This window comes from Carettochelys insculpta, chromosome 9 (assembly GCF_033958435.1).
Source record: "Carettochelys insculpta isolate YL-2023 chromosome 9, ASM3395843v1, whole genome shotgun sequence".
Taxonomy (NCBI): Eukaryota; Metazoa; Chordata; order Testudines; family Carettochelyidae; genus Carettochelys; species Carettochelys insculpta.
The window spans coordinates 37,507,555-37,651,733 of record NC_134145.1 but is presented as its reverse complement, the minus strand read 5'-3'; the positions used below and the strand labels follow the sequence as shown (position 1 = coordinate 37,651,733).

The window sequence follows — 144,179 nt, the reverse complement described above, 5'->3', positions numbered from 1 at the left end:
TATGGAAATTTAGATAATATTAAAAACACCTTAACTTTCTAGACCTTTGCTATTTCTGTTGAACAGCAAAATCCATACAGGTATCTCCTTTGTTTTCTTTCAAGTTCATCCAAGACACTGGTAAATAACAGCCTGCTGATCACACCTAGGCAGGTGACAAGATGTGACATTCTTTCTTCCCGTTTTCCTTTTGCTATCCCTCTACTTATCCCTTGTTCTTACTAATTCCCTCAATCCTTCTATGCCATTTCCTCACCCTCCTTCTATCCTAATGAGCCAATGGCCGTGTCTACACTAGCCCCAAACTTCGAAATGGCCACGCAAATGGCCATTTCGACGTTTACTAATGAAGCACTGAAATGCATATTCAGCGCTTCATTAGCATGCGGGCGGCCACAGCACTTCGAAATTGACGTGCCTTGCCGCCGCGCGGCTCGTCCCAATAGGGCTCCTTTTCGAAAGGACCCCGCCTACTTCTCAGTCCCCTTATTCCCATCAGCTCATGGGAATAAGGGGACTTCGAAGTAGGCAGGGTCCTTTCAAAAATGAGCCCCATTGGGACGAGCCGCGTGGCGGCGAGGCGCGTCAATTTCGAAGTGCCGCGGCCGCCCGCATGCTAATGAAGCGCTGAATATGCATTTTAGCGCTTCATTAATAAACTTCGAAATGGCCATTTGCGTAGCCATTTCGAAGTTTGGGGCTAGTGTAGACGTAGCCAATAAGTAACAAAACTGTGCCAATTCCTAGCCATATTTGCTTGTATGTCACATCCCTGGCTGCAAATCTTCTTTTTGTATCTTTTGAATTATAATCTGTGCCAGGCAGGGACTACCCATATCTGTTTGTGTGATGTCTAGCTCAGACGAGCTCTCAGACTACTTGAGGCCATTGGACAAAATAATTATAATAATACCTTTTTCTGGCTAAGCCAAAGTTGGTATCCTGCCCCAATGCAATATATTTGGCTGTAATTCAGGAGCTGACATTAGCATTCTTTAAGATGCAGCACACAGCCTATAAATATAATAGCAATAAGCATCTTTTAAAAGCTAATCAACAATATTGTTTATGGCTCTGAAGGGAATTTAATCTAGGAACAGTGAAACAAGAAAAGTTAGGGAAACACTAAACCACAGATATTAATTTCTTTTAAGAAGAGATGCTCATTAAAGCTATTAAACATAAATGCCATCCATGAAGAACAGCACAAATTCATCTTTATTCCAACCAAATTCAAATGCTTTCTTGTAACATTTTGACTCTTTAATAAAAAGACACCATGTCAGTTTCAAGATAGGCAAATAGATTTCCGTCATTTTTCTGTCTCAGCTTTTCATGACACTTTATTGAGAAACTTCCAATATATGTAAATTGAACAAAAGAATAGATTGAAAAAGTTATTCGACTGGATATTTCAAAGAAAGTTATGGAATGTACAAATTAAAAAAAAAAGGCATAGTGAAGCCAGGGATCAAGTTTGGGTTAAAGAGAAGCAAGGAAGCATAGCACATTAAAAGTAATAGGCATAACCTACCTTGTCCCTGATTAAGGTGGGCGGGTTTCCAAAACTCAGTATATAAATGCCCTCAGGGGTGTTGTCCATAAACTGAACAGAGACTTAGTCTCTGATAAAGTACGTAGCCTCAGGGGTGGAGCACATCCTGTCTTTGTTTGGTGGTCCTCTTGTGAAAAGAAGCAGAGTCCATCAGGAAAGGAAGCAGGTGATTTCCCTGACCTTGTCCCTCATCAGCAGTCTCAGTCACTTCCATTGTCCCTCATGCCATGGAGGTCGAACTCGTTTGGACCAAAGGAGATGGCACATAGAAGCAGGTCCATGGCCAGGTTGAAAACAATGGAACTGGGGCCGGGGGGGACAGCCCTGCTTCAAATGGGGATAACGACCGTCTTTCTCACTGTGGAGTGATTGGTAGTCGTGCTGTCACTGTAGAGGTCCCAAAGCATCTGGAGGAAGATCATAGTGGAGTAGGTCAGAGTCACATCAAGGATCTCCTTCATGGCTTTGGGATTGGTCAATCTGTACAGCCTCTGTAACTCAGTCTCAGCAGCTGGACTATCATGACATCCAGTATCCCGTCTCCCGTCTTCTTGGGTATCATTGGTCTATCTTGCTTCTGGAGGCCTGCAAGAAGGCTATGCGTCCTCCTGCAGAACACTTCTTCAGGATATGGCTTCTGCAGTCAGATCTGTGACCACTCAGTTCCATTCACTAAGTCTGCAAAGGTGTCTGCTTTGGCCAGCTCCTCTGTTCAGAGGAGTTGCCATGGTGTGGTAGTCCACTCAAAATCACCTCCCCTATGCTGCCAGGTCTTCTCGGGCATGGGCTGGGAAAGGGCCATGGGGACAACTTGCTGACTGCCTGGGAATGGAGTTGAGGATATTTGTATGGCAAGAGGAACCTCACTCAGTGTCTCTGGAGCAGCCCTGGCTTGTGTCAAATGGATGGAGTCCTAGGAGGTCCAGTGCTGGATCTTATTGGGCTGCAGTTGTGCCTAGAAGTGCTGACACCTGCACTGGTCCTCCTGTAGCATCTGGCTGGGGGATCCTCAGTGGGATGGGGGAGTTGCTGCAGTGGGAGTTTTGTTGGGGGACTCTGGAAGAAGTTCTGGACAGCTTCAGGGCAGGGGGCACTGTGGGAGCAGTGGGCTGAAGAAGGGTCCTCCAGTTTGAACCTGCTAGGCAGCCAAGGAAGTGGGGTTGGCTACTCCAATGGAAGACCAGTATGAGGTTATCTTCACAACACTGCTGATCTGCCTATTCTCCATGCCTTGTATAACATTCTTCATGTATTTGATGAGATGCCTGAAAAGCTTGTTGACCTGAGATGAAGTGATAATCCTTTTATCTGTTAAGTCCAGAATGGGGATGATTGAAACTGTGCTGGTCCTTTTGGTGATGGTGGCTAGTCTGTCAAATCGTGGGAGGGGAATCACTCCTTCCTTGGCTAGCAGTTGGGTCCCCTGGTCATTTCATGGTTCTGAGGATGAGGATGAAGGCATTGAGGCTGGAGTGTCATTACTGGGTATGGGGGGGGGGTACTCTCTGGAATTGGGTAGGTGGAGTTGCTGTATTTGCATTTCTCCTGAGTCTTGCAGAGCTGACTGCAGTGTATGCAGCAGAAGGCAACACATTTGTTGTGGGCCTTCTGGGTGTATTGCTTAGGGCCTCAAAGGTCCAGACTCATGGAAAGGGGAAGCAATTGGGGCAGAGGAGAGCGCTGTGAAGAAGGTCCTATGTGGTTTCACTCCAGGGCCTGGCAGTGCTGACACAACCCTACCCAGGACTGGCGCATCAAATCCTTCCCACTGACCCTAACCCTATACTTGATCTTAGCCATAAGGCTGAGACGCAAATAAATTGTCAGCACAGATCTGCATAAGATGGATTTATTTTCACAATGTCTCTTTCCTGGACTGAACTCTCAATGCCTGCAATGCACTGCACAATGGCATTTTCATTAGAAACAGCCCAAGATCAGGAAGCCCTGATTTTATTTAAAAGAAACAATTTGTGGGGGGAGCTGTGCAAGGAGAAGAAAAACTAATGAAGGAAACCCATAGAGAACAAACATGAAAGTAGATATGGATCACAACCAGGCAGCTTGATTTACTACCTTGTCAATAGCAAAACATTGCTCAACTCTAATTTTTGTTCTTTAAAGGAATTTAGGTTTTCTAATTATAGTAATTGAAGATCTTCTGGATAAAACAAACGGGATAATTAGACCCAGGTTTATTGACAGTTTTTAGAGCTCACACTCTAATTGTCAAGTTACTTTTAGGAACACATGGTCTGTGGAAGTTACTAAAGAAAGTAGGGATTAGGAAGGAGGAAGAGATTGTATGAAGGCATGAGAGGTTGTCAGTCTATTTTTTGTTTTATCCCCCTGCCCTAACAAAACACAGTAACGGTAGTGGTGGTTCTTTCTTTGGGAGCATCCTGCATACCATGGTGGGCGCTCTGAAGTGTGTCAGCCCCACAATAAGGAAAGGGCTAAAAGAAAATGAAATCTGGGCCAAAGAAGCATTTTCCACTTCTGCTCTTGCTCACAGGCCAGAGAAACAGGCAGAGTGTATGCCTCCAAAATAGTCTGGCTAGAACTGGGTGAAGGCCAGCCTCCCAAAACTGTAAGATGGAAACCAATGTCCAACTGCCTACTGCCTGAAGACACAGATGAGCAGAACAGATCTATTCACTGAGTGCCAACAGATCTATAATGTACGCCCCCAGCCTCAATATCTTACATCTTTTAGTTCAGTCACACAACTAAAATGGCTCTAGAGAAAGTATGCAGCAGCTGAATTTTCACTGTGTTAAAATAATATAATGTCAGCAGATTAGCGCTCCCCCTTGACTACCATTGTAGCTCCCATCCTTTCTATGCCAGCTGGCCTGCCACTCTTTTCCTATGCAAAATGTTGCTCAGGTACAAGATCTTCCATAGGCTGATCATTGCATTTGCAATTGCTAAACATTTACCAGCTGACTATCTGCTTGCCCATTTGATTCCTCTCACTGCTACGCTTCCAGTATCATGAATTCCTAACATCCTCTCCTTGAATAATGGTTCCTCTAATCAATACACTCTGCACCCAAGTCTAACAAAATGATTGTTTAATATAAATGTAGCTTGAAAGCCATTGGATCTATCCAATCAAACAACCTAGTAAGGAAAACCCCGAAGGGAACATGTTGAACTGTGAGAAGCTAAACAAATGTTCATCTCTAAAACAAAAAGATCCTTTCAACTAGTCGTTCTTAGCAAAGCCCAAGAAACATATTCACAATTCTGCCGGAAAAAAAAATCAAATGTAATCCCCTTTGTCTCTAAAATGCATAAGAGCATTCTATTGTTCTTCTTCATGGTCCTGCTGACCCATAATACTGCTGTATGTCATAAATCAACCAACCAGTTCTGCCTCAGAGGTAGCTATTTGTGAGTGGAGATACCTATAGCTGCATCTACACGTGCACGCTACTTCGAAGTAGCGGCACCAACTTCGACGTTAGGCGGCGAGACATCGAAGTCGCTAACCTCATGAGGAGATAGGAATAGCGCCCTACTTCGACGTTCAACGTCGAAGTAGGGTCCGTGTAGACGATCCGCGTCCCGCAACGTCGAAATTGCTGGGTCCTCCATGGCGGCCATCAGCTGGGGGGTTGAGAGATGCTCTCTCTCCAGCCCCTGCGGGGCTCTATGGTCACCATGGGCAGCAGCCCTTAGCCCAGGGCTTCTGGCTGCTTCTGCGGCAGCTGGGGATCTATGCTGCAGGCACAGGGTCTGCAACCAGTTGTCAGCTCTGTGTATCTTGTGTTGTTTAGTGCAACTGTGTCTGGGAGGGGCCCTTTAAGGGAGCGGCTGGCTGTTGAGTCCGCCCTGTGACCTTGTCTGCAGCTGTGCCTGGCATCCCTATTTCGATGTGTGCTACTTTGACGTGTAGACGTTCCCTTGCTGCGCCTATTTCGATGTTGGGCTGAGCAACGTCGAAGTTGAACATCGACGTTGCCGGCCCTGGAGGACGTGTAGACGTTATTCATCGAAATAGACTATTTTGATGTCGCAACATCGAAATAAGCTATTTCGATGTTGGCTGCACGTGTAGACGTAGCCTATATGTGGTAAATTAGCACCCTATCTTTTCATATGCCAGTTCCACATAATGCAGCTTGGCAGTCAGGCAGCAAGGAAGTGGAGGGTTCCTTTTCTGAGAGGTCCCTAAGGTTTTCAGGCAACTTTGTTCAGTCAATTTCTTGCCCATGGTCACTCAGCTGAGGAGATACATGCCTTCTGAGGCAGTGAGGAGACACTTCATCTCTTGTTGTCATCTCCCCAGCACTGCAGCTGCCATATTTGGCTGCCAGTGACAGATCACTGGCCTGAAAATTCCCCTCAAGTCCTGTGCAGCCCACGTAGGATTGCACATTAGTGCTTTAAGCTCTGCATAGTCTTTAGCAGACAATGAAGTCTTTGGGATCCTTGAGAATGAAACCAATTGTATTTGTAAATATGCAATGCCTGAACTGGCTCATCTGTTCATGATTATTACTAGTTTAATAAAAAACAAAAGCTGTAGAACAAACTGGTACGTACACAAGAGCCAGAGAAGAAAAGTCTGAGAATCACAGTCCATTTCCCTACGGATTAAATATGCCTCAAACATTAATGAAAAGAACTAGTTTATAAAGGAGGTCAGAATGACCGAGAAAATAACCTGTAAACTAGAGCGCTACAAAACAAAACAAAATTTGGAGGTCTTGAAAAAATTTTAGCAAGCTGATTTTTACATATATCCATGATAATATCTGATATTTGCAATTTCTGCAGTCAGCATAAATGTACCTTTCAGGAATCTGTGCAAATCCTTATTAACATTCAAGATTTCCCAGACCCAGATTTATATTTAAATTAAAAAAATAGGCTTAATTGAAGAATGGTCAGAAACTCATCAATAAATTCTACATCAGGCTAAGAAATAGCTGATCAGTGAACTGAAAAATTGGTTTTATGCAGATAGTTGAAATGTCTCTTAAAGGTACTTCACAAAAACAAAAACAAAATGCAGGAGCAAGGCTCAGCCCCAGTTCAACTGACTTGTGCTCTCACTATAGGAATAAAAATAGCACCGTAGGTGTACCCAGTTAGGCTAGAACTTGGGGTCTGAGATTCAGCCCTTTCCGGGTTTCACAGCCCAAAGTCCAGCCACAGCAGCAATGCCCCCACTGCTATTTTTAGCCTCAGACTGTGAGCTGCACAAGTCCTACTCAGTTGACCTAGGCTCTGAGATTCACTGTTACAGGTTTTGCAGATTTTTTTAGTGTGGACATACCTTTAAAAGTCTTTCTCTTCCGTGCACTCAAAAGCTCTTTTGTCAAGTCTCCACAACATTTTGCTGCTGGACGCCCACATTTAATGGACGTGAGGGTAAGCTGTTACTTAATATAGCTAGCCTGCTTAGGCTACGTCTACACTAGAACACTACATCGAAGTAGCCTATTTCGAAGTAAGAACATCGAAATAGGCTACTTCGACGATTGTCTACAAGTCCTCCAGGGCTGGTGACGTCGACATTCAATGTCGAAGTAGCGCCAGGGAACGTCAAAAGGAGCCGCCCCGGAAGGAAATTCGGAACGTCCACACACACAACCCCCCTCTTTCGAAATAAGGGGCCAAGAAAGCCTGCGGATGGGGTCATAGAGCAGACTAGCCCTTCCAGGGCAGCTGCAAGCTGCTCCCTTAAAGGGCCCCTCCCAGACACACCCAGCCTGCACTACACGAGCAGCCCTGTGTTGGTGATACAAGCCTCGCAGCCCTCTAGCCTGCAGACATGGACGTCCAGCAGCAGCTGGAAGCCCTCCAAGCCACCTCCCGCAGAGCAGATGCCCTTCTAGATGCTGCCTGGGCAGCTGCCCAGCAGCTTCTGGAATAGGAGCCCTCCCCAGGGTCACCAGGAGACACCCCAGACCATCAGGCCCTCCTGCTCCCCCCCCCGCCGGGTGCCCCACCGATTCTGGAGCTACCCCTCCAGCACTGAGTGGTGGGAGCACCTGGTTATGGGGGAATGGAATGATGACCAGTGGCTGCAGAACTTCTGCATGATCCGGCAGACCTTCATGGAGCTCTGCCAGTGGCTCACCCCCACACTCAGGCACCACGACACCCGGATGTGGTGTGCCCTCCCCGTCAAGAAGAGGGTTGCAATAGCTGTCTGGAAGCTGGCCACTCTGGACAGCTACCACTCCGTGGGCCAGCAGTTTGGAGTGGGAAAGGCCACAGTTGGGGCTGTCCTGATGGAAGTAAGGAGGCTTGGGGCTGAAACCCCTGGGGAGCGGGGCCTGGGGAGGGGGTCCTGGGTGAGGGTGGCCTGAGGAGGGGGGCCTGGGTGATGGGGGGTCACACACTGCAAACCCTCACAGGCACCCATGTTCCCTTTCCACAGGTGGTGCGTGCACTCAATGCCCTGCTGCTGAAGAGGGTCATCCGAGTTGGGGACCTGGACGCGGCTGTCGAGGGATTCGCCGCCATGGGATTTCCCAACTGCTTTGGAGCCCTCGATGGGACCCACATCCCCATCCGTGCCCCAGACCACAGGGGTGACCGCTAGATCAACAGGAAGGGCCACCACTCTGTGGTTCTGCAGGCCATGGTGGACAGCTGTGGCCACTTCCAGGACATATACGTGGGCTGGCCCGGCTGTACCCATGACGCATGCATTTTCTGGAAGTCGGGACTATGCCACCAACTGCAGGCGAGGACCTACATCCCCCAGAGGGAGATCCCTCTGGGGGATACCACCACTGTACCCCTCTGCATTGTGGGGGATGCGGCTTACCCCTCTCCAGCCCTGGCTTATGCGGCCCTATACAGGCCACCTCAATTCTAGGCAGGAGTGCTACAATACCCGACTCAGCCGTGCCCGCCAAGTGGTTGAGCGAACCTTCGGGTGCCTGAAGGGCCGCTGGTGTTGCCTCCTGACACTCCTAGACCTGGGCCTCCAAAACATCCCCCAGGTTGTGGGTGCCTGCTGAATGCTCCACAACCGGGTGGAAAGCAAGGGGGAGGCCTGTGTGCAGGGCTGGGCACTGGAGGCTGGAACAGCCTATCCCCAGCCAGCCACTGCCCCAAGCCACCAGGCCCACCAGGACGGGGTCCGAGTCCGGGTCCGGGTCCGGGTCCAGGTCCGGGAGGCCCTAAGGGAATACTTTGATCAGGTGGCCTAGTGAGCGACACCCAGGCCATCCCTGCACCCCACCCGAGCACCCACACCCCACCCTCACCAGAAGCACATGGGACACAGGCTTTTTGAAAAATAAAACTGTCATTATTTACATAACCAAAAATTTCACAAAATTCAGTACATCTGAGTTTCACGCTTAGGCTTATTTTAAACTATACCAAATTTTGCATCATAATTAAACTGACTTATAAAGTCTTTGATACTGGAAGGCACAGAACATTCTTTTGGGATGCAATTAAGAGCCCCTCTAACCCCAACTTTCATTAAAATCATGAAATAACTGTGAATTTGTGTCACCTCTAGGTCATCTTCATGTAACAAATTAACTTCTATAATAATTTATAGCAGCATTTCCCAAAGTGTAGTCTGCAGCCCAGTACCAGTCCTTGGGAAAAAAATAACTGGTCCTTAGAAAATATACAAATTATCGCACACAATCCTATTAATTTGGTACATTTCATATTTTCCCACATAATTAAGATAGGCACTTAAGGATTTTATGTCAAGATTTATATTATTATGTACGATCATTGTTGTGAATAAATAATAAACAATGAAAACTTATTTATTTTTCATTGTTTTATATACATTTATATATTTGGGCAACAAAAAAACGGTACTGGAAAAAACCAGGCTCCAACTATATAAAGTATGGGAAACCCTGATTTATAGCATTTTTTTTCCCCACAGCATGTACTTTTGCTTCCGTCAGACATGCCTGCTGTATAGAAGTTTTATGCTGATACTAGTAGTGTATTGGCAATGTGTGTGTTTTGACTGTATTATAATGCAATGTCCCAACACTATAAATAATCTTGGCCCTATACCAAAATGTACTTGTAGTTCAGTTCTCTTAATAGGATAATCTATGATATGCATTACATGATATGCAATGATACGCATTGTGAGTTTACCAGCTAAGATATCATTTGGAAATAAAAAAACAGATTTCAAATAGTTCTAAGCAGTAAATAAGCAAAGAATGATGTTCATCATGTTCCTTACTGCCGATTCTTTTCCCTTTAGCAGTGTTCAGATCACCTCTGGGCCTACCGAGTAGTATATAGATGATAATGCGCAATTAAACTGTGCAGTTTTATTCGACACAACTAACTGCTTGAAACAGCTGGGTGGGTGGTGAGCCAACTGGAGCATGTGGAACTTTTTGTTTTTATCAGTTCAATGACAAATTCCTTCTTGTATCAAATCACTGCCAAATGAAGAACTCATCATTCTAGAGTCATAAAACAAAATTCATTGCCCTTCCCAGAATGGGAGGATTTTACGTGAGGGCAGGGGAAAGGGGAAATTATCCTCACTTCATCTTCTCTTGAGATTAACAGTTCTTTGCAGAAAATTGATTAATATTTATTTTATTTTTCATTGAGAAAACTATTAGATGCAATTGTCTTTCAGAATTATTTCAAGTTGTGGCTGTGATGCATTTTCTTTGCTCAAAGGTATTACAGCACTCTTTGCCCAGTGTTCTAGGGAAGATCATTTTGTCAACTTTTTTTATAGCTTTTTTTTGTTCTATATTTAGAAGCAATTCTGAGCTACGACTCAAATTTTCACCATTAAGATGCTTCCCTGAAATTTCAAGGAGGAGTTGCAGATAGTGCCAAGAATGACATCCAGCTGGGAACTTCTCTCAACTTGGAGGAGACTTGTCATTGGTGCCTTTGGATGAAATATTGCCTTGGCAGCTTTGTGGCTGCCACAGAGCTCATTAGCCTTTCTGTTGGGAAGATCTGAAGTACTGTGCCGAATTCTGTCATGAAGAGGCAGTTTCAAGAAGCACTGCAAAAGCTAGGGTTTTATTTTTTTTTTATTAGCTCTGAATTCAGAATTTTACCCTTACTGCACATGCCAGGGCAAGTGCCTTTTCTTTCTATGGTTTTTATCACCAGGATTGTTCTTTGATGCTTAGTACATAACAGGGGGGCTTGGCACTACTGCGGATTTTACAATAGCAACATTTCCTTCGGACAGATTGCGTGATCCCGTTTAACTGCTTTTTCCTTCTGACTAGCGCATTATCTGTGTTCCTGATTTCTGAGAGATAAGCTGGTGTGTGTCAGACGTGGTGGTCTCTGACTCTCTCTCAGCATCAGACAGTCACCACAGAATGTCGCCTGTGCAGAAAAGTAAAAGCAGAGTACTTTGCTAGAGAAATGTTTTTAGCTCTCATGAACTCATAGACTTTAAAGATGGAAGGGCCCATCAGGATCATTGAGTACAGTGGTTCTCAATTCATTTATTATGATGGGGTGCATATGCTGGCAAGGCAGTCATTCCCAGACACTCCATCCCACCACATGGGGCTGGCCAACTGCCCTGGACCCCAGAACTGGAGGGATCCCAAGGCAGCCGTGGCCACCAGCTTTGGTGCAGGGCTGAGTGACAGCCCCGGAGCTTGTAGGAGCAGGCAGCAGACCAGGACCTCCTTCTCCGCAGGATTGAACAGCAGCACAACTGTCCAACCCCGCCCCCAACCTGCCACAGAGCCTCCTCCTCCCCACCTGAGCAGCAGCCCCAGAGCCCCATCCTGTGGAGCTGATGGGGATGCCCGGATCCCTGACCTCTGCTGCACAGTTATCCCAGACCCCTGAAGTTTGCTACATTAGGAGCAGTCCTGGATTCCCTACCCTTTGGAGCCAAACAACAGCTCCCTGACCCTGAGCTGCATGCTGTCTCTGGTATCCTATGAGGGATGCTTGGCAGTCCTGGACCCCAGACCCTCCTACCATCCTGGACCTCAGAGGGGCATCAACCCCGGGCTCCCAACCCGATGGGCTGGTAGGGAGTCCTAAGCCCTTGATCCTGCCCTGGACCCCCTCCCAGAGCTATTGCTACTGCCCTAGATCAGAGAACACATGGGGCCAACCCAAGGGTTGTCTGGGAGCCCCAGACCTTGGAGTCCTTCAGACTGGGCAACTTTTAGCTGGTCTAAAGGCGTGTGCTCATGAGGCTGCATGCAGCCTGCAGGCCATGGGTTGAGAACTGCTGATCTCCTGCTCATTGTAGGCCACAGAACCTCATCCACTTATTCCTGTAATAGACTTTATCAGTTAGTCTTAGTAATGAACATCAAGCTCCAGAGAACCCCCCATTTACACTGGTTTAAACCCATAAGCTGTGCTTCAGAGAAAGGCAACACCTCACCAGGGGCTCTGCCAATCTGACCCAGTGCAAAATTGCTTCCCCCTCCAAACACAACAGTCAGTTAGACCCTGATCTTGCGGGCAAGGCCAACGGCCTCTGTATACAGTGTGTTTTAGTCATGCTGGTCCCTGGATATTACAGACAAGTGGCTGGCACTGTAGCTTTTATTGGACCAGGTTCTGTTGGTAAGACAGAAAAGCTTTTGAGCTCACACAGAGCTTGTCTTCGGAGAAGCTCTTCTTCCTCATGAGAGGGTGGTCCAGTCAAAGATTCTGTCCCACTCGGCTTGGCTTTCAGTGTGCATTGCCAGCCTCCATGGTAAAAAGACATTTAACAAATCTGTGGTCTGTTTCATGACTGTGGAATTGCCTTGTTTTTTGATTCATGTGCCATGCTTACCAATGAGAGAGAAAAAAATGACTTTCATTAAGATGTTTGCATTTTGCTTTGAGTGGAGAGCAACTCAATATTTCTTCTTGAAAAATCAAACTCATGTTTATGACGAAAAGGAAGAATACGAAAAATAAACCGTGACGCTGCACTAATACTGAAATCCCTACAGCAATGCTGCTTAACAGTAGTACCACCTTATACTGAAAAGGATAAGTAGGGTGACCATCCATCCCATTTTCGGTGGGAAGGTCCCGTATTTCAGGTGCCATCCCAGCATCCCAATTTATTTTGCCAAAGGTGCTAATTGCCTTGTATTCCATGTTTTTAGCAGGTGGCAGCCACTGGTTCTTGCTCCCCAGAGCTGAGGGAGCTGGGAGTCAGACCTGTGTGTCTGCTGCCTGGTTTCCCTCAGCTGGGGGAACCAGACCCACGCAGCTATTGCCTGACTTCCCCCAGGTCAGGGAGCCGGGAGCCTCACCCACATGGTGGCGCAACAGCCACCTGACTTCCCATGGTTGGGGAAGCTGGGAACTAGACCTGCATGGCTGCGGTCTGGCTTCCCTGGGCTGGCAGGATCTGGATGAGTGCAGCTCCTGACCAGCTTCTCACAGCTGGTGGAAGATGGGAGCTTTGCTAATGGGGCAGCAGCCCTGTTCCCAATGCCCCAAGTTATGGAACAGCCAAGAACTGCAGCTATCCTCATGCAGCCCCTCCAGCACAGTGGCAGCCCTCACCACCACCCACCTACTGGTCAGGCAGAGTGACCATCCATCCCATTTCAGCGGGACACCCCCGTGTTCCATATTTGGCTGAAGGGAGGTATGGTCACCTTAAGTAATGTATCAGCAAATTATATTTACTAGCATAAAATGAATGATATCCTAGGTATGAATGTACAATTTGAAATGAATGATTTGAAATGAATAATTTGTCTGGTGAATGCAGCCTTATTTATGGATTTATTTGAATGTATTCATTATCCAGTTAATTATGTTGCAGCTAGAGGCCTGGAGAACTTTCCTTATGAGGAGAAAAAACTGAGAAGATGGAAGTGGTGTAGTGTAGTGATGAGACAAATAAAGAGAGGACTTAGACCAGGTAGAGAAAATAATACATTGAATTTGAAAACTTATATCACAATATATAAGAGCAGATTATCTAAGAGCAAGGGAACTTTTAGAGGTTACATTTCTAATTCACCTGTGCACCCATTACCATAACATGTCATTGGGGCTAAGAGATTAGTGAGATCAAAATAAGAATAAGATACATGTATGCAAACAGTCACAATCAGTTTAGATAGTAACAGAGAGATAGTCATGTTAGTCTATATTCGATCAAAACTAAAAAGCAGTCCAGGAGCACTTTAAAGACTAACAAAATAACTAACTCACCACCTAATAAATGAAAAAGTGCTTTACTGGACTGCCTTTTTTTTATTATCATAATTGACCCACTATCCAAAAGGATGAGGAATAGGTGTCTCCTATGGGAAGATTATTCCATTATTGTCTCCTACACACCTTCTTGTGGTTCTGACTGCTTTGAGAGAGGTTACTGAACTAAATGGACCTGTGACCTGATCCAGTTTGGCATTTTTTGTTTTCCATGGTGAATGTTTTACTTCTCTGAATTAATTGTGAACTGCAAGTAGTCAATATGCACAACTAGAGCTGTGCTGGCAGATAAGTGACATGGCATCCTCGCTGCTTTATGACTTGATATGTGCACAAATACTTCAGTGTATGTGCAGGTACACTGAATGTTTCAGAATCAGTTTCCATGATTACTTGTGCATGTGATTTTGTTGCAATTGATTTTTTATTAGCATGGCTATTTGCAGGCAGTGAATTTTGATGTCAATCTCATGAACAGCCAAGGATTTTAAAATTCTGGCTAACTCTTGCAACCTTGTAGTATTCATCCAGCTCTCCCACTGCTATTGCAACGAGTGGAGGTCCTCATTCTGAATGACTATGAAATCAGGCGTCCAGCTTGATCTGCTGATTCTCTGGATACACGTCAAACCCATCTTTTTTTCTATCAGTTATGAGGGGCAGTTGTGATTGTGGGTTTCAGAAGGTTTATTGAAATGCTTGTTATGTAGGGGACACTTTTTTAATTTATCTTTATCTCTATAATTTCTTCTGCTTGTTTCCCCTGGCAACCATCATAACTTTACTACACAAAAATTGTTTTTAAAATTGTGTAAAAGCACCTGGAAATCTCTTTCAGGCCACATGCATCCAAAGTGAAATATTTTTTTCCTTTAAAGCCAATATTTTAAAGGAGAGCTTATGCCAGGAAAAACTTGTTTTTATTAGCCTTCTAGCAGGGATATACATTTTCACAGACCTAACTGAAGCTTATACGAAGGCACCTACTTTCAGATGAAACCTGATTAACTAGCATTGTTGAACAAAACACACATATTGCATCAGCAGTATTTTTCTCATTAATGTAAGCCATGTATTTATTGCAAAAGTATCAGAGTAAAACAATACATTATGCAATTACTATTGAATTCATAGGAATTTCTTTAATGGTTTGCAAAAAGACTGGATTGAGCCTGAGATACAACAGACAAAACCTGGTTAATTTCAGGATGTAAGTTTTTAGAGATTATACAAATCAGATAATGTTGATTTTGTTTTCAATGTTGTGACTTCACTGAGAAGTCTGAAGAAGGAATGGCCAACATAGTGAATGCTAGTGGGAAAGGGGTAGGTTTAGAAGATAAAATAAAAAAAGAACAAGTTAAAAATCACTTTGGAAAGTTAGATGTCTGCAAGTCACCAGGGCCTGATGAAATGCATCCTAGAATACTCAAGGAGCTGATGGAGGAGGTGTCTGAGCCATTAGCTATCATCTTTGGAAAATCACGGGAGACAGGAGAGATTCCAGAAGACTGGAAAATGGCAAATATAGCACCCATCTATAAAAAGGGGAATAAGAACAACACAGGAAACTACAGACCGGTCAGTTTAATTTCTGTGCCAGGAAAGATAATGCAACAAGAAATTAATGAAATAATCTGCAAACACTTGGAAGCTGGTAAACTGATAGGGAACAGCCAGCATGGATTTGCAAAGAACAAATCATGTCAAACCAATCTGATAGCTTTCTTTGATAGCATACAAGCCTTGTGGATAAGGGAGAAGCAGTGGATGTGGTATACCTAGATGTTAGTAAAGCATCTGATACAGTCTCACATGATATTCTTATCAATAAACTAGACAAATACAATTTAGATGGGGCTACTATAAGGTGGGTGCAAAACTGGCTGGATAACCATACCCAGAGTAGTCATTAATGGTTCTCAATCCTGCTGGAAAGGTATAACAAGTGGGGTTCCACAGGGGTCTGTACTGGGACTGGTTCTGTTCAATATCTTCATCAACGATTTAGATATTGGCATAGACAGTATGCTTATTAAGTTTGCAGATGACACCAAGCTCGGAGGGGTTGCAACTGCTTTGGAGGATAGTGTCAAATTTCAAAATGACCTGGACAAATTGGAGAAATAGTCTGAAGTAAACAGGATGAAGTTTAATAAAGACAAATGCAAAGTGCTCCACTTAGGAAGGAACAATCAGTTTCACACATACAGAATGGGAAGCGACTGTCTAGGAAGCAGTATGGCAGAAAGGGATCTAGGGGTTATAGTGGATCACAAGTTAAATATGCATCAACAGTGTGATGCTGTTGCAAAAAAAGCAAACATGATTTTAGGATGCATTAACACATGTGTTGTGAACAAGACACAAGGCTGGTTAGGCCTCAGTTGGAGTATTGTGTCCAGTTCTGGGCGCCACCTTTCAAGAAAGATGTGGACAAATTGGAAAAGGTCCAGAAAAGAGCAACAAAAATTATCAAATGTCTAGAGAACATGAGCTATGAAGAAAGGTTGAAAGAATTGGGCTTGTTTAGATTGGAAAAAGAAGATGAAGGGGGGACGTGATAGCGGTTTTCAAGTATCTAAAAGGGTGTCATAAGGAGGAGGGAGAAAACTTGTTCTTCTTGGCCTCTTAGGATAGAACAAGAAGCAATGGGCTTAAACTGCAGCAAGGGAGGTTTAGGTTGGACATTAGGCAAAAGTTCCTGTCAGGGTGGTCAAACATTGGAATAAATTGCCTAGGGAGGCTGTGGAATCTCCATCTCTGGAGATATTTATAAGAGGTTCTTAAATTTCTCCAGCTTGTCCAGATCATTAGATAATTTCTATGAGGGATGGTCTAGACAGTACTTGGTCCTGCCATGAGTGCAGGGGGCTGGACTCGATGACCTGTCAAGGTCCCTTCCAGTCCAAGCACTCTATGATTCTATGACTCCCCTTGTATAATACTCTCACTGCCATTGAGGTAAATGAGTGTTCTAGGAGGAAGGATTCCTGGATTTTAGGGATCATTAGTCTATTTTGGTGTTGTTATCTCATGTTGATATATTGTGTTCCCAATAAATCATTAACTGAGTAAAAGAGAAGAGTGTAAAAAAGTGTATTCAATCACCTTAACCAAAAGCTTGGTTTTACCAAGATTAAAATCATTTTACTAAGAACAACTAAACTGTGATCTCTTCAGCAAGAGTTTGTCTTTTGAAATTATTTCAGGAATCCTGAAAATTTGAGTAAATTGAGTCTGAATTAGGCAGATCTGCTTTGTCACTAATTTAATCAATAAATTGTCCCAGAATAGTTTGCCATAAAATAAAACAGGAAGTAATATTTTACAGACAAGTTAACCACAAAACGTATAGTGGTAAGCATTAGAAACTGTTTTCCCTTTAGCCTGAATCCTCACTGCCTGAAACCATAAAAAGTACACTTCATTGTCATACAACACATCTCCTTAATTACCCCCTACATCTCCAGAATCTTCCTTGCCTATGTTTCATTTTCCAGTTGTCTTTGCTAGATGAAGGATGCCATAGTTTCAAAGACTGTTAGTTCACATTAATCTAATTAGAGCTGCAGTGTTTCTGTTTTCTTAAGGTTTTGTCTGTCAGTTTGTATGTTTTACCAAGTGCATTCATGGAACAAATGCCACAGGCTGCAGACTTATGGCTGTTACAATGCTGCAATTATTAAGGGTTAGACATCCAGCAAATGAGTAATGGTGAGCCTTATATGTTGAACTGAAACATTGATTAACCAATTGCAATAACTATTGCATGTCACACCAGAATATCCCCTCCCCCACAAAGATAAATATTATATTTTATGCCTAGCTCCATTTTTGTGTTTTCTGCTGTCCTATCTCACAATGATTAGTAACCAAAACATGGCTGAGTGGCTGGAATCTATCAATGGTTTTCCATGAAGTGTTATCAAGAGGACGATATTTTTTTCAAATTCAATTGCTCTGAAAATATAACATTAGCCCTGGCATACCTATGGCTACCTGTTTCATCTGCAGTAATTTTAATGTATAGTCAGGCTACATTGCAATTTTTAAAGCTCTATTCAGGTGTGTGACTGGGTGCTGTCACTGAAGATTTCCTGGGATAGTTGCCTGGTGTGCTGATTATGCCACTGACATCCACTTTCTTGCTCTCTAGGGCTCCTCACCATACACACCCGGTGGGCCAGATTCTCTGGTTTCCGCCAGCCAAGGTATAGTTGGGGTTATGACTCCCTAGCAGAACAATGCAGACACTGAACCCCTTCAGCTCTGGGAAGGTGCAGCTCTAGGATACAATACCCCAGAAACCAGCCTCCAAAAGGGGTCAAAACCCCAAATAAATCTGTTTCTCCCCTTGCAAATATTTTGCACAGAGGGGTTCATCAGGTAAGCCCCTTTTATCAATGAAAGGCAGATATGCACAGTTGTGCCCCACCCCAGATAAGAATTACTACTACTATTACCACCACCACCACCACCAATAACAAATAATAATAAATAATAATAATAATAATAATAATTTTATTATTATAATAATTTTGTTATTATTATTATCATTGTTATTGCTGGGCTTGATGAGAAATGAGTTTTTATTAAGTATACACAATAGGATTTAAGTGGTTATAAGTGAAAACAGACAGATTAAAGTAGTTACAAAATTGAAATGGAAAAAATTGTATAACCAGTTCTAACTTACCTAAGAAAGTTATTGCACACAGATTCTTACGCTAAACAGCTCTTCTCATGTCAGGTAAAATCTTCCAACCAGAGCAGTTCTTTCTCTCTGATTTGGGTCCACAACCCTTCATAGCTCTTTGTTCCCTCCTAGGGTCTGTCAAACAGATTCCAAAGTAGGCTGAAGACAAAAATCTGACTCCCATTACTTAAATAGACTTTCTCATAGGGCAGGAAACCTTTGTTTTACAACTCTCCTTTCCATGGAAAAAAAATGGATCAAAATGGCTTTCAATACCAGGTAGTATAGTCATATGTCTTTCTAGCACCATCCATCTTCTAGACTTCCAGGATGAACACTTATGACAAGTTGTCAAGTTGATCACCCACTCATTAGGGTCCTGGGGACACCTGTAACAACCTTCATTAGCACATTTAAAACTATAGATACACACTCCATATTTCTAACTTCACATACAAAAATGCCATATGCATAAAAATAGAAAATACTGATCCACCAGATCATAAAATTAAAATTGATAGCTTACATAAGGTATTTTTAGGGTAATGAGCCTCTGAGGTACCCCCAACCACCTAGAAGCATGGGACCCCCTCCGCTCCCTGCCCCCAAGGTGAAGCTGGAGCTCTGCCACCACAGTGAATAAAAAAAAATACTTGTGTTGCCATGATTAAAATGAAACACTGAACTTTAGCTTCTCTGCCCACAAAGTATATAATTATTGGCTAAACATAATGTTTTATTGATATGTTTACATTTTTAAGCTAGTTCAAAGACAACCACTTCCATCAATTATAATAAAATAAAATTAATAGACTTACAATTTGTATTTCATATATGTATCAAATACTTCTGTGTCTGTAATTATAGTTTACTAAAACCCAGGAGATTAATGCACAAAAATACTGGAATTCTCCATAGAGCTTGTTTTTACTGTTGTTTATTGCCCTGCTGGTTCAGACTCTTGTTTTCATTCAGTATATATTTAGTGCTTTTCACATGTTCCACAATACTCTGCCTTCAGACAGAATCCATAGCTTTGCTGCACACAGTTCAGAACAACACATCATCATCATCAACGTGAACGCTGTCCATGTTAAACTCAGTGACATGGGCTCTCAGGGTGATTTTTAAAGTTTTTGAAATCTTTTCATGACTTTAATTACATCTGGAGGCTGATGTGAAATTTGAGATGAATTAAAACATGAACCCCCTATGCAGTTTATTGGCATACACTTCTATTTATGTAATCTTAAAATGCATTCAAAAATTAACCATGAAGGAGGAGCTTATGTTCACTGAATACATGTTGATGGTACTTTGTCAAAGTTAGCTAATAGTTAATATATGTTTTTAGTTCTTCACAACATTAAAAAAAACTAAAGCATTTCTGTCAAAATGCAAATGTTGTGGGTTTTTTTTTCCCCGTGGCAAATGGGTTTCTAGGATCCCTGATAATCAGTTACAGCTAATATGAGGGTATAGGAAATAAATGCAATTGTTCACATGGCTGTCACCTTCACACATGACTGGCCTGAGCATGTGTGTGACAAGGGTGTGCCTCTGGGACAAGGCATCAGGCTCCCGTTAGCATGCTGCCTGAGCTGTACTGTGCTTTAAGACATCACAGCTGGGGAATCCTCAAAGTGCAGAATCACTGGTACTGCAGTTCTTAGCTCTCCTCATTCCACTGCTGCTAGTCCCTGCAGCATATTGCTGGTATCTCTAATGCACCTTCCTCAAACACAGCCCTTTCCCCACCCACCTCCCCCCAGGCCCATGTACAGCTATCCTTTCTTCTGCTCACCACTTCACCTACCTGGCACGCTCATGCACCACTCATCCCATGCCTCCCTCAGAGATGGCTACTCCCATCCCCATTTGCTCTATGGGGTAAGTGAGTGGGCAAGGTGGGGACTTATGAGGAGGGAGGGGAAAGCTGAGATGTCCCTGAGGGCTGTGTATGATAAAAATGTCTCTGATAGGAAAATTGGTGCTAAGTAAAGATGAGGTGAAAGGAGACCAGCTCCTGAACACTGACTTTTATTAATTTTATCTTTAAGCCTGTTGTGCTCCTTCCTCAGTAAGCAACTTCAAAGTAGAGAAGCACTTTGCCTTACTTTGAAGTAGCCCCCCCGCCACCTTTGAAGTAAAACATCTACACACAAATAGCCCCTGCTTTGAAGTAAGGGGCCAGGAATGATGCAGGCATGGGGTTGCATGGCCGGATAAGCCCTTCTGGGCTCGCAGCCAGCTGACCCCTTAAAGGGCCCCTCCCACCACCCCATCCCCGCACATGCTCAAGGCTGCCAGGATGTGGACAGCAGCAGCACACGTGCTAAGGAGAAGAGCTGCACACTATGCCCACTCCTACCCACCCCAAGGACGATGTCCATTGCACCCTGACCAGCCTGCTGGCCATGCTGGGCGCCCTGCTGTTCCAGTGGCGTGGCCGGATTGCCTGCATGGGACCCACCCACAGCACTGCTGTCCCTCCCCTTGACCCCCGATCCAGCACCAGTGGGCCTTCACCATCAACTCCTAGTGGTGGACCAGCTGGTGCTGCAGGCTTGGGATGACGAGCGGTGGCTGCGGCACTTTCGGATGAGGCATTTGAGAACCTCTGCCACTGGCTTGCCCCAGTCTTCCAGCATCAGGACACCTGGATGCCACCAGCCCTCTCTATGCGGAAGAGGGTGACCATCATGCTGCGGAGTCCATTGGCCACCAGTTCGGCGGCAGCAAGGCCACCATCAGAGCAGTGCTGATAGAAGTAATTCTGCCCTGCCCAACGGACCCATCATGGGGAGGGGTCAGGGGCTTGTCTTCTACCTCCTCCTCCTCCTTCTCTGCCCCTGCAGGTTGTCGGTGCCATCAACATGGTGTTCCTGTGACGCGGTCCTGGGGGACCTAGATGCTGCCCTCATGGGGTTTGCTGACCTGGGCTTCCCCAATTGTTTCAGAGCCCTGGATGGGACACACACATGGCAATCCAGGCTCCGGACCACAGCAGGGGTGCCTCCATCAACAGGAAAGGGTACCAGTCTGTGGTATTCCAGGCCCTGATGGATGTGAGGGGACATTTCCTGGACATGTGCATGTGTGTGGGGTGGCTGGGCAGGGCCCACAGCAACTGGGTGTTCTGGAATTCATAGCTGGGACACCAGAGGCAGGAGAGCACGTATGTCCCAGCACGAGAGCTTCTGCTTGGGGACATCATGATGCCCCCCTGCAGTGTGGCCAATGCCACGTACCCACTGCACCCGTGGCCCTATACTGGTTGTACCATGCCAGCTGGATACCTTTAATGGTCACCTCAACCATGCCAGGGGCACAGTAGAGTGGGCTTTTGGGAGGCTGAAGGGGAGGTTTCCGTCTCCTCACCAGGCTGGATGTCCCCTGGGTCATTGCTGCCTACTGTGCTCTCCACAGCCTTGTGGAGGGTGGGTGGAAGACCTTTATCCAGGGCTGGGCCACAGACCCAGGGGCCGGGTATCAACAGCCACCTGTTGCCCTGTGCCATGAGGCCCAGAGAGATGGGGTCAGGGTCCAGGAAGCCTTGTGCCAGGCCTTCACACAGGGCCTGCCCTGACCTTCCCAGCCACACTCTGCAACATGGGCCCCCCCCCGCAATCGCTCACCCTTCATGCTTCCCCACAGAACGTACCCCCTCCCACCACGCACCAGAGAAATGGAGTTAGGGTGGGAACAATAAACTTTATTTTGGTGAATAAATATAATTGTACAACAAAAGAGAACAACGTGTGAAACTATTTACAGTGCATGTGGGGAAGGGTTCACAGGAGGGAGGCTGGGGTTAGGTGGGGGGACTGAATTGGGAGGGGGACTGTAATGGGGGACAGCTCAGTAGCCCAGGGTGTGGGGGGCTAGGAGTCACATCAGTCATGGCTGCCCCTACCACCCCAATTCTGGGGCCCCCTGAGGGGCTGGGACCATGGGGAAGTATGGCTGGGGTGGGCGTGCTCTGGGCTCGGTCTCCACAGGGTGTGCAGGGGGGCAATGGGGCTGGGCCAGGTGTGCCTGCCTCTGCCATCAGCCACTGGGCCAGTGTGAGGCAGATGGCCGGTGACAGGTTAAACTTCAAAGTAAGGCACTACTCCATTCTTGGGAATGAAGCAGGGACTTCAAAGTTAGCCTCCCTTGCTTCAAAGTTAACTTTGAAGTAAGGCAAAGTACGTGTAGACGTTCTGAAGGCTACTTCAAAGTAGCTCCTTCCTTCAAAGTTAACTTTGAAGTTATTTTGTAGTGTAGACGCAGCCCTGTGATACCAAGCAGTGGTGGAGTCTTACAACCAACAATGCCCGTGCAATAGTATTTTTAAAAGAGCTGGGGATAAGCAAGCTATTAGACAAGTTGGGAGTCGATGGGCTCATCCTGGTCCCCTTTCCCACCCGCTTTGTCTGCGATGGATCTGTACTGGCCCCCGGCAGAAATGATTACTGTTTACTGTCAGTGTCAAGGTCAGATCAGAGAATTTAATCCAAGCCTCCCAGGCCAGTTTAATGAGCTGGAAAAGAGTTATATGAAGCACACAGCTTCTATATTGGACAAAGCAATTCATCAGAAACTAGATGTTCCCTTAAATGAGCCTTTCTTTCACAGACATACACAGACAGTACCCATGCCAACCCCACAGAAGACATGTCTGGTGGACAAGGGAAGGTGTTTACCGAACTATAGACTACTCCTTTTCAGCTCATCTGGGTCTGGATTTTTCCAGTGGAGAAAGGCCTAGGTTGCCTCAGAAACCCTCTTATTTAGTCACACAGTGGGGCATCTTGAAGGGCATGACTTAATTCTTATTGTCACTACCAACAACCTGTAACTGATTTTGCTGGTATTACTGCTATTTTCTGCTATCTTCTCAATGGCACCACATCTTAAAGTCCTGTCCAGTGGGTGTGTATGGTAATTCTGACCTGATTAGTATTTTGGAAAGGGACTAAAAAGGGAGGTATCCCACTCTCATTTACACATCATTCATGCACTTTGGTTTTTGTGTGACTTCTTGTGCTAGGCTGTGGTGACCCAGTCAGTGTGGTACTCCACACTGGAACGTGCCTTAACTGACATTTACTGTCTCATAGACCCATATTTACTGACCACTAAGTCCAATATTGATTGTACACACAAACCAGTTCACAGTCCTGGTCATGGTGATATATCAAGCCACCTTTACCACACTGCTGCTCAGAGATGTTCTGCTCCTAGAATCCTCTCCAGTTTAGCTATGTTTAAAGCATGTAAAATCACAGTCACACCTGTACAATCAAACCACCTTCCTACAGCACCAGCCCAGGACAAGTTACCAAGAGAACTCTTGGCACATAGAGTCACAGAAGTGTAGGACAGGAAGGTACCTCAAGAGGTCTTTTGGTCCAGGCCCCTGTACTCAAAGCAGGACTACGTATGAACTAGATGATCCCTGACAGGTGTTTGTCTAACCTGCTCCGATGGTGGAGATTCCACAACTTCCCCAGGTAATTTATTCCAGTGCTTCACTACCTTGACAGTTAGGAAGTTTTCTCTCATAACCAGCCTAAATTTCTCTTGCTGCAATTTAAAACCATTGTTTCTTGTCCTATCCTCAGAGGTTAAGGAGAATAATTTTCTCTCTCTTCCTTGTAAACACCTTTTAGGTACTTGAAAATTGTTGACACGTCCTCCTTCAGACTGCTCTTCTCCAGATTAAACAAACCTTTTATTGATCTCCCATTTGTCGACATTTTCCCTGAAATGTCATGTCCAGAACTGGACACACTACTCCAAGTGAGATTTTATCAGCAGAGTACAGTGGAAGAATTACTTCTCATATTTTGCTTACAACACTCCTGCTTGTGATCCAGTATGAATGCCAGATCCATTTCTTCAATACTCCTTCCGCGTCAGCCATTTCCCCTTTTGTATGTGTGCAATTGTTTGTTCCTTCCTAAGTGGAGTACTTTGCATTTGTCCTTATTGAACTTCATCCTATCTACTTCAGACCATTTCCCCAGTTTGTTCAGTTCATTTTCAATTTAAATCGCATCTTCCAAAATCATTTTAACCCACCCCAGAATAATATAATCTGCAAACTTTTATCAAAATCATTGATGAAGATATTGAACAGAACCAGACCCAAGACTGATCCCCCGGTTCAGTTGTGGACAAGTGTCCAGTCTCCTTCATACCACTGACTCATTAGTGTCAACAAACTTATAGCAAATTAGCTGTAGAAGAAGGGTGAATATTCACTGAGTTATCTCTGACATTATAATAGCCCACTGATGTATTCAAGTGGAATAAATGAGCTGTTAATCATAACAATCATTAATTATTTTAGCTTAATTATAACTTAATTTCCTGAAGCACAGCCTACGCATGAGAGTTCAATGAGTTTGAACAGTAATGGAAAGTTTGATGAATCTGTATTATTCTGTTAAGATTTTTCAGGACAAAAATATCTGAGTACTGCATTTGTTCAAGGATCTCTTTCAAAATTAAATTTTAACACTAACCCATTTACTTGTAAATTATCGGAAAAATCTAATCTGTATTCAATGAGTAAGTACCATAAAGTTAGGGAGATTACAACGTATTCTTCATAAATAACAAAGGTGAATCCCTGCTTTAAATTCAAAACTCAACTCAAGCTTAATTATGGCGCTACAGACACCATGCTATAATATATAAACACTTAACTGACACTGTATTTATCTTCACACTTTGCAAATGAAGGTGGAACCATAATCTTTCTATAGATCTTCAAACCTTGTTCCTCAAAACCTGTCCAGGTGCAAGACCTTCTGTGAACTGCCTGTAACCAAGTACTCCTATTGGCTTAGTGTCTATAACAAACCTACTACCATCAGAAGTCGTTGTTAGCTATGCAAACAGAAGACTATATTTAAGATGCTGTATTTATGTGTAATATGTAAAATATAAATATTATTATATTGTACTTTATATATATATATATATATATATATATATATATATATTTGCTCTCATTTTGAGCAAATATAATATATAACCAAGGATTCTGGATTCTACAGATTCATGAGCATGTGTGATGCACAAGGGCTATGTGTAGTGGATAGCATTCAGTAATGAATAACAAAAGTCCTTTTGTTGGGTATGCTGCATGGTGATAAATTTTACAGTCAATTGCTATGCCTCCACTAGAGGGCTTTTTTCGACAAAACAGGCATTTCGTTGACAAAGATCTGTGGAACATCCACACTAAAAATATGTTCTGTCGCCATACCATAAACAGAACTCAGCGCTTTTGTTGACAGCCTTCTGCTTCTCGTCCATGAGGCACAATGCCTTTCTTGACAGAATCTGTTGACAAAAAAAACTGTGTGGATACTCTCTGGGGGGGCCTCTCTGTTGACAGATAGGACATCTGGGTCACCGGGCAGTCCTGTCTGCTGTGCTTACAATCAGACATTCTGTTGAGAGAGGGCCAGGCAGTCTGGCCACTCTGCTCACAGAAACAACAAGAAGACTAACAGGTATTTTGGAGCATAAGCTTTCGCGGGCAAAGACCTGCTTTGCCAGATGCATGAGTCATCTGATGAAGCGGGTCTGCCCACGAAAGCTTATGTTCCAAAATATCCATTAGTCTGTAAGGTACCACAGGACTTCTTGTTGTTTTTGAAGATACAGACTAACACGGCTACCTCTCTGTTGACAGAGCAGCTCACTTTTCAATCTGCTTTTGTGTGTGAACTCATTCTTTTCAGTTCTCCAGATTTCTGTCTGATGACACTAAGGAGAGAAATTGAATTAGAAGAAAGAATTTGTGCACTTCAGAAGTCACTGACACTTCCATCAATAATTCCTTTTCCACCTTCCCTCTTTGCATATTTTCAGTTGTCTTTGTATTTACCTTAAAACTAAGGTCTTCAAACACAGATGCCACTCCAACTCCATATTTACCAATTCCTCTTGGCTGTCAGCCAAAAGGGCCAGACTGTGAAAACAGCTTACATAATTATACCTTCAAATCAGTGGCACTACTATGAGCACCCACATGGCCCCACAGTATGCCAACATTTTTATGGCTGACCTGGAACAGCGCTTTCTCAGTTCTTGTCCCCTAGAGCCCCTCCTCTACCTGCGCTACACTGATGACATTTTCATCATCTGGACCCATGGGAAGGAGGCTCTTGAGGCGTTCCACCATGATTTCAACAGTTTCCACCCCACCATCAACCTTAGCCTGCACCAGTCCACACAAGAAATTCACTTCCTGGACACTACTGTGCAGATAAGCGACGGTCACATAAATACCACCCTGTACCGAAAACCCACAGACCGCTAAGCTTATCTACACGCTTCCAGCTTCCATCCAGGGCATACTACATGATCCATTGTTTACAGCTGGGCACTGAGGTACAACCGTATTTGCTCTGATCCATCAGACAGAGACAAACATCTACAAGACCTTTACCAAGCCTTCCTCAAACTAAAATATCCACCTAAGGAAATGAGGAAACAGATTGACAGAGCCAGACGGGTACCCAGAAGCCACCTGCTACAAGACAGGCCCCGCAGGAAAAACAAGAGAACACCACTGACCATCACATCCAGCCCCCACCTAAGGCCTCTCCAATGCATCATCAGTGATCTGCAACCCATCCTGAGCAACGATCTTTCACTCTCACAGACCTTGGGAGGCAGGTCTGTCCTCGCCTGCAGACAGCCCGCCAGCCTTAACCAAATCCTCACCAGCCCCTACAAATCACAAACCAGTGATTCTAGGCCTGGAACCAGCCCCTGCAACAGTCCTCACTGCCAACTCTGCTCACATAGCTACACCAGTGACATCATCACAGGACCTAAAATCAACTATATCATCGGGGCTTCTTTACCTGCACATCTACTAATATAGTATGTGCCATCATGTGCCAGCAATGCCCCACTGCTATTTACATTGGCCAAACTGGACAGTCTCTCCATAAAAGAATAAATGGACATAAATCAGACATCAGGAACGGTAATGTACAGAAGCCTGTGGGGGAACATTTCAATCTCCCTGGACACTCAGTAGCAGATTTAAGGGTGGCTGTCCTGAAACAAAGAAATTTCAAAAATCAAATGGAGAGAGAAATCTCTGAGCTGCAAATTTGACTCCATTAACCATGGATTAAACAGAGACTGGGAGTGGCTCGTAGTTTACAAAGGCAGCTTCTCTGCTCTGGGTGTTAATACCTCCCCATTAGACGCTGACAAAGGCTCGCATCCCCCTGCCTGATCTGACTTGTTTTTTCCTCCTTTGATAAGTACTGTTGATACTGGGCCATTTCCATCTTGCTGAATAGACCTTGTCAGCTCTGGCCCTTCCTTTTACTGGAACCCCACTCTTTAAATACCCCTCTGAAACCACCCCTCCCCCAACTCATGCATCTGATGAAGCGGGTTTTTGCCCACAAAAGCTCATGCTCCAAAATATCAGCTAGTCTATAAGGTGCCACAAGACTTCTTGTTGTTCTCGAAGCTACAGACTAACATGGCTACCTCTCTGAAACTTACATAATGTTTCTGTATGATTCCAGAGTCTTCATTCTTTTATTAATTAACTTCATTATCAGAATACAGCTAAATGGAATCTGCATTTGAAAGCCTGTGTATTATTACCACCTTAGTTTTCAGAAGAGTATCACTTCTTGAAGTTCTCTGCCCTCCCATCTCAAAACCCCACACACCAACTCCAGTGAAACCAAGTCATATGCTTTCTCAAGATCAATAAAATGTAAATTCATCATTATTTCAAATGTCTATCTCAGTGCATATATTGTATCTATGGCATTCCTTCCCCTTCTGAAGCCATATTGTACCTCCTGTATTACCTTGGATTTCATTCAGTCCAGTCCTCCAGTTATCAGGTACCCCCACTTGTCCAAGCAAACACATTGGTATCTGTGAAGCCACTTTACTCAAGTTATCTCCAACAGTTTTGATCATATCAACAGCTATCTCATCTCTGCCACTTTTTTACCCTTCCACCTTGTGAACAGAGATCAATATCTTACCCCTAATTATCAGCAGTGCCTACACTCACAATTCTTACTTCTAATTTAGCAGCCTTTACAAATGACTTGTTCATATCTGGTTTTCATTAGTCACCAAACATCAATGTCGTTGTTAAATTACCATGAACAAAAATGAATAAATAATGCAATTTTCTTCATCTGGCATGTTGGGCTCGGGTTGTAGCCACCTTCAAGCCAGGTGGATTAGGTCAAACAGTTGGGACCTCGGGGTCTTCCCCTCTTGGTACCTCAACTCATGAAACCTCTGGGCTCTAACAGCAGCGTTCACCCCAGATCCGGCCAGGATTTCGGTCTTTAACCGGGTGTATTCGGCAGCTGCCTCCTCAGGCATATTGAAGTAGGTCTTCTGGGCCTCCCCACACAGGAGGAGTGACAGGATGCTGGCCCACTGGTCTTGGGGCCAATCTTCCTGTGTGGCTGTCCTCTCAAAGGCCAAGAGGTAAGCCTCCACATCATCTTCTCCTGTCATTTTCTGGAGGAAGTTACCAGTCCACTGGGGTCGGGTCCCATCTAAGCAGTGTACTCGGTCAGTCGGGGGTTTCAGCTGTAGCACCACCTCTTCTAGGGTCGCTTGGTCCTCGGCAGCCTGGCTTATCAACAGCTGGTTAGTTTCTTGCTGCAGCTGCAAGAACTCCTGCTGCATGGCTGCATAAGCCTGGGTGGCTTCTTGCTCGGCAGCAGTAGCCTGTATGAGGGCCTTCACTATGTCCTCCATTGTGTCTGTCTTACTATACCAACAATGTGCTGTTTTGTTTACTTGTTTGTTCTGCTCTAGATGGGTCTGTTGCAGGATCTCACAGCAGCATACATCCCACCCCTGGCACCATGTGTGGCAGGGTCAGTCTCGTTCCTGGGCCCCAGACCCTCTGATCAGTCCACTGGCCCCACCATTCAAACCCCGTTACCCTTGCTGAGGCAGGGGGTGGCCTTAGGGGGAACCCAGTCCCCACCCACTCATTCCAGGTTCCAGCCCAGGGACCCTGGATGGCTGCTACCAGTGAGGGCTGACTCCCATTGCCCTTGCCCCCACCGCTCTTCTCCCTGGGCCACTTCCCCATTCGATTCCCTTGTTACCTCCTTCTGCTAGTCGTAGCCATGGCAACAAGTCCGCTCCTTTGTTTGGCTCCTCAAGCTGACCAGTTCCCCCACAATCTCTGGTTGGGCTTCAGGCCCCCTGGGTTGGAGTAGCTCAGCCCCCTGGGTTGCTGAGGCTCCTCTCCTCTTTTGTGGTCTCTGGTGTTCCTCCCAGTCTCCTTCCCTCACCTCACTTGCCTTCCAAACTCTCCTCCCCTTTGCCCTGCATGGAGAAGGGCTTATAAAGGTAGCCCTGAGTGGGATCAACTGGCCCTAATTGATTTAGGGCAGTCTACTCCTCAGCTGCTCCCACTTTGATTGTCAGCCCTGTTTTTCACTCATGCCTTTCCCCTCCTGGCCCCACCCTGTCACAGTAGTTTATAACCGTCCACAACCATGCTCCAGTTATGCAAATTGTCCCACTGAGTCTCCGTTATCTCAACCACTTCATACTTCTTTGACTGTGCCAGGGCCTCTAATTCTTCCTGTTTGTTCCCCAGACTTCTGGCATTTGTGTACAAGCATCTTAGAGAAGGGGCCGATTGGCCCACTTTCTCCTCTTCTCCCAGAAAACCTAGTTTATTGCTCCCTACTCCTTTCCCACTTACCTCAGGGCTTGTGTCACCATCCCCCGATGAACCTAGTTTAAAGCCCTCCTCACTAGGTTTGCAAGCCTGCCCGCAAAGATGCTCTTTCTTCTCTTCGTTAGGTGGATCCCATCTCTTCCCAGCAATCCTTGCTCACGAAAGAAAATCCCATAGTCAAAGAAACCAAATCTTTATCTGCAACTCTGTGACACCATCTATGCAACCACGTATTTACCTCTGCGATTTGACGATCTCTACTTGGACCCTTTCCTTCCACCAGGAGGATGGATGAGAACACCAGTTGTGCTCCATATTCCTTGATCTTTCTTTCTAGGGTTACGTAATCCAACATGATCTTGTCAAGGTTGCTCTTGGCTGTATCATTATTTCCTACATGGAGCGTTAGCACGGGGTAATAGTCTACAGGTAAACGATATGGAAAAAAAACGTGGAGGGGGGAGTGAGGTGGCAAAATTTGCAGATAATACAAAATCAAGCATGTTAAGTCAATGTCTGGCTGAACAGGTACAAAGACCTCTCACTAAACTGGGCGATCAGGCACCAAGACAACAGATGAAATTCAACATTGGTAAGTGTGAAGCAATGCACATTGGAAATCCCAGTGGAATCCCAACTAAACATATAAAATGATGGGGTCTAAATTAGTTGGTATCAGTAAAAAAAAGAGTTCTTGGAGTCACTTAGGCTAGTTCTCTCAGAAAACATCTGCTCAAAGCACTATGGCATTCAAAAAGGCTAACAGAATATCAGAAATCATTAAGAAAAGCATAGAACATAAGACAGAAAACCTCACAATGTCACTACATAAATCCATAGTGAACCTTCATATTGAATCATGTGTGCAGTTCTGGTCACCCCATCTTAAAACATATATTAGAAATGGAAAAGTTACAGAAAAGGGCACAAAATTGATTAAGGGCTCAGATCATCTTTAGGATGAGAGATTAAAAAGACCAGGAGCATTCAGTTTACAGGAGACACAACTACAAGATAAATGTGACAGTTTCCTATAAAATCAGGAACAATGTGGAGAAAATGAATAAAGACGTGTTATTTACATCTTCAGATCTTTATAAGCTTTAAATTGTGTGTCTTTCACCACAAAAATTGGTCCAATAAAAGATACCACCCCAACCACTTTCTCTTATCTTCTTTCTTGGCATTTATAAACCCATTTTCTCCTTCCACAGTCAGTTCAATTAAGAAACAAGCATGTTTCTTAGCTACATGGAAGTCTGTGATGCATTAGTAATAGAAGAACACCTCTCAGCTGGCACAGATGGGTGCCTGACACATGAAATACAAAATAAGCATACAATAATCACAGCTTCTCTGGTTTTCATTCTGCCCTTTTTTCTCCATTCTCCCATCCCCCTATTTTTCCTAATTACGTAGATAGTTTCCTCCTGGTCCTTTCTCTGCTCATTTTCCCAAAGTATTTCTAAGCAGAAAACTCAAACAAGCCTAAAAGTCTGAGCTGAACTTTCAACACAACTATGCCCTTAAACAATCAAATTGTTAGCACCTAGCACAAATAGGGTTATAAGGTCTAGCCAGCTTGAATTTGTCAAGAACAAATCATTCCAAACTTATTTCCCTCTTTGACAGTCTTACTGACTTACGTGATGGGAGAAGACCAGTAGAAATGGTATCTCTTAATTTTGGTAAGATTTTTAACATAGACCCATATGACATTGTCATAGGCAAACTAGAAAACTATAATCTATGGGTATGTCTACACAGCAGATTTATTCTGAAATATAAAGGAATTAAATAGCCCTGAGACGATAAAAAAAAGTCCTCTCATGGATTACTAGATGGCTAGGAATAAGTGGTCAGTTTTCACAATGGAGAAATCTAAACAATGTATCTCTCCATCTACTGATTGACATTAGAATGATCTGGAAAAACAAGTGAAAAGGAAAAAGACTAGAATGTTCAGCTTAGGAAAGAGACAACTACGGGAAGATATGAGTGAGCCTATAAAATCATGAATATGTTGAAAAATAGAAGTGATATTTATTCTTTCACACAATGAAATTAATGGGTAACAGGTTAAATACAAAGAAGAGGAAATATTTTAACGCACTAAGCACAATTAAGTTGTGAAACGCGTTGCCATTCAATGTTGTTATGGCCAAAATATAACTTATCATTTAATGGGAGAATAAATCTGCCAATGCCTCTTGACCAGAAGGACCAGGGAGGAAGCCCCATGTGAGATGCACCTCTAAACCTGTGACTGGCAGAAGCTGGTAGGGAAAGATAGAGCTTAATCTCTCCAAAATCACCCTGCTTTCTTCTTTTCTTCTGCAGCTCTGGTTCTGGCCAAGGCTGGAGATGGCATACTGGGCTAGATGGACCATTGGTCTGACCCAGTGTGGCAGCTCTTGTCTTCATATGTTCTTAGAGGAGGGCAATAAAAATGGTAAAAAGTGTATGGAACCTGGTCTGTAAAGAAAGGTTATAACAATTGCCCATGTGCTGTCTTGAGAAAAGAAGACTGAGGAGGGATTTGGTAATAGTCTTCCAACATCTTAAATGCTGTTATAAAAAAGATAGTGATCCATTGGTCTCCCTGTTCACTGAAGATACAACAGGAGGATGTAAGGAAGGAAGATATAAATTGGTATTAGGATAAACTTTCTAATGACAAAGGTAGTTAAGCTCCTGATTAGGCTACCAAGGAATGTTGTGGATTCCCCATCACTGGAAGTTTTTAAAAATGGGTTTTTAAAACTGGTGAGGGATAGTCTAAGTTTACCTGACCCTACCTCAGTATGGAGGGTTGGACGTCATGACCTCTTGATGGCCCTTTCAGCCCTAGTCCTTCCAGGATTCTTTTTCTAGAGGGGAATTCTGAATCTGCGTGACAAAAGCTTAACCATCCCCCGTACAGCGCTTTCTTCTTGTTTCAGAAAAGGAGACAGGTGAGTGTTGGTGACTTCTGTCAGCAGAAGGGTGAATCGTGTATATGGGGAACTGGAGGAGAAGCATTAAGCAAAATACAAAGGTTGGACTGTGTAACCATCCCAAGAATATCTAGTGGTAGTTACAGCAACAGTCTGGTAGAAAGGACTGATCCTCCAAACTGCTCGTGCCTTTCCCAGACTAACATCAGTAGTCCCAAACCCCACAAAAGAGACCCTACATCTGTCTGTCTGGACAAGAGCACTAAAAACATCCTGCGATGATTCTCTGGATTTGGTACCACGCAGCAGCAGCATTGTTGTATAATGAGCAAAGGAACTACTGCAGTCAGTAAAAAAGCCCAAAGTAATAAATAAGTGCTTATCACTGACACGCTAACAATCATGGTAAGGGAAAGCAAAGATGGCCTGAACAGCTCCAAGACAAGGAGGCAGCTTCCCTTTATGGCCTATTAAGAGGATATACCAACAGAAAGCACAATATCTGAGCCAGCATGACAGAGGCTAAAAACAGGCAGCAACTGACACCACCCTTACCAAGAAAAGGAAAACAGATGGAGAATGGATTAGTGTCATACCGAGAACCCAACTGCCCCTGCCCTCCCAGAAGTTTATAGTGATACTAAATGATCTTTTTAATGCAAAGCAAATGCTAAAAGCCCTGGGCAGCTGTGTGCCACATCCCCTGAAAGACATGGCCTGCTAGCACACTCTTTGGAAACCTGGCATTTAAAATCACTCAGACAGTTGCAACAAAAGTATGTAACAAAATGCGACATTTCATTTTATCATCTATATTTCTGAAGTTAATTTTTGTGATCATTTATATTGTCATAATTCCTGAAGGAGAATCTGATTCCAATGGTTGCATTTAATATAAATCTGATAGTTTTCCTGGATCAAACAGGAAGACAGGATTAGGGCAGGAATCAGACCAGCAGACAGTGAAAACAGACTGGTTATGCTAAGATGAGTAAATGGGTTAGGAAGCTAAAGGACAGAATGACTGAGTTAGCTAAGATATTAGGGAGTACACCCAAAGAACTATGTGCTAACAGCAAGATGAAAACAGATAAGAGAAGTCAGGAACATGAAGATGAAGTAGAGTAAAGTCAAGCACGGACATCATGTGGACAAAGCATGATGAGCAGGGATGGGTTCCTGAGAATTAATCAAGTCAGTCCCCAGATGCGATGCGTTATATAGGCTGTGTCTATACTAGCTCCCTACTTCGAAGGGAGGGTGGTAAGTAGAGTGTTGGGGGTTTATTAATGAAGTGCTTCATTAAGGAAATTCCCATCCGCAGCAACTTCGAAGTGTTAAACTTCGAAGTGCCAGTTCGTGTCTAGCTGCGGCTCACCTGCTGGTACTTCGAAGTCCCTTTACTCCTCTGAAGTTTAACTCTTCAAAGTTGCTGCGGGGGACAGAGAAGCAGTTTGCTTAATGAAGCGCTGCATATACGCTGCAACACTCATTAATTAACTCCGACCACCCTCGTTACCATCCTCCCTTCAAAGTAGTGAGGTAGGTTAGACAAGCCCATAGAGCACAGCAATGTGATCTGATATGTAAGTATACGCAAAGGAAGGGGGTTTCTCAGTAGCTTTGCATGTGTTGTATGCTCTATACCCACATCCTAACTCTTGGCCCTGATCAACTCAACCGTATTTTACATGCTGGCAAAGAAACTTCAGGAACAAGTTGGGACATGAACAAATTTCTTGGAGACTGAATATGTAAGATCTGAAGGGCTATGGATTAAATAAGGTCTCAGACGCCATCTCAACAGTCTCCTGAGATTTGAATAAGTTTTCAGTGTCTACCCCTGCAATTAATGTGTAAAACTAAAATGCTACCACTAAAGTTCATAACTAATTACTGTTTATTTGTTACCACCCAGTTCCATCCATATTTACCTTCGAGTTCATAGTTTTTCTGGCTCTAACATCTGCTTTCAGGATTTAACACAGTGACAACAGTCTTCTTCAAACTACAATACCACTGTTGATATGCTGTCCGTCCTCAGCACTCTGCTCCACCAGTGAATGCCAAAAAGATCTCTGCAACAGCTGCAAAATTGTTTTTCCCAGTATGGGTATGGTGGGCAATATTCAGATGCCTTCATGTTATAACTGCGCTGTATTTAACTTTCATCCCGTATTAAGAAAAAACTATATCTAAAGGCGAATGCTCTCCAGTTTACCATCTGTAGCAAGATAAGAAAGTGAAAAGTTGGCCACAGCAGAAGCACTGCAGGCTGCTTTCAAGCCAGTAATTTCACTTAGAAAATTGGCTCTCCACCCCTTTCCCACTCCGTCATGGGTTTCAGTAGCAATCATGCCACTTACATTCAATAAGAGCTAATTTGGGAATACGAAGCACTATATGATTGAGCTTTAAATGAGCAACTAAATTAAAACCCACGATCATGTGTATGGGAGAAATATTACTAAGGTCTGCATCAGACAGTGTTTTGCAAGTAGTTGTTTTACAAATATACAGCTCAGAATTTCAGTGGATAGCAAAGCTTTGAAATAGTTCCTGTAACGTGAAGAATGATAGATAAAAACAGTTACATGAGTTTGATAGCCAAATGAATATCTCATTTGCAAAAGCAGCCATAGACATCTGTCTCCTCTATACTGGATAGTTCCCAATGTTGGCATGTAAAATTTTCCCTTGTACATTTGCTCAGAAAAGCAATTAAAAATAAAACTCATGGACTGTCTACAGGCCAAATGCGTTTTGTTGACAGTTTGTCAACAAAACCCGGCGCATCTGCTGGCAGCGTTATACCTCTCCCTGTTCGGGGATAACGCTTTTCTCAACAGTGTTCTGTTGGCCTAACAGCCAAGTAGATGCTCTGGGGCCCTTTTGTCGACAGACAGGGCTTCCAGTTCACTGGGCAGCCCTATTTTCAGAGCTTCCAGTGAGCCTTTCCGTCGAGAGAGGGCTCGGCAGTCTGGCTGCTCGCTGTCAACAGAGCAGATTGCTTTTTTGACCTCTTCTTATGCATAGATGCAATCTGTTGACAGAAGTTTTGCTGGAAAATCCCTTCCGAAAGTGACTTCTGTCGACAGAGGCTTCCTGTGTAGACATAGCCTAAGAGTGTGTCTTTCCATCATGCCCAAATCCAGAGATGGAATTATGTAGTTTGCCAGTAATTTAGAGACAGGTGCTTCATGAAAGAGAAATTATTAGTTTTTATTAAGCATTTTGGCACTATACAAATACTCTTAATGGTTTGAACTTTTAACATTTCCCCAAATACACTTCCCTGCTTTCTCATTCTGACACACACATCCCAAACACATATTTAGAGATTAACTCACTGAACATTCAGTCTTTTGAACAAGCAAAAAATAGTCACACATTTTGGTCAGGGATAAAATCTATTTTCCCAAAAATATTCTTCTCTGTCAAGAATGCAAATGTATCCAGTTTTAGAGGAGAAAAGAGGGTTTTTTGGAGAATGTTAGATAAATAATCAGGTTTTAAAAACACTAGTTATTTGTATCATAAAATTTTATGCATTCTGCTGTAATTTATATTTTCAGAGAGCTAAGAACTTGTGCAGAGATCTTAGGATCTTCAGAAGTGTGAATTTTTGTATATAATGACTACACCATTACCTATCAAACCACCACCATGTTTCAGTACACTCATTCTCACAGAGGAATTGTGCATGAGTTGTAATGAGCATGGGTTCTCATACAAAGGGGTGGGACCCCTGAAAGGTTGTGAACCGGTGGCAGAGTCTCAGCTATCCTGTCTTTCCAAAAAGGTTAAATTGGAGGGGGATTCTCTTGATAGAGAAAAATGGACCCAGGACAAGATGTACTGAATTGGATCATCAGATGTACAAGAAAGATGGGCGTGTGCAGCTGGTGTACATGTGTGTGGAGTGGGGTGGGGTAAGTCACTGCTACCTGGGCTTGTGGAAGTCTGTTTGTCCCCTGATGTGCCTTAGAGCAGGCTCAGGTCTGCTCTAAATTACATCTTGGTTTGATGGCTTACACGGGGCTGTTCCATAATCAGCAATCATGGCTGTGCACCCTTATCACTGGCCATACAACCAAACAACTGTTAAAAACAATAAAATACCTCAAAAAAAGAGCACACAAATTCCAGTTTTGCAACCTGTTCCACATGTTGCTACGTGGTCTGCAATTCTTTTGCTACAAAGGCAAATGTTCAGCCATGGCCAGTGCAAAGCAAAAGCCAGTGGTGTTTTGTGCAGAGATGGCAAATGTCAGGCATTTGTGGCCATGTCCACAGCATGAACCAGCATAACAGAAGGGTAACATTGTGTGGATTGAGCAGGAGTACCCTGGCCATGGTGCTGCACTGTCCAGAAGGAATGATGCAAATGTTGAATATGAACTTCATGGGCTTGAATTCCAAAACAGTAAATGTCAGTCCTCCCCATCCAAGCTAATTACTGGGGGATTCAGTGTTAAAGAAGCACCATTTTCAATTCAGTTCTGACACTTTACATTTAATTGTTGTTCTTGTTTAATGACTGTGTTCTTCTTTTCTTAAAAAAAAAATCAAATTAACAACCTTCTGTTCCCTCCCTAGGGGTTCATGTTCAAAGCTGCTTTACCTTCACCTCCCACTTTTTCATTTTAGGGTTAATTTGGAAAAAACAGAAAATCCTCCTAATTACAGGAATTTAGCTTTCTTTATAAAATAGATATTTAAAGATCTGTTTGGAAGATCACAAACTGAAACATCATTCAAAAAGAGGGTGAATTGGTTACATCCTGCTGGAGAACATGCAGCAGCAGAACATGCAGTTGTAGCTGTTGGATTGTCCTATAATTAAAACTTCATTGCTTTCCTATTCAACACACGTTGCTACTGATGGAAAACAGCTGAGGCACTTAAGATAAAACAATGGAAAATGCTGCATTGAAACCTCCTATCCAAACTTTTAGAAATTAACTTCAGACGTATTCTGATCAGCACTGAATTGTCTGGGCTCCTTTAAGAAACAATTTTCCCTATACAAAATGTACTAATCAGAATTCGTGGCTTGTTTAAAACACTGCATATTAAGAGCTATAAAAGCCAACCAAAGTCAAAGGACTCTTTTGAGCCAGGTCTAAAGAAATACATATTTTATAACCACCTTTTCGTGGCATTTGAGGGAAAATTGAAAGCTCAGCTTTTGGATTTTCATGTATCCCAAAATGAATGGGCATTCATGTGAATAGTAAGATTGAAGATTAAAAAGCAATTTCAACAGTTGATATCTAACAAGAAATGCTGACTTTAGGTGATTGCTCATGGAAAGTTCAAAGTTCAAATCTGGAATGTTTTGTGCTCTGCTCGTCTCATAATGGTCAAGGGTGTCAAATATCAAGAGTTAGATTAATCGGAACAAAGAAATAAAATAGTCAGGTGCTAGTTTCTCGCATACACATGCCACAAACATATGCATTTATGAATTGGAAATCCTTGTGATAAGTAGCAGAGTCATGTGGTGAATTGCATTTCTAAAACACTTGTTACCATCTCTTCTGTCCTCTGACCACTAATCCACCTCAACAGGACTTAGTCTAACACTTCCAACCCCAAGAGAGTTTCAAACACCCATTTAAAAATTCTAAGATAAATGTGAGCCAGAAGGGTTTCCTTACTCTCAACCCCCCAGATATGGAATTTCCCCATAAATAAATGCCCAGAACAGCACAATTGACTCTTGGGACAATTATATGCTTCAGTTTGGCTGTCTCAGTTATTTATTATTAATATTACTGTAGGACCTGTAACAGCAACGAAGGGTCCTGTGGCACCTTATAGACTAACATAAAAGTTTTGAGCATGAGCTTTCGTGAGCACAGACTCACTTCATCAGATGCTGGTCTTGGAAATCTGCAGAGCCAGGTATAAATAAGCCAGAGCAAGGGTGGGGATAACAAGGTAGCTCAGTCAGCAAGGGTGAGGCTTACTACCAGCAGTTGATCTGGAGGTGTGAACACCAAGGGAGGGGAAGCTGCTTCTGTATTTAGCCAGCCATTCGCAGTCTTTGTTTAAGCCTGAGCTGAGGGCATCGAATTTGCAGATGAATTGTAGCTCAGAAATTTCTCTTTGGAGTCTGGTCCTGAAATTTCTCTGCTGTAGGATAGCTACTTTTAAGTCTGCTACCTTGTGGGCTGGGAGATTGAAGTGCTCTCCTACGGGTTTTTGTATGTTGCCATTTCTGATATCTGATTTGTGCACATTTATTCTTTGACGTAGAGACTGTCCAGTTTGTCCAATGTATATAGCAGAGGGGCATTGCTGGCACATGATGGCATAAATTATATTGGTAGATGTGCAGCTGAATGAACCCACGATGGTGTGGCTGATCTGGTTAGGTCCTGTAATGGTGTTGCTGGTGTAGATATGTGGGCAGAGCTGGCAACGAGGTTTGTTGCATGGATGGGTCCCTGAGTTAGAGTGACTGTGGTGCGATGTATAGTTGCTGGTTAGGATTTGCTTCAGGTTGGCAGGTTGTCTGTGGGCAATGAACCTATGAGCCCTAAAAATAGTGCAGGACCCATTGCACTAGGCACTGCAGAAATATGAATAAAAAGATGGCCCGTAGCCCAGTCTAAGTGTAAGACAAGAGATGGATACCAACAGCTGGGAAAGTAATACAAAGAAACATTGAGGAAATATTATTAGGCAGGTGTCTTGGCACTTCATCAGAACTAACAGTTGTCAAGGGACATGCAGGTAGAAACGGGATCAAGGAGAAAAGGAGAATCCTGTTTTCCAATGAGTTATCTCATGTTTGTTTCTAGCCCTGTCTAAACATTAGTGATTTTTTTTGTTGTGGGTTAGTTATTTTCCCTCTCCTCTTCAGTTCTTAAATTTGGCATCTAGATAAAAGGAACATTTATAGGTGGAGGGATCCAAAATCCTGTTTTCAAACATTTTTTAAAAGGTTTTGAAATTGTTTCTGTACCATGGCCGTGTCTACACGTGCCCCAAACTTTGAAATGGCCACGCAAATGGCCATTTCGAAGTTTACTAATGAAGCACTGAAATGCATATTCAGAGCTTCATTAGCATGCGGGCGGCCATGGCACTTCGAAATTGACGCCACTTGCCGCTGCGCGGCTCGTCCAGACTGGGCTCCTTTTCGAAAGGACCCTGCCTACTTCAAAGTCCCCTTATTCCCATCAGCTCATGGGAATAAGGGGACTTCAAAGTAGGTGGCGTTCTTTCGAAAAGGAGCCCCGTTGGGACAAGACGCGCGGTGGCGAGGCGCGTCAATTTCGAAGTGCTGCAGCTGCCCGCATGCTAATGAAGCGCTGAATATGCATTTCAGTGCTTCATTAGTAAACTTCGAAATGGCCATTTGCGTGGCCATTTCGAAGTTTGGGGCACATGTGGACGTAGCCCATATGTGCTGAATCATGATCATGCAAAATATGGCCCATGGGCTGTACCCAGCCTACCAAGCAGTCAGATCCAGCCCACCTGAGGCTCAGGCAGGCTCCCTGCTTTCTGCTCAGAGCAGCCTGGTTGCAGGGCCCATGTGTCCTCAGCATGGTGCATGGTGGTGGAGTGGGGGTGATGAGCTGCAAAACTCATTCATGATTTTGCCACACATGACTGAGGTAGCCATCTCAAAGAAGTGTCTACAAAGCCTTTATTCTGTATCACATCACATATATTCCTATGCAACACATGAGGAGAGTGCACATTCTTTCCTCATATCTGTTTACGGGGAATTAGAACATTTATTTGAAATGTCATCCATCTGAAGCACTGGCCACCCATCTAAAACTCTGGGCACCTAGTTAACGATATAGTATGTACGTGAATACCAGCAACCAAAACACAATATCCACCAAAACAAGCCAATCTTAGAACTCTCTCAACACCATATAGCCAATTGAGCTCACATTTTCAAAAATAGCTTACATGAAAAGATGAACTTTGTAGGATGACCTACAGTGAGGCTCTGGAAATCGTCTAGGATAAAACAAGGTCCACAGCTAAGGACCCTGCTCTGAAAACCTCTCCTCTCCTTATTACAGCAGTTCTCAAACTGTGGGCTTGGACCCCATTTTTAGCGAGTCACCAGGGCCAGCCTTAGTTTTGTGGGATCCAAGTCTGACACTGAAACTCAAACTCTATCCCCACCTGGGCAATGGGGTTAGGGCTACAGCCTCCATTTCATCCTGCTCCTTGAGGTCATGTAGCAACTTTCTTGTCTGAAGGGAGCTTCATGCTGCAATGAAGTTTAAGAACTCCTATCCTGCTAAACCTGGGGGTGGTTAGAACAAATATTTTGCCTGCTCTCAATTACTGTAGTAGCACATTCAGAAAATGTCAATGTCTGAGGAAGCAGAACTTAAATATTCATTGCGCCTGAAGTTTAGGTAGAGTTTGTACATAGTGATATGTGCAATAGTGATGCAAATGAAACACACTAGGTAAAAGTTCCTTCAAAACAAGCTAGTACAGCAGTTCATAGCTTAGCTAGAGGGAACCTCTGTTTTACTTTTCCTATTGTTTGCTATTCAACACAAATATGCAGTACTAATTATTTGTACTATTTTGGTGTACTTTGCTGGTGAGAGATTCCTAAGGAAAAAACACACACTCCTGCAATGTACACATTATAAACAAACAGTTTTGCTAAACCAAATCCAAATAAGTATTTCAAGAGCTTGATATACAAAATAAGAAAAACATTTGTTCTGATTTCTGTGCCCTTGTTTTCGGAAAGGGGCAACATGCTAGGTAAATGTTACAAAGAGCAAATGAATGTATGCAGCAATCATTTTTATCATCACTGCCAACCTGCAAAACATGGCTTTCTGAGTAACGGCAAGAATTCCCATAGCAACCCTTGCATCGTATGACTCAAATGCAACTGCTGAGATACAAATTTGTGAAGCAAGTGCTATAAATTGGAATCCTGATAGCTGTGTTAATAGCTAAGTTATCAAAATTTTAATTTTAAAACAAATAGGGCTTGTCTACACTTGCCCTCAACTTTGAAGGGAGCATGTTAATCAGGACGACAGGAGATTATATGATAATTTTCCCCCGCGGCAACTTTCAAGTGCCAGCCTGTGTGTAGCTGCAGGCATTTCGAAGTGCCCACACTACTTCCAAGTGCCTTTACTCCTCAAAATTTTGAGGCACTTTGACGCTACTTCAAAGTTGTCACCAGGGAGAATTAACCTAATGAAGTGCTGTGTGTTAGTAATCTCCCATTGCCCAGATTAACATGCCCCCTTTGAAGATGGGGGCAAGTGTAGACCCAGCCATAGTTTTTTACCTTTAAAAGTACATTTTCCTTAAATGGCTTTATTTCATATTATTAAATGAGGTAGGGTATTCACTTTTTTTTTAAAAAAAAGAGTGATGAAGATACACTGCAGTTCTAGTGACTGAGACTTTACGTATTTTCTCTCTTATTATTCAGGATCCTCTTTGTGTGTTTAGAGAAAATGAGACAAAGTGGCAGGTTTTCTGTTTGTTCATCTGTGGATCTATAGTCCGTCTCATTCACAGCGCTTCATCAGAACCTCTTACCCACTAAATGGTATTTCTTTTTCCCTTCTCACTCTCATCTCCAATAACCTCACCTATGCCTGGAACCCTCCTTTCTCCAGCCACCATATCTGCATCTTCTCCTAAATGTCAGTCATACAAGGAGCATGCCTGTGTTCCCACATATCTGTTGCAACCTTCTAAAACTCAGAACTATGGTCAGATGACACATGTTTTGCAGCCCATGAATGACCTACTAGCACTCAGACATAAGAATTCCTTAGAAAAGAGCGACAGGCAGGAGGAATTCAGGGTCAGGGAAGCCCTAGCATGGATCACTCTGTGGTAGCCCATCAGAGCTTATCCTCACCCATCCCTCCTTGGAGAAGTGGGAGCATTTGAGTGGCTATTGCCTGGTATTCATGTTAATTTATTCTTGTTTAAAAATAAAAGCAGCCATCCAAGAGTCTTGGATTAAACTGTTAGGAAATTTATTCCATTTTCACCAGCTGGTGAATTTGCTCACCAGCCTAAAAGATTCCTATTTAATCTATACTGCCTTCCTTGAGGCCTTTATAGTCCAGAAAACTGATGCTTGCTTATGTTTGCATAGAAATGTGTTGAAACGCTAGTAGTCTGAAATTCTATATGCTAAAAATAGACTGGTCAATAATCAGGAGAGGCCTGGAAAATAGCAGTAAAGTGAAGTGAGAAACCTCACAAGTAAGTTGGAAATAACCCCCAGCCACAATATAAACATTTTGGTCCAAATTGGTTTTCACAGCTGTTGAGATAAAATATTAATGTTTTGGAAAATGCTACCTCTAGTATAGTTTTTAGTGTGGTGTTTATTCAGATGATAAGATTATGTTTAATGTTAGCTATCCAATGAGAAAATTGAAAATGTTTAACAATGGTAGTAGACATAGACATGGTAAAAGGCAGACAATGTTAATTAGTAAAGTGGTGCATAGTTGGTCAGTGGAAGGGTTCCTCCACTTTGTGCTTGTTCCAGGCCAGGCCACCTCACTGCATCTCAGGGTGTCAGTTATTGCAGAGAGTTAGCAAGGCCTGCACGAGTCTATGGCTTGGGCTTGTAATTCAAGTAAAGTACCAGTTTTGCTGGAGGGGTCTCTTAAAACTAGTTTATCAAACAGTCAGAAGTGAAGAAAGGGAAACTCATTTGTCCAGCCGTCTGCGAGAAAAGGCTTGTTGTTCCTTTAAGCACTGTGTTCCCTGGGGAGTGAAAGGAGAGCAGGGCTAAACAGAAAGGACAGAGAGGCCATGGCCACACTAGCAGCCCCCTTTCGAAAGGGGGATACTAATGAGTCACTTTGGCAGATGCTAATAAGGTGCTGCCTTGCACATGCACTTTTTGAAAGTGCTGCTTTTGAAACGCATGTGGCCGGTGTAGCGGGGGCCTTTCAAAAGGACCCCCCCAGATTTTGAAAGCCCCTTCTTCCCAAATCCAAATGGGAAGAAGGGGCTTTCAAAGTCCGGGGTCCTTTTGAAAGGCCCCCATTGACACTGGCAGCACACGTTTAGAAAGTGGCACTTTCAAAATGCGCAGGGCCACCATTATGCTAATGAGGCGCTGCATATGCATGGCAGCGCCTCATTAACATCTGTCAAAGTGGCTCTTTAGCATCTCCCTTTCAAAAGGGGGCTGCTAGTGTAGCCATGGCCAGAGAGTTTGGAAGCAAGTTTCTGTATTATAAGAATAGTTGAGCTGCACCTACACCATGAGCTAAAATTGAATGTATTAAAATTGATTTATTAACACTAGGTTTTATCAATTCCGTTTTGAGCATCCTCACCTTCCCACATGCTCCCCACAAAATAGACTTATTGCTGCAACACACAAGTTGCCAAAATCAACTGTTGCAGCAAGGTATTGTGGGAACCTATCCCACAGTTCCCTGAGCCCCATAGCATGCTGGCTATTTTCATTGGTGCAGCATGGGAAAAAAAAAACCCACAATTAGATGTGGATATCTGATGACATTTTCCCACATTTCATTCCCTTCTTTCCCCTTCTGTGTTAAACAAGAATCCCTTTTTTCCAGACAGGGCCTGGCTTGCCTTTAGAAGAGATATGTTTTTTATCATTGAGGGGAGGGGAAGGCTTATAAAGTGCTTACAAATGGTTAGAAAAAAGATTTTGGGTTTCCTTTCTAACAGGTTTTTGAAAATGGGATGCAAAAGCACTGGATCGCTGCAGGCTTAGATCAGGATTTAGATATCCTGGCAAAGAACACCCTAATAACAAAAATTTGTTTAAATAGACACAGGTGCTACACTGAAACTGTAATAAATCACTGAACATTAAAGGTTGGGGTGGCTAAAAGACCCCCGGCTACAGCTAACCCTGAAAAGCGTGACCACCCAGGGAGACCCACCACCTGCCCTTATTAACAGAGCGCCTAGTCTTGGACCTGCATCTGGATGTAGCCCTCCTGGAAAAGACGACTCTTAGAAGAATATGTTTAAGTAGACACGGATGCTGCACTGAAACCGCAATCAATCAATCATTGAAATGGTTATGGCTCGGGGCGGCTAAAAGAACCCAGACTGTAGCCAGGTTTGGGCCTGGCAAAGAAGACCCTCAGAAGAAGAATATTCCTCGCTGCTAGCCTTACTTCAAGAGCTGTGGTAATTGTATAGCTACTACACTGCCTTCATTGAAACAGTTAAGTTTCGGGGCGGCTAAAAGACCCCAGCTAAATCCAGCACCTGAAAATCACTACCACCCAGGGAGAACAAATAGCTGCCCCTATTAAAAGAGTGGCTAGGCTTGGATCTTGGAAGAAGACCTTAGAAGAAGAAGATGTTTAAGTAGACGTGGGTGCTGCACTGAAACGTCAAGGAATCATTGAAATAGTTATGGCTCAAGGTGGGTAAATGATCCCAGATTATAGCCAGCACCGAAAATTGTGTCCATGGTAGGAGACTTCCCCTGAGCAGCTAAAAGACCCCACACTCCTGCCAAGTTTGGACCTGCCAAAAAAGACCCTCAGAACAAGAATATTCCTTGCTGTATGCCTTACTTTGAGAACTGTGGTACTTGTATAGCTCCTTCATTGCCTTCACTGAAACGGTTATGGCTAGGGGTGGCAAAAAGATCCCTGGCTACAGCCAGCCCTGAAAATCATGACCGCAGAGGGAGACTTCTCCCAGTTGGCTGAAAGACCCCAGACTACATCCAGCCCCCAAAATTGTGACCACCAAGGGAGACTTCTCCTGGGCAGTTAAAATATCCCCAACTACAGCCAGCCCCTTGGCCTTTGTCTAAAGCCCACCCAAAAATTTCCTCTGAGAGGACAGACACGCTATGAACTATTTTCTTCTGTTGCCCAAAAATCATGATTGACCAGGGAGACTTCCTCTGGCTGGATACAGGAGCTGCAAGCTGCCTGGCACCTTGCACAGCACATCCCTTTACTGATTCGGGACCCAGCTACGTGAAACAGCTGGGCACAGGAAAGTTCTAAACTGCGTGGTGCCTCTGGGAGGAGGGAAGGGAGGGGATATGGGAGTCAGGACAAAATGTAAGTAGCTGAAAAGAAGTTTTGTGTCCAAGCACAGCCCCCACCTACAGACTAGCTGCCATGTGATGCATTCAAGGGAAAGTTCCAGAACGCTTGGCATCCCTCAGGGAGGAAAGAAAGGGACGTGGGAGTGGGACAACATGTAAATGGCTGAAGTTTCTCATCCTATCAGACAAGCATGCCCCCTACCTTAGCTGCCACATGGTGGGCGGGGAGGCAGTGGCTGGCTCCAGGAAGCACAGAAAAAAAGGCAGCTAATGGGGTATACACAGAATCACAGATCCCACAGCTGCACTACTAGACAAAAAAAAAAAAAACGGGATTTTTCAGCTTCTCATGACCCTATGGTCATGGGCTTCCAGGTGCCAAATTGAAACAGTCTTCCTGGTGTGTAATTCCTCTGCACCTGAGAGCGGTGGAGATGGAAGAGGCCAGAGCAGAAAACTGTGGGGCATTTGGGGCACATATGGGACATGTCTGGAGGCTAATGAATTCGATGTAAAGACATAGCACTTCCTCACTACCCTTCATTTGGAATTTTAAATTCAAACTGAAAGCTACAGCCATCAGGTTACTACAATACTATAGTATCAATATTATGTTGATTTTAGTGCACCCATAAGTTGAGCTAATGGAATTTACAGTAAAGACAGGCACTTGGAAAAATCAGGCTGAATTACTTAAAATCATTATCTCATAGCGTAGACATAGCTTTAATCAGCCCAGGCCTTGGCTCAGGGTGGAGCCGTAGGGTTATGTCTATAAGGCAGGAGCTATTTTGGGATATCTTTTGGTCAGTGAATTAAGCCTCCTTGTTGGCACATAGCTGTTAAATGACTTTATTAGCATTAACACGCAGAGGAAGGGATTGCTCCCCCTTGCCTCTTATATCTGCTGTCTATGAATGAAAGGAAGAGGAGAAAGGTAAAAAAAAAAAAAAACCTTTACAAGACAAAGAAATAAGTCTGCTCGAGAATGGCCAGGGCAGCAGAAAAGATGTAGAGGAATTTACATAAGCCCCTTTGGGATATTAGTGAATCATACACTGTAGTCTATTAAAAGGTACTTTATTATGATATTAAGCATGTCTGTTTGCAAGATACTGGTTTGGAAAAAGTCCAAGTGCACTGGAGGTAGTAAAGTGGTTGCCTAGTAAAATCCCTGGACTGATGACAATGAAAGCCTTTGATCTCCTACGACAAGCATGACCTACCAGGCAATTTAGCGATCTCCTTCTCTGCAGGAACAGGGGACAAAGGTGGATACTGCAGATTTAAAATATCAGGAAAGAGCAGCAGGAAAGAAACCTCTAATGAAATAGAAAATTGAATACGAACCAAAAAACAAACAAATCCCCACCCCACAAAAAAAACAACCCTCAGGCTTCAATGTCAATCTAGGAAAGCTGAGCCTTTCTGTATCTGCCCCGTTATATTTCTTTCCTGATTTTTTTTAAATTCTTCCACTCTACAAGATGGTAACAAAACAGCTGCAATTCAAGGCAATAAACTAACATTCTGGGAGTGACCAATACACACCAAACACATTCATAGGTCAAGAGGCCACGATTAATTTGGCTCATAAAGTTTTCTTCTACTGTGCTGTTACTAAATCTAAACCATAGTCTCTTAAGAGCTATTCCCAATTAACCATTTCCTTTCAGCTCCATTGGCTATATATTTACAAATTAACCCTCTTTCAGCCTTCCTTTATATCCCCTCACATTAAAAGAAAAGTCAAGAAAAATGGATTGCCTTATGCTCTCAGAGAGAATATTGATTTAAAATACACTGATAATGTTTTTGTTTTCATGCATATCAGGATTTATTGCCCATGCAAAAAGTATGACATTCATTTTTGAGAAGAACTTAAACAAAGCCCTCTCAGATAACAGGGTGGTCTACATAACACTTAATACTGCCATGAGTGCAAGGGACTGGCTTAGATGACATCTTGAGCTCCCTTCCAGTCCTATAAACCAGTGGACAAAACTTGGAGGGACAGGTGCAAAATATAGCAAGTCTGACATTAACTTTTCATCTTCAAATATTAACTAACTGGCCATCAGCTCACCTCTGAGATTTGAATTATTCCATTTTGCAAATGGAGAACATTAACTGGATGATTTAGGCTCAAATTAATCAAAAATAGTTTTCACTTTTACATTCCCACCTTTAGAAACTTAGTAGGGGCCTGATTTTCAGAACCACTGAGCAACCTTCTAAACAAGGTGGTTCAAATGTACTTTTACTTTGCATTCCTGTAATTGTCTTCCTCTTAGATTTTGATGGAATCTCCCAGAGAAAAATATGATAAAGGGAGATAATCCCTATTTGGATCGAATAAAGCTTTCAGTTATTTTTTATGTTGATTTAAGATTTATTCTCCTTTGTTTCTATGATAGAATAATGGGGCTATAGCTACACTAGAGAGTTTTGTTGACGAGCCCGTTTTGTTGACAAAACTGATGGAACGTCCACACACGAAACACATTTTGTTGACAGTATGTTGATGAAAGTCGGCACTTCCACTGACAAACTTCCGACTCTCTCAGATGAGGAAGAGTGCCTTTCTTGATAGATTCTCTCAATAAAAAAGCTGTGTGGATGCTCGGGGTGGGGGAAGGGACTTCTGTCAATAGACAGGGCTGCTGGTTCACCAGATAGCCCTGTTTGCTGAACTTCTAGCCCACCATCCTGTTGAGAGAGGGCTGGGCAGTCTGGCTGCTCTTTGTCGACGGAGCAGAGTGTTCTTTTGATCCACCTCAGTGTATGGCTGCACTCTGTCAACATTTTGTCAGAAAAATCTCTTCTGACAGAAATGCCTGTCAACAGATGCTTCCAGTGTAACTTTGGCCTGTATGTTAAGGATGCTTCCAAAAATACTGAGACCTAACCTATATAGCCATATTTTTTTCTTGCTAAGAATGAAAACTCTATACAAAAGGATTTTCTGGTTAGGTCCTGATTTACAATTTGCTCTTTCACTTTGAAAAACAGACTTACTCCAGCTTGTAGACTTGTATTTCTACTGCAATGGCTGTTTTAGTTGGAAGCACAGTGCACTGCTGGAAAAAAATTAAGAAATTAAAGAAACTGAAAAGAAAACCTATTTCTATGAGTTTTAAAAACAAAATGGAAAATTCTGGTGGTGTCTCTAACAAATGTCCCTGGACATATTTAAGGGCACATGAAATGTCTGTGGGCTCTTGCGTAAGATCAGCTGCTCGGTACTTGTCAGGATTTAATTGGATTTCAACTTTCTGACCCAGCCTCCCAATAATGGTAAACGTTAACTGAATGTATAACTTTCCTTGAGAGAGTAACATATTCCATGGGTGCTCTTGGCATATGGAGCACCTGCTCAAGTATAGATGGTTATTCTCACTACTGAAAAAATCTTAATTTACAATTTAAATAAACATGTTTCCCAAAACTTAAAAACAATTGAGAAGTAATCAAATTAATTTATTTCTAATTACAAAAGTAGCCAATTATACAAAGCAAGGGGTGGGGGTAGCATGTAGTATGAATTTGAGTATGCATCACTTGAAGATGATTTATCCAAAAGCAGTCATGTATCATATCAATTTTAAAGTTAGTCTTCTGAGGCTGTAATTCCTATTTTGTGCATGTATCAGTCTTGTATGTGAAGTTAGAAATACGAAGTGTGAATCTGGTCTTAATGGCCCTCATTAGTACATTTAGAATTAGGGATACTTTAGGACCATAATGACTCAGTAGTCAAACCACCACCTGTGAATGGTCTTGTTTTTTCTGTAACTCAAACTGTGGTTGGTCCTAGAAATACATGTGACCATGGCGCCTAGTAGTGGAATCCATCTTAAATGTTACATTTTTCCATGGGCATAGGGAGACTGAACAAAAGGTTCCTGCCCTGGGGGAAGGTCTACATAAAGAATGGAAAGCAATCACCTCTTTATCATTAGCTGACCTTTGAAAGTGCCTCACCCAATCTAAGAGGGTACACTCGAAGAAACCTGTGAACAAAGTAAGAATGCTGAAAACAGCTGTCCACCCAGGCCAGAATAAAGATCAGCTCTGACTTGAAGCATTTTATCTGAGATAAGAACAGCTGTTGAGGGTAAGAATTTGCATGTAAGAAGTTTCTTAGAGTATATAATAAAGAATTAAAATATTAGAATTAGCTAGCATCTTTTGCTTAATTTTGTAAGTGAAAACAGACAGATCAAAGTTACTAGCACTTAAATCCTACTTTTTGTATTGAAAAACAAAACATTTTTGTTTATGATAAAGCCCAGTGTTAATAATTACCACCTGAAGGGAGCCGGGGATGGAGCAATGAGAGTGGACATCTTTATGAGCTTTTCATGGTAAAACTTCTACACAGGGTAAAATGGATTTATTTGGGGGTTTGAGCCTCTTTGGGGGCTCTGTTTCTATTTGTTGTCAAAATCCTTAGCGTTGAGTCATCCAAGAGCTGAGCTGTTTCAGTATCTGGGTTACTGTGTATGTGGATCATTACCTCAACTCTGGGCTTTGGCTGAGGGAGATCAAAGCTTCTGGTCCAGCAGGATAGGGTGGTAGGAAGCTCAGAGGGCAGGAAGGTGGGCATCAGTGACTTGAGCCGCACACCAAGAGACAAGTTTCTGGGGATTTCTACACTCCAACCTATGTCCATGCATTGCTTTGCTAATATTAAAATTGACCTTTGGACTCCAACATACATCTTGGTTAAACAATTGCCAGGTTTTTCTAACTTTTACTTCAACAAACTTTGCTAGTTGAACAGTGATCATTCATCGTAAAATCGGAATTACAAGACTGTTCTTGTTGCATGCATGAAATAAAGTCAAGTTTCTGAGCTTGGAATTTGACACTTGGTAATTACTGACACACTTGGTTAAACATTAATGCAAATGGACTAAAGCTTAACTTTTTAAGCAATCTACTAGAGATGACAGAATTGCCTTTACATAAAATATAAATATTTGAATGGAAAAGGGTTTTGGAGAAAGAGTGGTTTTTCAATTGTCCATTTGTTTAGCTTTCTAGAAAGCTATCAGCAGTTTTTGAAACAGCAGACAATAGCAGCTTTCCAGATTCTTTAAAATTTTGGTTCCTCCTGACTGGTGAATTGAAGGAAAAATAAGAATGGCTATACTAGCAGGCTGCCAGGACTGAGCTTAATTTTTTTTTTTATTTTTTTTTTGTAGAGGGAGGAAGTGAGCAGCTACTGAAACAGCTTCTGTCCATATGGACTCTTATTTATAGGCCCTAGATATCCATGAAGAAATGCAGGCACGGCATTGTAAACAAAGGACTCTTGGCTTTGGTATTTCCCTGTTGGTTTAATACTATCTAAGGATGTTGGATGTTCAATCTATAACACTCCTCAGGTCAGTCAGACTGAATATACTTAAGACTTCCACAGTGACCTCTGGGAAGTGGAAAGCTTTGCTGTCATGTGGACTTGTGTTTTTAGAAGCGTTTGTACAAATACTCACATAGACTGAATGGCCACTTTTCATTAGTGAATGGCTCAATTGGCACTCAAGTGCTAACATAGATGAAAGATCGCTTACTATCCACTTTTATCTGGAAGGAAATGGCATTGCTGTGATGAAAGCAATCCTAAAAACAGCTGGCATATTTTTGGATGGATGACCAGCATTGCACATAGCATACTTTCTTCCATGTGCCAGCACACAGCAAAGAAAATCACAAAAGCCAGAATGATCCTGGCAAAAGTGAATAGGAATAATTTCGAAGTTCTTGGCTAGTGTAGACGTAGCCAGGATGTTTTTAAACACAGTTGTCAGAAATATCACTAGCATTAAAGTCGGGGGAAGCTCAAGATTTTGGAAGCAAGGTAAGGGATAGCCAGGATTTGGTGTCAAGAAGATGTGGGAGATAATGTAGACCTGTTCTATAACACATTGGCTGGTTATTTATATTAAAATAATCACAGTTAATATTGATATTAAACTCTCTAGAAAACACAGAGATGAGAACTTTAAACCACTCAGAACTATCATATAAAGTTCCCCTCAGTCTCAGTAATACAACACCGTTTGTTCATGCAGTGTACTTGTAGCTGTGTTGGTCCAAGGATATTAGGGGAACAATGTGGGAGAGGTAATACCTTATTGGACCAATTTCTGTTACTGAACAAGAGACAGTCTTATCAATAGAAGCTGGTAAAACTATCATCTCATCCACTTTGTCTCTTTATATTCTGTTCAGATTTTCAGTGTTATGTTAATTACTATAAGGCTAGAAACACAATTTTTTGTTTGAAGTTAACACTTAGATTCTTCAGTTCAATTCTGTGGCAAGGAGTGAAGAATTCCCCAAAACAGAGGATGCTGGCTATAAACACTTAAACCTTGTGGGGCTGCTTGGCCAGACCCTGTCTGTGTACCTTAGAAAGATGACCCCACACTAAATTGTTGGATTTTAAAGCCAGCAGACAGCAATGGAAATCTGAAAATAAGTGAATAAGCCAGGATATTAAGACAGTAGTTGACACATTTTGTATGTTATAGAATAAGGAAAAGACAGACAACACAAAAGAAAGCTAAAAAGGTCGAGACATAGGGCCAAACACCCAATAGGTTGTCTGAAAAGTCACTTGAAAAGGATTCCAAAATTATTATTAGAATATCACTACAGATGTATGATGTAACACACTATTTTGAATACAAACTGATTTTCTCTCTACTTTACAATAATGCTGTTAACAAATCATAAAAAAAACAGACTATAAATTATTGAACTGTAGAATAAAAAGCTGCTGCCAAACAAAACAACCCATAGAAGCAGCAACACATTGGTATAAAGAAGCACCACGTAACATGATTATTCGTATTCTTCCCCATCACCACTAACATTGTTAAATATGAATAAATGAAAATTAAATTATGAAAATTCACCAAAACCAAGATTTGTTTATGTACAAAGTGTCTCCAATGTCTTTATTGATGTACTACTGCCAATGTCCTCTCTTTATTATGGAGGTTAGAGACATAGTCACAGATCTTCAAGTTTCAGATACAGTTATTTTCATCATTCCCGTAAGCTTGTGGCTGTGTGATGTGCAATGAAGAAGTTGCCTGAATGCGATTCTAATAGCACTTGCAGAATCCCTTGCTAAAAATACAAGGTTTGCATGTATTTTGTCCATATCTGTTAGTCAGAGATCATATATCATCTCTCTCTCCTCTTTTGAGATTAAATTACTCGTATTCTACTTATGCTTTTGGTTACATGCTCATTTCCTTGAATCTTTCACAAGTGTTACACAGGACAAGGCTGTGTTAAATATCTCTTTCTTGAGCTGTGTTGTGATGGGCATACTGAGCACTGATGCAGGTTACCTTTTAGAAGTCCCATTATGGTGTGAAAGGCCAGCCAACGGTCATGCTTTTTCTCATAAGATGCCTAAAAATAAACCCTTTATTGGGTCTCTCAATATTTGCTAAAACACTTCAATCAACAGCTTAGACTGTTTTCAAGCAATACCTAGACAAATGTGGCCTGCTCCTCATGAGGTATACTTCGAGTCAATCCAGAAACAGAAGCTAATTTATAGTACAGAAGGCAGCTGACCCTTTATTAGTGCTTCATGTGGACAGCCCATTGTACCAGCTCTTCTTGGACTTCTGGAAAGTCACTGCTTGTCCACATGCATTCAGCTGAATTCAAAGGACTTAAGAAAAGGCTTCCTGACCTCCGTAGCACTCAGAAAGGTGTTTGACCTATAAATCCCTTAGCTTGGGGCAGAGGGGAGAGAAGGGCAGAGGGGAAAGGAGAAAGTCTGTTGGCAGGTTATTCTTCTTTGAGAAGTTCATATCCAGTAGGCACAAACTAAGTTCTGTATGAACCAAGATCCAAAATTTCCAATCCATGTAGAAACAGCTCTTAATAACCAAATTCACTACTTTGACCTCTAAAAAGTCAGTCCCCAGTTTTCTGAGGCTACCAGAAATCAGCCTCCTTCCCCTGACAAAAAAGTATTTCTAAAAGAAGTAGTTTTTGATGTACTATCAACTTGGCTCAAAATATTCATCACAATTCTACCCTGGCATAAGATCACAGTGAACAATTACAGGGAGACTGATATGGATTTGTGGAGAATTAGGGAAAGCGATACGTTAGCTACCACATCACCATAGACTGATATCATAATCAGCTGAAAAACTAATGATCAACTCATTTGAAAAAACTTACGTAGTTTTACAAAATGTGGGTAATTAATCTTATAAATAAATGAAACAAAGCAAGCTAAAATGGAAAATTTAATTCTTAATGACTATGAAAGAAGATTAAAACAAATTTTGTATTAAACTTTTTATTAAAATTGAGCTTTTTTAGATATTTAAAATATTTTATGTAAATTACCAATATTTAAGAAAACAATTTATATGCAAACACTTGCATAGAATGTGTAAAATCATTATTGAGCAATATATAGCAATATATACCATGATCCAAAAATGCTGACCAGGACACTAGAATACCTGAGTTTTCAATAGGCTGGTTTTCTAGGTGTCACTGATTATTAGTTTTATTTTGTAAGGTATCTGATATCATATGAAGAACACTTCTTTGGTTGGCAGAAACTGTACTGGAAGAGGAAGATCAAGCAGAAATATATTCAAGGCTTATCTTCGGAATCTTCTTCCAAGTGAAGATCCACTGTTTGAGATGTCAAGAAGGACTCCCAGGTAGCAAGGCACTTAAAGAAAGCAGACATTTATGAATAAGGAATATGTAGCTTTGGTAAAACTGGTAGCTAAGAAGAAAATAAGAAAAGACATACAATTACAGTGAGTAATAAATACACTTCACTAGACAGATCAATGATCTACTGTTAGCCATCATGCTGAGCTATGAATAAATATCACTTTTACACAATAACTAGCACACACTGTAAGCAACAGAAATGTACATATTAGCACAAGGGATGACATGGTAAGCAGTTTTTCATTAATTATGTTCTCCGTTAGTCTCCCCCTTCATTTACAGGCAAAGATGTCTTCCAAATTGACTGCATCAAATTAAAGGGAATGAAACATCTAACTGTTAGCTATAGTTCCTTAGCAATCTCTAGGGATTCATATGGGGAGATCTAATATCCTTTCTCAGTTAAATTAAACCAAATCTATTTGTTTCTAACACTCAGCCATCACAGATTTTTCTGTGTACTAAAGAACAGAATTAAAGGGGAAAATGTAGCTTTTCTAGGACAAACTTCTCTTGCCTGATGGCAAAACATATTTTTAATTTTGCAAAGAGTTTTTCGTTTTAGGAACCAATGCTGTATATATTAGTATCAAACTAGCCTAAGATCTTTTTTGTCTCAATTTGATTTGTATGAAAGTTGGTAGCTCAGAACACAAAGTGTCTTGACAAATCATTTTAAATTGCAGGTGACTGTTAAGGTGTCAGTCAGTGTCTCGATATTCCTGGATTAAAACTAAGAGATTACATGGTAAAAAGATAATTAGTAATGTTGACTGAAGATTCTGAAGGTCAGGACGCAGGGAAGCACAGGAGGACAAAGAATAAGGGATGAACGACAACACAAGGGACCAGAACCCTGCACTCAAAAGACACTGGAAACCATAAAGGGTCGATAGCGAAATGCCTAGGGGAGCAACAAAACACTTGGAAGTCTTGCTTTGTCCAGATCCTCGATTACTGCAGAACATGCCAGTAATTCTATGGTTTGTATTTATTTACAAGGTGGTTTATATCATCCCTTTCACTAGAGAATACTGGTGTGCGGAGTCCCTCTGATCCTTTCTTGATCATTCCCTGCTGGCCAAGTCCTTTACTGATTTCCACTTTCTCTACTGCAAATAGAAACCCTGTATCTCCATTCAGGTGCAAGGTGCCTCAGTTTTAAAGGAGGGAGAGGACAGAAACTATTAGATAGGATTCATGTGAAGAGCTGCATTTCTGTGTTCAATGACTAGTCTGGGGAAAGGTCACTTTAAGATAGTGAAAGAGTATTGAACATGAGAAAAGGACAATTGATGCATTTCATAATTTCTGTATTTGATACTTGCTGATTTTTGAATGGCAATAACCACCAACTGAACAGTTTCATATTGTTTTTAGTGAACAGGCCCTGATTCTACTAAAGACAGCCCCATTGTGGCAGTGTCAGAAGAACAGCAAAAGACTGGTCAGGCACGGAGGCTAAACTATTCTTTTAAATGACTCTGTGGTTCTACTAAACAGGTTCTACTAAAATGGGGTTATGGCGTGCTGCTGCTGGCCACTGTGGCAAACTTTCACTCCTTCTGTTATGACTATTTTTCAAACAGTATTTCAGATTCTCTTGCTGCCAACTTGGCATCATTCAAAAGCAGTATATTTATTAAAAAGTTAATTTAATTAATTTTCTTAATGCATTCACTTGGACAACTAGAAACTCCACTTCAAAAGATTTTAATTCTCAAGAGCTTAAAAGCCGAGCAATTGCATGAGCTACTTATGCATCAAGGGGGAGAAATGTTTATTTTTATTCTGCCCAGATAAAGGAATAAGTTAAGATTTTAATGACAACTCTAGGTGACTGTTGGTTTGCTGCTAAATTAAGTGAATCAACATTTAATTTTTTTTTTGTCCTTCAAAAAATACCAGTAAAGGATCATTTTAAAAAAATGAAGACTTAATTTGTAGCTTCTTATTTTCCATAGATTACTATCTGGGGAGCCATTCTATGCCTAATTCAAAGGTTAAGACATGAACTTGGAGGACTGCGAGTACAATGAAGTCACCAAAATCTCAGTAAACTGAAATGGAATTTTTAAAAAGAACGAAGCACAGTATGGTTTACTGATGGAGGCCATAGGCAGCCAGCTACTTCTTTTAGTCCTTATTGTCAAAAGGTTATTTGAGCTCATTTCTGGAAGCCCTGTCTCTGATCAGTTCGTGCAACGGCACAGTGTTTCTTTGCTGAATAGTAACAGAGAGGGAGCCGTGCTAGTCTATATACTATCAAAACAAAAAGCAGTAAAGTAGCACTTTAAAGACTAGCAAAATAATTTATTAGGTGAGCTTCCGTGGGACAGACCCACTTCTTCAGACCATAGCCAGACCAGAACAGACTCAATATTTAAGGCACAGAGAACCAAAAACAGTAATCAAGGAGGACAAATCAGAAAAACATGATCAAGGTGAGCCAATCAGAGAGTGGAGGGGTCGGGGGGGGGGGGGGGAAGGTCAAGAATTAGATTAAGCCAAGTATGCAGACGAGCCCCTATAGTGACTCAGAAAATTCCCATCCCTGTTCAAACCACATGTTAATGTGCCAAATTTGAATAAGTTTTCAATAGCAGTACACCTGCAGTCTATATATGAGGGCCACTGACAGCCACTACCGCTCCTTCAAGCCAAATATTGGTCTAACGTTCCAAAACTTCCCATGCTTGTGAGCATCCACATTTTGCTAAATTCCTAGGATTCCCTTATTAATATAATGTGCAGTGCATTTTCTATTAGTCATATTAAAAATTGTGAAATGATTTTTTTAAAATCAGAAGGATTGAAACATTCTGTGGAATTTCCTTCTGTGATCATAAAACAAGAGAACAGTAAGGTTCTACCCAATTTAGTTACAACTGAAACAACTTAAACACTAATTTAAATACCCAGTTTGATGTGTACATATTTTACATATATGTAAAATACATAAACTGGGTATGCATTAAACTGGCCAGCTGGTCAGTAACTCTTGGTGAAAACCTGTTTATACCTTCATTCTAACACTTTTTATACCATCTGAAGTTCATAATCTGTTTAAACCTTTAGGGCTTTCATATTTAAATTAAAACTCTAAGAACTTCTTTTCATGACAGAGAACACAGAGGTGGTATCTGTGACTCAATTTACTGCTAATTGAACAAGATATTCCTTCATACTTAACATTTGTTTATATTCTTGATGTAGAGTCAGACATGGGTCACATCGGGACTGAAAAAAGAGGAGGATACCAAAAAATTTTACAGTCTGATTTCAGCAAATACTTTGATCTTAATATATAACAGCAGATTGTCAATGTCCATGCATCCATATGTTAATTAAGTAGATCAGATTATCATGAGCTCTGCCTTTTCAATTACATTCTATTGCATTGATTTGTAAAATCAGGACACAGTCACTCGTTCAGGATAAACCGAACAAGCTCAGAAAAAAAGAATGCAAAGTATCAAAATTGTACTAGTAAAGGAAACAAATAATTTATTTCCAAATTATCAGATGGTTTACTGGGCTACAGTACATTTTCAATTCAAAGAAAAACTTTAAAAAAAAAGATGAAAAAAGCACACCAATATCTAGCCTTCCAGGATTCTTGCGAAATGTGAGAATACCACCACTTCTGATCCTGAAGAAGTGTCAGAGAATACTCCACAAATCTTGCTAAATGTTTTCTAGTTTTCCATTTGAACATGTATATACACACTCCTTAATCAGAGACTGTATATGCTTGTCAAAGTGGGTTAATTCAAAGACTATTATAAACTATGCATGTGTTGATAAGTCTTGGGATGACATCTTTTGTTTTTTTCTTCCAGATTAAGAGAGAGATTACTGAGATGTAAAGTCCCAACGTATCTATTTATAAATGACACTTCTTTAGCAGACTGAATTTTTTTAAAAGTGTATAACATTCTCTCTGTAATTACCTCCAAATTTTATCACTATTTTTTGTTAATTTTGTTGCTTGTTTGAAATTTGAAATACACACATATCTTTCCTAGTTCATAAAGTACAAGGAGTACAGTTACTTTTAAAAGACAAAAAAAAAATTATACAAAATAATGTATCTGAGTAAGAGTTTCCAGGAAACTTCCTCTTGCAAAGCAAAAGATTTTTCCAATGAAATGCTATACCTCACGCTGAACAGAAATATATATGTTCGAACTTCTGGGCTTAGTAAAACAAGACTGCCCTCTGTTGATGATGAACTTAGGATCAGCATGCCTCGGCTCGTGTAAGAGACAAACTGTATTTACTGACCAATTCAAGACGAATTTGATAAAAATATTGAATTTCAGCTTAACACATTCAAATGAGAACACAGATAATTATTTTTAAAAACAATACACTGACTTCCAAGATGAATCAAAATAAAAAGAGAAAAACAAACAAACAAAACAAAAAGGTGCGTTTTACCTGTTCATAATAGTAAATATTGTTTTCGGCCACATTAAGAAATGCTGTTTTCATATCATGTTGCATGTTTTGTTTCCATCTATCCCAGTCAGCTTTCAGAGCGTTATTGGCACATTCCACTTTATCTTCAAGATTTCCAATCTCTTCTGTAAGCTAAATAAATACATTAAATGGTTAATGTAGAAATAGCCATTATTTAAAATGTGCTTGAAACTTGGTGGTCACAGTTTAATAAGTAGAGGATACAAGAACATGGGTAAATAAAGTCCTTTATTTCATTTTTAATCTTACATTTTCTAAAAACCAAGTAGGCTCAATACAATTTCTAAACTACTGGTGTGACACAAAATCCAGACAAGAATTAAACTGTTATCAAAAATAATCTTGTCAATTGTAAAGTTAGTCTGTGGTACCATTTTCTTTGCACTTAAGAACAGAAACTGGATTGCCCCCACCAACAAAAAAAAACCCAAAAACAAAAAAACAAAGGCGCACGCACCACCACCCGTGTCAGGGAGACTTCCACATGCAACACCATTGTCCACACTGGAATTTGGCCAGGCCATATAAGAATAAGTATAGGGGTAGTTAATGATATCATACAGTTATTATCTGTATCTTATGTGAAACAGAATTCCAAGGGGAAGTAATGAAACTTTTATGCAGGACCTTTACATGCTCCAGTATTCTTCCTTAGAGGAACTATTCAGTGTGGATTAAAAAAAAAAATGCTGGGGTGTCCTTTGCTGCCCGCTAAATTTTCATTTCTGCAGAGGCCTTCACACTGGTGAGCAGATAGTTTCTTCTAATTACTACAGGTGCCAGAACTGGGTATTGGGCCTGATGAAATATGACACCTTTAATGGGGGGTAAGGGCCTCTATCTAATGAGCTTTCAGCCATTCCAATAACTGCTCTTACCTTTGTACCTATACCAATTTCTGAATCAAGCATGATAAATCTGGCTGGCAGAAAATACGGAACAGATACATATTCTACAGTCATGGAGAAAATGACTGTTCTGGGATTGCACAATGACCATTGGTAACATACACTCTAATGGGAGGATTTTTTGTTGCTCTTGGTTTGTTCGTTTGTTTTTGAGATCAGGTGCAAGTTCTTATCTTCACAGAATTTTTTTCAGCCATTTCTTCAACAAGTGAAGCACCAAGAATGAAGCACAATAACTGTAATGTACTGAAGGGAAACAAATATACAAGTTACCCCAGTGGGTCCCAAAGAGCCAAGGTTCTATATTTAGCAGGCACACAAATGAAGAATAATTCTACCAGGGCCCAGTTACAATTCTGTAAGACTGAAACACAACTGTGCCCTAAGGACATGGGAAAATCAGGCAGAAATGTTGCCAACACCACTGCTGGTAGTTTCAGCCAGTACTGGGGGAAACTCCACCTCTTACCGTTCCCTTCACGAGGGCTCAGAATCATCATTCATTCTGTATCTTGAACACTCTATGCTATTCTCAGGCCAAGTACTTTATTGGTATAAAGCTGCATAATTCCTGAGGCACTAAAGCTCAAAGGGCAAAAGAGCCTGTTAAACTGAACTCCAGTTTGAAAGTTTGCAATTATCCACGGAGGCTCTTAGATAATTAGGCTTCAACTGAAATTTAACATACACAGAATTCAGACTACATCACACAGTACAGACAGCTTGCGGGGTGCACCAACTAGTCAACACAAGTGCTGAAAGCCACTGTTTCAATGTAAGTACCACCTACCGCACAGCATACTTCTTTAGAACCTTAGGAAGTGAACCTGTCCGAAACCCCAGCAGATCAAGAGAGCATCTGCCACCCTAAGACTATTCTGTGTCCGTGGATGCTGGCACCATATGAAAAAAGCCTGCTGTAGGAAAACCACTTCCTCTGTAACCAAGTGGAGACCACCTGAATTAATCTAGCAGCCACACTACCTGGAACATTTATATTATACAAAACTATGTGGAAATTTCTCTTTGCTTCCCATATATATTCAGCCAAACAGCTCGCCACACCTAAATGATACAAATGGGTGCACATAGTATTACACTCCTACCATCAATGCTCTCATAGTTTTGCCTCTTACTTGAACCATCTCAAATATTCTGTAAAACAAAGATGACCTGAGGCACAAAGCCATAAAAAGGACAGTTAGAGGACTATAGTAGCAATGGCTCTGGACATCTGGAATCTCTCAGGGTCTGTGTTGGAGACAGGAACATCAAAACAGGTCCTTCCTGATGGATAGCAGCCTCCCAATACCAAACTGCATCTAGTATGTGTATAAAAGTATAATGCTTACCTTTCTGACCTCCAACCTCAACTAAAGATTAGAGGCACAGTTGGGCAAACTACATTAATAGAACCACTAGGGACAGTCCTGTGTTTCTCACAGCAACCATAAATTCCTGGAAAGAGCATCTTCTGTCCAGATATTGACGTCACTAAGCCCTACAAGCCATTTTCCATTACGCATCACTGAAAGCCTAACCTTATCTCAAGTATAAATCTTAGGATAAGGAAAACATATGTAACTAGATTGTCTCTTATGCTGGAGATTGAGTCCTCCTCCCCTGGCTCCTCTCGGTTCCTGACTCACTGAATACCAGGCCAGCACCAATTACATAAATATTAGTTCTACAGAACTGAACATCCAAGTTTCATTTATGAAAACCCAGGAGATGTGGGATCTGGGATGGAGGTTGGGTGAAGAAAAGAGCCTGGGGGAGGAGACTGTAGTTCAGCAGGGGCTGTGGGATCTGGGGGGAGTCTAAGTGAAGGAGGGGGTTGTGAGCTGAGGCAGTGGTTTGGGGTGCAGGATCTGGGAGGGAATATGAGTATGGGTGCAGGAGAGGATTCTGACCTACGGGGGAGGTGCAGCATCTGAGAGAAGGTTGTGACAAGGGGTGGGAGTACAGCAATTTGGTTTACGACCAAAAGCAGGGGATTGAAGTACAGAGTCTGGGAGGAGAGATGGTTGCAGGAACTGGGGTGCAGAGGGTTTGGGTTGTGTCCTGGGGCAGGAGTGCAGGAGAGAGAACAGAGGGCTGTGGTGGGAGAAAGGAGCTAGCATGCTAGGTGCAGCCTCTGGATGGGAGGCACTTACCTTGGCCAGCAGCTCCCTGCCTTCCATGCCCCTGCATGCTGCTCCAAAAGGCTGTCTGCAGGGGACATGTGGTCTGCTGGTTTCTCCAGACTGTGCTGGAGGGCGGGGACACTGTGAAACCACCCCCCGCCCCTGCCCTGAGGTGGTTGCAGCATGCAGAGCACATTGTCCCTTGTAGCCTATGGAGCTAACCTGCTTGCTTGCCTATAGACACACAGACATATTATTTCCTTCCAGTTTTGATTGTATGTTTATTACACAGGTTGCACCTCCCTTGTCTAAGACCTGGATGAAGGGACATCCCCTGCTCTGGCTTGGCTGCCAAATGTGGCCCTGCCCCAGCTCTGCAGACACCAGCCCCAGGGACAGGAACCCTGCTGGGCCACCCTGCACAAGGTTGCCAGCCCCCATCACTGGGCTTTTGCTGAGCAGGGCTCCCAGCTGCTGGCCCTCCTCCTAATAGCCTCCTGGTCTGGGGCTCTCTGGTTTTGGAGGTGCAACCTGTAAAAAGTTATAGTAGGTTTGACTCTAACACAAGGGACTTACAGGCCACATCCATTATGTTGAGCTAAGGCAAAGCTAACACACACATGCATGGCACCTTTCAACCAGATAGTAAAGTCAACGTGAATATATTCGGGACCTTTCACTTACATAAAGCAACCTTCCATGGCATTGGGCTTTGCAAGAATACCCTCAAACTTAGCAGGTATATCATTACATAAAACCCCCAAAATAACTAGTTAAGACCAGACTAAACAACTAGGTAGAACAAAAATAACAAATGTGACAGACAACCACAAAAGGCCCATGGTATTGAACTGGCGTATATGATAATAAGGTGAGATCAATGACATACTGACCTATAGAAAAAAGACTCCTCACCATTAATAAGGTGAGGAAATATAAGTAAGAAGATAAGGAAACATTCCCTACTGAATATATATCAAACATAACAACGTCAGCACTGATTTGGCTGTTAAATGTGGCCTTGTCCCAACTCTGCAGACACCAGCCCCAGGGACACTAGACAACAGGGCTACGTCTACACTCACAGAAAACTTCGAAATGGCCATGCTAATGGACAAATCGAAGAATACTCATGAGGTGCTGGCATGATTATTCAGTGCCTCATTAGCATGCCGCTGGCCACGGGCAGTTTGCTCACCCGCTGCTTGTCTACACAGAGGTGCTTTTCGAAAAGACCCTGCCAACATTAAAATCCTCTTATTTCTATCAGCTGAGTAGGGAACTTACTCCTAGTAAAGGGACTTCGAAGTAGCCCAAGCACTTTGAAGTACCAGCGGGTTACCTGCGGCTACATGCAAGCCAACACTTCAAAATTTAACACTTCGAAGTTGCCACGGGGGAGAATTAGCTTAATGAAATGCTACACATGCACCGCAGCACTTCATTAGTAATGTCCCTACACCCCACTTACCATACTTCCTTCGAAGTTGGACACAGCCTTACAGAGTGATCACAGCAGACAAAGAGACATTGCATTATCCACTAAGAAAGAGAAGTTACTCACCTGTAGTAACGATGGTTCTTCGAGATGTGTCCCCGTGGGTGCTCCGCAATAGGTGTCGGGCTCGCCCGGCGCCGCAGATCAGAAATCTTCCAGCAGTTTCTCCTGGATCGCGCATGCGCTAGCGTGCGCCACCCCCCTTGCACGCCCCGGGCCGCGTGCGCGATCCGGTCCCCACCAGTTCCTTGACCAACTGCCTCGGATGCTCCTGAAAAACACTAGACAGAGATCGAAGCGGGGAGGATGGGCAGGTGGTGGAGCACCCACGGGGACACATCTCGAAGAACCATCGTTACTACAGGTGAGTAACTTCTCTTTCTTCTTTGAGTGGTCCCCATGGGTGCTCCACAATAGGTGACTACCCAGCAGTAACCCAAGTAAGGAGGTGGGTAATCGGTTTATGTGCAACTTGCCCCCGAGAGGACTGCTGTCGACAGATGGGTATCCTCTTCGAATACCTGAGGCAGGGCATAATGCTCGGCGAAGGTGTCGTAGGATGACCAGGTCGCCGCTCTACAGATGTCTTTTAACGTGATGCCCTTGAAGAAGGCTGTTGACGCCGCCACTGCCCTGGTGGAGTGAGCCCTGGGCGGGGCCAGCAAAGGAGCATTTTGAAGCTCATAACACATTTTTATACAGGACACAATGTGCTTTGAGATTCTCTGTGAAGAGAGACCTTTTCCTTTTGACCTGGGAGCAAGAGAGACTAGGAGCCTGTTTGTTTTCCGGAAGGACTTAGTTCTGTCTATGTAGAAGGCCAACGCCCTCCTCACATCCAGGAGATGTAGGCGTGCCTCCTTGCCGGAGCTGAGAGGCTTCGGGTAAAACTATTGGCTCGCTAAGATTGGACTCCGAAGAGACTTTTGGAACAAAGGCTGGGTGCAGCCTTAAGCTTACCGCCTCCTTTGAGAATACTGTGCAGTGCGGTGTTGCCATCACTGCCGCGAGCTCACTCACCCTGCGGGCTGACGTAGTTGCAAGGAGGAAGGTTGTTTTTATCGTAAGGAGACGTATGGGAACTGTGGCTAATGGTTCAAAAGGTGGACCCGATAGCGTGCTGAGCACCAAGTCCAAATTCCACGATGGTGGAAGCGGTTTCCGAGGGGGGTACAGGTTTACCAGCCCCTTCAAGAACCTGGTAACGATAGGATGGGCAAATACCGTGGGCCCTTCCTCTGTATGCTGAAAGGCTGATATAGCGGCGAGGTGGACCTTTAGTGAGGATAGAGAAAGCCCGCCTCTCTTGAGGTCCAATAAGTATTCTATTATTACAGGTATAGGAACGTCAAGGGGAGCTAACTGCTTGGCGGAACACCAGGCTGTGAATCGAGTCCATTTCTGCTTGTAAGTCCTCCTGGTGGAGGTCCTTTGGCTACATTCCAAGACTTGTTGTACTCCCTCCGTACACGTGCTCTTGAAGGAGCTGAGCCATGGATTAGCCATGCTTGTAGGTGCAGACCCTGAGGGTGCGGGTGCACTATGGACCCCTGAGCCTCCGTGAGTAAGTCCAGCGCCACCGGTAGAGGGAGCGGTGGGCGGTCCGACATGCGCAGAAGCAAGGGAAACCATTGCTGCCGATCCCAAGCGGGATTATGAGTATCATGCGAGCTCTCTCCCTTCTGGCTTTGTGCAAGACCTTGTGGATAAGCGCTGTGGGGGAAATGCGTAAAGTAGGGAGCCCCTCCATGAAAACATGAATGCATCCCCCAGGCACCCCCCGCCCCACTCCTGCCCTGGAGCAGTACTGGGGACACTTTTTGTTGTACTGGGTGGCAAACAGATCGATCTGGGGAAACCCCCATGTACGAAAAATGCGCCGTAGCAGATCGGAGCAGATCTGCCATTCGTGCGTGATTGCGAAGCGCCTGCTCAGCTGATCTGCTTTCACAGTGTGAGCGCCCGGCAAGTACGAGGCTTTCAACGTTACGTTGTTGGCGATGCACCAGTTCTACAATCGGACTGCTTCCGCACATAGGGCATGGGATCGTGCTCCTCGTCGATTGATGTAAAACATAGTGGAGGTATTGTCGGTATTGAATCCCGACTACTTTGCCATGTAGGTAATCTCGAAAATGTTTGCAGACGTTGAACACTGCTGTGAGCTCCAGTATGGCTATGTGCAGTGTCTGTTCTGCAGAGGACCATAGCCCTTGCATTACCTTGTCGCCAATGTGCGCTCCCCATCCTATGTGGGAGGCGTCGGTAGTAAGAAAATAGAAATTCGTGGTTGGTGAAAAGGCACCCCCACTAGCAGATTCTCGGGGTTTTCCCACCACGCCAGGGATCTGCGCACCTCTGTTGTGGGCAACACCACCCTGTGGACAGCGTGGGATGCCGGTTTGTAAACGCTCGTCAGCCAATGCTGCAGGCTTCACATGTGCAACCTGGCATTCTGTACCACAAACGTCGCTGCCGCCATGTGGCCCAGCAGCTGTAAGCACGTTAAGACCGGCACCGTGGGGCTGTATGTGATGACTTGCACCAGCGAACTGATGGCGTAGAAGGGGGCATCAGGTAGGTACACCATTGCTGTGATAGAGTTTATGCGTGCCCCTATGAACTCTATATGTTGTGTGGGTTTGGACTTTGACTTTGCGAGGTTGATGACTAGGCCCAGTGAAGAAAAACGTGTCCGCTGTGACGCGTATCATGTGCGAGACCTCTGCCTCCGAGGCCCCTTTTATCAGGCAGTTGCCCAGATATGGGAAAAATAAACACCCCCTGTCTGTGCAGGTAGGCTGACACCACTGCCAGGGTTTTGGTAAAGACTCTGGTGGCCGAGGAGAGGCCGAACGGAAGAACCTTGTGCTGGAAGCGCTCCTGGCTGACCGTGAAGCGGAGGAAGCGTCTGTGTGCCGGGTGGATTGTTATATGAAAGTAAGCATCTTGTAAGTCAAGTGCTGCAACCCGGTCTCCATCGTCCAGTGCCGTGAGTATCAAGGCAACTGTGATCATCCAAAAACGTTGCTTGCGCAAGTAATGGTTGAGGCCCCGAAGATCTAAGATGGGCCTCCAGTCTCCTGTTTTCTTCTCTGGTAGGAACTAGCATGAATAAAAACCTACCCCTGGAATTATTCCGGCACTCTTTCCACTGCCCCTATGAACATAAGGTAATTCACCTTCTGCTTGAGCCTCGCCTCACGGCAGCGTCCCTGAGATGAGGCCTGGTGGGAGGCTTCGTCGGTGGAAGCGACTGGGAGGGGATTGCGTAACCCGTGGCTATGATCTCCAGCACCCATTTGTCTGTGGTGATCTTTTGCCATTGGGAGCGGAACGGTCTGAGGCGATGATGGAACATGAGATGAGAGTGGCATTGAGCGAGGGTATTGATAGTGTAGCCCCTGACATACCCGTCAAACTTCTTGCCTTTGGGCCTGACCCGAGGGCGTACGGCTTTGTTGAGAACGTCACCTAGGAGTTCTGTACTGTTGCTGTTGTTGATAGCGCCCTTGGACGTAGCCCCGTTGATATTGAGCATGCTGTGGTTGTAAGTGTAGCGTCTTTGTTGAGGATAAAATTTTTCCCTCCTGTATGGGGGAGTATAAATGCCCAAGGCTCTAAGTGTAGCTCTCGAGTCCTTACTGGAGTGAGGGACCGAGTCGGTTGAGTCTGCAAATAGCTTTTGTGTATCAAAAGGGAAGGTCCACGATCTTCGCCTGTAGGTCCCTCGGGATACCCAACGTCTGGGGCCAGGATTCTCTACGCATGACCACTGCTGTAGCCGTTGAACATGCCACCGTGTCTGCCACGTCCAGGGCAATCTGGACTCCCGTCCGTGATGCTGCGTAGCCCTCTTGAACAATCGCCTTTAACACCGGCTTTTTGTCTTCCAGAAGTGAATCCATGGAGGGGAGTAAGCCTGGAGTAATTATCAAAATTATGGTTTGCTAGGTGTGCCCATAATTTGCCGCTCAATAGCAGAGTAGAAGAGGAATATACCTTCCTGCCAAACAGCTCTAGCTTCTTAGCATCTTTGTCCGATCCCCCCGATTTGTACTGAGAAGCCTTTGACCTCTGCTGGGACGACTTGACCACCAAAGAATTTGGTTGTGGGTGACTGAAGAGGAACTCCATGCCCTTTGCCGGGACGAAGTACTTCTCATCCGCTCTCTTGTTCGTAGGCGGAACAGAGGCCGGAGTCTGCCATATAGTAGTGGCTGACTCCAGAATGGCTTCGTCCAGCGGAAGAGCAATTTTGGATGAAGCCGGGGGTCTCAGATTTTCCAGGAGTTTGTGATGTTTCTCCTGCACATCTGCCGTTTGAATGTCTTGCATGAAGCCACCCTTTTAAACAGCTCCTGAAACTGTCTAAGGTCATCCGGGGGAGAGACATCCCTGGGGGCCATGGCCTCATCTGGGGAGGATGAGGAGGAACCACTAAGGTAAACCTCCCTCGAACCCTCGGGCTCCTGCGGTCGATGATACACTTGATCGCTGGAGGACTGTGAAGGAAAGTCTCGGGGTTCTACAATTAACTCCCCTTGAGACAACTGTGTTTCTGTCCCCGATCAGGAGTTCCCACGGGGGTATTGAGCAGCCGGGGGGAGGGGGGACCTGCCCCTGGGTGTAGGCCTGTGGTGTCTGTGTCCAGCATGATAAGGATGACCATGGCAGCATGGGCAAGGGTCCGGGGATGGAGACCTAGACCACTCACGGGGTGTGTACCCCCGATGTCTGGGAGAGCGAGACCTCTGCGACGACACAGATAGAGGTGAAACTGGCTTGTGATAGTACTCCAGGGGATCCAATCCCAGAAATGGTGAAGGTGGCCCAAGCCATGGTGACATTGGTTGGAGGAACGGAGGAGGTGGTTCCAGATGGGCCGGTGGAGACACAGGCCTTCGGTGCAGCGTGTGTATCACAGGGGGAGGGCTTGGTGCTAACAGCAGCGCAGCCCTGTCTGGAGATGGACTACGGTGCCGGGCTTTTGATTTTGCCTTGCCCCTCCCGTGCCGGGGATCTCGGCCCCGCTGTCGGCGCCGCACTCGGCACCGTCAACTGCGGTGCTGTGCAGGTATCCTCCTCTGGTGCCTGCAGGCTCCGTGCCTGGCACCCCTGCACCATTGGTGCCGCGGGGGCCGGTGCCACCTGTGGCGGTGCTGCCGGTTCCGGTGCTTGCCTCGCTGACGCTCTAGGCGCCACATGTGCCGGCTGTTTAACAGGCTCAGCCTCTGCCACGTGCGCTGCCGCTTGCCTGAGTATGCGGCTGGGGGCTGTGTGCTCCGCTCATCCTGCTCGCTGCAAATGCCAGCAAGGATCGAGCCAGGGAGTCTCCTCTGTTTCTGCACCAAGGGGGTCAGAGAAAACTGCCCTCCTCTTATGCAACCCAGAGGGCCCTTCTGGGTGAGGCTTCTCCAGCAAGTCCGGCTGGAGAGCCTTATCAACAAGAGCATTTTACGCCTCATTGCTCTGTCCTTCCTGGCCCTGGCTGTGAGCTTAGCACAGTGAGAACACTTCTGGGTAGCCTGTGATTCCCCTAGGCATCGGATGCATTCGCTATGCCCCACGGAGGCCGGCAGAGCTTCACGGCATGACTCCCGCTTTGTAAAACCTGAAGAGGCCATTGCAGTGAGTCCTTTACTGTTAATAGGGTACTTAGCACTTAATCCGTGCCTTTCCACCCCAAATAGTGATCACCGGCCTGTGGGGCAGCGGGCGGCCTAAATGGCCTTCACATCCGCTCTCCTCTTTTTTTTTTTTTTTTTGCTGATATTCTCTTTGTCTTTGCTTTCTCTTTTTTTTTTTTTTTTTTGTTTAATAACCAAAAACAACAAATGACAAGTACTAAAAACCCACCATTTAATCTGACTCTGGCCTTAGCCTGAGTGGATTCCGTCTGCAGCCGATGGCGGTTGAGAAGAAACTGGCGGGGACCAGATTGCACACACGGCCGGGGGTGTGCAGGGGGGCGGTGCGCGCTGGCGCATGCACGATCCAGGAGAAACTGCTGGAAGATTTCCAATCTGCGCGCCGGGCGAGCCCGACACCTATTGTGGAGCACCCACGGGGACCACTCGAAGAACAACTCATATTCCCAGACTACAGCCAGGGGAGGAAGTTATTTTACCGTACAAAGCAGTGGTTACTTCCATCAACAAAGTCTTTATTTGAACTTCGAACTCCCACAGCAAAACCACTCAACACACAGACGGATAGAAGAATACATTGAGCAAACTCTTCCAAATCAATTATAAACACACAAGGATTACTCAACAAAATTCATGTATTTTGTTCAAAGTTGCATGAATTAGTTTTAAGGGTAACAAGTAAATTAGAGAAAATGGTTCACTTGCATAGTAATATTGAAGCCTTCCAGCCTGGAATTTATGTAAAATATATAGCCTAAAGACAATAAAAGGAAGGGTAGGAAGTGATGAAGCCTCACTTCTGCGATATCAGTTCAAATCATGACCTGAACAGTAAAACTAAAAGTTATCATTTAATAGTCACTTTTTTGTCTAGGACTAGGTTAAGTAAATTTCTGGTGCCCGTTTAGGCCAAACTAATTCTAACCAGGTAACCAGGTATAATAATTAGCACATTTGCTGGCAATTTCAGGAAAGAGGCCAGGAATTACACAGGCACACAGACTGAAGTCATCTCTCCAGAACAAGGCTGAGTTACATTAGTGGGCCTGGTAGGTACAACTGCCAACATCTTGTAAATTCTAAAAATAAACTAGGAATCTGGAGGACATCAAGTGCATGGAGGGGATACACATCCTGTCTTGTGAATTAGAGGGACTTTTTTTTTTTTTTTTTAAATTATACAACTCTTTACCTTTCATGGCCTAAAACCTTGACATATTTTTCAGACTGTTCCAAGAGCTCTGATCTCCTACCAGAACAGAATGCCCAGTGATGTGTATATTTTGTTGCAACACAATGTTGCAGCAGTGTGGTTTTCATCATGCGATGAAAACCCCCAAAGCACCAACAAAGGTGCATGGAATGCAACTGAGCATAGGAAGCTTGTTCTGTTCTGTGGCATCCTGATGAGACATATTCTGCCAGGATTGGGCAAGGTCTGATCTGGCCCACCAAGCCTTCTAATCCAGCCCATGGCTCGCCTCTGCTTTGTGGAGCAGCACCACTCAAAGCAGCTGGCTGCTCCCTGTGGCTCTCTGTGCTGAAGGCTACGGGTGGAGGAGGTCTGTGCGCGCTGTCCCTGCCCCCCCAGCAAAAGTTCTCAGCTCCTATTGGCTGGAAAGGGATTTTGCAGAGGGTGGGGATACTGCACAAAGCCCTCGCTCTGCAATGCAGCGAGTCACATGGAACAGCCAGCCACTTTGAGCGGTCTGGGGCTGCTAGCAGATTTCTAGCCGGGTCTCTTTACGGCTCTGTTTCTGCCTGTTCCCCCGCCATGTAGTTATTTTTCTAGTAGACTCTTTGCAGTTGTAGAAGCTTTCCTTAGGTAACGTGTAGACAAGAAGATGGGGGAGTAAGTGTTAAATTGCTGTCTCACTGACAGCTCTGTGCTGCCTTCAACTGCGTAACACACCTTTTCAGAATTGCCAGACTCCTCTTACAAATAAGAAATCAGCAGGCATGCCGAACTATTTTAAATGTCCAAATGATCAACAAATGATCCCGGTAAAAACTACTATTGTATATAGGATACGTGTTGCTAATTGATATTAGCAAACAGTAGACAGAAAAGGCTGAAGTCATGAAATAAAAGGGTAGCATAGGGTGTTTGTTGCAGTGAAATGCGACTATCAAAATCAAGTTAGTACAGAAGGAGGACATACTGGAACTTACTAGGTCCTACTGAAAGGAAGACTGATGTGATAAACACAAAGTACCTCTCCAAAGTACTCATACAGCATCACTTCCAATCTGGCATAGGGTAAACCAAGGCACAGTGTAACTAAGTGACTTCATGCAACCTGGATTGAAGTTAAAGCCTGAGCGACTTAGCTTCATGGGCATGGGGCTGGACAGCTGCCTACTTGCCCCTCCCTAAAGCCAACTCTGCCTGAGCCCCCAACAGAAACCTCCCACTCCTGAGCAAATTTACGATTCCCAGCAAGAGTTCAGCTAACTCCCATGGTTGGTTTTTAAATTTAATTCCCTCTAGTCTCCAGTGGTGCTCTTCAGGGCCTGCCACAGGCAGCTACGCTGAGATGTGGCCTCTTGCCTATATCAGGCTTGCATTGTCTATCTGCATCCCCAAACGTGTCTGAAAGAAAAGGGGACGCTAACCACTGTCCCAGGCAGGACTCCCTTTGCTACTGGCATTCAGTCCCTGGTAGCCTCTGCTCCTGGGCAAAGTTCCATGGGCCATGCACAACTTGACCTGCTGCTCACAAACAGGGAAGAACGAGTAGGAGAAATAGGAGTGGGAGAAAACCTGGACTGCAGCGACCATGAGATCATAGATTTCAGGATCCGGACAAAAAGAAGAAAGGTGAGCAGCAACATACAGACCCTTGATTTCAAAAGAGCAGACTTTGACTCCCTGAGAAAACTGAGGGGCAGAATCCCTTGGGAAATGAAGGTGAAGGAGAAAAGAGTTCAAGAGAACCAGCAGTATTTTAAAGAAGTCTTACTGAAGGCACAGGAACAAACCAACCTGCTGCATAGGAAGAAATGCAAACATGGTAGGCAACCAGCTTGGCTTAACAGAGAAATCCTTAGTCAGCTTAAACTCAAAAAGGATGCATACAAGAAATGGACACGTGGACAGTTGACTAAGGAGTAGTATAAACATATGGCTGGAGAATGCCAGGCAGTAATCAGGAAAGCGAAAGCACAATTGGAACCGCAGCTGGCAAGGGATGTGAAGAGTAACAAGAAGGGTTTCTACAGGAACGTAAACAACAAACGGGTTATCAGAGAAGGTGTGGGGCCGTTACTGGATGAGGGAGGTAACCCAGTGACAGATGATGTAGGAAAAGCTGACGTACTCAATTTTTTTTTTTGCATCAGTCTTCACGAACCAAGTCAACTTCCACATGACGGTCCTAGACAATGCAGTATGGGAAAGTGGAGGGCAGCCATCTGTGGGGAAGGAACAAGTTCTGAGCTATCTAGAAAAACTAGATGTACACAAATCAATGGGTCTGGATTTAATGCACCCGAGGGTACTGAGGGAACTGGCAGACATCGTTGCTGAAACTTTGGCCATTATCTTTGAAGACTCTTAGAGATCGGGTGAGATACCATGACTGGAAAAAGGCAAACATAGTGTCCATCTTTAAAAAAGGAAAGAAGGACAATCCAGGGAACTATAGACCGGTCAGCCTTACCTCAACCCCTGGGAAAATAATGGAGGGAATCCTCAAGGAATCCATTTTGGAGCACTTGGGAGAGGGGAAAGCGATGAAAAGTAGCCAACATTGATTCACCAGGGGCAAGTCCTGCCTGACCAATCTGATTAGCTTCTATGACGAGGTAACAGGCTCTGTGGACATGGGGAAGTCAGTGGATGAGATATACCTGGACTTCAACAAAGCTTTTGATATGGTCTCCCACAACATTCTTGTCCATAAGTTAAGGAAATATGGATTGGATCCTTGGACTATAAAATGGCGAAAAAGATTGCTTGATGGTCGGGCCCAACAAGTAGTGGTCAATTGCTCCATATCTGGATGACGGTCGGTTTCAAGCTGAGTGCCACAAAGCTCAGTTCTGGGGCCAGTGTTATTCAACATCAAATCTGATGCAGTTCAACAAGGAGAAGTGTAGAGTCCTGCACCTGGGGCGGAAGAATCCCAAGCATTGTTATAGGCTGGGGACTGACTCCATCAGCAGCAGTACAATGGAAAGGGACCTAGGGGTTATGGTGGATGAAAGGCTGGGTATGAGTAAACAGTGCCCCCTTGTAGCCAAGAATGCTAACGGCATACTAGGGTGCATTAGGAGGAGCATTTCAAGCAGATCCAGAAGTAGTTATTCCCCTCTATTCTGCATTGGTGAGGCCACATCTGGAATGTGTGTGTCCAGTTTTGGGCCCCCAGTATAAAAAGGATGTGGATTTGCTGGAGCAGGTTCAGCAGAGGGCAACAAAAATGATTAAGGGGCTAGACCAGAAGACCTATGAGGATGGGCTGAGGGATTTGGGCTTGTTTAGTTTACAGAAGAGAAGACTTAGGGGTGACTTAATAGCAGCCTTCAATGTACAGAAGGGGACCTCTACAGAGGAGGGTGAGAAACTGTTCTCAGTGGTGTCAGATGGCAGAACAAGGAGTAATGATCTGAAGTTGAAGCAGGAGAGGTGTAAGTTAAATATTAGGAAAAGCTACTTCACCAGGAAGGTGGTGAAGCACTGGATACATTGCCTAGAGAGGTGGTGGATTCTCCATCCCTCGAGGTTTTTAAGTCCCAGCTTGACAAGGTCCTGGCTGGGATTGCTTAGTAGGGGTTGATCCTGCTTGAAGCAGGGGGCTGGACTAGATGACCTCCTGAGGTCCCTTCCTGTCCTATGATTCTGTGATTCCTCCTTTACCTCTTCTTCTCCAGGTGGCACTTGTTCTGCAAGTACACCTAATGGGTAACTGCCTGAGTGTGTGAATGCTCATTAGCCTTTCTATCAGTGGGAGGGTGGCATGTACCATCAGAGCCTTTTTACACAAAATACGGGTGTTAGCTGTATCTCAAGTAGATACGATACTGTGTGTAGACTGTTGGTGCATATTTTGCATAATTTTTTAGTTACTTCTCAGAGTTGAAGGTTTATGTATCTGTGATGTCGATAGATAAATATTTTCTTCTCCATGGTTAAAGTTTTGTGATGCATACCAAATCACTATCAACAAGAAAGGCCATTTTGCTTTTATACTATAGCACAGAAATGTTCACAGCCTGCTGTTGGTATGTAAGTGTTTATGGTGAGGGTATGGGGCGGGAGGGGGCAGCTGGAACAGAAAGTGGAGCCGCCAGTGTGGAGTGGCGGCACGCTGGGAGGCTGGAGGGGAGGGAACCATGCTTGGATTGGCAAATTCCCTGGTTCAGGATCAGTCAGGTCCTGAGGGTGCCTGACCAGGGAGGTCCAACCTTACCTCCATTTGTTTTTTCATGAATTAACAATTTGTTTTGGAGATAATTTTTATATTTTAATCCAACTTTACAGAAAACCATTTTTAGGAAGTACCTTTGACTTTTATAATTAAATTTAGTTGTGGTGAGTAAATTGTTTTAAATGTTCCATCATTCTCTCACTTCAGTTGTATACTTTGTATATTTGCTTCAGTTTACTACTCCGGTATTTTATTCAGCTATACATATGTTTTCGCGTAATATAAAGGTCTTGACTAATTCAAACTGAGCTCTAAGAATTTAATCTTTCACTCCTTAAAGTATGATTTTTTTGGTAAAAACTATTATTTGTTCTAAAGTATTTCAGTTAGTTTCACAGAAATAGATGTGTTGCTTTTTTGTTCATCGTTCATGAATACTGTTTAAAGGAAGTTAGCTTTTTCCATATCTGGGAAGTGTAGGAGCAACGACAGCAATATATTTTAAAAACATATTTTAGTAATTGTTGAAAGGTGCACTCACAGAGGGAATATGGTGTTTGCAATTCAACCTTCCCTACAATATACTTAACAGAATAGCTCTACGTTTATGTTTTCTTTCCAGGATAACTCTAAAGTAACTGCACATGGGAAACTCTTTTTTTGTGCTATTCTTTTGGAGCAGATAATTAAGGAATTAGTTTCCAAACATCTGGAAAACAAAAGAAGTGATAAATAACAGCATGGATTTTTACAGAAAAAAATCATGCCAAATGACTCTAATAGCTTTCTTTGTTAGTCTTGTGGATAAGTGTGATGGGGTAGATTTGGTATACTTGGACTTAGGAAACCATTTGATACAGTCTTGCATGACATTCTTATAATTAAATTAGGGAAATACAACCTAGACAGGGCTATCATAAGTGGATGGATAACTATTCCCAGAGAGCAGCTATCAATAGTTCACAGTCATGCTGTAAAGGCATAGCAATTGAGGTACCACAGGGTGCAGTTTTGGAACTGGTTCTGTTCAATATGTTCAGTAATTTAGATAATGGCATAGAAAATACATTTATAAAGTTTGCAGATGATATCAAGCTGTGAGGGACTGCAAGTGCTTTGGAGGATAAGATTATAATTCAAACTATCTGGACAAATTGAAGAAATGGTCTGAGAAACAAAGACAAATGCAAAGTATTCCATTTAGGAAGGGAAAATCAGATGCACACATACAAAATGGGAAATGACTGTGCAGGAAGAACCACTGCAGAAAAAGATCTAGAGCTTGTAGTGGACTGCAAACTAAACATGAGGCAACTGTGGGACACCACTGCAGAAAAAACCAAATGTCATTATGGAATATATTAATGAGTATGATAAGCAAGATACAAGAATTAATTCTTCTATTCAGCACTGATTTGGCCTCAACTTGAGTATTATATCCAGTTATGGGCACCATATTTTAGGAAAGATGTGGACAAACTGGAAAAGGTCCAGAGAAGAGTAACAAAAATTATTAAAGGTCTAGAAAACATAACCTGTCAGGGAAGATTAAAAGAATTAGATTTCTTTAGTCTAGAAAAGAGAAGATAGAGGAGACATGATAAAAGCTTTCAAGTACCTAAAAAGTTGTTACAAGGAGGAGGTACCAGAAATATTCTCCTTAACCACTATTTATTAAGGACCATCTCGTATTCACAAGCGTTGCTGCTCTTGAATTATTGTGTTTTTTTACCGAATTGGAAAAATGTTCTTATTGCTATATAGGTTGCCAGCCCCTGGTCTTAGATGGTACTTGATCCTGCTGCAAGTGCAGGGGGTCTGCACTCAATGGCTTTTCAAGGTTCCTTTCAGTTCTAGTGGTCTTATGGTACTATGAGTCTCCCTTCTGGCCACTAGGTGCTTCTGAGCAGCTGGAAGCTTCCACACCTCCTTGCCCACAGGTACCAGCCATAACAGATGACGTTCCAACTTTCAGCAAGCAATGGAACTAAGGCACTAGATGAGGAGACAGGAGTAGCAAAATGTGAAACTTGTGGGGACAAGACTGAGCAGAGGTAACGAGGAGCACTACCAGGATAGTATAATACAGGAGTGGACAATAACTCTTGATGGGGGTGGGGCACTACAAGATGCTGGTAAGTAGTCAAGGGCCACATTTTTCTATAGGGGGGATGTGGAGTCTGAAACGGTGGTTGGGTGCAGAAGAGAGTTTGCATAAGGGACTGTTGTGCAGGGGAGGGTGTGGGGTGTGAGTGCAAGCTGGAATGAAGGAAGTTGTGATCTGGGGCAGGGTACTGGGGTCCAGGAGGAGATACGAGTGCAGGGGAGGGTTTGGGAGGGGGGTGTTTCAGAGGGGGTGCAGGATCTGAGAAGCAGTTGTGACCTGCAAGGGTGGAAGGTGCAGAGAGTTTGGGTTGTGACCTGGGACAGGGGATTTGGATGCACAGTCTGGGAGAGGGTATGGGTACACAAGTCTGGTCTGGGGGAAGAGTTTTAGGAAGGGGTGAAGGGTCTGACAAGGAGTTGGGGTGCAGGCAGCAGTGAGGTGCCACAGGCAGGCTCTCACCAGAAGGTGCTTACCTAAGCATCTCCTGGCCAGCAGCACTCTCAGGGTAGATCTATTGAGACAGACTGCTAGACATGTCCTCAGTGAAGAAATAAGCTAAATATGCATCAGCCACTTTGGCTGCCCTGCAGGGCAAGTGCTCACATATTCTGAAGCAGCAGAGCAACACAAGCATGATCTCAAAGTAGTCCAGAAATTAGATTAAAAAAATATAAAACCTGAGGGTCACTACTTGAACTAAGATTGTTACTGATATCAAAGAACAAGCCTGTGAAGTGTCAGATAGTAACTGGGGCTTAGACACTTTGCTTTTCTCCTTGTCTAATGACTCTACTACTCATTGTCACTAGCATACAGGAGGAGCCACTCAACTATTCAGTTTTGATACTCACAGAAGAAACGTGCTCTTTGCTCGCATATTTACTCACTGACTGCTGGATCCAAATACTAGCATCATTGGCTTTTTAAATGGAATAAGACTGTGGCCAGAAAATAAGGCTTCTAAACGAAACTGCCTCTTTTGCACTACAATTAAATAGACTCCTGGGTTGGCAAATGATTCTTGAATTGCAAATAATTAAGTTTTCAATCACAATTCTCTGTCAAAGATAAATCTGCAGAAGTTGATTTTTATATAACATGATTGTTCTTCATTGCAATTTGTGAGATCTCCTTGCATTTATTTAGCACGACATGGTGGATCTGAGTTTCAGTCTGGCCTTAAATAGACCCCTGTTTTGCACCCACAATTGTGCACAAGCTGTTAGATTCTAAGTATTTAACTGACAGTATAAATTAGGTTCTTACAACTTCCAAGTAACTTCAATTGCACTCTCAAATTTATTACCAACTGGAGATATAAGAAAGCTGATCAATCTTCTAAAAATCTTATGTAGTGTCAAAGACTACATTTTGTCTGAAACGATAAGATATTTTCCCATCCCATGGGATGGTCTCTTCAAGAACACTGTGTACTAGCTTAACTCTGCTCCCACGGAAGTCAACAGGACTCCTAACAATGATTGTAATGGGATCAGTTAGGTTGATACTGAGTTCTTTCGAAATACTCAAAAGTACTGTCTAAAAGAAAATTAAAATCTGCCGAGTAAATAAGATCAAAGTATATTTTAAGGTTACTCTTTGAAAGTTATACGCAGGAACCACTACAACACTGCAGACAAAGATAGCTTGAAGTTGCTGGGTGACACTTGGACAGACTCATAAGCAAAACAGATGGACATGAACATGTGGCGGTCCAAAGGAATAAAGAGCAATCTTACAACGATAAAGTGTTAACTTAGAGATTTATTGACAATTGTCACACTATGGCTCCTTGTTAGAGAGAAGAAAGAAACTTCAGACCCTAAAAACAGCGTAGGAGGCTATGAGCATACATATGCTTCACCAGTTCTGGTGACAAGAGCCCAATCAGTTCCATCAGAAGGGCAGAAACAAAACAAGATAAAACAAAACCACCTCCCTCTCTTTTAAAATATGAGAAACAGGTTTAACCACCCTAACTACTGCTAGAGGGCATTTCAGCAGCTGCTGATACACCCCTTTATTAATTCTTATTTCCTGTGCAGTGCATGAGCAAACTTTTTTAAAATAGGTCAGAGAAGTATGCACACCCCAAACATGGTTTTTCAGGCTTTTGTCAGAAGAGCTCCTAATTTTTAGTCAGAATAGGATCCTTAGTGATACAACTTAGCATTCAGGAGGATTTATGTACTTACCAGATCTTTTTCTGCCTTTTTATTGGCTAAAGCATCAACTTTGGACTCAAGCTCTGCTTGAATTTGGTCTCTTCTTTTCAAAACACCCTGTAAAAAATTTGGACAAAATTGACTGTATTTAATTATAACAATCTGTTTACAAAGACTTGTTGAAATCAAGAGTACTAACACTTTGGAAAATTTATAGATTATGCCTTTAATAGAATTCTTGGATTTAAAGATATTAACATGATATGACTACTTTACTTAGATAACTGTAAAGAATCTATTCTAGTTTTATTTCTATAACCCCAATTTTTACTGAAAATATTGTTAGAAATCTTACCCAAACCAATTCCAGTGCTACAAGAATCTGTCAGGCACCACTGTTAAATTATTAAATAAAAGTTACAAGGTGAGTAAGTATATGCAATAGTCATACTATTTTTAATACTTTACAAGAAACTCAATTTAAAGAAGGCCCAATACTGAAACTATTTCATTAGTATAAAGGTAACAGTACAAGGGATGGGAGTTGGCTAATGATACACCAGATATTATAAGAAATATGAATGTAAGGCCTCAATGTTATTATGCATGTGTCACAGTTTGGTGGCAGAGGAAGATTACTAATAAAATTCTTTATTTTAAAACAATCAACTAAATCTATCAATGTTTGCAAGCCCGGTCTTATTTAAAGTTAACACTAATTCAATTAAATTTGATTCCAAGTAGAATGGCAAAAACTAATGTCAAAAAGGACAGAATGCTGTCAGACTATAGGTCCAGTAATTATGACACAGATTATATTTTAAACTGCCACTGTTTGCTGTGTGACATGACAGAAGTCAGAAAAGATTTATGCCTCAGTATCACCAACTATAAAACTAAAACTTCCCTCATAGAAGTCAGAATAAAGATAGTAGGTAGATATAAATTTAAAAGCTTTCTTTTTGACAATCCTGTACATTACCTTGCCCCAACAGCTTCTAGTCTTTAATTCAGATATGTTTAGAGATTTACAGTAATTATCTGTAGTACAATACAGGATGAACACTGTAGGTCATAAACAGTCCTAGTTACAAAAATTAATTAAAGAGGAAATGCCCTGCCACACTGACAAGTACACGTTAGCAGACCATTTTCAGTAAGATAGTGTTTAAAAGATATCTTTTCAAAGAGAATTACCCAAAATTTTTAGTAACTTTTTTGTCAATTATAAACTAAAACCACAGTACATAATTAAGACAAGACTCGCAATTCAGTAGCTGAAAGTATCTTGTTTGATTACAAATATCTACTATATAGCTGAGAGAGTTTTGAGAGTCTGACTGTTTTTAGAACTCTTCCTAAAGGGTAAGTGGTAGGACTGACAAATTTTGGTAAGCAGTTTCCTCTTTTTATAACTTAAAGCAAAGCGAGGGTTTGGTTGTGCCAGAACAACGAGATATGCCTGGAATTTTATTGTTTCTTGTAAAATGGAAGGGAGGCCTCTGCTAGCATGGACAGTTATGCTGGAAAAGGAATACAGAGAGGCATCAAGGGACCACAGATAGGTAGCAGGACAGCTATAACTTCAATATGGTGGTAGGGGTGAAGAAAGAGATGGCTACAGTACCATATATTTCAGAAAACTTGACTGTGTGTCTGTTTGACCCTGATCCAGGGGACGTGCACCCCTCCCGTAGGTGTGCCTGCTCCAGCAGCCACATACAGGCACTTCTCGCCTGGTCCCAAGTTGATGGGGTGGAGAGAGGGCTGGGGTTGTCCTCTCTCCCTGGGCCAGCCTGAATATTGAACCTCTTGTCACCAACCCCACCCCAGAGCAAAAATTTAAATGAAGAAAAACAAAAATTACTTGAATTAAGGACCTGAGAAACACTGAGTAAATCTTCTAGTATGTTTATAAATGTAAAAGCAAAACAAGGAGAAAAGTGTTTTTCTTTTGTGTATTCTTTTTCTTCCTCTTCTATCTTACAAAAAATGACAGCAGAAACTATTAGAAATTCTGTTTGTCAGCCATTATAACAAATATCCACTCTTAACTACAAGGTAAAACTAATCATTTCAGTACTGGTATGTGTCAGCTTACTGACAACTTATGATTTTTATAAATAACAAGCACAGGGGAATGTTCATTAGTTCTATGATTATTTTCACATTTTTATTAATTTAATCAGTTAAACAAATATAGTACTATGTTTCTACAGTTCCTCCACTGCTCTAATATGTAACACATTTACAATTCCTCCAAACAGTAGTACTAAAACAAATTTCTCGCCTCCCACTTTTTTCTGGGGCACAATGGCAGTACAGGCCAACTTTCCCCATGGTTGGCATGCTTTGCCATAAGTCAAATAGAAGGGACCTAATCCAAATGCAAAGATTTTTGGCTTTGCAACTTCCTCCTTGAGAGCCATCTGCTTTCCCATTCTGCATTTCCAAAGCTAAAAAGTAAGAGGGTTATCCTGCCTTACTGATAAACGCTGTGCCTAGACACATGAGGACATCTTGCTCTAGGGGACTACCAGGCCTCAAAAACAGGATATTCCAAAGTGTGGCTGCCATCAGTGCATTCTTAGTTTTCCTAGCAGTACTCTAGCCAGAGGACATGGCAGGAGCGAGCAATGGAAAAAAATATCCAGGGTAGAAGAAAGAAAAGGACTGGTTTGGAAGGGGGAAGTGAAGGAGCTAATGGGTGAACTGCTCAAGTTTGCCTAATGTTGCATTGGAAGGGTAGCTCAGTAAGAACTCACTAACCCAAAAGGTGCGAGAGGTACTGCAAAGACTCCTAGAAAATATTAAATTTCAGATATATGTATGAAAGCGCACATCACTCTTCAGCTTGTCCACAGAATTACCCTAGTCAGCACACACACCACAAGTGACAAAATGGGCAGAGAAAACTGGGAGAGGGACAGACCAAACTGCAAAGAAAGGAATCCAATAGATATAACAAATATCAGAAGCAAGGAGAAAGTCTAGGGCAGGTATGAAGAACTGTTTTTTCATAGTGAAAAATAAAGGCAGAGGGATGAGGTGTATCATCCACAAGAGCTGCACTCTCTCCAACCTTCACCCAGAGTAAGAGCTATCTCCCAGGGGAATCCAAGGATGGAAATGAAGTCTACACGCCTGCACGAGCATGAGATATGTAGCATGGAACTAAAATGGTTAGGTTACTATTCATTATGATGTGGCTACCACGTGCAGAGGCTGCCAAACTGAGGTAAATTAACTTTAGCAGGCCATAGTCTCTCTCTGCTATATTTAATGCTACCAGAAAAGAGGTAGGCAATGCACAGAAGAGAGAAGTTACTCACCGTAGTAACAATGGTTCTTCGAGATGTGTCCCCATGGGTGCTCCACGATAGGTATCGGGCTTGCCCCGGCACCACAGATCGGAAACTTTCCAGCAGTTTCTGCCGGCGCGCGCATGTGCCAGCGCGCGCCACTCCCTTGCGCGCCCCCGGTCACGTGCGCGATCCGGTCCCTGCCAGTTCCTTGACCAACCACCTCGAATGCTCCTAAAAAACACTAAACAGAGATCCGACGCGGGGAGGATGGGCGGGTGGTGGAGCACCCACAGGGACACATCTCGAAGAACCATCGTTACTACGGTGAGTAACTTCTCTTTCTTCCTCGAGTGTCCCCGTGGGTGCTCCACAATAGGTGACTACCCAGCAGTAACCCAAGTAAGGAGGTGGGTCATCGGTTTATGTGCAACTTGTCCCCGAAAGGACCGCTGTCGAGAGGCGGGTATCCTCTTGGAATAACCGGTGTAGGGCAAATGCTTGGCGAAGGTGTCATAGGATGACCAGGTTGCCACTCTACAGATGTCTTTTAACGCGATGCCCTTGAAGAAGGCTGTTGATGCCGCCACCGCCCTGGTGGAGTGAGCCCTAGGCGGGGCCAGTAAAGGAGTCTTTTGAAGTTTGTAGCACATTTTTATACAGAACACAATGTGCTTCGAGATTCTCTGTGAGGAGAGACCCTCTCCTTTTGACCTGGGAGTGAGAGAGACTAGGAGTCTGTCCGTTTTCCGGAAGGACTTAGTTCTGTCTATGTAGAAGGCAAACGCCCTCCTCACATCCAGGAGATGTAGGCGTGCCTCCTTGCTGGAGCTGTGAGGCTTCGGGTAAAACTATAGGTTTGTTAAGGTGGAACTCTGAAGAAACTTTCAGAACAAAGGCTGGGTGCAGCCGTAAGGTTACCGCCTCCTTTGAGAAGACTGTGCAGGGCGGCGTTGTCATGACTGCTACGAGCTCGCTCACCCTGCGAGCTGACGTGATTGCAAGGAGGAAGGTTGTTTTTATCGTAAGGAGACGTAGGGGAACTGTGGCTAAGGGTTCAAAGGGTGGGCCCGTTAGTGCGCTAAGCACTAGGTCCAAGTTCCACGATGGTGGAAGCGGTTTCCAAGGGGGGTACAGGTTTACCAGCCCCTTCAGGAACCTGGTAACAATAGGATGGGCAAACGCCGTGGGCCCTTCCTCTTCATGCCGAAAAGCCAATATAGCGGTGAGGTGGACCTTTAGCGAGGATAGGGAGAGCCCGCCTCTTTTGAGGTCCAGTAAGTATTCTAATATTACGGGTATAGGCACATCAAGGGGAGCTAATTGCTTGGCAGAACACCATGCAGTGAATCCAGTCCATTTCTGTTTGTAAGTCTTCCTGGTGGAGGTCCTTCGGCTACTCTCCAGGACTTGTTGTACTCCCTCTGTACATGTACTCTCTAGTGAGCTGAGCCATGGATTAACCATGCATGTAGGCACAGGCCTTGAGGGTGTGGATGCACTATGGACCCCTGGACTTGCATGAGCAGGTCCGGCACCGCCGGAAGGGGAAGCGGTGGGCGGTCCGACATGCGCAGAAGCAAGGGGAACCATTGCTGTCGATCCCACGTTGGGACTACTAGGATCATGCGGGCTCTCTCCCTCCTGGCTTTCTGCAAGACCTTGTGGATGAGCACTGTGGCGGGAAACACATAAAGCAGAGGGCCCTTCCACGAAATCGTGAATGCGTCCCCCAAGGATCCCCGCCCCAGTCCTGCCCTGGAGCAGTACAGGAGGCACTTCTTGTTGTGCTCGGTGGCAAACAGGTCTATCTGGGGAAACCCCCATGTCTAAAAGATCGGTCGTGGCAGATCGGAGCAGATCTGCCATTCGTGCGTGAGTGCAAAGCACCTGCTCAGCTGGTCTGCCTTCACGTTGTGATCTCCTGGTAAGTACAAGGCCCGCAATGTTATATTCTTGGCGATGCACCAGTTCCACAGCCGGACAGCTTCTGTACATAGGGCACGGGATCGAGCTCCTCCTTGTCAATTTATATAAAACATGGTGGAGGTATTGTCTGTATTGATCCCGACTACTTTGCCTTGTATGTGGTCTCGAAAGTGTTTGCAGGCGTTGAACACTGCTCTGAGCTCCAGTATATTTATATGCAGTGACTGTTCCGTAGGGGACCACAGTCCTTGCGTCACCGATGCGTGCTCCCCACCCTATGTGGGAAGCATCGGTAGTAAGAAAAAGAGAGATTTGTGGTTGGTGAAAGGGTACCCCTGTTAGCATGTTCTTGGGGTTTACCCACCATTGCAGGGATCTGCGCACCTCTATCGTGGGCGACACCACCCTGTGGACAGTATGGGATGCCAGCTTGTAGACACTCGCCAGCCAATGTTGCAGGCTGCGCATATGCAATCTAGAGTTCTGTACCACAAACGTTGCCGCTGCCATGTGGCCTAGCAGCTGCAAGCACGTTAAGACCAGCACCGTGGGGCTGTATGTAATGACTTGCACCAGGGAACCGATGGCGCGAAAGCGGGCGTTGGGTAGATAGACCCTTGCTGTAACAGAGTTTATACGTGCCCCTATGAACTCTATGTCTTGTATGGGGTCGGCCTTTGACTTCGCAAGGTTGATGACCAGGCCCAGCGAAGAAAACGTGTTTGCTGTTACGCGTATCATGCGTAGTACCTCTGCCTTCGAGGCCCCTTTCAGTAGGCAGTCGTCCAGATATGGGAATATAAATACCCCCTGTCTGTGCAGGTAGGCTGACACCACTGCCAGGGTTTTGGTAAAGACTCTGGGGGCCGAGGAGAGGCCGAACGGCAGGACCTTGTATTGGAAATGTTCTTTGCCGACCATAAAACGGAGAAAGTATCTGTGTGCCAGGTGGATCGTTATATGAAAATACGCATCTTGTAAGTCGAGGGTTGCAAACCAATCTCCATCATCCAGTGCCATGAGCATAGAGGTGACAGTGATCATCCGAAAACGCTGTTTGCGCAAGTACCAGTTGAGGCCTCGGGGGCCTCCAGCCTCCTGTTTTCTTCTCTGTGAGGAAGTATCGTGAATAAAACCCTTTCCCCTGAAGTCGCTCCGGTACTCTTTCCACCGCCCCTATGAACATAAGACGGTCCACCTCCTGCTTGAGTTTCGCCTCGTGGGAAGCATCCCTGAGATGAGGCCTGGGCGGAGGTTTTGGCGGTGGGAGCGACTGGAAGGGGATCGCGTAACCCATGGCTATGATCTCCAGTACCCATTTGTCTGTGGTGATCTTTTGCCATTGGGAGTGGAACGGTCGGAGGCGATGATGGAACATTAGTTGGGGATGGCATTGCGCGATGGTAGTAATGGTACAGCCCTCGACCTGTCCGTCAAACTTGTTGCCTTTGGGCCTGCCCTGAGGATGCACGGTTCTGTTGGGAACGTCGCCTAGGAGTTCTATACTGTTGCTGCTGTTGATGTCGCCCTTGGTCGTAGCCCCGTTGGTACTGAGCACGCTGAGGTTGGTACGGGTATCACCTTTGTTGAGGGTAATACTTTTTCTTTCTGTATGGAGGGGTATAAATACCCAGGGTTCTGAGTGTAGCTCTTGAGTCCTTACTGGAGTGAAGGACCGAATCAGTTGACTCTGCAAACAACTTCTGCGTGTCGAAGGGGAGATCAAAAATTTTTGCCTGCAGATCCCTCGGGATACCCGATGTCTGCAGCCAGGATTCCCTGCGCATGACCACTGCCATAGCCGTTGAGTGTGCCGCCGTGTCCGCTACATCCAGGGCGATCTGGACTCCCATCCTCAAAGCTGCATAGCCCTCTTGCACAATGGCCTTCAGCACCGGCTTCTTATCTTCTGGAAGCAAATCCATGAGAGAAGTAAGCCTGGAGTAATTGTCGAAATTATGGTTCGCTAGATGTGCTGCATAATTTGCCATTCTCAACAGCAGGGTGGAGGAGGAATATACCTTTCTGCCGAATAGCTCTAGCTTCTTGGCATCTCTGTCTGTGCCCCCGGCTTTGTACTGGGAAGTCTTTGATCTCTGCTGAGACGATTCTACCATCAGTGAATTTGGTTGTAGGTGACTAAACAGGAACTCCATGTATTTCTTATCCGCTCTCTTGTTTATAGGTGGAGCGGAAGCCGGGGTCTGCCATATGGTGGTGGCCGACTCCATGATTGCTTCATCGAGCAGGATAGTGATTTTGGATGAGGCCGGAGCTCTCAGGTTTTTGAGGAGCTTGTGGTGCTTCTCCTGCACCTCTGCTGTTTGGATGCCTTGCGTGAAAGCCATCCTTTTAAACAGCTCCTGAAAATGTTTGAGGTCATCTGGGGCAGCAACATCCCCGGGGGCCATAGCCTCGTCGGGGAGGACAAGGAGGAACCACTAGGGTAAGCCTCCTTCGAACTCTCAGGGTCCTGCTGTCGGTGGTACACCCTCTCGCTAGAGGCTTGCGAGGGAAGATCTCGGGGTTCCAAAATCAACTCCCCCTGAGACAACTGTGTTTCCGTCCCCATGCGTGAGTGCCCACGGGGATATTGGACGGTCAGGGGGGACCTGCCCCTGGGTGTATGCCTGTGGTGTCTATGCCCAGCATGGTAAGGGCAACCATGGCAGCACGGGCACGGTTCCTGGGATGGAGACCTGGACCACTCTCGAGGTGCATACCCCCTATGTCTGGGAGAGCGAGATCTTCTCGATGACTGAGACAATGGTGAAACTGGTTTGTGATAGTACTCCAGGGGGTCAAATCCCAGAAAAGGCGAAGGTGGCCTGAGCCATGGTGATGCTGGTTGGAGGAACGGAGAAGGAGGCTCTGGGTAGGCTGGGGGAGACCCATGTCTTCTGGTTGGTGTGCACAGCATGAGGGGAGGGCTTGTTGAAAGCAGCCCTGCAGCCCTGTCCAGGGAAGGGCTGTGGTGCCGGGTTTTTGCTGCTGCCTTTCCCCTCCCCTGCAGGGCTGGCACCGCCCCCTCCCGTGCCGGGAATCTTGGCCCCGCTGTCAGCGCCGCGCTCGGCACGCTTAGCCGCGGTGCCGCACAGATAGCCCCCTCCAGTGCCTGCAGGCTGCGTGCCTGTTGGCCCTGCACCATTGGCGCTGTGGGGATCTGTGCTGCTTGTGGCAGTGCCGCGGGTTCCGGCGCTTGCCTGGCCGCCACTCTGAAGGCTGTGCGTGCCGGCTGTTTAGTAATCGGAGGCTCAGCCTCTGCCACGTGCACTGCCGCTTGTTTGTGACTGTGGCTGGGGGCTGTGTGCTACGCCCGTCCCGCTCGCTGTGGCCGCCAGCAGGGATCAGGCTGGAGAGAGCTTCCTCCGTTTCTGCACCGAGGGGGTGAGGGATGCCGCCTTCCTTTTATGGAGCCCTGTGGGTCCCTCCGATTGAGGCCTCTCTGGCACGTCTGGCTGGAGGGCCTTATCAAACAACAGCATTTTCAGCTGCATTTCTGTCCTTTCTGGCTCTGGCTGTGAGCTTTGCACAAAAGGAACACTTCTGGGTAACGTGTGATTCCCCCGGGCACCTAATGCATTGACTATGCCCATCGGAGGCTGGCATAGCTTCGCAGCAGGACTCTCACTTTTTGAATCCTGAAGAGGACATCGCGGTGAGTCTTTTGAGCTGTTAATAGGGTACTTAGCACTGTCTCTGTGCCTGTTCCCCTCTCACGGACCCCAGCCTGCCGCAGCAGGAGGCCTACTGGCCTTCACGTCCCCACGTTGTCTCCGCTCCTCCCTCTCTTTTACTAAAGCTTTCTACATATATTATTTTTATTTATTTTTTTTTTTGCAAGAAAAGAAACCAACAATCTAACTAAAAACTCTAACTACGCTGACTCTGGACGCAGCCTGAGTGGATTCCATCTGCAGCCGATGGCGGTTAAGAAGGAACTGGCGGGGACCGGATCGCACACGTGGCCAGGGGCGTGCAAGGGAGCGGCGCGCGCCGGTGCATGCGCGGTCCGGCAGAAACTGCTGGAAAGTTTCAGATCTGCAGTGCCAGGGCGAGCCCGACACCTATCGTGGAGCACCCACGGGGACACTCGAGGAAGAATCATGTGAACTCCCCCCCAATATTAAGGTTCTGGGAGCTCCATATAGACTAAAATGCTTGTCCTAGCTACGGGTAGGTAATAAGTAGCCCACTGGCCAGGCGCATGCCACCAGAGTCTTTATTTACCCACGTATCCACACGTACAGACATCCGCAGCTCCCATTGGCTGTGGCCCACTGTTCCCAACAAATGGGAGATGAGGAAAGCAGTGCAGACCACCACACTGCTTCCTACAACTCCCCTAGGCTGGAACCAGCAATTTGGGCCCAAGAGGAACTGGAAGCAGGTGTATCTGCAGACCTACGGTTAAATAAACCATTCAGCAGTGTGCCAGTGTGCTCATGTCTGGCCCATGGGCTTTTTATTGCCCACCCCGTCCTAGCTGGTGGTTTGCAATGGATGCAGAGTGAGAAATTGTAGGTCAAACTGATCAATTAGCTATCCCACGGAACACTCCAGCATGGATTGTTATTCTCATTTGATGAGCTGTTTAAAGATGTCTGCTCTCTGGGATGTAAAGCAGCCGCAGGAGAGGATTCTCCTAGAAGGGAGGTGAATTTACAGCACCCTGGCTATTCCAAAATCCTGCTATCATGGTGCTGTCAATTCCAACACATACAAGAACGTCCAGTCAGGACTTCTGCAGGGACAGCACTTTCAGGCAAACAGACCTTAATACTAGGATGCAGATGTGCAGGCTTTGATCATTGCTGAACCAATGTTCACTAGCTGACCCACACTTTTTTGTGTGTTGTTATTCACCAAGACAAAGTAAAAGCTTTTCCCAGCTGGCTCACACCATTGAGGGAAACTGTTACAGAGTCACTAAATGGGTTAGTGACATCTGCATGTCCATGTGGCATATTCATATCTGTTCAGGAAGTTCACTGCTATTCTGAAAATGTGTAATCAAGGTCATAAGGTTAGAAAAATCATAGAATCATAGAACTCTAGGACTGGAAGGGACCTCGAGAGGCCATCGAGTCCAGCTCCCTGCCCCAATGGCAGGACCAAGTACTGTCTAAACCATCCCTGATAGACATCTATCTAACCTGTTGTTAAATATCTCCAGCGATGGAGATTCCACAACCTCCCTTGGCAATTTATTCCACTGTTTGACTACCGGGACAGTTAGGAACTTTTGCCTAATGTCCAACCTAAACCTCCCTTGCTGCGATATAAGTCCATTGCCTCTTGTTCAGAGGCCAAGAAGAACAAGTTTTCTCCTTCCTCCTTATGACACCCTTTTAGATACCTTAACACCGCTATCATATCTCCCCTCAATCTTCTCTTTTCCAAACTAAACAAGCCCAATTCATTCAGCCTTTCTTCATAGGTCACATTCTCTAGACCTTTAATCATTCTTGTTGCTCTTCTCTGGACCCTCTCAAATTTCTCCACATCTTTCTTGAACTGCGGTGCCCAGAACTGGACACAATACTCCAGCTGAGGCCTAACCAGCACAGAGTAGAGCGGAAGAATGACTTCTCGTGTCTTGTTCACAAACACATCTGTTAATGCATCCCAGAATCACGTTTGCTTTTTTTGCAACAGCATCACACTGTTGACTCAGATTTAGCTTGTGGTCCACTATAACCCCTAGATCCCTTTCTGCTGTAGTCATTCCTACATGGTCTCTCCCCATTCTGCATGTGTGAAACTGATTTTTCCTTCCCAAGTGGAGAACTTTGCATTTGTCCTTATTAAACTTCATCCTGTTTGCCTCAGACCACTTCTCCAATTTATCCAGATCATTTTGAATTATGACCCTGTCCTCCAAAGCAGTTGCAACCCCTCCCAGCTTGGTATCATCTGCAAACTTAATAAGGGTACCTTCTATGCCAATATCTAAATCATCGATGAAGAAATTGAACAGAACAGGTCCTAAAACAGACCCCTGAGGAACCCCACTTGTTATACTCTTCCAGCAGGATTGAGAAACATTAAGAACTACTCTCTGAGTGTGGTTATCCAGCCAGTTATGCACCTACCGTATAGCACCCTCATCTAAATTGTATTTGCCTAGTTTTTTTATAAGAATATCATGCAAGACCATATCCAATGCTTTATTAAAGTCTAGGTAGACCACATCTACCACTTCTACCCTATCCACAAGGCTCGTTATCCTATCCAAGAAAGCTATCAGATTGGTTTGACATGATTTGTTCTTTACAAATCCAGGCTGGCTGTTCCCTATCACCTTACCACCTTCCAAGTGCTTGCAGATGATTTCTTTAATTACCTGCTCCATTATCTTTCCTGGCACTGAAGCTAAGCTGACTGGCCTGTAGTTTTCTGGGTTATTCTTATTCCCCTTTTTATAGATGGGCACTATATTTTCTGTTTTCCAGTCTTCTGGAATCTCTCCTGTCTCCCACGATTTCCAAAGATGATAGATAAAGGCTCAGATACCTCCTCTATCAGCTGCTTGAGTATTCTAGGATGCATTTCATCAGGCCTTGGTGACTTGCAGACATCTAATTTTCCTAAGTGATTTTTAACTTGTTCTTTTTTTTATTTCAACTTCTAACCCTACCCCTTTCCCACTAGCATTCACTATATTGGGCATTCCTTCATCGGACTTCTCAGTGAAGACTGAAACAAAGAAGTCATTAAGCATCTCTGCCATTTCCAAACTCCTGCCTTACTTTGTGTATCGTTCTCCATTCCCACATGAATCAATGCCAAGACAGAGAGAAAATAGCTCTTCTGTATTCATCTCGAGCTGTATTTCCTTGAACCCTTCTATGGCCAGGACATCTATTCTTTCCATTAGCTTGTAATTCCTTCCTAAGGCGTGAATTTGCAGGAAAAGGCGACGCAATCCCTCAAGCTTTAATAATGTACCTAATTCCTCATAATCACAAGGGGAAAACTGAAATGGAGTCACCAGAGTGAAAGAAATCTTCTCTTCGAGACTGGGCACATATTGCCTGATTAATAGGGGAGATGAAAAAAAAAAAAAGATTCTGTGCAAGAGGGCAGCCATCCTAAGGAAAATAACGTTTGCTTTATTTTAATGAGCTTTTTTCAGTCTACAACTCATTTGTTATGTCCTCTATTAGCAGTAGAAAAACACATTGTAGCCCTCAGAGTTAATAAAGTAACTGCAAAATTAATTATGCAAAAAACAGATTCTCTCCTGAAAGGTCACTCAATGAACTGGTATAAGCAATCCGTAAGTCTTACCGTTAATACTTCACTGTAGAGAACATATTCATGTAAAACAGGCAGCAAATTTTCTGATAGTCCCGCCATCCGTTTCTCAGTAGCTTTGCAGCACTTGTCAATGCAGCTCGCAATACCTTTTAGCGTATCTACTAGATCTTCTTCTGATGCACACCAAAGAGTATAGATAGGACCATATTCCTTCAAGTCACAATAATATCCTTAATCAGAAGATTAGTTCATATTAGTACTCAAGCCAATAACAGATGAAAAGCACAGAAACTGAAGCTAGTTTCAAAATCTGACCAAATGATCTTCAGAAAGAGAGAGTTGTTACAGTAACTAAGCTTTTTTTCCTTCTTAAAAAAAGGCTCTTATTTGTGGTGAGCACTAACATCTCAAATTTGTACTCAGATTATCATTAACATATTGCTTTAAAAATCAGTGTCTTTCTGACAGAGCCATATCTGTACAATAGATTTTGTGGGTGCACTTAAGTTCATTGCAGTTCCACAGTGCTATTTGATTACATCCACTCTAGAAGCATTTATCTTTTTAAATACAGGAAATATCTTCGGAAAACAAATTATTAGCTCTGAAGATCAATAAAACATAAGCGTCACCATTGTACTGGCTCAGAAATAGTTAGGTCCAGATACTGTCATCCCTATAGAACCTTCATTAATTTCAATAAGGCATTAAAGATGAGTGAGGGAGATTCTGGCCCTATACTGGGTGTTCACATTAGTAATGGTCAAGTCTTACACGTCAAAGTGAACTCAAGTGGCAAGATGGCATTGGATCAAGTCTACCCTGCCCTAATGTCACTTTCTAATTTGATTCTGACAACGAGATTTTCACAGTTCCTGCACTTCTGCCCTCTACAACTTGATCACTGCTGACTTTCTACGAAAGGAACATCCAACAGCAAGAGACATGCAGCAGCTGTGTGTCAAGCGGGATGCTTGTTTTAACTAGTCAAAAATCCTCTGGTAACTTAAGGGAAAAATCCTAGACTGAGCTGCAGCTAGAAGCATCAAGGCTTGACAAGTGACAAAAGGTTAACTGGCTGAGACCGAAGCAGCTCTGCAAATGAAAAGCATTAGGCAGGTTATGATTGGTAAAGGCTGGACATAAACAACATCTGGAAGTATGTGAAAGTGCATAAAACTCCATGAGGCTTTACCACAAGTATTTTGGTGCTGGTGCTTTTAATTTCTACCTAGGAACTTCTACACCAACTATTCCTACTGGAATGAACTGTTAAGACTACATCCCTTTAACCAATATATATTTCCTTCATGCAAGGAACACCCAATCTAGTCAGGACATGCAGACTGCTGGAATGACAGGGAAAGCTAAAGGAAACAACGCCTTAGTTATTATGGAACATAGTGTAGCATTTCAAAGTAATTTTATTTCCAAGAGAAAATCCTGGAGTATTGGTCAGTCTAAGATCAAATTCAAGGTAAGAAAGTATATAAGTGAAATATTCAAGCAAGTATGCAAGTAGCTGTTCCATTCAGAACAAACTTTTTTTTTTTTTTTTTTTTTATTTAAAGTCATGGAAAACTCTAATGAGAGCATAAAGTTCAAACAACCCATCTGAGAGATGTTATGACCACCAAGGAAGGTAATATATTTTAAAATTCTCTTTCATGTGACACAGAATAAAGATGCAGAATCAAACTACAGAACGGATGTGACATGTTACATGTTCAGATTTAATATGAACTGTCAAATACCTAAAACTTCACATTTGGCTAAGACAGACAATGCATCAGTCCTTACTACAGCACTTTACAGATTACAAAAAGCAAAGGTTACTTTACCACCTTCTAAGTGGTGAAGAGTTGGGAGCCTGTTTACTTCCAACTAAATTTACAAAATTCATCACTTATATACTGGTATAGGATAAACAAAATTCCTTGGGAAGTGAGGAGGAAAAGCTACTTTCCCACAACTTATCCTACTACATATTCTGGTTTTGATATTTTATTTGCCTAATTATTTATGGCTTTCTATGTTGTGTCAGCTTACATGTCTTCCATCGTGTCCGACAATGACGTCTTGAGCTTCCACAGGCTCATTAGTTGTGGACGCGCATGTGGTTGCAGAGTCCAAGCCTTGAATGGCATGGGCATTCACAGTAGGGGCAAGGGAATTGTCCTGGCTCTGTCGGTGTGGCTGCTGCCGTTGCTTTTCTCCTTACACGAGCATCAATCAGGTATATGCATCACTGTTCTTTGAAGTTGTTTTGTGCGTGTCATATGAGAGCATGCCAGCCTGTTCAGTATTCTGCATGCTCCTGTATCTGCTTTGGCTTTAATCCAGCATGAGCAATGTTGGCCTTCACTCAGTCTTTATCTCTCTTGCGAGGCCCACCTTGATTTCTTTTACCTTGAGAGAGTTCACCATAGGGGAGTTGCTTAGGGATTCTTGATTCCTCCATTCGTACGATGTGCCCTGTTCAGAGACGCTGAATCCTGGCTTCAATCCTTGTGGTTCCTGCTCTGTCAAGGACATCCAGGTTTGTGACTCTGTCCTGCGACGGAACGTGCAGTATTGACCTCAGGCTGCATGTGTGGAAGCGCTCCAGCATCTTAACATGTCTTGTGTACAAAGTCCAGGTTTCACTTCCATATAGGAGACTGGTCAGGCCTACAGCCCTGTACACTTTCAGTTTAGTGGATTGTCGGATATTGTGCCAATTCAACACTCGTGCCCTCAGATGTCCTTAGTGCCTGGTTGGCCTTGCAGATCCTGGCATTGATTTCTTTGTCAAGGGAGCCATCACTGGCTATCACGCTGCTGACGTACTTGAACTCGTCCACTGTTTTCAGCTCTGTTTCTTCAATAGAGATTGAAGAGGGGAGGGTGGGGAGAGAGCAATGGATCCTGGAGCAGGCTGAAACAGTATCTTCGTCTTTCCTAGGCTGATGGTCAAATCAAAGAGGCAAGTGGCTTCAGCAAACTTGCCGACGGTAAGCTGGAGACCAGATTCCCCGTGTGCCATAAGTGCACTGTAGTTAATGAAGACTCCATGGTCCAGGTCCCTAAATGTGGGGCTGAGGATGTACATGAAAAAGAGGTTGAATAGCACTGGTGCCAGCACACACCTTTGTTTCATGTCATTCGATATCTCAAATGGATCTGAGGATTCGCCATTCAAAAGAACAAAGCCAGTCATGTCATCATGGAACAGGCGCTATAAGGTTGACAAATCTTCTTGGGCAGCCAAGTTTTGAAAGGATAATCCATAGGGCTTCTCTGTTGACAGTGTCAAACGCCTTGGTCAGATCTATAAAGATGGCATATAGATCCAAGTTCTTCTCTATGCACTTTTCCTGGACCGGACGAACACCAAGGATCATGCCAATGTGCTACAGCCTGGACGCAAACCACACTGTGCCTCTGGTAGGTTCTCCTCTGAGATGCTGGTGATCAGACAGTTGAGGATGACTCCAGCCAAGATCTTCCCAGCAGCTGAGAGAAGGGAGATGCCCCAGTAATTTCCAATCACCCTTGTTGCCCTTGTTCTTGAAGGGCGAGACAACTGTGGCATCCCTAACGTCTTTGGGCATGTATTCTTCTTCCCAGATGCTGGTCAAAATGCTGTCAAAGCTTCAAGTGACACTGGTCCTACTGCCTTGAGAATTTCAGCAGGGATACCATCCATCCCAGGGGCTTTGCCAGAGCTGGTCTGGCTGATTGCCTTTTTGACCTCATCCATTGTAGGGGGCAGGTCACGACTGTCTATTGTGGGTTTCTGAGGGATCTGGTCTAGGGTCGCAGGGTCAACAATGGAGGGCCTGTTGAAAAGGTTGTTGAAATGCTCTCTCCACCTATCATTGATGCTTCTATTCTCACTCAGGAGGGTCATGCCATCTGCAGATAGGAGAGGTGTAGTACTTGGCTTTGAAGGCCCATATACAGTTCTCATAGCACTGAAGAACATCCTGAGTTCTTGGTTTCAGTGTAGTATTGGACTTCATCAGCTTTCCTCTGCCACCACTCATCTTGCATTTTGCAAAGTGCAGTCTGCGCCTGACTCTGAAGCTGCTTGACACAGTCATGTCTGGAGATTGAGGACTGATTGTTTTGCCATACCAGAAGTGCATTCGGTTTTTCCTTTAAGATCTTCATGATGGGCTCATCATTTTCATCAAACCAGTCTTAGTGAACTCTCTTTTTTAGTCCTAGTGTTGACTTGGCTGACTCCATCACCAGGGTTTTAAACTGGTTCCACTTTTGAGTTGGGTCTGCAGGCAGAGGTCCATGGGACATCAGCATGTCTTCAATACGGGCCACAAATTGCTCATGATGACCAATATGTTTCAGCTTCCCGATGTTGAAGGAGGGTCTGACAACCTCGAGCTTCTGGCAGTGCAGTGATGTGATGTGTAGCATAAGGACAGATCTGACAATTCTATGTTCAGTCCAGCACTGAGCTCCCTGCATAGCCCTGGTGATCTTAACATCAAGAATGTCGCACCTGTGACTGATGACATAGTCAATCAGGTGCCACTGTTTTGATCTCGGGTGCATCCATGTGGTCTGGTATTTATTGACCTGCCTGAAGAGAGTGTTGGTAATCATCAGGTCATTTTCTGCATACAAGCTCAGCAGAGCGCAGCCACTGGCATTCATGTTACCGAGGCTCTGATGCCCCAGCACCCCTTTCTAGTTCCTACAGTCCTTGATGACTCTGGCACTGAAGTCACTCAACAGGAGAAGCTTGTCACTAGGAGGAGTTGCTTTTACAAAACAGTCAAGGTCCTCATAAAAACTCTCTTTTGCTTCATCGCTGCTGGTAAGAGTGGAGGTGTCAGTGCCAATCATCGTAACATGGCAAGAAGGACTAAGTGGGGAGAGGAGCTTGATCAAATGCTCACTGATGCAAGCTGGTAGGTCAGGAAGCTTTCAGTTCACAGATGGATCCTTCCTCTGCAAGTCTGGTCTCGCTCAGGGAGGCTATGTCAATGTTATAGCATGCCAGTTCTCTTGCTATGAGAGCCATTTACATGACTGACAAGCTAAAGGCATTTCTAACCAAATCATATTATTACTCATATTACTAAAAACATCTGTGGCAACAAGCAATTCCTAATGAGTTACAAATGTCTTTCATGTATCAGAGAGGTAGCTGTGTTAGTCTGTAGTTTCGAGAACAACAAGAAGTCTTGTGGCACCTTATAGACTAACAGATATTTTGAAGCATAAGCTTTCGTGGGCAAGACCCGCTTCATCAGATGCATGAGTGCAGGGGGGTGTGGTTTCAGAGGGATATTTAAAGAGTGGGGTCCCAGTAAGAGGGAGGGCCAGAGCTGACAAGGTCTATTCAGCAAGGTGGAAATGGCCCAGTATCAACAATACTTATCAAAAGAGGAAAAAACAAGTCAGATCTGACAGGGGGATGTGAGCCTTTGTCAGCGTCTAATCGGGAGATATTAGCACCCAGAGCAGAGAAACTGTCTTTGTAAGCTGCGAGCCACTCCCAGTCTCTGTTTAATCCATAGTTAATGGAGTCAAATTTGCAAATAAACTGCAGCTCAGAAACTTCTCTCTCCATTTGATTTTTGAATTTTTTTTTTTTTGTTTCAGGACTGTTACCCTTAAATCTGTCACTGAGTGTCCAGGGAGACTGAAGTGTTCTCCCACAGGTTTCTGTACCTTACCATTCCGGATGTCTGATTTATGTCCATTTATTCTTTTACGGAGAGAGCGTCCAGTTTGGCCAATGTAAATTGCAGTGGGGCATTGCTGGCACATGATGGCACAGTATGCCACATTGCTGGCACAGAGACTGGGGGTGGCTTGCAGCTTACAAAGGCAGTTTCTCTGCTCTAGGTGCTAATACCTTCCCATTAGACGCTGACAAAGGCTCACATCCCCCATCTGATCTGACTTGTTTTTTCCTCTTTTGAAAAGTACTGTTGATACTGGGCCATTTCCACCCTGCTGAATAGACCTTGTCAGCTCTGGCCCTCCCTCTTACTGGGACCCCACTCTTTAAATACTCCTCTGAAACCACCACCCCCCAACTCATGCATCTGATGAAGTGAGTCTGTGCTCGTGAAAGCTTATGCTCAAAACTTTTCTGTTAGTCTATAAGGTGCCACAGGACCCTTTGTTGCTGTTACAAGACTTCTTGTTGTTCTCGAAATGTTATTCAATAAGTCATTATTTCATAAATCACAGAAAAAGTGCAGTAACCAGCATTAATTATCAATTACAGATCATATTAAAATTGTAAGCACCCTTTGATTATACCACGTTTTTCATTATAGCACACATCTATAGTACCAGATCTCTCTTGATTAGTCATGAGGGATCCCTGCCTGAACAAATCACTGACATTTCTTTATTAACTCTATGCACTCCAGTATTGGATTACACACACACACCGACAGTTCAACGTACAAAGAACTTCTCTGTTTCATAGGTACAGAACACTAGATTTGTAGGTACAAAAATAAGAAAATCTTTAATAAAAGGGATTCTGATTAACAAATGTAGAAAGAAACTTGTGAGATGTTTAAATATTTACAAACAACTGGGATTCAGAATGTGCTGTCATTAAGCCAATAGGAAATAAGTGTTTATATTTCACTCTAAGTAATGGCCATATGTACAAAATAAAAAGCATTCAGAACATTCTCCTCATTTGTTTGGCTGGCTTGCACCATACTTTTAGGTTGTCTTTATTTTCTGTTTGTCTGCAGTTAAATTACACTCCCTTTTCAATACTAACAGAGAGGAAGCCGTGCTAGTCTATACACTATCAAAACAAAAAGCAGTCAAGCAGCACTTTAAAGACTAGCAAAATAGTTTATTAGGTGAGCTTTTGTGGGACAGACCCACTTCTTCAGACCATAGCCAGACCAGACCTTTTCAATACGTTATTTATTCTCATTCTTTCTGGGGATGTTCCAGGTATGACTTAGTAGCAAGTAAGAGAAAGGTGAGGTTATCAGCAAGTTATTTTCTTGTCCCTTGAGAGGTAAGCACACAACCTGTAGAGTCATCCTAACAACTTCAAACCAATCTGAAAGGCTACCTGATGTGGATATACACACCACTGCACACTGATCTGCCCAAAGTTCAAAGATTAGTCATTGAAGGAAACAAGTAAAAACAAAACAAAGTTTCCTGTTCTGTTTCTCTTGCTAGAAAACAGCATTTTGTCTAGAACAGGGAAAGAGAACTAACTTTTCAATATATTACTTTCTGGAGTTACTAAAAACAGAAGCTTGTATTCATTATTTCTACTCACCCCTTTCTTCTTTGTAAATTCTTTGTGATATTTTGTCTAGCAAGCTTATTTTTTGACTAAATGTTTCCATATAGTCATTCATATCTGTAAACATATCAGGACGATTTTTAACTCCTCCTCCTCTTACTGAGGATGCTACAGCTCTCACAGTTTGTCCCATTCTGCTAAACAAACCAGGGCCCTGCTTCTTGTGAGATGAAAGTTCCTACAAACAGAATATACTCTTATGAATATTTTGACATTTTCTACCCATGATTTGCAAATAAAAAATTTAAAAAACAACATTATACAGGTATTTGTAAAACAAAGTACTTTAACTTTTCATTTGCTGTATAGATGTCATTGTAAATGTATTAAATATGTAGCAATTAATTCATTTTACTCAGACACAGTCTCCTCACCCCTTACTGATTTCCCTTTTTACATCATGACTGAAGGCTGTATGGTGAAAAATAATCATTCTGTGCCATAGGTTATCCATGCTCTACTGAAGCAGGTAGCATGCCAGGCAGCACACACTTCTCCTTTCAGCCTTAAAGAGATGCTTCAGCCTTAAAGAGGCATCCTTTAGGTCAAGACAACAGAGCATGTGAAGAGAGGAGTCATCCAGTGGGGAAAATTATGTTCTTACTATGGAACACAGTGCCTCTTTTTCCTTTTTAATCTCCCTACACTTCTATAAGCTGCTAGTGAAATATTTGATTAAGTTCAGAGCTGTGCTTTCTTTTGCAATGAATACATTTTATACAGCTACAGTAGGAAATTTAATGGTGGTTTACTGCCCACATTGACAATTAACCTAATCATAATAAATAATGAATAAGGGAAAGAAATGACAAACACCCTATACTTTAAAATAATTCACATTATATAATCCTGGACATTCCAATGGATAGCAACAACATCCAGGACTAGATGAGTGAGAATCAAACATAAAAAAAGAATTTGGGAAAGGAGAGTAATTCTGGTGCTTCAGAGCAGAAGACAAACTCTTATTCAAGGGTATCAGAAATACTTTTTTCCTATGGCCAGGTTGTTCAATAGCTGACTTCTGCAGGATTCTTTGCACCTTTCCGTGACACAACTGTAACTAACCATGGTTAGTAAAAATATACCAAACAACACAGATCCCTAATAAGGCTGTTCATAATTTCTTATAACCATAAATGACAAGATTTTGTTTTACCCAGGCTTGTGCTGTAATAAATATTTTGAAGTCTTCATTAAAAGTCAAAGTTGGATGCTCAGCAATTCGGTTCAAGAATTTATGCAATGCTTTCCTTCGAGTCTCAATGAATTCATCATTAAATCGTTCCACCATTCCTTTCATTATAAACTTTTCAGGCAATGGCTGAGGGGAAAATTAAATAAATAAATAAATAAATAAATAAATGAAATACTGAATAATTTTGTATGTTACACACATTACAATTGTTCTATTATTCATGACTAGGGCTAGGCTGCAGACTTTTTCTGAGAGGCTGGAGGTCTCTTGGAAGAAGTGTACCACATCCAAACAATGCATCTACTTTTCTGAGACCACTTTCAGGAAGACAGACACATCCTGCTGACATCGCTGGTATACCTTGTGCCACAAGGCAGAAGGGATGTCTTGGCAGAGGGGCCTTTCCTGACATTTGGCTCTGTGTGGATGAGCCTCTCCCAACAAAACTGTCAGCAGAAGAGATGCAAACTGTGGTGCGCAGTTTGCGTATCTTTTGCCGACAGCTCCCTGTAGTCTAAACCTACTCTATGACATGTTAGACACAGCCTTCTACATTTCACAATGTAAAAAAAACAAATTATAAAATTAACACAATAGGCACAGTTTTACAATCTGGTTCTAGCAATAGATAATGCATCAGAAGAGATACAGAAGTAGGAGAAAGGAAATGGACAGTAAGCTGAAGAAAAGAAAACTGGCCTTATTTCCCACTGAATTTGGCACATACACAGAAATATGAATCACACTATATTAATGTCACAATGTTTGTTAGAGCCCAGAAGAGAGCTGAAAGTGACTTCTCTGAGCTCACTATAGATAAAATGACACTATTTACAAACAAACAAAAAATAAAGATTCTAGAAAACTTACCGGAATAATCAGTGTTGGATGTGCTTCCTCAAGTCTACTCTTCAACCAGACGAAATCTTGATACCGTCTTCGAACTTCATATTCACTGGAGTCAAACTCACCACGAGATGTCTAAAAATCATAACCAAAAAATTCAGATGGAAAATCTAGAAGTATGTCCAGACTGCAGCTAAAAGGTGTGATTCCTATGTCCTGCAGAGAGCTCTGCTCCAGCTCTATTGAGTTAGCATGCCAAAAATATCAGTGTAGCCAGGACAGCAGTGGAAAGGGGCCAAGCAGCCTGAGTACCAACCCAACCAAGGTTCATGGATTCATACTTCGGAACTAGCCTGAGCCATCACTTGTGCTATCCAACCTACATTGCAATTTTTAGCACACTTGCTTCAGCAGCCCTAGTGCATGACTGTCTATTTGAGCTGGCAATCACACTTCCCAGCTGCAGGATATGCATACACCTAAAAGTACCAAATATATGTAATAGTGTAGATTGACCATTTTGAAATAAAAATGAGAACTGTGAGGGACAAAAGTTAGATAGCTGATACAGAACTTACAAACCACAAATGTTTTTAGTAAGAGGATCTAGCCTTGTAAGAGATAAAATAAAGTGAACTTCTGCGAGGCTGAAGGGGATGACAAGTGCCAAACTGTGCATAATATATAAGTCATCTACTGTAATTTTTTCTAAGGGTTCTAATCCTTACATTAATATGAGACTTTCTTTCTAGTTAAGATGGATGTGTTTTGAATTTAGGTTGGTTTCTTCAAAGCGATAAAAAAATCCAAGTTTAAAAAATGCCCATTTTATAGAATTTTAATAAGCTGAAGCACATCCCTAGGATTGGTTGATAATTGTTTACCTAACCTGCTCTTAAATATCTCCAAAAACGGAGATTCTACACCCTTCGCAGGCAATTTATTCCAGTGCTTAACCACAATGACAGGTAGGAAGTTTTTTTCCAATGACCAAAAAAGTCTGTTGAAATCTTGGATCAAATCAAGTACCTTTGACTCTTCAGAGTAATGCTCTCCCAACTGAGCTACTTTGTCAACTATTGTCATGTTTACATCATTTGCATTTACACCAGTGTATAAACAAATGATATTGTACATCAACATAACCTAAATACATACAAAACCAGCTGAACTTAAAATATACATGACTAGAGGTGACTTTAAATCTTAAAACATGTAGAATATGTCAGGACTTAATGGGTTACACTACCAGTCACCAACTTTAGTTGTGTATTCTCCTAATAAAACCTGCAGAGGAACATTTAAACTTTAGCAAAACCACATGCCTACTACAGTGTTGCCAATTCTAATTACTTTACCAAGTCTCATGACACTGGTGTTATTGTTTGTTTGGGTTTTTAATGGAAGGGAGGGGAAGAGACCACAACAAGCCCCTGCTCCTGGAGTCAAGTAATTAGGATTCTATATCAATTTTCATTTTTAAAAGTTCCTAGCCATTGCAGTTACAAGAAAAGCTTACCACATGATCCAAGTGAATTTGAAAGGTTCAGAAATTAGACCGATAATAAAAAGCTAACTACCTCACCCAATTTTAGTTACTCCTATAATTGTTAAATAAGCTTCTGATTAACTGGTCTCTGACTTACACTTTTTGAGTGTTTAGGACTGACCACAGAACTGTTATATCTTCATGAATTTATACTTCAGATTAATCACGGACAGCAGAGAAGGCAGAAAACATACCTCCTCCTCCCCACCGTTCTTCCCTCTCTTTAAAGAAAGTCCATCCTTCTGTATAAACATGCATCTTTCGAAAGAGGAATGCAAGTGTAGACACAGCCATAGTAATCATAAGTGGTTTTTTTTTAAGACCAAACCACAAATTGGAAATACTTTGACCAGGCAAAATTGTAACATAATTTTAAAATATTAGAAAGATTGTTATTTTAAAGTCTTGTAAATGTTAAAGTTAACATTTACACTTTAATGTTAACAATTGACACTTAACCCATCTGAACTTCTAAACACTTACCTTTGTAACAACTCTATAGGTAATGAACGTCTCAATGGCAGTAATGTGACTTTCAGGATTATCGACAGTAATTATGAGATCCCCTAATTCAGGCTCATCTTCAAACTTGTACTGGTTTATCATAGAAGATGGCGATGTTGGTATCAAAGGACTAAATGAATTTTCCTCAGTCAGTGATATATCCTATAAACAAATAAAGACATTTGAAGAAATTCTCATTAACATACAAGGGTGAAGATTTCAGACATCAAAACCATAGCTCTGAAATGAATAGTTAGGATGAACAAAGAAAATTGCTAAAAATTGCTAAAATGCGTCACAAATATCTTTGTTGTCTTATTATTCTTTCCAGAGCTCAATTCAATGAGCGGGTAAAAAAACAAAAATGAGACCAGTTAAAAAAAAAAAGCAAAACACTACATTTATGACAATATTAGGGATGGCTGAAAACAGAAGTCACCTACAACACACTAACTAGTTAAACTCAGCACCCACTATATGGTACAGGACACTTGCTAATGTTAATAAAGTTGCCAGAGGCCAGTTATTCAGGACTTGAAAACTAAATTCTCTCTCGCAACTTGATGGAGACAACTACCCTCTTTTCCTTTCAGAGGTTTTATGAAATGTTATCCCCAAGTAATATTATATAAAGACGTTTATTATTAAAGACCCTTCAGTACAGTTTTTAGTTAAAGAATCCTTGAGTTACAAGGATCACCAGTATAAGAATTAAGTGTATTTTTAAGGCAGCCATACTTAGATTTATTAATTACAACTGCATACACCAGTGTGACTAAACAACCAGATGAATGTGTAACGACAATAAAAGCTATCAAAAACCAGCATGTAGAAACATTATAGTAGACAAAAGTTTAGGATAAACATGGAAGGACATCATGCTAATAAAAGAATTTCTCTCTAATTTTAGTAAGAAAGTTGTGTCACTCAGATTCAAGGCAGAAAGACAGGGCCTCTTTTTTCTTACCATTGCCAAAGGGGGGCAAGGAAGGGGCCATGGGCGTTTAGGTCACAGGTTGTCAGCTGGGACCTTAGTTTTAAGCGTCTTTTTAAAGATAGCACATAATGTCACAAAACAACCTCTCTGCACATTATTTGGGCATCATGTTACTAACGATTCAGTGAATGGAGCACAGGTACCCCTTCCATCAAAGTACAAGCCACACAAGACCACATTTATGTTAAGAGATCAGACAAAAATAATTCATCAAACCTAGCACTCGTTCAGTGCTCAAGAAAAACATTAAGGTTTATGAGGTTCTTATAGGACAACAAAAGCACAAGCTAGTTCATAGTTTTGAAGTTAGATGATCAGTTTTCTTCAATAATTCAGAAAGGTATAAAAAAAACCACATTTGCCACTTCCATTGTTCAGTTATGCAGGAAGATGACCAAGAGACACAAAGGAGGACTGCTGAGCAGAGGTGGGGTCCACCTGTCAAGGAAGGGGAAGAGAGTATTTGGATATGGACTGGCTAACCCTAGGGCAGGTCTACACTAGATGTGAACGTCGATCTTAGATACAATATGACAATTGCATAGCTGGAATAGATGTATCTAAGACCGATTTATCAGGCTGGCCTCACAGAGGGATGTCAACAGAGGTTGTGGAAACTCCATTGTTGGAGATATTTAAGAGTAGGTTAGATAAACATCTGTCAGATCTGAACTAGGTGGTGCATGGTCCTGCCCTGAATGCAGAGGAGTAGACTCAATGAACTTATGAGCTTCCTTCCAGTTCTTGTATTCTATGATTCTATTATAAAGGTTAAAAGAGGGGCAGCTTGTAAGGTTTGACCTGTAAGTCAAATCAAGTTATCTTCAGTTTTCCTCCACCCTCTGCTTTTTTGAATTTTGTGATACATATGATACTCCATGGTGTCAGTTCTATTCCACATTACTAGTGGGATGACATAGTTTGACCAGAGATGTCAGGTCTTTGGTTACTGACTAACTCAAATTCTTGACCATGTTCTCTTCTCAAAACTTCAATGAGCCTACCCACACCTGCCCCTTTGGAAAAAATCCTCTCTCAATTTGCCACAGTATCTGTGAGAGCTTGGAGAATCTATTCTGTCAATACTGGGGAGTTTTCAAATAGTCTGAAATTTACATTGACAGGAAATACTGCTATGTATTGAAACTTACACTACACTTCATCAGTTGTTGGAACAGTCATCTCCAAACTGAACACAACAGTCATTTTCCACGTGAGTTCATGGTGGATCCCCAGCTGATGTAAACAGCAATAACTCTGCTGAATTTAAACCTCCTGAAGGGCCCATATCTGAGACGTTACGGAGGCGCTGTCAAGGATTATCCGGCCCTCTGACTGCTATCCCATGCTTCTCATCCATGTGGGCACTAATGATACTGCGAGGTGTGATGCTGAGCAAGTCAAGAGTGACTTCAGAGCTCTGGGGGCACGGATGAGGGAGTTTGGGGCGCAGGTGGTATTCTCCTCAGTCCTGCCTGTCAGTGGTAGGGGCCAAGGCAGAGACAGGTGCATCCCAGAGGTGAATGCCTGGCTTCGAAGATGGTGTTGCCAGGAACGCTTGGCTTCCTCAGCCACGGGATGCTATTCCAGGAAGGACTGCTAAGCAGAGATGGTGTTCACCTTTCGAGGAGGGGAAAGACTGTATTTGGACACAGACTGGCTAACCTAGTGAGGAGGGCTTTAAACTAGGTTCTATGGGGGGCAGGGGAGCAAAGCCCACAGGTAAGTGGAGAACATGGAAACCTGGGAGCAGAAATGGGAGGCAGCATGGGCAACAATGTCAGAGTAAAAAGAGGGTCAGGGCAAAACAGGTAGGCAAGATCAAATATATACACAAATGCAAGAAGTATGGGTAATAAGCAGGAAGAACGGGAAGTGCTAAAAAATAAATACAACTATGACATCGCTGGCATCACGGAAACTTGGTGGGATAATACACGATTGGAATGTTGGTATTGAAGGGTACAGCCTGCTTAGAAAGGATAGACAGGGAAAAAAGGGGGGAGGTGTTGCCTTATATATTAATAATGTGCACACTTGGACTGAGATGGAGATGGACATGTTGAGAGTCTCTGGATTAGACTAAGATGGGGAGAAAAACAAGGGTGATGTCCTGCAACGAGTCTACTACAGGCCACCTACCCAGGTGGAAGAGGTGGATGAGGCTTTTTTTAAAACTAACAAAGTCATGCAGGGCCCCAGATTTGGTGGTGAAGGGGAACTTCAACTATCCAGATATATGCTGGGAAACTAATACAGCAGGGCACAGATTATCCAGTAAATTCTTGGATTGTATTGAAGTCTTTTTTTTTATTCCAAAAGGTTGAAAAAGCTACCAGGGGAAGCTGTTCTAGATTTGATTTTAACAAATAGGGAGGAATTGATAGAGAACTTGAAAGTGGAAGGCAGCTTGGGTGAAAGTGATCATGAAATCACAGAGTTCACAATTTTAAGGAAGGGTAGAAGGGAAAACAGCAAAATAGAGATAATGGATTTCAGACGGGCAGATTTTGGTAAACTCAGAAAGCTGGTAGGTAAGGTCCCATGGGAAGCAAAACTGAGGGGAAAAACAGCTGAGGAGAGTCGGCAATTTTTCAAAGGGACATTATTAAGGGCCCACAAGCAAACTATCCCGCTGTGTACGAAAGATAGAAAATATGGCAAAAGACCGCCTTGGCTTAACCAGGAGATCTTGCATGATCTCAAAATAAAAAAGGAATTGTATAAAAAATGGAAACAAGGACAAATTACAAAGGATGAATATAGGCAAACAACACAAGAATGCAGGAGCAAGATTAAAAGGGCTAAGACACAAAATGAGCTCAAACTAGCTACACGCATAAGGGAAACAAGAAGGCTTTTATAAATATATTAGAAACAAGACGACGACCACGGACAGGGTAGGCCATTGCTCAGTGAGGAGGGAGAAACAGTAACAGGGAACTTGGAAATGGCAGAGATGCTTAATGACTTCTTTGTTTCACTCTTCACTGAGAAGTCTGATGAAGGAATGCCCAACATAGTGAGTGCTAGTGGGAAAGGGGTAGGGTTAGAAGTTGAAATAAAAAAAGAACAAGCTAAAAATCACTTAGGAAAATTAGATGTCTGCAAGTCACCAGGGCCTGATGAAATGCATCCTAGAATACTCCAGCAGCTGATAGAGGAGGTATCTGTGCCTTTATCTATCATCTTTGGAAAACCATGGGAGATAGAAGAGATACCAGAAGACTGGAAAAGGGCAAATATAGTGCCCATCTATAAAAAGGGGAATAAAAATAACCCAGGAACCTACAGGCCAGTCAGCTTAACTTCAGTGCCAGGAAAGATAATGGAGCAGGTAATTAAAGAAATCAGCTGCAAGCACTTGGAAAGTGGTAAAGTGATAGGGAACAGCCAGCATGAAATTGTAAAGAACAAATCATGTCAAACTAATCTGATAGCTTTCTTTGATAGGATAATGAGCCTTGTGGATAGGGGAGAAGTGATAGATGTGGTATACCTAGACTTTACTAAAGCATTGGATACAGTCTCTCACGATATTCTTATAAAAAAACTAGGCAAATACAATTTAGATGAGGGTACTATAAGGTGGGTGCATAACTGGCTGGATAACCACACTCAGAGAGTAGTTCTTAATGTTTCTCAATCCTGCTGGAAAAGTGTAACAAGTGGGGTTCCACAGGGGTCTGTTTTAGGACCTGTTCTGTTCAATTTCTTCATCAATGATTTAGATATTGGCATAGAAAGTACCCTTATTAAGTTTGCACAAGATACCAAGCTGGGAGGGGCTGCAACTGCTTTGGAAGGTAGGGTCATAACTCAAAATGATCTGGATAAATTGGAGAAATGGTCTGAGGTAAACAGGATGAAGTTTAATAAGGACAAATGCAAAGTGCTCCACTTGGGAAGGAAAAATCAGTTTCACACATGCAGAATGGGGAGAGACCATGTAGGAATGACTACAGCAGAAAGGGATCTAGGGGTTATAGTGGACCACAAGCTAAATATGAGTCAACAGTGTGATGCTGTTGCAAAGAGCAAACATGATTCTGGGATGCATTAACAGGTGTGTTGTGAACAAGACACGAAAAGTCATTCTTCCGCTCTACTCCGTGCTGGTTAGGCCTCAGCTGGAGTATTGTGTCCAATCCTGGGCACCGCAGTTCAAGAAAGATGTGGAGAAATTAGAGAGGGTCCAGAAAAGAGCAACAAGAATGATTAAAGGTCTAGAGAATGTGACCTATGAAGAAAGGTTGAAAGAATTGGGCTTGTTCAGTTTGGAAAAGAGAAGATTGAGGGGAGACCTAATAGCAGTTTTCAAGTATCTAAAAGGGTGTCGTAAGGAAGAGGGAGAAAACTTGTTCTTCTCAGCCTCTGAGGATAGAACAAGAGGCAATGGGCTTAAACTGCAGCAAAGGAGGTTTAGGTTGGACATTAGGAAAAAGTTCCTAACTGTAAGGGTAGTCAAACAGTGGAATAAATTGCCAAGGAGGTTGTGGAATCTCCATCGCTGGAGATATTTAAGAACAGGTTAGATAGATGTCCATCAGGGATGGTTTAGATAGTACTTGGTCCTGCCATTGGGGCAGGGAGCTGGACTCGATGGCCTCTCAAGTTCCCTTCCAGTTCTAGTATTCTATGATTCTAAGAGCTCATCATCATCAACCACTATGTGCTCAGCGCCCGCGGGCATCTGATTCCTCCCTCGCTATTTCCTTTCTAAGGATCTACTCCAGTGTATATGGTCAGAAACATTTTTTTTGTAGGCGTTAGATCATCTTCATGTAAATACACAATGTGGAACTAATTAACCTGCACCACTTGAGGTGATTTTGTGAAAGTTATACACTGGAAATGCAAAGAAATTAAGGCACTGCAATCTTACTTCAAAGTTGGAAAATACCTAGCTCTACAAAACTTCTATCTGTGACAATTATCAAGTTAAATGTCTATAATAAGAAGCAGCAATGAATTTTTAGAATTGGATGTTTTCGTAAAAATTATTCACAAAAAATATAGTTTCTCAAATGTCATTCACTCATTTTGTAACCCACAGAAATGATAAAGCAAGACATTTTTGAGCAGTTTACTATCAGAGACTTTGTCAACAGGCATGCATCTGGCTGTGATTTTAATCAATCTGAGGAATGCAAAGAACTTCTCCTTACTGACATTCCATTCTTTCTCAACATACAGTGCTTGTTAATTTGAAATAGTATTCTTCTAAGTCTCCCCTCTGCCTCCTCCCCTCATGCAGAAAGCCGTGAACAAAAAAAAAAAATGTTGATGGAACACCAAACTGAGCGCACCATATCTATAACCTATAAAAACTGCTATTGTTGAAAAAGTACCAATACTTGCCAACAGGATGTTAAAGGTTAACTGGTAAGCCTCATCCTACATGGATAAGCATTACTGGTTATCGTTAACTGGTATGGGTGAGAGCAGCCCCTCATCTGCCATGGGTAGAGGGTTGCTCTAGCCCCACAGGCCAACACAGGAACGGGTGCTCCTGCCACACGGGAGTTGCCGCCCCTGTGGGTGGGAGGGGTGGCTCGGAAGGCTGCTTGAGCCCTGTTGGTCTGGAGTGGCTCCCGCCACTCCCCTCCTCACCCACTGTGGACAGGGAACTGCTCTGACTGGATTGGGGCACTGCCACCTGCAGCACATCGGGACTGGATCTTCTTCAACTTGGGTGGAGCACCCTCACCTTGCAGTGGCCTCTGGTGTGCCGTGGGCGGGGACTGCTCCAGCAGCACTGGAGCACCCTGCACCCAAGGGAACACCACGGGAAGGGACATTCCAGCTTGGCTGGAGCAGCCCCGGTCCCCAGTGCACCATGAGTGGGGGTGGTCCAGCCCAGCCAGAGCAGCCCATGTCCTCAGCTACAACCCATTGAGTCACTTAACCGGTTAAACCTAGTATTTAACTGATTAACCAATTAAACAGGATTTTACATCTCTAAATTGTTGTGGTACTTTAACAATCTGAGCAGTGAGATAAGTCTTGAGAAAATACGGCAAAGAAATGACAGTGCCTTTGGCTCTTAGAGAGAAAATGCATCTTTAAGTTAACTTTACTAATAATAAAAAAAAAATCCAGATTCAACCTGTAAGCTAACCTAAACAATCATTGACTCTAACAAGTCATGCTATGACCAGTATGTTACACCTATGCTTAAATATGTACCTTTCTTTTCTCAAAAGTCAATGATTTTGTTGCCTGTAATTTGAGCATTTTAATATCGACAATGGTTATTATTGATACTTACCTCTGAATGCTCTTTGTACATTTTTATGGACAGATATAGGACCCAAGAGTGTGAAAGTATTATCTAACCTTATAAGGCACCATTAGAATCTAATACAATCATTATTAATGTTGTATTGGACAGCTAAATGAGCATAGTTAAGTTCAAAACTGAAATTCTCTTTTTTATTATACATTTAGCAATTTTCTCTTGTGCCATTTAGGCGCCACTCATAGAGATGGATGCTCTGGCAATCCTATTCTATGGACATACGGGTCTTTACTATTACATCTATTTGTAGTATCCATGCCTTGATGAGTACTCTTCTGTTTGTAGAGCAACAGAGAAGAATAAAGTATTAAAAAGAGAAAGTATCCTAAAGTCACAAATTGGAAACATTCAGCTCAGTGTTTGATGTTCACTTCGCTTCAAGTTGTCATACAAAGTATTGTCATTTTCTGTTTACATAACTTGTTTCTCCAGTTTGTTCTTGATTCTGTAGGGTGGATCTGATTCAAAGGGTGCGTCTGCACTTGCATTCCCTTCTTCAAAAGAAGTATGCAAATGAGGGAAACCAAAAATGCAAATGAGGTGTATATTTGCATAGTCATTTCACAAGAGCTTCTTTTCAAAGAAGAAAACTAGTGTAGATGCAGCGCTTTCGAAAGTAAACCCCATCTTCAAAAGAATCCTTCTTCCCTTTATTTAATCAGTAGATAGGAATAAGAGGATTTTGAAGTTGCCAGGGCCCTTTCGAAAAGGAGCCCCATCTGGATGAGCCGCGTGCAAGCGAGCCGCGTCAATTTCAAAGTGCTGCAGCTGCCAGCATTCTAATAAGGTGCTGAATATGTATTTCAGTGTTTCATTAGTAAACTTCAAAATGGCCATTTGCATGGCCATTTCAAAGTTTTGGGCTAGTGCAGACACAGCCTAAGTGGGGTATAATCACTAATTCACTTGCTGTTTGAAAAACCTGTTTGCCATACCTTACTCCTACACAAAGAACTGTACTTCAATAATATCTTCATCTTGACATGAAGTAATCAATTTCAATATTGGTATTAGAATGCTCTTTTCTCTCACACTTTATTTTTATGTACTTTGTGCACAGGAACTGACTTTCTGCCCCCTTCAGGATCAGGAACTGTTTCTTTCTTGACCCCTAAGTGGCAGAAGCACCAGATCCTTACCCACATGTCATGATAAAAACAAGTGTTCTGTGCTTCTTTCTCAGTATTAGAGTTTCAGTACTTGTCCTTGAAACCATGAAGACCCACGTCAATTTTTATTTTTCTATATCAGTGCCATCCCACTGCACTACCTCCCCAGTCCTGAATTACCAACATTTCTCACCTTAGTAATTTCCTGTACTTGTCTCATATGCTCTATACATATCCTGAACTTGGCTACTGAAAACTTCCAACTCTCCTATACATCTAATATGAGCAAAAATAGATATTCGAGTAGCCTGTCACTAACACTCCTTTTTGTCAGAAGAGTTGGTCAGACCCCTAAGGGTGGCTCATTTCTTGTTGCTATAGTCCCCAGTACTTAATCTGTAGAGGCCTCTAATGGCAGCTTCTTTTTCCTCCACATATGCAGGCATGTAGCATGAGGCAGAATGCAAGCTCCAGATGTTTGGCTCCCATTCCAACTCCTGTTGAAAGCACATCTGCTGCATGTCAAACACGTATTTGGGTGGTTGTACTATGTGACAGTGGGGGCTTTAGGGAGTTAACTTGAATAAAACGCATCAGGACAGTGAAGTAAAAAAACCTACCAATTTTGAAGGAGGATATATTTGCCTATAAAAATTAACAATACCTTCAACATTTTAACTATCTTACAATAATAAATCTAAGCTGCTGTTTGTTTCATAGTCATGGCTAACTTTGTCTTCCCTTCATTCTTCCTCTTCTCTGTGAGTCAACAGTGGGTAATGTTCCTTCTAGGTTCAACAGCAGAATTGTTACATACTTGAGTAGTCTGGCTGTATTCTTTTATAAGTAGGCTGAGCAATGACAACATAACTTGCCAACCAAAACACAGCTGGCTGGTCTAATTTTAGGTCCATAAAATATCCCTCTGAACCACATGGTTACACAAATGCTTTCTGTGGTGATGTGCTCTTCCCCCCACCTCAGAAGGTCTGAATTGTGTCAGCAGATAGCAATTTGTGTTACTGTCATAATCTAGCATATATGAACTGCTTTTCATTCTGCATGTAAATTACCAAATTTAGCCAAATGGAGTAATCCAATTATAAAAGCACAGCTCCTAATTCTTCCCTCACCTTTCCAACCAATACTGATAGGTGCCAATTAGAATGCTTTTGAAAGCAGTATGTTCTTCAGTGGACTTGAAATATCTGAGGAACAAATAGGTAAAGCCTGTAAAATCAACTTTTCTAGGCATACAGTTAAGCTCATACAACAATTAATAGCCAGTGAAGGTATTAAGTTTACTTTTTTTTTTTGTAATTTTCTGTCTCACTGTTATTTATTTGAAAAAAAATACTACTTTTAAACATAGGGAGGAATTTTGGTACATTAGCCAGAGAAGTAATTCTTAGAATAATACAGGGGATACTAGCATAGTGGCTCACCAATAATAATTTTATTTTTCCTACTTTATCCATTTCTCATCAACAACTCCCCTCCCCACCTCTTTGAGGAAGGAAATTCTCCTTACTATACTCCCATGATAGTCCGTGACACTACAGTCCCTTCTGAACATGTTGCTCAACTAATCATTCCCTAACTCTGCTGGCTGAACAAACAAGAAAGATTTCATACGCTATTTTGAGAATGGCAATGCCTAAAGGAAAATCACTGTAACACATTGACTATATAAAGGAGACACTTTCACAGTCTTGAGCAGGACTTTGCTTTTTCTGTATCATTTTAAACAGCTAATTATAAGCAACGGGACATATTTATTTGTGTTGTGGTGATGCATAGTGGCCCAATCAGCAGAACCCCTTTGGGAACACAAAATCTGTGTTTGCATCCAATATATGATCCATGAACACAGTGCAGGGATATCCATATCTACAGATGGCGATATCTACAAATATAAATTGGATATCTGCAGGTTTGCGGGACTTTAACAATCAAATTCACTGCCCTATTTTGCTAATACAGAGTATTGCAGACTTGGCTGACTCCCTCTAGTGCACTATCATCAATCTGTTTTAATTGGACCCAACCTTTGGATCCCACATGCTACTAAGCCAACTGGCTCTAGGCAGAGTCCAGGTAGCTATCTAAGTCTGGAGACTCTAAGGCTGGTTGTACTGTCGCTATCTGACATCCTTCCTTGGGACATGGGGGTCCTGAAATCAGCGTCAGCATTCTCCCCCACCCCCACCCCCACCCCACCCCACCCCAGTCACTTCTGCATCCTCCCCTAGCATCTAGGTGTGGGTGTTCTTGCTTACATTTTAAACACCTAGGTGGCATGTGGCAGCTAAAGTAAAGAACATGGGTTTTGCAACAGGAGTTTTTAAGCACCATAGCATTTATTCCCAAACATAAGATTATAAATCTTCAGGAAAACCCCAAAACCTACAGATTATCTCCACCACCCACCTGTGTTCATCCCTGCTAACGTCCAACCTAAATCTCCCTTGCTGCAATTTAAGTTCACTGCTTATGTTGGGGTGGGCTGCCTGAGAGCAGATTCTAATCTGATTCTGATCTTAAACATGGTTTCTCTCCCTTCTGTCAGGTGATGAACTGATCAACATCAGAACTTCAGTCAAGCGCTTAGTAAGTCCAACCCACTCTACAGTTCAAACCGGAAAGCCACTTGTTGTGGGGTTGGACCCATTACTTGGAAGATTATCAAAACTGATGACTCTTGTGTTAGCTGTTTAGGGACAAGTCCCGTTTTACAATAAGCCGCCATCGCTCCTTCCTTGATGACTCTAGGAAGGCTATCAAAATGTACACTTGAAAGTCCTAGTTTGATACAGACATACACCACTCCATCACGTGGAGTAAAATATGGGACCCATCCTGAAGACAAGAATGTGACTTTCCCTATGAAGGGAAAAGTACTGATCCTGTGAAATGGCCTGAGCTGAGAGCTATCAAGAACAAGTTTATGATTTGTGTTGAACTGTCCAAAGTGAAAGCTGCCAAAACTGGTGGAGGAAGAACCTACCTTTGTAATGAGATCCTTGTAGGACTGTGATTGACCAACTTACTTGAATTTGTTTCTCTGATTCTGGTACTATGCCTGCAAAATCAAAACCTGGCAACCTTAAGGCGCTACTGCCTGTTATTTGTGACTTTCCTCTCATGGTGATGGAGAAAATGACCTCATTGCAGATTAAATGGCTGTTAGGGGAAGGCCTGCAGCCCCTTTAAGGGCTAGATGGCTGGAATTTCTTGCCGCAGCAGGTGGATGGGGGCCATCTTGTCAGACTTCGGAGCTAGTGTGTTTTTGGTCAGTATTAAAGAGGGCATTATTTGATGTATGCGGGGAGGCAGCCAGGCTAATTACTGATGCCTCCTTGTGGCATATGTTCAGTGCAGGACTGCTGTAAGGAAGAGACAAAGTAATTGTGCAGAATGAATTGAGAAAGGATTGAAGGGACTTACTCTTTATGAATGGAAATGGGAGGGCAGGGCTCCTAGGACTAGTACAACAGGAACTAATCCCCACCTGTTTATAGTCCCCTTAACCCTCATTCTAGGGCTGGGGACTGGTGAGGTCCCCATAGTGGGCAGGCTGGAGAGCAGGATGCATAAAGGAGGAGGGATGGCAGCAAACCTCCCACCCCAGTATATTCTGGAATTACTGCACTGTACACTTTTATCTGCTGGTTACTCTGACATTCAGCAGTAAAGCTGTGGCGCAGTTAAACTACATTTCATGTCACTAGAACTGGTACGGACTTCAAGAGATCATCGTGTCCAGTCCCTTGTGCTCACAGCAGAATCATGTACCCATGACAGATGCCTATCTAACCTGCTCTTGTATATTGCCAACAATGGAGATTCCACAACCTCTCTGGGCAATTTATTCCAGTACATAATCACCCGGACAGTTAGGAAGTTTTCCCAATGTCCACCCTAAACCTCTCGATGAAATTTGAGCCTGATGCTTCTAACCCTGAGGCTACACTTACAAATGTATCCCAAAATAGAAACCCTACAGCTCAACAGCATGCTCAAAATACCTACTTTGAATATGGTATGTTGTTCCTGGTACCCCTCATCTCGAGAGGAGTAGTGGGAAGTTCGAAATAGGAGCTTATTTCAAACTTAACTTCAGTGCCATTTGGATGGCACCGAGCACAAAATAAGTTACCTTGAAATAACTTACACAAGTTGTGCAACGCAACTTGCATAAGTTATTTCAAGATTAGGCTACATTGTAGCCCTAGCCTGAACGTATAAGGAAAATATTTTTTCTCTCTCTTCCTTTGAACTATCTTTTAGGTAATTTAAAGCAGTTATGTCCCTTCTCAGCCTTCTCTTTTCCAAATTAAACAAACCTAATTCTTTCAATCATCCCTCATAGGTCACGTTTTCTAGATCTTTAATCATTTTGTTCTACTTCACTGGACCTTCTCTAATTTGTTCACCTCTTTCTTGAAAGGTGGTGCCCAGAACTGGACACAAGAGTCCGACTCCAACTGAGAGCTAATCAGCAGAGTAGAGTGGAGTGGAAGAATGACTTTTCTTATTGTGCTTACAATACACCTGATAATACATAACAAAATGATTTTTGGCTCCCCCCTTCTTCTCCCCACCCCCTTTTTTTTTTTTTTTGCAACAGTGTCACACTGTTGACTCACATTTATTTTGTGGTCCACTATCACCCATAGTTCGCTTTCTGCAGTACTCATTCCTAGACAATTACTTCCCATTTTGTACACGTGAAACTGACTGTTCTTTCCCATGTGGAGTACTTTGTATTTCTCCTTATGGAACTTCATCCTATTTATCTCAGACCATTTCTCCAGTTTATCCAGATCATTTTAAACTATAACCCTATCCTCTAAAGCATTTGCAATGTCTCCCAGTTCAGTATTTCTCGAAGCCATTACCTAAATAATTTTGAAGATATTGAACAGAACTTGTCACAAAACTGATTCCTGCAGAACCATATTTGTTATGTTGTTCCAGCATGACTGTGAACCATTGATAACTACTCTCTGAGAATGGTTATCCAACTGGTTATACACCCATCTACAGTAGTATATAATAGTCTATAGTAGACCAGCTGTACTGTATTTCCCTAATTTATTGGTAAGTTCATATGAGACTGTATCAAATGCTTTACTGAAGTCTATGTATACCACGTCTACCACTTCCCTCTTATCCACAACACTTGCTATCCTGTCAAAGAAAGGTATCAAGTAGCTTTGAAATGATTTGTTACTTATCACCTTATTATCTTTCAGGTGTTTGCAGACGCATTCCGTAATTATTTGTTACATTATCTTCCCTGGCACAGAAGTTAAGCTTATTGGTCTGTGGTTGTCACTATTTCCCACTATAGTTTGACACTCTATTTGCCCTTTTCAGTCTTCCAGAATTCTTCCTGACTTCTATGACTTTTCAGGAAGACTGCTAATGGCTGAGCTATCTGTTCAGTGAGCTCTTTGACTACTCTAAGATGCATTTCATCAGGCTCTGATGACTTGAAGACATCCAGCTTTTCTAAATTTTTAACCTGTTCCTTTCCTATTTTAACTTCTGAACTTACCTCCTTTTCTCCAGCATTCCCTATTGTGGGCATCCAGTCACCACCAACCTTCTTGGTGAAAAACAAAACAAAGAAGTAATTAAGCACCTCTGCCATTTCCACGTTTTCTGTTATTGTTTTCCCCTCTTCATTCAACCTACCATGTCCTTGGTCATCTTCTTGTTTCTAATATATTTGTAGAATGTTTTCATGTTTAGCTAGAGACGTAAAAAGTGACTGAGCTCATTTTGTGCCTTTGCCTTTCTAATTTTACCCCTTGTGCTATTTGTTTTTATTCCTCTTTGTAATTTGACAAATTTACACTTTTTATAGGACTCCTTTTTATTTTTGGATCATTCAAGATCTCCTGGTTAAGCCAGGGTGGTCTCTTGCAATACTTTGTATCTTTCCTATGCAGTGGAATAGTGTGCTCTAACCCTCTTAATCATGTCCCTTTGAAAAACTGCCAACTGTCTTTAATTGTTTTCTCTATTAGTCTTGCTTCCCGTGGGACCTCACGTACCAACTGCCTGCATTTGCTAACGTCTGCCTTCTTGAAACTCTTTATTTTGTTGTTCTCTTTCCTACCATTCCTCAGAATCATCTTTATCATTCCATGATCACTTTCCTATCTTCCACTCATTTCAAACTTGAGTTTACTCACAACAGAGTGAGAGCATGTACCATAGTTGTGGGCACACTTTCAAACTGTTTTGAATAAACTCAAGTTTGAAACTTGTTTACTCGTGAGTATATTTCAATGTACACTGTACATAAACCATGCCTGTAGATTAAATAGATAGGTATTATACTTGTAATGTGTATTAATGGAAAATATGACATACAACTTCTGTAAAGTTTAAGGGCTGTACTTAATGCAAGACAAAAAAAACTATGGCTTTGATGATGCTGTAAGATCTACACAGATGGGCCTCTGCCCCCACTCTGGGACTGTGCCTGGGAACACACACTGATCTTTGCACATCTCACTGCAAGATGGGGATTCTACATTGGTAAACTTATTTGTGGGTTCAAACGCCAAAGACTCCTACCTGCTTGTTTAATAATGACAACAAATGTTTATTATTATTTATTGTGGAAACACTTCTGAGTGAGAACATGGGTTCCCAATTTCCAAAATTACCCTAAGTTTCCCTGTTACGGAAAATGTTACAACTGAGGATACTTTGATCCTGCCGCTGTCCCTCCCCTATTACGGGCACCAACTGACCAGAAAGTTAAAATATAGCGATTTGTCTTTAAAATAATTACAGTGTTTTAATAGATGGGGGGGAGGGAACATGTCTATGCATACCAGAGAACCATTAAATGCAAATTCCTGGATAAGAGACATCTTTCTCCCTGTTTTTAAGTAGCCACCTGCACTTCAACCACTTGTCTTTCCCTTCTCTGTTCCATTACAATCCCTATTTTCTGTTCTAAGCTAATGACTATGCAGACACTTTGAGGATGAGGAGCGCGGTGTCTGTGCCAAGCTTTACTGCCATTATCGATCCACTGACAATCTGCAGGTAGTGGTCACTGGACCCGGGCTCCTGCTCCGACCAGACCGCTCCCAAGGAACCGGCAACCAAGTACAAGACTCCCCCGGCTGCCCTCCCTCCCCGCTCCGTGCTGCGGCACACCGCGCGCCTGCAGGGTGGCTGCTCCGCGCAGGGCGGCCGCCGGGGCCGGGACTGGGACCGGGACCGGGACCGGGACCGCGCCCACGCACGGGGGCTGCCCGCCCCGGAGGGGGCGATAGGGGCAGGCACGGCACGGGGCGGGACCAGAGTGTCTCACCCCCGCAGCCGGGGCAGCGCCCGGGGCAAAGTGCGGCGAGGAAAAGAGGGCGCGGGCGGGGCCTGGCGCTCCCCGCGGCGGCCAGGGGGCTCGGCGGGGCCCGGCCCGGCCCGTACCTTGCTGAACACCTCCAGGTCTTCCTCCTCGTCGTCGTCGAAGACCAGCTCCTGCGGGCGGCCGGGGGGCGGCGGGACCAGCGCGGAACCGGGAGGGCCGGGCCGGGGTGCAGCAGCACCGCCCCCGCCGCCAGGGGGGCAGCCGGAGAGCGGCGGCCCCAGTACCCTGCGCTCAGCCTCCATCCCACCGCACAGCCCGGCCGGCGGCCCCTGCGATTGGCTGCCGCGGCCTGCGGCGCTCCGCCGCCTCCACTCTAGTCCCGCCGCCGCGCGCCCACTGCGCAAGAGTGGAAGCGGCGGGCGGGGAGCCGGCCCGGCCCTGGGCGGGGACAGGAGGGAGAGTCTTGCCCGGGTGCCTACCCGCTTTGCCCTCCGGCGGTTCCGCAGGCTGCGGGGGCGGCCCGCGGCAGCCTGTGCCGCCTTCCAGGAGCGGGCGGGGGCGCGCTGAGGGGTTCGGCCGTGGGCTTGGCCCCGCCCACTCTGGTGCCTGCTCTCCGGGGGTCCTGGGTCTGAAGCGTCTGTGCCGCTGCAGCGGGCACGGAGCCCGCCCAGCGCGGGGGAAATGCCGGGAAGTCGTACGGGCAGAGGGCTGGGTGCAAACGTGCAAGCTCGTCGCGGTGCAGTTAATGAAAGATGTCCCCTTGTTTTCCCGGTAAAGCCTGGCGAGCAGACGCCGAGAGCCTCGTCTTCATTGGCGCCAGCCACTTCTCACATGACTTTGTGTGTGTAGTTTATTCCGCGAGCGAGCAGGCTGAAAGCACCACCTTCGTTCTGCGGTTTACTGATAAATGTACCTGCTGTTGCACTTTTGGTCAGTTAATAGGTTTGGGTCTTCCTAGAGTTGTTTCTGTTAGGAGGTAAAAACGATTAAACAAGTTGGATGAATTGGTGTATTTTTGTTATGTAAAAAACCGTGAATACAGCGTTACGTTTCCCAAATCACCAGTGGGACTAAACAGCAAACTTCTTTACACTGTAATCCGCAACTGTGCTCTCAGGAGGCTCTGTGTCTAGGAAGCCTATTTATTGTTCATCTCAGTGTCATACTCACATCTGTTTCTCTGGCTTTCTGCCATTAACACAAACAGGTTGGAAAACCAATATTCTTGTCCCTGTGTTTGCAATTTTTAAAAAATATCTTCGTCCCGCATGAGTTAGCTCTGACTTGCCAAGTGCCTTGGGCAATCCCTCTGCTGTTTGAAACTGTCTCCAATATCAGAGGGGTAGCCGTGTTAGTCTGGATCTGTAGAGCAACGAAGGGTCCTGTGGCACCTTATAGACTAACAGAAAAGTTTAGAGCATGAGCTTTCGTGAGTTAACTCTGAAGAAGTGATCTGAAGAAGTGAGTTAACTCACGAAAGCTCATGCTCTAAACTTTTCTGTTAGTCTATAAGGTGCCACAGGACCCTTCGTTGCTCTGTCTCCAATATGTGGAAGTGGTTAATTGCTCTTGCCAATGGGTCTGAAAGAGAGAACATTTGGCACTGCCACTGATTTGGGGGGCATCAAAGGCAGTGTTACCTATATTTTTTTTCCATCCATGTGGGAAATAAATTTTGTTATGTCCACCCACGCATGTGTGGATGTGCACCATCAATAGACTCACATCCTGCTGGCTGTGAAAGGCAGGGGGCACTCTGCTAATCAGCTGGGCAGCACCTGAATCTCTTCTGGGTAGCACTCAGATTAGAGGGAACACTGTGCAAAAGCAAACTTGATAGCACCCATCACTATCTCTTGGTATAACAATGTGTTATTACACCTAATAAAGGATGTTAAAAGAACATGATGGTTACAAAATGCAACACAGAAAAAAATAGAAAATGCCAGTATTATGGTTACCCATGCTTCCTTCATTCAGGCACCTCCTATGCATGCATTAAAATTAGGTCTTTAATTACACATTGTTTTTCCATAGGCCCCTGCCTCATTCAGTGCACAGGTTGGACGCTGCTTTAGGACTGAATCAGGGTTGTATTGAGGACATCATTGTTTATATGACCCCTGCCTCATTGTTGCATGGGGTGGAAGGTCTGAAATTAATGAGGCATGGGACCATAGGAAAAGAAAGGCTGGTCTGGAGGTTAAAGAAATTAAAGGCCGCCCTGTAGAGTTGGGTTGTCTCTCTTTGTCACAGGATACCTATATGGTGTTAGGAAAGGCACTTAAACTAAATTTAATGCATGTGATTCATTAAACCAAATACTAATTGCATATGACTTATTTTCTTGATGTCCTCCAGTTTGAGAGGCTTGGGCCAGATTTGCAGGTCTTGAGCACTAAGAACTACAGTGAAAAGTGGAGTGGGTTGGAGGTAGAGATTTTAGCATTTAACTGGTTAACAAGTAAGCCTCACCTTAAACAGATGAAGTTTAACAGTTTCCAGTTAGCCATGGGGGCCTGCTGCAATTGAGGGATGTGCCAGCTCAGCCAGAGCAGCCCCTGTCCATGGTGGTTCCGTGGGCAGGCAGGGACGCTTCAGCTTGGTCAGAGCAGGCTGATTCTGTTGCACCATGGGCAGCCCATCCAGAGCAGCCCCTGCCTGTGGCAGTGGGTCACCTCTCCATCCCTAACTGGAGGTGCATTTTGCTCATACAAAGTGCTATTAAAAGGCTCAGCATTCACAACAAAACTTAAGCTGTGCACCCAGGGTGAAAATAGATGCCAGGACTTACCAGCAGGCTCTGCACTTGGCCCAATGTCCTTGGGGGAGGAGGGGGCTATGTGCCCCTCGAAGGGGATGGGTCTCAGGTAGAAGCAATAGGGTTGAGGACAGGCTCCCCAGCCTGTCCTTCCTGTCTGGCGTCTGGAAGGCCTGGGGCTGCAGCAGTGAAAGGTGGGGTTCTAGCAGCAATTTGAAGGTCCAGGGCTGCCTTTTAAACCGCCAGGACCCAGAGCATCTGCCCTTTTTGTTCTCCACATCCCCAATGACAGCCTTGACACAGGATCTGGCAATGCTGCCGTGACAACACTTTAACCTTGCTGCCCTGATCTGACAGGTGTTGTGAAGATAATTTATTTATATGTGATGCACTCAGCTATTATGGGGATAGTACATAGGAATGGCCATGAGGAAATTAATCCTGTATTCAGTACTGTGTATGAAATATTGTCTTGGTCCAGAAAGTGAATGAAAAGAATAAAACATTGAATAAGCCTCATTCACTCAGTGAGGTATGAGTCTGTGGATAAAATAATATCACATTTTATAATTGGAGAGTGTATCATAATGCAGACAACCTTAATTCTGGCATTTCCTGATTTTTTGATTGCTTGACCCTGCAGCATTAGCCATGTTGTTTTAATGTAGTTTTAATATGATTTTATATTAAAAAATAACCAAATAAATGGGCAAACTTCACGGGCATTTTATCAAGTGGAAACTTTATGCCCACAGCATAGGCCCACTGAACTAGAGGAATAACAAGTAGCAGTAGTAGTAGGTGGTTGTCCTCTATGGACCAAGAACTAGAAGGGGATGAGACATATTTTTTTCAGGAGGTTTCGTATCTGTTTGCTCCCCACAGAAAAATATAGAGTCTCAGATCTCCTGGGTTCAGTTTCGGGTTCAGGATAAGATTATAGACCCTTCTATACTCGTGCCCCAGGTCTGCTCCCCATCCTGTTATCTTGCCCCTCTGCTCCTACCCACACCCCAAGAGTATTTTCCTTACCTTACATTATTATCCAAACTCACCCAACCCAGCAACCAATTACCTTCTCAACCTTATCCTTCCTGCATCCATGATAAGACAAGTTATACCTAATCCACTGTCTGATCATTTCTCTTTAATATGTGTGATAACCGAGTTTTTTTTCTTCTTCAGTTTTCTTTTCATTGGTGTAGAATACACTATATACTGTGCCACGTGTCTGTAAGTGTTCTGTACAGAGAGAGCACTTATGTGCCATGTAATGTTATAATTGCTAATTTGTGTATATTTGGAGATCATGTTGAACATAAAAAATGAAGAATTATAGGCACAAAACATCAACAGCTGAGAAGCCTAATAAACTAGGGGACAGTCAATAAGAGAATAAACTTGATATACAGTACAGTAGTCTCAAATACTAAAGCTATCATGTGCATCATTCCAATTTCTCAAAGTTTTATTGGTCTCTTTGGATCTTTATGTCCGTTGGACAGAAATTTCACAAGATATTTTAATTGGATTTTCTCTTATTAGATCTTATCTATGTTTGAAGTACATTCTATGAGGAAAAGGCATTTTTGTACTTCACTTGAACAAATTGTACTCTCCCTGTGTTTAAAAGTTGTTTGAATTTTAATCATCCTTTTAATCGCAAATAAAATCCAGAAGCCATCCTCCTATAGTTGGCTCCATACCTGCTTTGATCCTGCAAAAAGGGGATTGCGAAGTGAATTTAGAGTAAAATCAACTTTCTGGCTGTTACCACTGGTATTTCTTCTGGATTCAGATGGGAGCCTGTTACACAGAGCTGCAGTTCCCTGGCTTCTTCCCAACCCATGCAGACCCAGCCAGGATTTGTGGGAAGGAGCTTCTACAAATGCCAGAATTGGGCAGTGAATGCTTCACATTTGCCATCCTGCTGCAGCAGGCTGAAAGACTTCTAAATTTGTATGGCTGAATGTTTGTGTTACTCAGATATACTGTAGATAGCATAAACAGAGCACTTCATTCAATCAAGAGGATTTATGGTTTTCTCTTGCATTGTTATTCAAAAAACACATAGCTGTCATTCTTTATTCTTCATCAATTTATTCTTCAAACTATTTAGCTTTCATATAGACCCATTCATTTTCAGTAGGCTCCTGAAGTACCTGAGTCTTCATGTTTCATTTAAGACCACAAATTCCTGCTGTGAATGTCATGGAGTAAGCTTTTGGAAACATACTCAGCAAGATGGTGTCATAGCTGCCAAGAAGAATTCACAATGTCAGATATACTTGTATTTCAAATTAAAGCTCTAAATCAGTTGTTTTAATACATACTTTGTTCAATGCAATATTTGCATTTGCAGCATTTTACAAGTGAAATGCATTTTGTCCTGTGATTTTATCAGCTTCTGAAAGGGCCTATTTTATATAAATAATAGTTCTGTATGGTTTTTCTTTATCAACATGGAGTCCTTCTTTTTCTCCTAGTAAGTACTCATTCTACCTCACGTGACTAATAAATAGCTCAGACATTCCTCCTCAACTGCTTGAAAATTAAAAAAAAAGTTCTCCCTTTGCAGAGAAAGGAATCACAGCCCTATTCCTTGGTTAGAGATATTGAAAAAGAGGTGGAGTCTTTGGAAACGAGAGGTGGAAATGAAGAGTGGAATGGCCAAAGAGTATCATTAACAGAAGACCCTAAAGATGTTCATCTAACAAAAGGCCAATAAATCAGACTTGTTTCGTGTCATGAATAGTATTATTTCTCTGTGGATTTAGAAATACATATTTATGCATTGAGAGAAGATGCTTGACTATTTCCAAAATCAATATTAATATTTTGTGATCTAAGTTTCTTAATCACTGTGATGGCGCTACATAATGTCCAATATCTTCAGATCCTCCTATCCCTGCAAACAGAGTAGAATTCATGTGTGATTACTGAACCAGCCTTGCCCTTATTTGTTCACATAAACCAGCAAAATTATTTTGTACAGCAATAATGCCAATGTCACTCCTACTTGCATTTTCCCTCCCAGCTGAAATGGAGCTCCTGCCAACTAGTAATCCCTTCCAGAGTTTTTGAACAAATTAAATTTAAAAACATCCAACCAGAACCAAACTATTCCTCCTTTCTCATGTGCAGGCTGCCTGTGATCCCTAGGCCATACTACCAATTTGAATACTTAATGTTGACTTGTCAGGTTTCACTGATTGCTCAGGTATGTGGGCAGGGTTAAATCTTGTTTTATTGCATCTGCTCACTAACCAGGAATATGGGGCTACAGATTTTAATTCTCTTCCACTGCTGAATTGAAGTGCAAATAATAAGCATATTAGTAAATCTGCTAGCACTCAGTACCTTTTGGAGGAGAAAATTTTCCTAGATTTTGACACATTCAGAAGTGGACTTACTGTCAGGGATCTGTGTAGTTCAGACAGAAGTCATCATGGTTTTTTTGCCAACAGCTGCTGCAGTAGCTTAGGACCTGACCTTTATATTACAAAACAAATCTAGTTATTTGGGCTTAGTCCTCAAACTAAAACTGGAAAGGAAAAGTTGAAGAGCTGCTGCAGGTTGTCAGCATGCTCATATTTTGAACTACCAGTTATGTTTGAATAACAGGATAACCATTCAACTCTTCTATTATTCTTAAAACTGGTTTAAGATTGGGAAGTTTTTTGTTTTGTTTTGTTTTAAATATGGGACACTATAAGATACCTAGCCTGTCAGGCAATGGGTAACTTCAAGGTTTGTTTGTTTTTCATGTTTTATTTTTCAATTTATACAGAATAAAAAACCAGCAGACAGCCTGCATTTTTTTTACTGCCTGAGGGAAATTATAATGCATTGTAGCATAATCACGTTATCTGGTTTACAGCAGCAGATCATTTTTATGACACTGTAGATGGTTAAGGCCTTTGTTGAATCAATATCTTGAAGCTTGCCATACTTTTAAGTTATTTGATGCTGCCAAATTTTAGACATAAAAGTATTCCAGGTAAATTGTTATTGGGTTCTATAATTTTAACAAGATCTAAAAACAGTTTCCAAGCTCTCCGGCACTGAAAACATTGATTTTTTGTAATGGTTTATACTTTTGTCAAATGGAGTCCATCCATTTTAATCCAATATCTATTCTGTTGCTGAAAGAACAGTTTCTTGTTTCTGCATAATTGCAATTTGCCTAATTTTTGATGAATGCTATATTTAGTAATCTCTCCATTCAAACATGAAATATAATGTTGTCCTCCAGTCCAAAAGGTACAGTGATATCAGATAACCATATTAACATTTAATGGGTTTTAAATGGTTTATACTAACTTGCTTCAGACTGTATTATGAATATAGACTCACAAGAAGGAGTTCCTTCTAGCTTTTTTTACATGCTAGAAATAACCCTGTTCATGTTACAAAGGCTATGTCTACAATAGGGCACTTATATCGAAGTAGCCTATTTTGAAGTGGCAACATCGAAATAGACTCCTTCGGTGCGTATTGTCCACACATCCTCCGGAGTTCCTGCTGTCGACGTTCAACGTCAAAGTAGCGACCGGGAATGTCAAAAGGAGTCACCTCAGAAGGAAAAGTAGAGTGTCCACACACACAAGTGCTCCCCGTCGAATAAGGGGCCAGGAAAGCCCGCGGACCGGGTCACAGGCTGGACTAGCCCTTCCGGGGCAACAGCAAGCCGCTCCTTTAAGGGGCCCCCCCAGACACACTTGGCCTGCACAGCATGAGGTCTGCAGAGCACTAGCCACACTCTCATGGACTGACGCACAGCAGCTATGGACTCCCAGCAGCAGCAGCAGCAGCAGCACCTGGAAGCCTTCCAGGTTGTCACCCAGGGAGCAAGCACCCTGCTAGGTGCTGCACGGGAGGCCACCCAGCAGATCCTGGCAGGGGATCCCTCCCCAGGGGCAGATGGGGACACCCCTGACCGCTGGGTTCCCCTGTTCCTCCCCCACCGGGTGCTCTGCCGACTCTGGAGCTACCCCACCAGCTCCAAGTGGTGGGAGCAGCTGGTCATGCGGGAATGGGACAAAAACATGTGGCTGCAGAACTTCTGCATGTGCTGGCAGACCTTCCTGAAGCTCTGCCAGTGGCTCACCCCTGCACCAGGCACCAGGACACCCGGATGTGGCACACTTTCCCCGTTGAGAAGAGGGTTGCAATAGCTGTCTGGAAGCTGGCCACTCCAGACAGCTACCGCTCTGTGGGACAGCAGTTTGGAGTGCGAAAGGCCACAGTCAGGGCCATCATCATGGAGGTAAGGAGGCTTGGGCACGCACTCACTGGGGGGGTGGAGGGGTGGAGAGGGAGGGGCTGGGCAGGGGGGTGCCTGGGGAGGTGCCTAGGAGGGGAGTCTGAGGGGAGGGGCCTGGGGCACCCTGCACACCCTCATGGGCGCTCATGTTCCCTCCCCACAGGTGGTCCATGCACTCAAAGCCATGCTGTTCCAGAGGGTCGTCCAAGTGAGGGACCTGGATGCAGCCATCGCCGGATTTGCTGCCATGGGGTTCTCAAACTGCTTCAGGGCCCTAGATGAGACCCACATCCCCATTCAAGCCCTGGACCACAGCGGGGGAAGGTACTTCAACCAGAGGGGCTACCACTCTGTGGTCCTGCAGGCCATGGTGGACAACCGGGGTCACTTCCAGGATGTCTGTGTGGGCTGGGCCAGCTGCACACATGATGCCTGTGTCTTCCAGACCTTGGCCTGTGCCGCCGGCTTGAGGCAGGGACCTACACCTCCCAGACAGAGATCTCTCTGGGGGACGCCACTGTGCCCCTCTGCCTTGTGGCAGACGTGGCCTACCCCCTCCAGCCCTGGCTCATGTGCCTGTACACCGGCCACCTCACTGCCAGCCAGGAGCGGTTCAACACCTGACTGAACCACGCCCTCCAGGTGGTGGAGAGGACCTTCGACTGCCTGAAGGACCACTGGCGGTGCCTCCTTGCCTGCCTGGACGTTGGCCTCCAGAACATCCCCCAGGTTGTGGGCACATGCTGTATGTTCCACGACATTGTTGAGAGCAAGGGGGAAGCCTTCATTCAGGGGCGGGCAGTCCACGCCGGCATGGGCTTCCCCCAGCTGGCTGCTGCACCCAGTCACCACACCCACCGCAAGGAGGTATGGGTCTATGAGGCCCTGTGGGCCCATTTTGATCAGGGAGACCCCTGAGCACCTCCCTGGCCTACCCCAGAGGGCCCCCCACACACTGCCTCCACTGCCCGCACACCACCCGCACACCGCCCCCACTGCCTGCACACCATCCCGCCAACAAGCACACATCTCAGGTTCTTTGGAAAATAAAACTGTGGATATTGAAAATTGGTAAACTGTCTTATGTGCACAACAAAAACTGGAACCAATATACAAAGGAGGACAACTATATACAAGAGAAACAACTGTATGCAAGGGGGACAACTATATACAAATGGGGGGACCAGCAGCTGGCTCAGCCGTCAGCCCATCAATCTGGTGTGGGTGTACAGAGGCAAGACCCCTGGTGGGTACGGGTCATGCCCCCTCCTTGTCCGTGGTCCCTGGTGCAGCCGTCTAGGGGCTGGGGCCTGGGAGGACCGGCAGGTACAGCCAGGATGCTTCCACTGGCCGGTCTTCAGCCCCAGTGGGCTCCAGTCCTGGGGGCTGGCAGGCAGAGTGGCAGCTGGGGCGGCAGGCGACGCAGCAGGTGGGGCAGCAGGGGACATCGGGTGGAGTGGTGGAGAGGGCGGCGGGGGGGTAGCGAGGGGAGGAGCCAGGTGACAGCCTCCTGGATCGACCCAGCTATGTCCTGGAAGACGCCCATGAATTCCTGCCATGCCACCCAGTGCTGGGTGGACTCCTCACTCTCAAACCCCAGCCTCTCCTCGGTCACCTCCGCCTGCTGCCGGAGAACCACCAGGAGCTGGGGGTCCACGGGAGCCATCCCCTGGGTCTGGCGGTGGCATGCCCGTTCCGCTGGCCTTGGCGGTGTCGCTGGGCGCTGGCGGTGCCTGACCTCCAGTGGGCTCTTGGGGATGACAGAGGGTGCCTGACTGCCTGGGGCCTCGGATGGAGCAGCTACAGAGAGGGAGGGAGGGAGGGAGGGCAAGGCTGTTAGTACTGTGCCCTGGCCCGTCACCCATTTCCCCCATCCCCCCTTGGATGCTGGGTCTCTGTCCCATCGGTGGGTGTGGTGTCCCAGTTGGCTGTCCCCATTGCATGGTCCCCCTGCCCCCAGGGTTAAGGCACAGTGCTGTCCATGGGTGTGGGTGCTGACAGGCGCTGTTGGCCATGCCGCCATCCTGGGACCGTGCTGTGGCTGGGCAGTTGTGGGTCAGGGTCCGCTGGGGATGTGTGGGGCTCCCAGTCATGTCTGGTGCCACCACCCCGTGGCCGGGGTGTGTGTGCCCTACAGGGTACATATCTGACCGTCCACTGCCGCAGTCAGGGGAACCCCGGTGGGCGGACGCCCAGCTGGTGCTCCAGGAGGGGAGGTCTATGAGGAGCTCCCCCTCCTCACTGCTGGACCCCTCCTCCGCCGTCCCAAGGGGTGGCTCCTCGGGTGGGCTCCAGGGTGCAGGGCTGGCCTCTGAGCCAGACTCCAGCTCCGAGACCTGCTGGGACTCCTCAGCTGTGGTGTCCAATATGGCTTGGGGGGGAAGAGGTGTCCCGGGGGCCCAGGATGGCCCTGAGCATCTTGTAATAGGGGCAAGAGGCAGGGGGCGGACCCAGACCAGCTGGCCAAGTCCCAGGCCCGGGTATAACCCTGCCGTAACTCCTTCCCCTTCCTCTGGACATGATCCGGAGTGCGGGCAGGATGACCCCAGGCATCCAGGCCCTCGGCCAGTCATGCAAACACTTCCAGGTTCCGCCACTTGCTCCCCATCATGTGGAGCACCTCCTCCTCACCCCAGAGCCTCAGCAGGTCTCATAGCTCAGCCCCCGACCAGGAGAGGCCCCACCACTTTTTGGTCCCCTGTTTGGCTGCCGAGGGTGCCTGGGTCCCCTCGGGGGGGGAGCCCTGGTGGTGCTCTGGGGGCTGGCTGGATGCCATGGCGCTCGTTGGAGAGGGTCAGGGTCTGCGCAGGGCGTGCAGGGCTGCCACATGCGTGTGCTGCTGCCTGCACGCTCTCAGCTTCCTGCCACAGGAAATCGGGGTCTGTGGTGCTTTAAGGGCTGCTGTGTGTGGTGGTCATGGAGCCCCACAGGGGCTGGACAGAATGTCTCAACCCCTCAGCTGATTGCTGCCATGGAGGACCCTGTTATTTCGAAGTAGCGGGATGCGGATTGTCTACACACACCCTACTTCAATGCTGAACATCGAAATAGGGCGCTATTCCCAACTTCAGATAGGAATAGCAATTTCGATGTCTCGCCGCCTAACGTCAATTTCAATGTCGAAATAGTACATGGTGTGTGTAGACTCAACACATGCTATTTCGACGATGTGCCAGCTACGTCGAACTAGCCGGCTAGTGTAGATGCAGCCAAATTCTTGCAGTGTCCCAGAAGCCCAGTCTGCCAACAGAAGGCCCCCCCGGAAAGACCAGACCAGCTTTCTGTCAACAGATCTCAGTTGACATAGGCATTGTGCCTCGTGGGATATGGCTGTCCACCAAACTGCTGCATTCTGTCGATTTACTGTCAACAGAATGCCTTGGGATGCTCCCGGGCTTTGTTGACAAAATGCTCTGGTGTAGATGTAGCCCAAGTAGCTCAACCATTTAAGGAAAAGTAAAGTGCTTTGACTACTATGGCTCCATTTAACACATCAGACTATGCTCTAATTAGTCCAGTTTGCTACAGCAGGGAAAAAAGATAAAAAGTTATTAATGGTGTTTTAGACACGTTCATTGATGTTAATCACCATGCACCTGAATGCCTTGCATCTGTAGTGAAATTATGAAACAGCAAAATACAAGACTTTGTATTTCAGTTTCCGAAAAGCAGACATCCCTTGCAGCATCAATCATTCCATAGCAAATTCTTCCAACCACACTAAAAACTGTGGACAGCTTAAACATTAAGTCTTGTACTGGGGCCTTAGTTCCATGGAAACACTGCAGAAAACAAATTCTGGGGGTGTAGGCCCTCCACCAAGAATGTCCTACCATCCGCTACGAAGAGTTTGACAAGAGGTACTGACAGTGAGAGCAACCTGCTGTTTGTACAATAAGAAAATAAGTAGTTTCTGAGATAACTGGTTTCCAGACCACTTAGTGCTTCCCAGATCATAAGCACCACCTTGAACTGCACTCTGAAATGAAAATGTAGGCAGACTATAAGATTGAAGAACAGGTGTTATGTACTTACAGTGTCTCACCCCTCACTCAAAAACGAGGCCGCTCTCTGTATTCTACTTGATAATGCTTCCAGACGTTTTTCAAAAAGAGACATTCACTGTTGATGTAGTTGGTATGGAACACTAGAGAGAAAGGCTGGTCTTCTGATTAGGTCCCTGGAGAGGGGCTCAGAAGATCTGCATTTACTCCCTCTCACTGCTGCAGACTCCTTGTGTGACCTTCCCCAAGTCACTTAGGGCTTTTCTACACCATAAAGTTTTACCAGTTTATACAGTATAATTACGTGAGTATAAAACTCCTAGATGTACACTCTTATACCTCTATAAGTGAGGCTTTTTTCAGTTTAGTTTAAACACCCTTCCCAAGCAACATAAGCTGACAAACAAAATAAAACAAAAGCAACCACCCCCCACAAACAACAACCCTCTTTTATATTAGAATTCATTTGTTCTTCGCATTGTAAGGTTTAAGAAATTTTATGGCTTGTGCAAATGTGGTTGTCTGAAGTTCATCAACATATAGCTTTTAATGAATATATTTGGCCTATTGATTAGGCCAGATATCAGTTGCTTATTCAAGCTGTGTCTACACGTGCACGCTACTTCAAAGTAGCAGCACTAACTTCGAAATAACGCCCGTCGCGGCTACATGCGTCGGGCGCTATTTCGAAGTTAACTTCGACATTAGGCGGCGAGACGTCGAAGTCACTAACCCCATGAGGAGATAGGAATAGCGCCCTACTTCAATGTTCAACGTCGAAGTAGGGACAGTGTAGACGATCCGCATCCCGCAACGTCGAAATTGCCGGGTCCTCCATGGCGGCCATCAGCTGGGGGGTTGAGAGACGCTCTCTCCAGCCCCTCAGCTCACTGGTGGCTGCGTGGAGCGGCCCCTTAAAGGTCCCCTCCCCCGCCCTGACTCTGCAGGAAGCTGAGGCAACGTGCAGGCTGCAGCCTGCACACGCGGGCAGCCTGCACAGCCCTCAGCCCACCACACAGCGGCGATGGCTGCCCAGCAGCCCCCCCAGCGCCCCCAGGGGACCCCCCCCAAGGGGAGCCAGGGCAGCCAGCCCAGCCAGAAGACCTGCCAGTCTGGGGCCTGGACGGAGGCCGAGCTGTGGGACCTGCTGGGGCTCTGGAGCGAGGAGGAGGTGCTCCAGGTAATGGGGAGCAAGAGGCGGAACGCGGATGCGTTCGCTCGGCTGGCCGACGGCCTGGCTGCCCGGGGTCACCCTGCCCGCACTCCGGACCATGTCCGGAGTAAGGTGAAGGAGCTGCGGCAGGGTTATGCCCGGGCCCAGGATGCGGCCAGCCGATCTGGGGCTGCCCCCGTCACTTGCCCCTTTTACAGGGAGCTCAGGGACATCCTGTGCTCCCGGCACACCTCCTCCCCTCCAGCCACCCTTGACACCTCGGCTGACGAGCCCCAGCAGGCCCTGCAGCCGGAGTCCGACCCGGAGGTAAGCCCCGCACCCCGGGGGCCCCCCCCGGAGGCCATCCCCAGGACATCGTGGCAGGAGGAGGAGGAGGAGGAGGAGGAGGAGGGGGGCTCCTCCTCCGAAGAATCCAGCCTGCAGATCCTCCTCCTGCCATCCCAGAGCAGCAGCAGGGCCTCCGACCCCCGGGGATCTCCGGACCGTGGGAGCGGACCCACAGGTAGGTACCCCTCTCTGGTGGACACCCCTGGGCTTGAGGGGCGGGGGTAACAGAGATGTGTCCAGGGCCCCCCACATGCTCACATGGCCATGGCCCCAAGGACACCAGGGCCATGGCCCTCACAGCACTGCAGCCATCAGCCCCTGCCCCCCCACCCTGCATGACAGTGCCATGCCCCATCCCCGGGCCAGGGGGGAGCGGAACCTCGAGGGGCCCCCGGGCGGAGGGGGTGGGACACCCCGCAGCAGCAGCATGTGATGGAGTGGGGGGAGTGCCAAAGGGAGACTCAGGCTACATATGAGCCACAAGAGCCGAGGAGCTCCCAGGGCCAAAGGAGGATCCTGGCGCTACAGCTGGCAGGTGACACCTCTGCCCTGAACAAACAGGAGGGAGGAGCCGAGCTGGCTTGGAATTGGGGGGCGAGGGCGGGGGCCACAGGTAGAGGCTAGGGGAAGGGAGAGCTGGTAGGCAGCCAGCCAGAGGAGGGGGAAAGCTGCATCCCAGAGGGGCCCCCCTTGGGGTCTTCTCCCCACGACGGGTTGGAAGGACTGTCTCTTCCGACAGCTGGTGCTGTCACTCCTGCCAGAAACTGGCCATCTGTGGCCTAAGAAAGCTCTCCTGCTCTCAGACCCTGCGGGGTGAAGTGAGAGTCGCTCCCACCAGGGGACGGGGTGCAGGGCAGGGGGACCCCTGAACCCCATCCATCACAGCAGCATCTCCCGGGGACGGGGATGGGGAACCTGCAGCACAGGGCGGGGGGGACAAAGGCCACGGCTCGGGGCCCACACTAACGCCTGTCTCCATTCTTCTTCTCCACCTCCTCTCCTGTGTCCTGCACCTGCACCTGCACCATCTGAAGGACCGGAAGAGAGCGCCGGCGAGGCCTCAGTTGTCCCGGAGAGCCCTCCGGGACCCTCGCTCCAGGGCAGCCCCTCGGCCGAGGAACGACCGGCCCCGCAGAGGGCAAGACGGCAGACCCCGCGCCTACTACCGCCGGCGGCGACGGACCCCCAGCTGCTGGCCATCCTCTGCCGGCAGCTGGAGATTTCGGAGCAGCACCTCCAGCTGCAGGAGCGGGCGCTGACCTGGCGCCAGGAGGCATGGGGGGCCTATATGCAGACATTTAACCGGCTGGTTGATTACCTGGCCCCTCATGCCACGCCGGCCGAGCCATCGCCTGCCCTGCCTGCTCCTGCAGCCCCACCACCAGCTGCTCCAGCCGTCGCCGGGCCGTCCGCCGTCGCCCCACCACCCACCCACAAGGGCCACAGCGCCGAGGGACCCCTGGAGCCACCTGAGACTCGCCGGCGCCAATACCTTCCTGTGCAGCCCGCTCCCACCCAGCCGCGGACCAGACTGCAGGCACGGCGGGGCTCCCGGCCGGGCACGCCCAGTGCTGGGCTCTAGGGGCGAGGGGCCCAGGACGTGGCCCCCCCCTTGTTGTATATAGTTTGACTGTTTGTTTTTGGTGCCCCCATTTGCCCCGTCCCCCCCTTGTAAATAGTTCTCCCCGTTCTCCTCCCTGCTTTTCTTTTTTGTTGATGGCGCACACTTCTTTGCTTTGTTGTTGTATTGTTTTATTTGTGCACATCTTGCTTTGGTTGAACGTTTGTCCCTCCTTTTTGGTTTGTGTTTCACATATTTATTTATTTACATACAAAAAAAAAAAGTTTCGTAAAGACGAAAAAAAAGTTTACGTTCACCCACAAGTTCATGCTGTCATTAGTCCAGGACAAGTGGGGGGGGGCGGTGGGGTGCTCCATGGTGTGGGCGTTGGGGCAGGAGTGTGGGGGAGGAAGGGGCGGGCAGTAGGGGGCCTGGGCAGAGTTCACCCCGCGGCCTGTTGGTCGAAGTGGGCCCGCAGGGCCTCCCGGACCCGGGTCCCCTCTGGGTCCACCTGCCGACTGGGGGCAGCAGGTGGCTGCACATGTGCCCTGCCGGCCTCCGCGACCCAGCCCTGCAGAAAGGTCTCCCCCTTGCTCTCCACGAGGTTGTGCAGGGCGCAGCAGGCACCCACAATCTGGGGGATGTTGTTGGGGCCCACATCCAGGTGGGTCAGGAGACATCGCCAGCGTCCCTTGAGGCGGCCAAATGAGTGCTCCACCACCTGGCGCGCACGGTTCAGGCACTCGTTGAAGTGCTCCTGGCTAGCGGAGAGATGGCCCGTGTAGGGGTGCATGAGCCATGGCCGGAGGGGGTAGGCCGCATCTGCGATGAGGCAGAAGGGCATGGTGGTGTCCCCCAGAGGGATCTCCCACTGGGGGATGTAGGTCCCCGCCTCCAGCCGGCGGCACAGGCCCGAGTTCCGAAAAACCCGGGCGTCGTGGGTGCTGCCAGGCCAGCCCACGTAAATGTCCTGGAAACGTCCCCGGCTGTCCACCAAGGCCTGCAGGACGACAGAATGGTAGCCCTTCCGATTGAGGTATCGTCCTCCACTGTGATGCGGGGCGCGGATGGGGATGTGAGTCCCATCCAGAGCCCCGAAGCAGTTGGGGAAGCCCAGGGTGGCAAAGGCGGCGACAGTGGCATGTGGGTCCCCCAGCCTCACGAGCCTGTGCAGGAGCAGGGCATTGATGGCACGCACGACCTGCAGAGAAAGCACATGGGACAGCCCCAATGAGGGGTGAGCAGGGTGTGCGTGGCCCTGCCCTGCCCTGCCCTGCCCTGCCCTGGCCTCCCCCTGTGGGTTCTCTTACCTCCATGAAGACAGCCCCGACGGTGGCCTTTCCGACACCAAACTGCTGCCCCACGGATCGGTAGCTGTCCGGAGTGGCCAGCTTCCAGACAGCAATGCCGACCCGTTTCTCCACAGGGAGGGCACGCCGCATGGCAGTGTCCCGGTGCCTGAGTGCGGGGGTGAGCCACTGGCACAGCTCCAGGAATGTCTGCCGGCTCATCCTGAAGTTCCTGAGCCAGTGGTCGTCGTCCCACTCCCCAAGCACCAGCCGCTCCCACCAGTCGGTGCTGGTGGGGTAGCTCCACAGCTGCCGGCGTGTGAGGCGGGGGGTGGAGCGGGGTGCTGCAGGGGTAGGGGTTGAGCCCTGCTGCCCTGGGGGCATCTCCTCCCCTGGGGCAAGAAGGTACTCAGTTGCCTCCCACATGGCATGGGCCAGGGCAAGCCCTGCTCCTGCCAGGAGGGCTGGGTGGACCTCTAGCTGCTGCTGCTGCTGCTGCTGCTGGGGGTCCATGACTGCGGCACCCGGGGTCTGTGTGCCTATGGCTCCTCAGACCGCGTGCTGTGCAGGCTGAGTGTATGTGGGAGGGGCCCTTTAAGGGAGCGGCTAGCTGTTGCCCCGGAAGCGCTAGTCCACCCGTTGACCCTGTCTGCACCTGTGCCTGGCATCCCTATTTCGATGTGTGCTACTTTGACGTGTAGACGTTCCCTCGCTGTGCCTATTTCGATGTTGGGCTGAGCAACTTCGAAGTTGAGCATTGACGTTGCCGGCCCTGGAGGACGTGTAGACATTATTCATCGAAATAGCCTATTTCGATGTTGGCTTCACGTGTAGACGTAGCCTCAGTGTTTAAAAATCATCATGCAAACTCTTTGACTGACCACCTTGTATTGTTTCTGTTCCATGACTGGAGGGCATAAACTTAATTTCTTTTACTCAGAATAAATTCATAATACTGCCTACTGCCCCAAAATATGCTGTAGGAAGATTTGTACAAATAAAGTGTTAGTCACAAACAGCAAACAGAGAATGATGAATTTGTTGAACTGATCATCCACGTGTAATTGCAGTATTGTTGTAAAGTACCTTTGAAGTTAGAGAGCTCTGGATCACTATAGCAAGGTCCAGAGGAGATGGAAATGGTTACAACTTATGCCATACATTTTAAAAGACAACCTAATAATTCAGAAATGGGCCCAGCATCCTAAGAATACGACTGACATGGCAAATGTGGTACGCTGTCATAAAAGGCAAACTCAGTACCTTGGCTTACTTATCTAGATTGTTCTTCTGCATAGTTTTAACACTTTTATCTTGTCTTGACCACTTTATTCCACGTGGTACAATGTCAAATATAATGGGCTATCCAGGTTCAACAAAAAGAAGACATACATCTGAGCATCATTGGTATATTGGGATGTTGCAACCAGTGTGTACATAATGAACAGGATAGTGGTAAACATTACACTATCTACATGTTAAATTCATGGTTGAAAATAGACTGGTGTGATTCAAAGATACACAGGAGATCAAGATATAATTAGTGATCCCAACACTGCTTTTTTGTGGTGGGTTCGGGACTGAGTGATAATTTGCATGGAGTGATCATTAGAACAAAAGATTACCACTTATGGTTTAAGGGTCACTGGCAAGCTGCCTCTACAAGATTCCCTTACAAAAAATTAACACAGTTTGCTGTATGACTGGCCACACCTATAGTCAATGATCCTAGCAGATTTTACCATAGAGGCTTAGGTGCTGGTCAAGAAGTTTATAAACCAATCTCAGAGCCATAATAATGGTCTAATTAAAACTCTGGAATTGATTATATTTTTAAATACAGTTTTTCCAACAGAACCACCATATGCCCCTTTCCAGGCTCTTGATTCCCAGCGGTTAGCTCTTTAGAATCTCTGAAATAACTTTTTTTCACTGAAATTCCAACTTCATACTGTAACAGTCAGCATAAACTTGGGGTTCTACAAAGCAGCTTGGGGTTGTTAATGTTTCAGCATCAATTATAATAACTGAAGAATATGAAGTAGAAATATTAGTATCAAATAATAAGTGCTTTATCTCCTATAAAATTTGTAAAGAGATTGTTTCAGAAGACTATACTGATCTGAACATTCATTTTCAGCCTCATCCTGAGTGAAATTTCCTCCTCCCATCCAAACATAAACAGTATTATTTGCAAACGAAAGTAATTAGCGGTCACAATTGCTAAAAAATGTAATGTTTTGTTCTATATTAGATGAGTTTCTTTTAAAGTCAGTTCTAAAAGATAATATGTTGTGAACTAGAGACTAGAATGTGAACTGTTTAACTGATGAATGGAGTTTCAATGTAATATAAATTAAACTGCCAAAATGAAAATTGCAGTTGAAGGAAGTGAGCCAGCAGTTGAGCTATAATCAATAGGCAGTTTAAGTAAAACAACTGCAGTTAGAACAAGATCCACATAGTCTGGCAGGAGAAGTAAAATTTCTTGAGATATAAACTGTGTATATACTTCATGAACTCCTCTGAAGCCATGTCTGACAAATAACTCTCATTTTAACATCTTCCAGGCAATGTCTCCTGCAATGCTGAGACCGTACCCAGTCTTTCCAAACTAGTTGCACATCTTACAAATCAGTGGGGTCTGTAATGTTTTAGTATATAGTACCTTGCTTAATATATAAAGTACTAGAAATGTTTCTCATGCAGTGAATTGCATGAGAAAATTACAGACTCCTAAACTATAAAAACACCACTACAGCAAAGCATAATGTCATAAGATCTAAATTAAAGCATTTCGGTGTTTTTTGCAAATATGGTCTTGCCTACAAATATTTCTGGATTTCACAAAGCCCACATTTTGCAGAAATGCTTTCCTTTAGTAAATTAATGGTGTTTCAGTCAAAATTCTAAAATTTGATTGAATGCTCCTGTTTTATTATGAGATTTGCTGAAATTGTACAAGATATTACCAATATAATCCAAAGAAATGATGCCATGTTGATATGCTAATAGGAAGCTTATTAGCTTTAGGCTTGATCTTACATGCCTTACTTGGGCAAAAGCATCATGAAACTTTCAACTGCTTACTGTTCTCCTGTCCATGGATCAGTGTATGTAAAACAGAAACAACTGGTGAGCACCTAGTTTTCCATCTCTTATCTTATTCATTTACATCTAACTCAGCTAAACAGCTTCATACTAGAAAAATGTCAGTTGCTCCTGGCTGCATTTTTCTCCTCTCCACTAGCAATAGAGTGCTTTCCAGCTGATAAGGCCTTCCAGTTCTTTGTTGTTTTTTTTCTTTTCTTTTTGAACGAAATGAAATGAATACGTGTCTGATGCAGAACTAAACCATTCCCTGTTTCTTGTGGGTCATGCTGAATGCAATTTTTCTGGACCACAGTTCGACTCTGACTATTAATATTGACTCACCAGATTTCAGAGACCATAATTGTATAGATAATGCAGACCCAAATAATTTTTATTTGAGTCTATTTGCTGTGTAGGCATGTCATAGAATGATATAATGTGGTCTTACACATCGTTCTCTATTTCATTTCTTAAATGCAAGAGATTAGTACATTATTATATCAGCTGACATTTTAGTAAAATTTTTACAGAGGTTGTCTATACAGGCAGAAGTCATCAAGTTTATAAATATTTTGTCTAAGTAGATTAAAAACCGAACATTTGTTGTTCTACTTTCTAAAGTTAAGTGGGTTTGATGATTTTAAATCCATTCTCAAAACCTGCACAAAGAAACAGTGAAATATAGACAAAATTCCAACTATATTGTAAGTACTGTAAGTAATTGTTATGTCCACAGAGAAATAATGTTGGATTCCAAGGGTCTGATCCTGAAATCTGTAAGCAAAATTCCCACAAAAAGTCTTGCATTAATAAGCTGTTACTCCTCACTTATCCTTCACTTTGGAGGCCTTTCACACAATGTGATTGCTGGAGAATGGGCTCCTACTGAGAAGTCCATAAACTGTGTACAGTCCCACAGTAATGGCTGGCCTTGTTTCCAGCTGGGAAGAGGAATGGAATGAAAAGCAAAGGTGAGTAAAGTAAAAAAAATGTTTTCTTCCTCACGGACAAAACACTTAAATTGTGTCTACATGGCCCCTTCCTTTATGAAGGGGCATGCAAATGAGTGAGATCTGAAATGCAGATGAGGCACAGATTTAAGTATCTCACACCTCATTTGCATATTCCCGCATGATCTAGCTTCTGGAAGAGCCATTTCCAGAAGCTAAGGCAGCTGTGTGGATGGGGTTCCCCCACTTTCAAAAGCACCCTTCTTCCTGAAACAAAATCCATACCTCATTTGTATTTTCAATCTTGCTCATTTGCATGCCTGTTCCAAAAGGGAGAAGCCATGTAGATGCAGCTTTATGGCATTACAGACAGAAAATAATACTTAGTTACTTTCCTTTTCTTACTTTTTCTGGTAAGCAATTGCTGGGGTGGCCACAAGGATGTTACACCATTTTCAACTTGGAAAGGGATCCAAGGGAATCTGAATAGTCCAAAGAACAACATCTACACTGCAGTACATGGTGTTCCATGACAATGGGAAATGATTTGAGGACCAGAGTGATCAGTTCTGTTCATCTTTAACTGTAAAGTTAAAATGTGATCAGTTCTGTTCTGCTTTAATTGTAAAGAAGAGCCACAGGCTTCTTTGCAGCACGTTTCTTCCATGTTGTGTTATTTAAGATAGCAAATAACTATCAACCTTGTTGCATGTTCTTCAGCCTGTAACCTTCTATGCTACAGCAGCTGGTTTTAAGTTTAGCAGGAATCCCCTTTAAGTGGATTTAACAATCTATACTGGAGAATTATTCATATTTTCAGAAGTTTTATATGAAACTAAATAAATAGGCTAGAATGTTAGGGTGATTTTAGGTGACTAGAGGTCTGGATTTTATAAGTAGTCAGGATTTTTTCTTACATAAAGGCATATTTCCCCCATCCCATCCCAGTTCTTCACGCTATTTAGCCAATTTAGTTGATTTGCCCCAGTTACATCAGATGTTTGTGCTAAGTGGCAGGGGCACCATTTAGAGGATTACAGAGTGCTGTACCTCCCTCCCTGCAAAGTGTGAACCTCTGAATTTTATACTTGAGATCCGCTTAAGAGCTGTGTCTGGAGCTAGTGCACGTGCTATCACAGCAAGAACGCTTATGCTGCTCTCAGCTTTGCCTTTGGGGCAGGGAGTCTTTTATAAACAGAGGGGGGCAGGATGATTAAGATATTCCACTAGGCACACTCAATCGAACTTTGGAAGATTGACTGTGGCAGTATCAATCTTCGGTGTAGTGTAGATGTACCTTAAATGAGCCTAGAGCTGCAGTGAATTGGAACAATGATTTTCACTGGAGTGTGCCACTGCAACAGCTGTCTCTGGCACCTTCAAGTCTGATAATATTTAATATTGTTTTTCTTATTGGGGCTGAATGCAAAACATCAGACAAGGAAGTCAAGCACATCACCTATGAACCAAAACCCTTTGGGAGAAAAATTACTCTTATTTAGCATACTGAAAAAGATACAGGCTTTGTAGCTGATAAAAAGATTTTCTCTTTATTATTTTATAGTACAAAAAAGCAGATATTATATTTGTGACTTCAGAGAAGATTCTGAAGGAATGGGTCTAAAAGTATACGCTAGGCCTGCATACTTGAAACCAGCTATGACAGCCGACAATCAACCTACTACTTTACAGGCAATCAGTGTAGAAGAGGAAATGTGGGCACTTTATATGCATGGTTGATCAAGTTAGTGTGTAAGAAAATATGTGGTTTCACCCTGAACAAGCTGAAAATGAGGAACTGAGAGCTCCGTGAAGATTGAGTTATAACACACACGCCTTTGTGGTCATAAAGTGACTTTCTGACACCGTCAGAAGGGGGTAAGTTAAATTTTAAGTTCCTAAAGCCTAGGGCTACATCTACACTACAAAGATATTTCAAAAGTCCTTCTAGAATATCTCTTCTGAAAGAACTTCTTTCAAAAGAGTGCATCTACACACAAAAAAGTGGATCAAAAGAATGATCTGTTCTTTCAAAAGAGAATGTTCACACAGCCCCCGCTCTTTTCAAAGAACAGACTAGGGATCAAAAAACCAGGCCCCATGATGACTGCTCTTTCAAAAACAAAGGGTCTGTGGAGCATCAAACTTTCAAAAGGAGATGCTCTTCCTGAAATGGGAAAGGAAGAGTGATTTAGAAAGGAATTCCTCATTTTTTCAATTGACTTTCCAAAGAATGCTTTTCATGTGTAGATTCTCTGCTGTATGTTTCAAAAGAGGCCCCTTTTGAAAGAGCTTGCGAGTGTAGATGCAGTCTGGGAGTATATGAACATGTGGATGGGGCTTTAGTCAATCATTCTATTTATTTAGAAGAGACCCTCATCATTGATTAGCTTCTATGACGAGGTAACAAGCTCTGTGGACATGGGGAAGTCAGTGGATGTGATATACCTTGACTTCAGCAAGGCTTTTGATACAGTCTCCCACAGCATTCTTGTCCATAAGTTAAGGAAATATGGATTGTATCCTTGGACTATAAGATGGATAGAAAGCTGGCTTGATGGTCGGGCCCAATGGGTAGTGGTCAGTGGCTCAATATCTGGATGGTCGTCTGTTTCAAGCAGAGTGCCACGAGGCTCGGTTCTAGGGCCAGTGTTATTCAACATCTTTATTAATGACCTGGATGAGGGACTGGGTTGCACCCTCAGCAAGTTTGCGGATGACACAAAACTAGGGAGAGAGGTAGATATGTTGGAGGGTAGAGAGAGAATCCAGAGGGACCTGGATAAATTGGAGGACTGGGCCAAAAGAAATCTGATGTGGTTCAGTAAGGAGAAGTGTAGAGTCCTGCACCTGGGGCAGAAGAATCCCAAACATTGTTACAGGCTGGGGACTGACTGGCTCAGCAGCAGTACGATGCAAAGGGACCTAGGGGTTATGGTGGATGAAAGGCTGGATATGAGTAAACAGTGTGCCCTTGTAGCCACGAAAGCTAACGGCATACTGGGGTGCTTTAGGCACCCGGGTGCTATGGCCGTGACCCTCTGGGTGGCGCAGGCCCCTACCGCTTGCCCTGGGTCTAGCCATCCCAGGGCTTTGTCCCCTTTAAGAGTAGGCGATCAGCCAATCTGCAGCTGGAGGCCCCCGCCTTAAAGGCTGGGGCGGGGCCACGGCCAGTCAAACAGTCCAGGGTCGGCCTTTAGCTCCGGATGGGACTGCAGTCACAGCCGCTGTCCTGGGAAGCCCAGCCCTCAGTTCAGGGCGGGGCAACAGCACAAGGGTTGAGGAACAAGCCCAGCCCTCAGTTCAGGGCGGGGCAACAGCACAAGGGTTGGGGAACAAGCCCAGTGAGGGCTTACCCCGTCGGGGAGGGGGAGGGGGTCACAGGCCCTCCCACACCACTGCAACCCAGCCTAGGGCCCTGTGGGTCGCTTACACACAACCCCGGCGGTGGGGATCCAGGCCGCAACACACCGCCATGGGTTCTGGTGCAGCATTCCCCGGGCCACTTCCTACCTCCACCTCCATTGGGGGAAGGTCCCAGTCCATCTGGTCAGGGTGTCCCGAGGGGTCGGCCCCCTCCAAATCATCTACCTTTGGGGGCTCCGGCCAGTCGGTCATCTCCACATAGTTGGGGTAGTCTGGCAGCGGTAGCACGGTGGGTCCGAGGCGATCCTGGGCCTGGGAGCTGCAGGGGTCCACTGGAACTCCAGGGATGGCCACTCCTGGGGCCTCGTGGTTGCTAGCCCCCGCCTGTCTGGCTGGGCCTGGGGTTTCCTCCAAGGAGGGGGTCCTCCCCCAGCATGACGGTCCTGGCAGATCTGGGAACTCCAGGTAGGTCCCCTGGGGCATCTGGATCCGCAGCTGTCCTGGCTGGTCTGGGCCGCTGGGGCCTTTCTCCTCCCGGCCGGCTGGGCGGCGGCGGGCTCTCTGCCCCGGCATCCAGGAGCCCGCGAAGGCGCTCCCTCCCCGCCTGGAGTCCCAGCCTTTAATGGGTCCTGAGCTCTGCCCTTGGCCCTTCTGGCTCTAGGCCCTGCCCTCTGAGGGGCAGGCCACTAGTGTTCTGGCTCCAGGCCCGCCCACCAGGGCCTCTGCGCGGCCTCCTCTGCCTCTGAGTCAGTGGGAGGCCACAGCGGCTCACTACAGGTGCATTAGGAGGAGCATTTTGAGCAGAGCTAGAGAAGCTGTTATTCCTCTTTATTCGGCACTGGTGAGGACACATCTGGAACATTGTGTTCAGTTTTGGGCCCCCCAGTATAAAAATGATGTGGATTTGCTGGAGCAGGTTCAGCAAAGGGCAACAAAAATGATTTAGGGTCTGGAGCACAAGACCTATGAGGATAGGCTGAGGGATTTGGGCTGTTTAGTTTACAGAAGAGAAGACTTAGAGGTGATTTAATAGCAGCCTTCAACTTCCTGAAGGGGAGCCCTAAAAAGGAGGGTGAGAAACTGTTCTCAGTGGTGTCAGATGGCAGAACAAGGACTAATGGTCAGAAGTTGAAGAGGAAAAGGTGTAGGTTAGATATTAGGAAAAACTACTTCACCAGGCGGGTGGTGAAGCATTGGAATGTGTTGCCTAGAGAGGTGGTGGATTCTCCATCCCTTGAGGTTTTTAAGTCCCGGCTGGACAAGGTCCTGGCTAGTATGACTTAGTAGGGGTTGATCCTGCTTGAAGCAGGGGGCTGGACTAGATGACTTCCTGAGGTCCCTTCCAGCCCTGTGATTCTGTGATTGTCCTTTTACTACTTCTAATGGCACCTAGGAAAAGGACTACACCTATATGGACTCCCTGCATCCAGTTAGTCTTATGAATCCCTCGGGTTGAGAATGCAAGCACTGCACGAGAGAAAAAACTGAAACAGCAGGTTCTATGGTGCAAGAGAAATACAGCTACATGGCATCTGCGTATTGGGGATACTCCTTTTTAATTAA

At 44.4% G+C, this 144,179-nt stretch overlaps 1 protein-coding gene across 5 annotated transcripts; it reads right to left on the bottom strand.

The window, feature by feature from the left end:
• Positions 1–52,967: 52,967 nt before the first annotated feature.
• On the bottom strand, positions 52,968–119,545 carry SNX7 (sorting nexin 7). 5 transcript variants are annotated; one of them, XM_075003042.1, is made up of 10 exons: positions 118,945–119,545; positions 117,047–117,097; positions 103,056–103,238; positions 101,048–101,158; positions 100,139–100,303; positions 98,953–99,157; positions 91,698–91,897; positions 79,204–79,290; positions 59,305–59,457; positions 52,968–54,853 (listed from the first exon to the last, which is right to left on the bottom strand). In XM_075003042.1, the coding sequence occupies exons 1-10, from the start codon at positions 119,125–119,127 to the stop codon at positions 54,773–54,775; spliced, it is 1,419 nt and encodes a 472-aa protein (XP_074859143.1). In that variant the 5' UTR covers positions 119,128–119,545; the 3' UTR covers positions 52,968–54,772. The 5 variants fall into 5 exon arrangements, with proteins under 5 accessions (XP_074859143.1, XP_074859145.1, XP_074859141.1 ...); XM_075003040.1 differs by lacking the exon at positions 52,968–54,853 and adding an exon at positions 54,860–58,101; XM_075003041.1 differs by lacking the exon at positions 52,968–54,853 and adding an exon at positions 54,860–58,101 and having other exon boundaries at positions 117,047–117,094.
• Between the last annotated feature and the right edge of the window lie 24,634 nt (positions 119,546–144,179).

Bases quoted from the DNA above. Each gene is read 5' to 3' on its own strand.
- SNX7 (XM_075003040.1), bottom strand. From the start codon at position 119,127: ATGGAGGCTGAGCGCAGGGTACTGGGGCCGCCGCTCTCCGGCTGCCCC. The intron at 79,291-91,697 runs GTAAGACTTACG...AATTTTTTACAG, and splicing joins TCTACAGTGAAGTATTAACG to GGTGTTTTGAAAAGAAGAGA. The intron at 58,102-59,304 runs GTAAAACGCACC...CTCTTTTTTCAG, and splicing joins ATATTTACTATTATGAACAG to TCCCGATGTGACCCATGTCT.